This window comes from Pseudorca crassidens, chromosome 3 (assembly GCF_039906515.1).
Source record: "Pseudorca crassidens isolate mPseCra1 chromosome 3, mPseCra1.hap1, whole genome shotgun sequence".
Lineage (NCBI taxonomy): Eukaryota > Metazoa > Chordata > Mammalia > Artiodactyla > Delphinidae > Pseudorca > Pseudorca crassidens.
The window spans coordinates 165,490,648-165,614,498 of NC_090298.1; the positions used below are offsets into that span (position 1 = coordinate 165,490,648).

The window sequence follows — 123,851 nt, forward strand, 5'->3', positions numbered from 1 at the left end:
TACAGGAGTTTTTGCATCAAAGACCAGGTAGTCGGAACATCGAAAGATTATTGTTAATTAAAGAAAACCAGCTATCTCAAGTTAAGGAATTTAGTACTTTTCTATGTATGGGAAGATGCAAGAGTCTGGGCTCACTGAAGTCGTTCCTTTGATAGGCACCTCAGCTATCTAGGGCCAGTATCCTGGGCTTTCTCATCCGGAGTCTCCTCAGGGTGCATCATTGCGGGGGTTGGGGGGTGTGGTGTGCTGTGGCTGATGGCTTGATGCTGGGCATCCTCTTTCTATCCTGAGTTCCCTCCAGGGTCACCATCTGGGGGGCTGTAATGTGACGGCTTGATGGCTACAACATCCTTTGTTTATTGATATGGCAGGCAATATTTTTCATTCACAGAACAGTAAGGAAGACTTTATTCAGGACTATTGTGATAGGCGGATTGCAAAAGGGGAGAGCATTGGGCTCAACTCTGAATGCAGCAAAGACAGCTGGGGACTGACAGCCAGAGCAGAGTGGTAAGGTCCATGGAGACATTGAGGGTAGGGGGATTCTTGCTAAAGAGAGGCCAAGGATGTATACATCAATGGTGGGGAATGAGAAACTTGATCAGATATCAAGGGTTGGGGGATGACTTAGAAGGATTCTTTGCTTAGACTGTACTGTGCAGGCCAAAGACAGGACTGTTGCCAAGGTTGAGGAGTAGTCGAGAAGAAGGTTCAGAAGACTACAGTTTGGTCAAGGAGAGAGTCTGTCACCTCTCTGGACCTCAGTTTCTTTCTCTGAGAAATGGGGATAACAGTCCCCAGAGGAACTCCTGCTAGCATCAAATGAGATAACGCATGGAAAAGGCTCAGCGCATAGCCTTTTCTGTAAAATGACAGCGACCTACTGTGTAGGCATCAGAACTCGGATCAGGTGGGACGTCCAAGCTGCTACCTTGAGAGCAAGGGGCCCTCGGAATACAGGGCTACAGGTGATCAGAAAAGGGATGTGAGCTGGTGGGCCGGAAATGCCTCCCTTAGAGGAAGGGGGTCTCAGGCCGCCAAGCAGGGCTGGCCAGGCAGACAGGGACGAAAGGCAGGACAGATGTAGGGCCATATGGCAGGGGAGTTGGAGGACTGAAAGACTGCCGAGCTGAGGACCTGGGCTTGCACCAAGTTCAGGTACGGAAGCCTGACTTAGGCCCACCGCCCGCGTGGGTAATGGAAGCAGCCTTGCCCCGGCAAGACCTCACACTCCCACCCGCTGCTGAGCAAAGCATGAAGCCCGCACCAATGGGAGCGCCGCCGTAGCAGCGAGGGGGCGGAGCAGAGCGGCCGCCAATGAGTGTGCCCGTTTCAGGCAGCCAATGGGAGGCGGTGTCCCAGCGGCGATCAAGCGGCGGCTGACCCTGGCTGCTGGGCGGGGCGGGGTCCTAGGTTCGAGCCGGAGTTCCCCGGAAAGGGTGAGTCTGGAGCGGGGGCGGGAGGGGGCGCGCCCGGGAGGTCATCAAGAAGGATGCGGCCGGCGGGACGGCCCTTTGCAGGAGGTGGGTAGAAGCCCCCACACTGCCTTGGGACTGATTGATGCCCGGTGGGTACACGTCGCGGTTCCCGCCCCTGCCAGAAGTGTTTGGAGATTTCTGTTGGGGGGCGGGGGCTGCGGACCTCACCCAGACCTCATCTTCAAAGCTGGGTCTGGGCCCAATGGGGACGAGGAGGGAGGAGATGGGCACCTGCAAAACCCCATCCCCAAGATCTTATCTCGAATGTTAATAAGATAATAATAGCGAACATTTATCAAGCACTTATTGCACGCCAGGCCCGGTGCGGAGCCCTTTCCCTGTCTCACCTCACTGAATCCTCCCATCAACCCTTTGAGAGAGAGACTGTTTTATGCCCATTTTCTAAATGAGGAAACAGGTTCAGAGAGGAGTTGATTCTCGACGACTCCGACATTGTGCTATTACAACCTTCTCTTTTCCCCCATCACTGTCTTAAACCAGTAACATCGGTCGAATCGCTGACAGCCCCTCCCTGCAAATACTGGAGGCCTCAGGAGGCCTGAGCCCTGGGCCTGGCTCTCGAAAAGTTCCAGATTGTTGGGGAAAGAGCTGAACACAGCCCCTTCTCCGCTCAGGGAGCCAGCAGGGACTGGGGTCGCTGGTGGGGGTAGATGCGGTATGCAGGAATCTCGGCTTGAAAGAGAAAAAGGATTATGATGATAAAACCAATAATGACTTCATTCTTGTTTTTATCATATTTGTTATTTTTTCATGCCTGTATCAAGGTACTGAACATGTGACATGCAGAATTGTGTTGAAACATCACAACCTAATTGATCTACAACTCTAGTTTTTTTAAAAAAAAAAGGATGTAGAAAAAATAACCGTAATATAATAATCTGTTTTAGTTACACAATATAAAAAACATGTAAAGTGTAGCAGCAGTAATCAAAATATGAGATGGAGGAGAATGAAAAGTATAATGTTTACCAGTCCTATTGAAGTGAAGGTGTTATTAGCTTAAAATAGGGTGTTACAAGTGTGAGGTATGTTATGTAAGGCTCATAAAATGTCTTAAACTTGTAACATTAAACTTAGGGTAACCACAAAGGAAAAATCTTATAGTAATTACATCCAAACACAAAGAAAGACAGCAGGATAAGAAACAAGGAACAATGGATGTACAAAACAACAAGAAGACGACAAAATGGCAATAGTAAGTCCGTACCTATCTGTGATATGGTGACAGTGGTGCGTAATTCACTTACAACTCTAGTTTAAAAGTTAAAGAAAAAAGAATGTAGAAACTTCACAACCATCTCTTCATGGCAACACTCTCAGCATCTCCATTTTACAGATGGGGAAACTGAGGCCCAGCATGGCTAAGTGACTCATCTGAGTTGACACAGGATTCACCCCCAGGTCTGTCTGGCCACCCCTGTCTTCCTGGTTATTTTGGAAAGGTGGGTTCAGAGCAGATTTAAAAAAAAAAATTTATTGGACAGAGCAGATTTTTATATTGGTGAATTTGTCCAATAAAGGGGTTTGGTGGTGTTATTGTTCATGACTGATCTGGTAGGTGGGGACACATACCCCAACTCCATCAAACGGTTGTGGAAACTGGGGCTCAGGAAGGGGAATTGGGTGTCTAAGTTTGCACAGCGAGCAGGGGTCCAGAATCTTCCCCCCAAGCCTCAGTCTGGATGGTTGGAAGGTTGAGGTGCTCAAAGGGGCCTCCAGGCTGAGGCCTGGGGCTGACAGGATGTTGTTCCTTCCCAGGCAAGCCAGCTGTCAAGAGCATGCCTCTGTGCCAATGGGGGGCCACCACCAGGGGCAGAAAGCCCGATGGGGATGGAGCTCAGCCCATGGCCACCAGAGGAGGCCTGAAGGTGCTTCTGCACTGGGCCGGCCCCGGTGGCGGGGAGCCCTGGGTCACCTTCAGCGAGGCCACACTGACTGCCGAGGAGGTCTGCCTCCACATTGCACACAAAGTCGGTGAGTCCCGGGCATCAGCCCCATGGCGGGGTGGAGGTGCTGGCAGCCGCCGGGCCTCATCCATCCAATCGTCTGCCCATTCATTCAGAGGACATTGAGTGAGCACCTAGTGTGTGCCAGCCCCCAGTTACTACATTTGTAGAGCTGATATTCTAATAGGGATCAACAAGAAACACAATCAATAAGAAAACTGTATAGGAGGCCAGAGATCATGGTAAAATATTTAAAACTTGGGGAGATAAGGGACTGAGCCACGGGTATATCTTGGGGAAGATGGCGCCAGGCAGTGGGAACAGCAAGTGCAAAGGCCCTGAGGTGGGAACTTGCCAGCAACAGTGAGGAGGCAGGTGTGGCTGTAGCCAAGTGAGTGAAGGGGAGACAGGAATAGGTGAGGGCAAGCAGGTGATGGCACAGGTTGTACAGGGCCTCTTGGGCCTCAGGGAGGACTTTGGATTTTACTCCAAGTGAGGTGGGAGCCACAGAGGACTGTGAGTGAAGAAGGAACGTAATTGGACGCAAGTGTCACAGATGATCTCTGGCTGCTGTAGGGGGAGCAGACTGTGGCGGGCGAGGGCGGGAGTAAAGTAGGAGGTTATGGGGCAGAAGTCAGCCAGGTTCAGATCTTACAGTGTTTTAAACCCCAGAGGGAGGAGTTTAGGGCTTAAAGCTTTCCCCAGGAACAGTAGTGAAGCATGGAATGGTTGAGAGAGCCTGCAGCACACGTGCCTGAAAGTTAGTTTCTCCTGCCGGAGGGGGAGAAGGTCTCTCCAAGGGGACTTTGCTTACATGCCCTTTCCTCCAGGACATCCTCTCAAACCCCCTGTCCCACAACTGGATGGGGGCCTTCTGGTAGATTTCTATAACACCTTGTACTTTCCCATCAATGGCAGATTCTTAAAGAAGTACTGGTTTTCTGGGTGGTGTGAAACATGCCTGGCCAAGGACCCAGAGAACCTGATCTTTTTGAGGAAGCAAAAGATCTTAAGAATAACTGGAGCATAGTTTTCAAGAATTTGGAAGGGGAAGTAGGAATTGAAAGCAGAGCATAATTGTCTGAGTCCAGGTCATGGTTATTCAGTGCTGAGGGGGTTGGGCTTTCTCAGGGGGCAAAGGGGAGCGATGGAAGTTTTAAGCCAGAGAGTGAAACAGATTGGTTCTTTAGGAAGTTGTCTCATAGGGAGGCATGCTCTTTCTTTGGGGGGCAGTATACTTGGATGCAATGATTCTTTTCTTTTCTTTTTTTTTTTTTTTTTGGCCGTGCCATGTGGCTTGTGGAATCTTAGTTCCCTGACTAGGGATTGAATCCAGGCCCTCGGCAGTGAAAGCACCAAGTACTAACCACTGGACCACCAGGGAATTCCCGGATGCAATGAGTTTGGAGAGCAATTTGGCATCGTCTAACATGGTTGAAATGTACATCCCCTGAGGGCACACAGTTCCACTCCTAGATGTGCACTCTACAGACACTCAGCTCATGTGTTCCAGGAGATGTACGTGGGAAAGTTCAGAGTGGCTTCATTTATCTTAGTGAAAATAGGAGACCATCTCAAAGTCTGTGTATAGGAGAATGCACAAATCAGTTTCAATATGGTTGAACACTGGAATACTATACAGCCAGGAAAAAGGAATTTAACCAAAGTTACATATATCACATGTGAAGCTTAAAACCTATCGTAGCATGAAAAAGCAAATTGCAGGTTGCCTATGGTATAATACCGCATTTGAATTTATAACGTTCAAAGATGATAGAGAATATGAAAATGATAAACTCTAGTTCAGGAGTATAGTTACCTCTTTGTGGGAGGGGAGAGGAGGTGGATGTAGGTGGGGGCTTCAGTTGTACTTGCCAGGTTTTATTCTTTTTCTCGTGGCTGGTACTTAGGTGATTATAAATTATTCTGAAGGACTTCCCTGGTGGTCCAGTGAGTAAGACTCTGTGCTCCCAATGCAGGGGGCCTGGGTTTGATCCCTGGTCGGGGAACTAGATCCTGCATGCATGCTGCAACTAAGGAGTCTGCATGCCACAACTAAAGATCCCTCATGCCGCAACTAAGACCCGGCGCAGCCAAAACAAAGAAAGAAAGAAAGAAAAAAAATTTTTAATTAAAAATAAATAAATACTTCTGAACTATTTTAGATACAATTTTTAAGTGATGTGTATAAAAAATAGATGCTTGGGCAGCCAGTGTGGGGAATGACAGTAAGTTTGGAGGCTGAACTAGGGCTGAGTTTTGGATTTGAAGGAAGTGGGTAGATCCCAGAGAGATGGAGGATGCCGAAAGTACAGGACTTGTGACCAATCTGATGTGGAGGGGGTGGGACGAGTTGAGGACAAGGATGAAGTCCGGCAGAGAGGGGGCAGGTTTGGGGACCTCAGATGAGATCTATTTGGAACAAGGCACATCTCAGGGGGCCCGAGATGTCTAGAGGAAGACAGCCAAGGGGTAGTTGGATATTTCTCTGGGTCTGGAGTTCAGAGAGAGACCAGGCAAAGTGCCAGCAGTCTGTAGAGCTGTGTTAGTCAGTCTATGATAGGTTTTGCTGTAGTAACAAGCAGCCCCCCCAATTCTACTGGGTTAAGACAATGAAAATTTACATAAAATCTAATGCAGGTCAGATGGTTCCCCTCTATCTTATAGCTTCACCACTAGGCATAAGGGGTTTCCAACATCCCTGGGGCAGCGAAGATGGCAGGAAAGTTTATTTCTAGGCCTGGAAAAATGTACTCCCTTATGCCCACATCCCACTGGCCAAAAACCAGCCCAATGTCTCCATCCTAGCTGCAAGGGAGGCTGGGAAATGTAGTTTTCCTGTGAGGCCATAGGATGGTTTACATATTACATTGTCCTCTGTTGGCAAGGCAGGAGGCCCAGGGAGGGATTGTGAAGGGAGACAGTGGGTCTGGGGGTCCACAGGGCTAACGGCAGCAGGCATTGACTCCTGACTCATTTCTCCCCTGTCCAGGCATCACTCCACCCTGCTTCAATCTTTTTGCCCTCTTCGATGTCCAGGCCCAGGTCTGGCTGCCTCCAAACCACGTCCTGGATATGTCCAGAGACTCGAGCCTGATGCTGTACTTCCGCATGAGGTGGGTGAAGTCCCCTTGGAAGGCTTTCGTTCTGTCCCCTCCCTCCCCTGTCCCCACCTTCCTGGACCTGGTCTGAATCTGTGCTAAACCCCAGCTGCGCCCCCTCCCTTCCTGCAGGTTTTATTTCCGGAACTGGCATGGCATGCATCCCCAGGAGCCGGCTGTGTACCGCTGCGGTCCCCCAGGGTCCGAGCCTTCCTCAGAACAGGCCGAGCAGGGGGTGCAACTCCTGGACCCCGCCTCCTTTGAGTACCTCTTTGAGCAGGTGTGAGCAGGGCTGGGGAGGTGAGACTGTTTGTGAGGGAGGTTGCAAATGAGGAGTCCTCACTTCCCTCCCAATTTGCTGTAGCTAGTAGGTTTCAACTCATGCCATCTGGGATCCTTTGGCTGCCTGAACCAAAGGGTTTTGAGACTCTTAGGGTTGTAGGGGTAAGTGCTGTGATTGATTAGTGATGTCTGCCACAGGCATAGGGTTGGGCAGAGGAGGCATACATGTGCGGTCCTTCCCTTCCCCAAAGTGACCAGAAGCTGGGGAGTGAACAGGTTCTCATGCCTCCCTTTCTGCCTGATTCCCCATCCCCAGGGCAAGCATGAGTTCATAAATGACGTGGCATCGCTCTGGGAGCTGTCAAGCGAGGAGGAGATCCACCACTTTCAGAACGAGAGCCTGGGCATGGCCTTTTTGCACCTCTGCCACCTCGCTCTCTGCCATGGTGTCCCCCTTGAGAAGGTGGCCAAGAAGATCAGGTATTGAGAATGAGGCGGGAACACTGCATAGGTGGGTGGACATGCCCAGGCATCTGGTGGCCAGGGTAGACCTTGCATACTGTCATGCCTTCATTCATTCAACAAACATTTATTGACTGCCTACTGTATGCTTGTACTAGTTTTTTTTTCTTCCAGCCGTGCTGAGCGTCTTGTAGGATCTTAGTTCCCTGACCAGGGATTGAACCCAGGGCCCTGGCAGTGAAAGCACTGAGTCCTAACCACTGGACCGCCAGGGAAGTCCCTGGTACTAGTTTTGGGTGTTCTGGACACAACAGTCAATAGGACAGACAAAAATCCCTGCCCTCCTGGAGGTCACATCTGATGAAGGAGACAGGCAATAAACAAAATACAAAAATAAAATGTATAGCGTTTTAGACAATGATAAGTGCAATGGGGAAAAATTAAGCAGGAACAGAGGAAGAAGGGGTGTGTCAGGGAATGGGGGGCGTACAATTTAAAACTGGGTCATCATAAGAACCTACTGTATAAAAAATAAATAAATTAAAAAAAAAACCTGGGTCATCAGGGAATTCCTCACTGAGAAGGTGACATTCAAATTCAAAAATCTGAAGGAAGTGAAGGAGGGAGCCAGGTGGGTATTTGGGAGAAGAGAATTCTCCACAGAGGGATCAGCCAGTGCAAATGCCCTAAGATTGTACCATGCTTGATATGTGGTGGAGGAAGTGTGGCTGGAGCAGGGTGAGCTTGGAGGACTCCCTAGAATTCAAGGGAAAAAAGGAGGCAGGAGTCTGGAGAGCTGCTAGCCTCCACTGCAGTGAGGACTGGGGCAATCAGGGCACACTGCCTGGAGGAGGCAGCAAGAGAAATGGGTCTTTCAGGACCTGCAGTTCTTTTTTGGCCGCGCCACACAGCTTACGGGATCTTAGTTCCCCAACCAGGGATTGAACCCACGCCGAGTCGTAACCACTGGACCGCCAGGGAATTTCCCAGGACTTGCAGTTCTTAAAGCACATATTTTTCAATCCCTGTCGTGTTACCACTGGAGGACTAGGGCTGTGACAGTGAAGCCCAGGACGCTGGGAAGCCCAGAAGAGGGACCCTATCCAGCCTGGAGATCAGAGCATGCTCCTGGGGGGAGGTGATTTCTGCTAAGACCTGAAGGTTCAGTTGGCTTTATCCAGATGTGGATTGCTTTGGCCAAGCATTCGAGGGAGAGGGAACAGCATATACAAAGGCCCAGAGGCAGGAGGTGGTAAAGGCCTAGTTTCCAGGGGAACTGAACTCGGAATGTGATTGCCCAAATGCAGGAGACGGCCAGGCACTAGTCAGGGAACCTTTTTCCCTGAGAGCTCTAGGGAGCCCTGGAAAGCTTGGAAGTGGGGGCAGAAGGCAGCTAGAACCTTGACCTTTAGGATCTTTGTATTCAAAGGTTGGAAGAGGTGGCTTGGGACATGGAGGATGAGGCTTCAAATCTCATCTAAGTGGGCTATGCTGGTGCGCAAGTGCAGGGCAGGAGAAGGGGTGAAGGGTATGGCTTTGTGAGGAGCAGAGGGCCTTCCCAGAGCTGTGCCTTTTATTGATAATCATATTAATGATCAAAACAATAGCGACTTCTCCAATAATAATAATAGCCAACACTCACATAGTCCTTATTTTATGCCAATCAATAGTCCTGATTCTCTCATCAGCCCTAGAAGTGGGCACTGTTTGATCCCATTTTACAGATGAAAAGACAGAGCCCTTTAGAGCTTAAGGAAGTTGCCCAAGAGCTGGGATTTCCGACCTATAGTCTCCTCCAAAGTCCTGGGCCCTGGGCCCAGGCACCACCTGGCCTCCCTGTGCTGGCCCTTTATAGCATTCTCTGTCCACCTTCATGACAGCCTGCCTGTTTTTTTATTGTTTTTGGGTTTTTTTCAGTTTTAATATTTTTTATTTTTATGTTTTAAATTTTTGGCCGCACTGGGTCTTCGTTGCTGCGTGCGGGCTTTCTCTAGTTGTGGCGAGCGGGGGCTACTCTTTGGTGAGGTGTGCGGGCTTCTCATTGTGGTGGCTTCTCTTGTTGCAGAGCACGGTCTCTAGGCTCGTGCGCTTCAGTACTTGTGGTGCATGGGCTCAGTAGTTGTGGCTCGCGGGCTCTAGAGCACAGGCTCAGTAGTTGTGGCGCAAAGGCTTAGTTACTCCGAGGCATGTGGGATCTTCCCGGACCAGAGCTCGAACCCGTGTCCCCTGCATTGGCAGGCGGATTCTTAACCACTGCGATACCAGGGAAGCCCCCCCTAATATTTTTTAAATTGAAATATAGCTGATTTACAATGTTGTGTTAATTTCTGCTATACAGCAAAGTGATTCAGTTATACATATATATACATTCTTGTTTTTTTCATCCTCTTTTCCATTATGGTTTATCATAGGATATTGAATATAGTTCTCTGTGCTATACAGTAGGACCTTGTTGTTTATCCATTCTATGCATAAAAGCTTACATCTGCTAACCCCAGCTTCCCACTCCATCTGTCCCCCAACCTCCTCCCCGTTGGCAACTAGAGTCTATTTTCTATGTCTGTGATTCTGTTTCTGTTTTGTAGATAGGTTCATTGTGTCATATTTTAGATTCCACATATAAGTGATATCATATGATATTTGTCTTTCTCCTCCTGACTTACTTCACTCAGTATGACAATCTCTAGTTGCATCCATGTTGCTGCAGATGGCATTGTTTCATTCTTTTTAATGGTTGAGTAGTATTCCATTGTATATAAGTACCACATCTTTATCCATTCATCTGTTGATGGCCATGTAGGTTGCAGCCTGTCTGTTTTCTAGACGAGGCAGCTGAGGTTCAGAGAGATGAAGCCACTTGCCCCACATCACCCAGCTAGGCCTGCAATCCCGGCCCCTGACTGGCCCCTCCTGGTCGTCCCCACAGCTTCAAGGACTGCATCCCACGCTCCTTCCAGCGGCAGATCCGGCAGCACAATGCTCTGACGCGGCTGCGCCTGCGGAGCATCTTCCGCAAGTTCCTGCGGGCCTTCCAGCCGGGCTGCCTCTCCCAGCAGGTTGTCATGGTGAAGTACCTGGCCACACTCGAGCGGCTGGCGCCCCGCTTCGGCACAGAGCGCGTGCCCGTGTGCCACCTGGAGCTACTGGCCCAGGCCGAGGGGGAGCCCTGCTACATCCGGGATGGCGGACAGGCCCCTCCCGACCCCGGGCCCGAGTCTGCTGCAGGACCCCCCACCCACGAGGTGCTGGTGTCGGGCACCGACGGCATCCAGTGGCGGCTGGTACAGGCAGAGGTGAGTGGGGCGCCTCTTCCATCTAGCAGTCCAGGGCAGCTGGGGGTGGCGTGCCCTTGCTCAGCCTTGGCCTTGGCCTCCGAAGGTGGTTTTCCCCCACGTGCCTCTGGGGTGTGTCAGTCTGTGCCTGGGAGGCTGTTCCTTTTTTTTGTTTTGTTTTGGTTTTTTGTTTTGTTTTTTTTGGTCACGCGGCATGGCATGTGGGATCTTAGTTCCCCGAGCAGGGATCGAACCCGTGCCCCTTGCATTGGAAGAGTGGAGTCTTAACCACTGGACCGCCAGAGAAGTCCCTGGGGGTCTGTTTCTTGGGGAGTGTCCTCTGTCTGCCTGCCCCCCTGGGGACCTGATTTCTGGGGTCTGGCATCTGGGGCCGAGAGGGTGAGGAACCTCCATTCTACTCTCCCCGAAGTTCCAGTTTCTGGCATGTGTATCTCTCTGGGTGGGTCTCCTGTCCAGCCTGTGACACTGGGGTTGATGGGGGGGGTTGCCTGGTCCCTCCAGCTCCCGCCTCTCCCCCGGGGAAAAGTGCAGTGGGACTAAACAGGCACTGCCCTGCTCCATTCACCTGCCCCACGTGCTGGTTTCCAGACTGCCAGTGATGGTGGTGGTGGTGGCGGCAGAAGGATGCCCCATGCTGGCCCATCTGGGAAGAAAGCCAAGGCCCAGGAGGTGGGCAATCAGCCAGTGTACAGACCTCAGGAGGCCCCATGGGCCTACTTCTGCGACTTCCAGGACATCACCCACGTGGTGCTGAAAGAACGCCGCGTCAGCATTCACTGTCAGGACAACAAGTGCCTGGTGGGGCCCGGGACGGGGGGCCGGGCTGGCCGTGGGGGGAGGGTTGGGGGACGGTGGGAGCCTCTGGCCTGTGACATCTGCCTGATGTTGTCCTCCCCACCACCACCCCCTCGCCTGCAGGAGTTGACCCTGCCTTCCCGGGCTGCGGCCCTGTCCTTGGTGTCACTGGTGGATGGCTACTTCCGCCTGACGGCCGACTCGAGCCACTACCTATGCCATGAGGTGGCGCCTCCGCGTCTGGTGATGAGTATCCAGGACGGTATCCACGGACCCCTGCTGTGAGTGCCAGGAAGGGCGGGTGGGCTGCGTGGTGGTGACTGAACTGGGCATGAGCTCTAGGGACTGTGGGGTTTGAATGAGGTGTGTGCATGTCGGTGTCTTAGTGTTTGCATGTGTGTCTTAGGGTGTGAAGGCCTGTGTGTTCACCCATGTATATGAGTGCACATGTGTGTGCAAGCATCCATGTCTCAGTGTGTGTGTGCCTGTGTGTGCACGTGAGTGTGCATGCACGTGTGTGGGAGCATTCGTGTCTAGTGTGCACACGCGTGTCTGTGTGTGCGTGCGTGTACACATGCAAGGATTTGCTCATACAGCATTGTGCATGCGTTCACGTCGGTGGGTGCTCACGTGGGTGCATGTGTGCACCCAGGGGTTATGGGGGGAGAACGGGCACCTGTCACGGCATGGATGGTGTGTCACGCTGAGAGTGCCTGGGTTTGGGACTGTCACCACGCATCTCTGGATGTTTAACAGCCCATTTGGCACGCAGCTGTGTCACTACTCTGGGGAGTGTGTCTTGTTTGGTTTTGTTGTTGTTGGTTTGGCCGCGCCACGGGGCATGCGGGATCTTAGTTCCCCGGCCAGGGATGGAACCCATGCCCCCTGCAGTGGAATCGCAGAGTCTTAACCACTGGACCACCAAGGAAGTCCTCCAACTGCGTTTTAAATTGTCAGTGTGTGTTTTTGCACGTGACAGGACGGGTGAGTTTTGCTGGGCTATGCGTTGTCCAAACGCTGGTGGCTGTTCAGATATACGTGTGGGTGTTTACACCCCTGCAGGCATGTGTCTGTCCTGGTACTTGTGGATCACTGTCTGAGCGCTCCTGCTTGGACGTGTGGGGCTGAGAATGTGAAGTGTCAGGGCTTATGTGGTCATCAGGTGTGTGTGGCCATCCTGTATGCTGCCGGGTTGGGGTTTGTGACCATCAGCTCATCTGCTCATTGGCCCTGTGCCTGGGTATCTCCTGTCCTATCTGTGACACTTGGACTGGCCCCTAGGTCAGTCTAAGAGGTCTCACCCTTCCAAGCCTAGTCTCTACACCAGAGGAGGGTGAAGTGGTCGTTTCGCCTCTCAAGGGCTGTGGCTGTACGGGCCACATGGGCCATGTGGCCTATGGGCCATGTCAGCGTGTGTCTTAGTCCATTCGCGCTGCTCTAACAGAATGCCAATGACTGGGTGGCTTAGAAACCACAGACACTTATTTCTCACAGTTCTGCAGGCTAGAAGTCCAAATTCAAGGTGCTCGCAGATCCAGTGTCTGGTGAGAGCCCCACCTCCTGTTACATAACCAAAGTTCAGTCTTCTGGCTGTGTCCTCATATGGTGGAAGGGGTGAGCAAGATCTCTGGGGTCCATTTTATTTTTGTATTTATTTATTTAAATTAATATATTTACTTAATTTATTTTTTGGCTGTGTTGAGTCTTCATTGCGGTGCCCTGGCTTTTCACTGTGGTGGCTTCTCTTGTTGCAGAGCGTGGGCTCTAGGCACACGGGCTTCAGTAGTTGTGGCACTCAGGCTTTAGTAGTTGTGGCTCACAGGCTGTAGAGCGCAGGCTCAGTAGTTGTGCTACACGGGCTTCGTTGTTCCGCGGCATGTGGGATCTTCCTGGATCAGGGCTCGAACCCGTGTCCGCTGCATTGGCAGGCGGATTCTTTTTTTTTTTTTTTTTTGGCAGGCGGATTCTTAACCACTGCGCCACCAGGGGAGTCCCTGGGGTCCATTTTATAAGTCACTAATCCTATTCGTGACGGCTCCACCCTCATGACTTAATCACCTACCCAAGACCCACCTCCTAAGGCCATCGCCTTTGTCGGGGGTTAGGGCTTCAACATAGGAATTTTGGGGGGACACAGACATTCAGTCTATGGTACCACATATGTAACTGTCAGAGTCTGTGTGGCTGTGTCACCTTGTAGTACCTGTTTGTGCTTATGACAGTTGTCCCCTCTGGGTCTGGGATGCCAGTGCCCCTGTGCTGTTATGTTACACAGCGGCTGTGTCTGCGATCTTTCATACTTTTTTTTCTTTTTTTTTTCGGCCGCACTGTGCGGCATGCGGGTCTTAGTTCCCCAACCAGGGCTTGAACCTGCGCCCCCTGCAGCGGAAGCGTGGTCTTGACCACTGGGCCGCCAGGGAAGTCCTCTGTCTGTGATCTTTTCCTTTCGGTGTGTGACAGACTGCATTGTGCGTCACCCTGGGAGTGGCAGTGTCTATGGCCGTGTGTGTGCCGTGTGTGTGTGTGTGTGTGTGAGATCTTGTCGGCCACGGTGTCCACAGTTGTTACACACGAGCATGTGCCTGTTCCGGTACCTGTGTCTGTGTGTGTTTTCATGCATGGGACAGGGTTACCTGCGTGTGTGTGTTCAGACACGGTGTCACCACATAAGGTGTGTCTGACATTTATCCCAGCTGGAGTGTGCCCTGCTGGGCAGGTTTTGTGTGTCCTTGTTGCCAGGTGTGGGTCCAGCAGTGCTCCCAGGTGCCCTGATGGTGTCCCTTTGTGCCCCCACCCGCCCAGGGAGCCATTTGTGCTGGCCAGGCTGCAGCCCGAGGACGGCCTTTACCTCATCCACTGGAGCACCAGCCACCTCCACCGCCTTATCCTCACGGTGGCCCAGCGTGACCAGGTGGGCCTGGGGCGGGGGTCCTGGGCTGGGGCTGGGCGTGCTCCCTGCCTGGACCCCTGCTCACCGCCCTCACCCCTGCTGCCACCTGCTCCAGGCACCCGGCGTGAAGGGCTTGCACCTACGGAAGTTCCCCATCGAGTTGCAGGCTGGGACTGTCACGCTGGAGGGCTGGGACCGGTCCTTCCCCAGCGTGCGCGAGCTGCGGGTTGCCCTGCAGGGCTGCTCCCTGCGGGCCGGCGACGACTGCTTTTCCCTGCGCCACTGCTGCCTGCCACGGCCAGGAGGTACCAAGATGGGGGTGCCACAGGGCTCGGGTTGGGGGGGGTCCTCTTCCCTCCGTGCCGACTTTCAGGGACTGCTTCCATCCCCAGAGATCTCCAACCTCATCGTCACACGGGGACCTCGGGCCAGCAGCAGGCCACTCAACCTCAGCCATCTCAGCTTCCACCAGATCCGCCAGGAAGACATCACCCAGGTGCGTGGCGCGGGGGTGGCCCCTGCGGGCGCGGGACACCAGGAAGGCAGCCTGGAGCCGTTGTCATGGAGATCTTCCACACCATGTCCCCCCAGCTGTCCCACTTGGGCCAGGGCACGAGGACCAATGTGTATGAGGGCCTCTTGCGAGTGGGGGGCGGAGGCCCTGAAGAGGACAAGGTGGATGGCGGGGACCCCCCCATGCCCGGGGCGGGCTGTGAACAGGAGCTGCGAGTGGTACTCAAGGTGCTGGATCCCAGTCACCATGACGTCGCCCTGGTGAGTGAGCGTGGCCAGGGGATGGGGGGCAGGGTGAAGAGGGTCAGGGTCAGGGCCTGCAGCCCCCTAACCTGCCCTGTCCCCACAGGCCTTCTACGAGACAGCCAGCCTCATGAGCCAGGTCTCCCACGTGCACCTGGTCTTCGTGCACGGCATCTACGTGCACGGCTCCGAGAGTGAGTGGGCCCTGCCCCACCCCCGACATACACACACACCCCACCCCACTCTGCCCCATTTACAGCCCGACCCCACTTACACTCTTGACCTGCATCCTTATCCCTGACTGCACACTGACCTTTGACCTCCACCGCACCCCTGAACGTACCCCAGCCTGTGCCCATCGACTCTCATCTCCAGCCTAAACCCTGTCCGCACCATGACCCTTAGCAGCTCCCTGATCCCTGGCTACGCCCCAACCGTCTACCTGCACCCCGACTCCAGACTGCATCCCTAGCTCCATCTACCACCCAAACACCTCTACAATCCAGCCCCTGTGTATCCTCTGACCCCCTCGATACTGTGACAGCATGCAGACCCCAGCCTTGTTGGCCACCCCGATCCTCCCAGACCTCAGCCCCTGCTTCTCCCCCCGCTCTCCCGCTACTCTGTGCGCACCTCCTTGTACAGGGTGCCCACGGCCGCCCCCAGACCCGCCGACCTCAGCACCACGTGTCCGTCTCTCCTGCTTTCCCCGCAACGCTGGCCTACGTGCCGAGCCTGCGCACCTCTCACTGCACAGGCACCCCCAGCCCTGTGGGATCCCAACCTCCAGCTCCACTTCCTCCACTGGTCTGCACCCTCCCCCCGGTTCCCCAGTCCCGTCCTGACCTTTGTCACTCACTCGCAGCCTCCTCTCTACCCCAGCCCCACCCTGGACCCAAATGCCAGCATTCAGCTTGGCCTCACCCTGCACCCACCTCCGCCGGCCCTCGGTACTGCATGCCTCCTCTCCCCAGAGTCGCTTCCGAGCCTACCCCCACACCCTTGCCCGACACCTTCCCCACCTACAATCTCAGCCGCACCCCCCACCCCCCACCCCCACCCCCACCCCCCGTCCTGCTCCTGGCGCCCTGGAGGGTAAGCTGGTGGGCAGCACCTGCAGTGGCTGGGCCTTTGCAGATATCATGGTGACGGAGTACGTGGAGCACGGGCCCCTGGACGTGTGGCTGCGGCGGGAGAGGGGCCGCGTGCCCCTGGCCTGGAAGCTCACAGTGGCCCAGCAGCTGGCCAGCGCCCTCAGCTACCTGGTGCGTGGTCTGCGGGCGGGGCCTGCGCGGGTGGGGAGGGCCAGGGCAGCTCCCACGTTGCGTATGGAGGCCTGAACGCACCCATCCATGCACTGGATCTTCCCATGAACCTCCTCTGCTCACGCACCCCTGTGGCTCCCATCTCTCCCCACCTCCTCCACTTGGTGTCCAAGGCCCTGTGGCAGTCGCCTCTGTCCCTCTTGCCATTTGTTCCCCAGCCCTTCCCGGTCCAGTCACCCCAGTTTCCAGAACACCCCCTGTGTGCCAGGCTCTGTCCTAGGCCCTGGGGACCCAACAGAGAACAAAACAGACAGAAGTTTCTGTCCTTGGGGAGCTGGCATTTTAGTTGGGAGGGACAAGCGAGAAATAATAATTCGTACATTACATTACATAGTACGCCAGAAAGTAGCAAGAACTGTGGGCAGAAAAGCAGAGGTGGAGAGGAGGATTTGATACAGTTTGGGGAAGGGGTGATGTCTTAAACAGGTGGGTTGGGGAAGGCCTCACTAAGGTGACCTGGAGGTGACATGGGGTGAGGGGAGAGGTGGGTAGTTGTGAGTGTATCTGGGAGAAGTGCATTCCAGACAGAGGGGACAGCCAGTGCAAAGGCCCTGGGGAAGGAGCATGCCTGCCATGGGTTTGAGGACCACAGTAGGGTCCTCTGGCCTTTTGTCCCTGGCTGAGAGCCTTGGCCACCAGCACTGGGAAAACAGGAAGGACCCACTGGAGACCCAGTGCTGCCTTGTCACTATGACAATGGACTGGCATCTCCATAACGACCATGATTGTCTTTTTCACTTGGGCTGTCCCTGGGGGGACCATGTGGGATGGGGTAGGGGTGGGGTCTATAGCCCCCAGTGGCCACGCCCCCTTTCCCCCCTACCCCAGGAAGACAAGAGCCTGGTTCACAGCAACGTGTGTGGCCGGAACATCCTCCTGGCACGGCTGGGGCTGGCGGAGGGCACCAGCCCCTTCATCAAGCTGAGTGACCCCGGTGTGGGCCTGAGCGTCCTCTCCAGGGAGGGTGAGGACGCAGGCAGGGCTGGGCACAGGGGCGGGCTTCCCCCACTCCTTTTACCTTGCTGACCTCTGACTCTGGCCCCCAGAACGGGTGGAGCGGATCCCCTGGACAGCCCCTGAGTGCCTGTCCGGTGGAGCCAACAGCCTAAGCACTGCAGCCGACAAGTGGGGCTTTGGTGCCACCCTCCTGGAGATCTGCTTCGATGGGGAGGCCCCCCTGCAGGGCCGCAGCCCCTCCGAGGTATGTCCAGGGGACCCCTGGGCCCTTCGCACAAAGAGGGCTGGCACCGCCAAGGAGTCCAGAGGGTACATTCAGGGTCCAGAGCTGCCTCCCCTCTGGCTGTGCAGCCTCATCTCTCTGGGGCTCCATCAGGTCATCTGTCAGTTGCAGTGAACTGCAGTCCCAACCTCATAAGGTCGTTATGGCACAAAGCAAATAGATCACATGCTTTAGGCAGAGTGACCAGGGCATCAAGGGGGAGGCACAGGCTGTCGGGAGGAAGGGGACCCAGAGGATGGCCCTGACCCAGCTGAGGGATGGGGCAGGGCTTCCCAGAGGAGGTTTTAATCTAAGTGCAGAAATATCAGTGTCCCGGGCTAGGAAGAGCAGCCTAGGTGGTGGACACAGCCTTTGCAAAGGCCGGGAGGCTTTGGGGCATTCAGGGAGCTGCAGTATGCAAAAGCGTTCTGGGAGCAGAGGTGGGTGGAAGGCAGGGCAGGAAGGGCCAAGTGTGAGATGCTCCAGCACAGCACAGCCTGCTCTCCTTGGGTTCCAATCCTGACCCTGCGGTGGTGGGCAAGTCTGCATCCCATTGCCCAGGCTCAGTGGCCTCATCTGTAAAATGGGAATGACAAGAACGAGGACCTGGCTGGTCTAGCCCTGCTCTGGGGGCTTGACTCTGCCTCTTGGGGAAGGGGACTGAGGGTGTACACTGACTCCTTCCGGTCCCCTCTCCAACAGAAAGAGCGCTTCTACCAGAAGCAGCAGAAGCTGCCTGAGCCCTCGTGCCCAGAGTTGGCCATACTTACCAGCCAGTGCCTGACCTATGAGCCAGCCCAGCGGCCATCCTTCCGCACCATCCTGCGTGACCTCACTCAGCTGCAGCCCCAAAGTGAGCATCACTCCAGGGCGGGGACCCTGGAGGGGGGGAGGGGCTGGGATCCCTGCTGACTCAGGCATGGTGCACCCAAGTCTCTGTACAGTGGCTTAGGGTGTGTGCCGGTTTCTAATTCACTTAAGTAAGGGGGAGGGGAAGCCCCAAGCTCTCCTTTCTGTTTTGCTTGGGGAGAGCCACGGCTTCTTTGGATGAATTAGACCCTGGCAAATTTTTTGGTTATTAATGAAAAGTTTGTGCCCTTTACCCAATCTCAGAACATCCCAGGCGTTGGTTATGGTGCAGCCAGCTCTGTGTTTTGGACAATAAGAGGAATTTTCCAGCCCTTGCAAAAAAAAAAAAAAAAAACAGTTTGCTTATCTCTGGGATCGGATGCTGGGGATAGCAGTAGCTGGCTTTCTGTGTCCCCAAGTGTGGACGCTTTTGGAGAAAGGGCTGTGTTCCAGACTCACCCACTGTAGCTCTTCCAGATCTCGTTGATGTCTTGTCTGTGAACCTGGACTCACCGGCGTCAGATCCTACGGTTTTCCACAAGCGCTATTTGAAAAAGATCAGGGATCTGGGTGAGGTAAGGGCGAGGCCTGGAGGACCGGCGGCGGGGCATGGGCTGCTCCAAGGCCCTGGCCTTAGAGACTCTCAGCTTCAAGGGAGGCCCCGGGGAATTGAAAGGGAGGCCTCAGCCCCAAGGGGACCCATCCACATGGAGTAGGTGGGGCCTTGGATTTTCCAAACAAACCTGCCTGGAGGTGGGGCCTGGGGAGCTGGGGGTGGGGCTGACGCTCCTGCACGCTCCGGCCAGGGTCACTTCGGAAAGGTCAGCCTGTACTGCTACGATCCAACTAATGACGGCACTGGTGAGATGGTGGCCGTGAAGGCCCTCAAGGCAGGCTGCGGTCCCCAGCTCCGTACAGGCTGGAGGCGAGAGATCGAAATCTTGCGCACACTCTACCACCAGCACATTGTCAAGTACAAGGGCTGCTGCGAGGACCAAGGTGGGCGGGGCCTAGAGATGTAACAGGGCGGGGCTATGGCTTGGGTGTGGCTTGGTGGGCGGGGCCAGCAGGACCTGGCCAATTAGAGCCTCTCGGCCCCAGGCTGGAAGATGCAGTTTGCAGACACCAAGGTGGGCGAGGCCCGGCTGCCTCCTTTCCATCCTTAGGTGCTCTGCTGGGGCCAGGATGGGTGGGAGCCACCGTCAGCTCCCTTGCCTGTGGACGGGTTCAGGATGGGTCCGCCCCACCTGAGGACTGGTCCTAGTGTGGATGGATCTTGGTTTTCCCTCCCCACCTTGGGATAGGGGGTGCAGGGTGGGCAGCCTGTGGTCCAGGTCTCTACCACCCTTACGGGCCGCTCCTCTCCGGTGTCAGGCGAGAAGTCGGTACAGCTGGTCATGGAGTACGTGCCCCTGGGCAGCCTCCGAGACTACTTGCCTCGGCACAATGTCGGGCTGGCCCAGCTGCTGCTCTTCTCCCAGCAGATCTGCGAGGTGGGCCTGCCTGCCCCTGCTCCCAGAACCTGCCCCCTTCTTTGGCTTGGCCTGAGCTCCCTGTCTCCCCCGCCAACCCCGCTGGGCCTGCTCTCCTCCATCCTTGTCCATTCAGCAGATCACCTGGCCACACCCCCACTGGCCCAGGCCCCCACCCCCCTCCCAATTCTCCCGCCCCCTGCCCCGGGGGAGCCCCCCATGTGGCTCCACCTCTGCTGTCTGGCTCTGCTCCTTTTCTCTCTGGCCCCAGCTGCCATCCTGCCCGTTCTCGCGCCTGGTCACCGCCAACTTGACTGTCCCCTAGCCATCCTGGTCACTGCTTCTCAGGCCCGGTCCTGCCCCCGCGCTGATCCTGACTTGCCCCACCCCCAGGGTATGGCCTACCTGCACGCGCAGCACTACGTGCACCGAGACCTGGCCGCACGCAACGTGCTGCTGGACAACAACAGGCTGGTCAAGATTGGGGACTTCGGTCTCGCCAAGGCCGTGCCCGAAGGCCATGAGTACTACTGTGTGCGCGAGGATGGGGACAGTCCTGTGTTCTGGTAACCAGCGGGACCCAGCCGGAGGGAGGGGTGCCAGGGTCACCTGGAGCAGACAGGGTGGAGGAGATGGATTCCGGGGTCTCAGACGACAGGGCCTGGGTCAAGTGACACTGCCCCCCCTCTTAAGGGTGGGGCCCTAACTGGGACCACAGGGCTCCTAAGCCTCAGGTAAGGACTCCAGCTCGGTCTGGCCCAAGGCCTGAGTGCCCTCTCTCCCCAGGTATGCCCCGGAGTGCCTGAAGGAGTGTAAGTTCTACTATGCATCCGATGTCTGGTCCTTTGGGGTCACCATGTATGAGCTGCTGACCTACTGTGACTCCACCCAGAGCCCCCCTTCGGTGAGCGCCAGGCCCGCACCCCGACCCCATCCTAGAGGAGTTAGCGAGGCATGCATTCAGTTCCCAGCTCCCCCACCCTAGCAAGGACTTAACCTACCTGAGCCTCACAGTCGCATTCTGTAAAGTGGGCCAGTTACACTGCAGAGGGCTTGGATTGTGACCGAAACCCACTCAGATAGGAACGGCTTATTCTGCCATTTGCAAACCCCAAGGGGACAGTGGGAACATGGCTTGATCTAGACCTTCAAATGCCATCAGGAATCCCATTTTCTCCATCTCTCAGCTGATTTCCATGGTAGCATTTTGGTTTTTTTGCCGTGCCACGCGGCATGTGGGATCTTAGTTCCCCCATCAGGGATCAAACCTGTGCCTCCTGCAGTGGAAGCACCGAGTCTTAACCACTGGTAGCATTTCTTAAGCAAGCCTTCCCTTTGTTGTGGCAACAGTGGACCCAGCTGAGGGGAGGAGGGTCTTTCTCTTTCCAGCATAATTCAGGACTCTCTGATTGGCCCAGCTTGACTCACGTGCCCTCCAGGGAGCCACTCACTGTGTAGTCCTTGGCTGAGGGGAGGAGCCTAGAGTATGTTAGGGGTTTATTCCCAAAGCCAATCAGAGTGTCTTTATAGGAAAATTTTTTTAAAAAATTAAAAAAATTAAAAGATTTTTCTGAACAGGCAAAAACAACTTGCTGAGGCTTAATAATAACAGCAAGCACCTAATTCAGACTTACTCTATGAATATTAGTTTATCTAAGTTTCACAATAACCCCAGGTGGTAGATGTTATCACCCATTTTACAGATGAGAGAACTGAGGCCCAGAGAGGCGAAGTCATAAGACCAATGTTATGCAGCTGAGAAGTGGTAGAGATGGCATTAGAACTCCTGCCGTCCGGCTTCAGACTCTTGACCTCTATCTAGGCAGCCCCGCCTCTTAAAAAGAGCTTGTCCTGTTTCTTCTGTAGAAATTCATCGAGCTCATAGGCCTCACCCAGGGGCAGATGACAGTGCTGAGGCTCACTGAGCTACTGGAACGAGGGGAGAGGCTGCCACAGCCAGAGAAATGTCCCTGTGAGGTGAGACCCTCCCTTTTCCCCCTGCCCCCACCATCGGACCAGGGAGAGAGCAGAGATCACAGCCTCAGTTTTTCCTTCCCCAGATCTATTGCCTCATGAAGAACTGCTGGAAAGCAGAGGCCTCATTCCGCCCGACCTTCCAGAACCTCATACCCATCCTCAAAACGGTCCACGAGAAATACCAAGGCCAGGCAGCCTCAGTGTTCAGTGTCTGCTGAAGCCCGCCAGCAGCTCTGCTTGGGGGGATTGGAGCAGACGGTACCCACAGAGAGGGCCTCCTGCTTCCCACCCTAAGAGGAGCCCAAGAGGGGGTGGTCAGCCTCACTGACTCCCCGTGCCTTACTCCTGTCTGGATGCCCCACCCCTCTGAACTGACTTTCCTTGTCTTAGTCCGTTTGGGCTGCTACAACAAAACGCCACAGACTGGGTGGCTTATAAACAACAGAAATTTATTTGTCACAGTTCTGGAGGCTGGGAAGTCAAGATCAAGGCACCAGCATGGTTGAATTTTGGCAAAAGCCCTCTTACTGGTTCATACATAGCCTATGCCTTCTTACTATGTCCCCACAAGGTCCAAGGGGGCAAGGCATCTTTCTGGAGCCTCTTTTATAAGGGCACTAATCACATTCATGAGGGCTCCACCCTCATGACCTATGCACCTCCTAATACCATCACGTTGGGTGTTAGGATTTCAACATAGTGATTTTGAAGGGACAGAAACGTTCAAACCATAGAACCTTCCAAGATCATGAGCCTGACACAGGCTCCTGAGGGATCCAGGACAAGCAAGGAGCTAACCAGGCCCTTGAATCTGATCTTTTTATCTTCCCCCAGCTCCTGCCCTTGGAGCCCACTATCTCCCCTAACTGGTTAAAAACTCGTATTTCCTCTGCTAGAGGCATGGTCCTTGGGCCCTTCTTCAGCAAGTGTCCACTCTCCTGGGGACTGCAGCTAGAGCAAGACACTCATTGCAGAAGAAGTCAGATTCAACTATTGAACCTTTGCTCACCTCTGAATCACCGGCCAGCAATTAGACCAATGCCTGGAACACAGAAGGCCCTCAAGATGTATGTTAAATATATCAACAAAGGACCTGGAGGACCACATGCCATGTAAATAAGATTGCCAGTTTCACCTTTTTCTCGCTGTGTGACCTCAGGCAAGTGGCTTCCCCTCTCTGGGCCTTAGCTTTCAACTATGAACTTGGGATGGTCATGCTTGCTGCCTTGTAGGACTAGTGTCAAGAGCTAATGAGGGCTTCCCTGGTGGTGCAGTGGTTAAGAATCTGCGTGCCAATGCAGGGGACACGGGTTTGATCCCTGGCCCGGGAAGATCACACATGCTGCAGAGCAACTAAGCCCATGCATCACAACTACTGAGCCTGCGCTCTAGAGCCTGTGTGCCACAACTACTGAAGCCTGCGCACCTAGAGCCCGTGCTCTGCAACAAGAGAAGCCACGACAATGAGAAGCCCACACATTGCAACAAAGAGTAGCCCCCGCTCGCTGCAACTAGAGAAAGCCCGCGCACAGCAACGAAGACCCAACACAGCCAAAAATAAAAACAAATAAATAATTTTTTTAAAAAAAGAGCTAATGAGGTCGTATCTGTCAAATGCTCAGCAGAGAGATATGCAAACAACTGCTCAATAAACATTTGATATTATTGTTAATCTGGTGTTTGCCAATGTGTTTCTGCTTAACAGGTATACTTGAGATGGGTCTGCCACATTGTGAAAGGCAGTTAGATTTCTTTCCCATGGGACTTCCTAAGACCCTGTGCATTGCAGCCCTCCTGACTGGTCAGTTTCACACTATTTTAGTGATATTTGCTTTTTATAACAGTTTTTAAAATTAAATATTCATTATAATTGTAAATCTTCCTTTTTTTTTTTTTTGATATTGCCATAGGCAGTGAAATGTTTCCCTCCTCTGTCCATCAGCCACCACTGTCACCTCCCCGGGAGACAACTAATGTTATCTGGTTTCCTCTTTTGGCTTCCAGAGACATTTTATCCAGATACAAGGAAATCTGTGCACATGTTACATTTCCCCATCTTTTGCAAAAATAGTGTGTGCTGCTATATAGAGCTCTAGCCTGTATCTTTTCTATTTTTTCCCCACATAATAGGCCTTGGAGGCAAACAGTGTTTTCTCTATTTTATGGTTGTGTTGTAGCTCATCATTCAGATGTCATCGGCATTTGTTCATGTAATCATTTCTAATCCTTTGCCATACCCTGGGCTGCTGCAGTGAGTAAGCATGTGTGCACATGGTTTCACCCACGTTCAAGGGTATCTGTAGGACAAATTCCCAATGGGAATAGCTGCACGATCTAACCTGGTAATTTGGAAAGTCATTGCCACTAGAATATATTTTGATAGGTGATAGGGCAAATCTCTCCTCATTCTTTTCTCAAAATTATCTTGGCTTGCTCTTAGGCAGATACTTTTTCTTTTTGCATTCTTTTTTATAAAAAATTATTTTCCGGGACTTCCCTGGTGGCACAGTGGTTAAGGCTCCACGCTCCCAGTGCAGGGGGCCCAGGTTCGATCCCTGTTTGGGGAACTAGATCCCACCCGCATGCCACAACTGAGAGTTTGCATGACACAACTAAGGAGCCAGCGAGCCGCAACTAAGGAGCCCTCCTGCTGCAACTGAGACCCAGTGCAACTAACTAAATAAATATTTTTTAAAAATTATTTTCCGTTATGGTTTATCACAGGATGTTGAATGTAGTTCCCTGTGCTATGCAGTAGGACCTTGTTCTCTCTGTTTTATTCGTTTTCTTTTTTCTTTTGTCATATCCATTACATGGAGATTTTTTTGCCCGTTTGGAAGTCTGGTATCTTCTGCCAGAGTTCAGTGGATGTTCTGTGAGAATCCTTGCACATGTCAATTTTTTTTTTTTTTGGCCGTACTGCATGTGGGATCCTAGTTCCCCGATGGAACCCATGCCCCCTGCAGTGGAAGCACGGAGTCTTAACCACTGGACCACATGGGAAGTCCCTGTAGATGTTTTTTTGTTTTTTTGTTTTTTGCGGTACTTGGGCCTCTCACTGTTGTGGCCTCTCCCGTTGCGGAGCACAGGCTCCGGACGCGCAGGCTCAGCGGCCACGGCTCACGGGCCCAGCCGCTCCGCGGCATGTGGGATCTTCCCAGACCGGGGCACGAACCCGTGTCCCCTGCATCGGCAGGCAGACTCTCAACCACTGCGCCACCAGGGAAGGCCCTTTGCCCATTTTTGAATTGGGTTTGTTGTTGAGTTGTAGGAATTCTTTATAATCTGGATATTAATACCTTATCAGATATATTATTTACAAATACTTTTGATTTGGGTTTTAGTTGCTCTCTGGGCACCATGTGCGAAACGGATTTTTGGGAGGCGGGGCAGGCGAGGAGAGACCTCATTGGGGAGGGTACTCCAGGTGAGAGAGGAGGGGGTGTGGCCTTAGGAATGGGGAGAGTGGATGAATGCTGAGTGCCATCAAGATCTTCAACAAGGTCCCTCTCTGGAGCTCAGGTCAGAGGCACAGGAGGCAGGTCAGAGGCCTGAGAGATGGAACTGATGGAGGTGGGAGTCCCCACCTGACCCCTCTCCCCGCCCCGCCAAGTCCCTACTGTTGGGGTAAAGAGACCAGCTACCTGGAGAAGAAGGGCAAGGGGGGAGGGGGACAGGGGTAAGAGCCGGTTACAAGTAGCACCCTTGGCAGACGGTGGCTCAGGATTTAGCTGTCCCCCAAGCACTCTACCTCAGCACTGCACACAGGGAACGGGGGACCCCACCCACAAGATCTTCAAAGATAAGGGGCCCTATAAAAGGCACCCAGGCAGCCAACACAGAGCCTAGCACAAGTCCCCAATAAATGTGGGCTCTGTTCATTTTCATGGCTTCACTTATCTTAGGGGTACCTCGTTATCACCCCCCAAATCTCTTATTTGCCCCCCAGGAGTGTTGGGATCTCGCGCTAACTGCGCGAAGCCCTGCCTAGAAGTCCACCCATTGTTGTTGCCTCCTCGAAATGTTGCCTTGAAATCCCACCCTATCCCTTCAAGGAAAGTGTCTGATTATCCCCCGTTAACTTCCTCTCTGGGAACAGAACACCCGCCCTTCACCTAAGTTCAACAGGAAGGAGGTGTCTCACCACCTCCACCCCCTCCCCCCTCCAGGCTTTCCTGTGCTAAAAACAAAGGAAGAAGACTGCATTAGCACTTCCTGTGGGTTCATGGGGGGGGGGCGGGGGTGTGGGGAGGGGCGGTGACTGAGGTCTACCCTACCTGAGACTCCCTGGGGACTGGCCAGCGCCCTCCACCTCCCTGGGCCCCCCACTCTGGAGCCCTGGGGCTGCGCAATATTCCCCTGCCCCTCCCTAGGCCTGGGCAAGGTGTAGCCCCTGGGCTTCTGCATTTTTAACTGCGGTGGCTGTATTTCCTTCCCCTGGGTGACCCGCCTGCTCTCCAGTGCCCAGCGCCTCATGAAGGCAACTTCCTCCTACAGGCTGGCCACCATGATGCCCTCAGGGCCGCTGCCCGGGGCCTGCTGGACTTCGTTCATCTCTCTGCTTCTAGTCTGCTGTCTGCTGCCCCCAGGTGAGGCCCGGCAAGCTGGGGGGGCGCTGGAGTTGCGGGATTGGTGGCGGAGGGGAAGGAGAACAGAGCGCCTCACACCCTGCTGCCCGGGCTGTGCCAATAACACTTCTTAAACTCAGATCGGCCAGGGGGCTCCCCAGTGTCCTCGGGAGAAAGTGGTGGCCTCTTAACACAGCCTTCAGGGCTCCCGGAGAGACACAGTCCCTGCATTTGACTTGTTCTTCTCCCTCTGCGCGACACACCCACACACACACAAGCACGCATGCATGCATGCATTCCCTCCCTGGTCCATCTGGACCCTCAACCTCTGCGTATGCTCTTCAGTCTGCCAGGATCACTCTTCCCTTTCACTTGGCTAACGCCTCCTTGACACTTTAAAACTGACCATAGTGGTCCCCTCCTCCAGGAAGCCTTCCTTGACTCACTTCCTCCTAGAGGCTTGATCAGGGCTTCCCCTGGCCTCCCTCCCAGCTCTCCTTGGTTCCTGATCCATCATCTGTCTTCCTCACTAAACTGAAGCACCATGAAGGCAGAGACCATCATATCTCGGCAAGAGGAAGTTTTGAATGGTGGAGCCTGCAAATGGGTGGGTTGGGGGGCACTGGAACCCCCAGGAGAGCTTCCTTCTGTTCCCCCAGGTACCCAAGGGCAGGAGTTGCAGCTGCGAGTGGAGCCGCAGAACCCAGTGGTGCCTGCCGGAGAGTCCCTCTTGGTAAATTGCAGTACAGATTGCCCCAGCGCTGGACTCATCTTCCTGGAGACGTCCCTACTCAAGGAGTCGGTGGGCCGTGGCCTGGGCTGGGCAGCCTTCCAACTCAGCAATGTGACTGGTGACACCCAGCTCCTCTGCTCTGGCTTCTGCAATGGCTCCCAGATGATAGGCTTCTCTAACATCACAGTGTACCGTGAGTGGCTGTGCCTGGAGGTGGAGCTGGCTTCGGGCAGCAGTGGGGCTAGATAACCAATGGTGCAGGGGAGCGGGGCGGGCATGAGGGCCCTGAGTTTGCAGGAATGGACCTGGGCTCTGACCCAGAGCTTGGACCTGAATGTGTGTGTGTGGGTGTGTGTGACAGAGACAGAGACAGAAAGATGCATCTCGACCACATGCCAGGGCAGCAGTTGTGAATTAATTTATTTGGGTCCCGATAAGCATTTTAAATATATCTGAGGAATTCCCTGGCGGTCGAGTGGTTAAGATTCCATGCTTTCACTGCCAAGGGCCTGAATTCAATCCCTGGTCAGGGAACTAAGATCCCACAAGCCATGCAGTGTGGCCAAAAAAAAAAACCAACAACAAAACAATAGACTAGAAAGTAGCAGAGTACATCAGTCATGGTGCTTACTGTTTTGTGAAGCCATAGAAAAGTGTAGTGTACATGTGTAACTGTGCGTATGCTCCTTTGTGCACCAGTGTCTGTATTCGTGTTTGTGTACCTATGTGTGTGTCTGTGAGCTTCTGTATCTGTCATTATCTCTGTGAGACCGTGAGCGTACTTGTGTGTCTGTATATGTGTCTGTCTGTATGTTTGTGTGTGCCTGTGTGTACGTGTCTCTGGATTTGTGTATATCTCTATGTGTGAATGTCTATATATGTCTGTATGTCGTTATCTGTGTATCTCTGTGTGTGAGCAAGTGTGGATGTCTGTGTCAGTACGTGTCTGTATATGTCTTTGTGTGTATTTCTGTTTTAACATGTACATCTGCGTGTGTATATGTTTGCCTATGTGTGTATCTGGGTGTCCCCATCTGTGTGACCGTGAGATGCTTCTGTCCAGTGCTGTGCAAGAGCCTGTTGGTCCTGGCTCATGAGAGTCCATGGTGCTCGTCTCTTCCCAGCTCACTGAGTGGCTGATTTCAAGCTACTCAATGTGTCACACTGAGTAGCTTGAAATCAGCCAAAGTATTTACACCACAGAAATTGGCAAATGCTCCATGTTGGGGCTCCCCCACCTCACCCCAGAGAGCCCAGGCATAATCAGCATTGGCCAGCATACCACTGTCCCTCAACCAGAGGTTAAGATGCGGGCCTCCTTGTTAAATATTCTAAAATTACAGTTAGATGTTAAATATTTTCCATAGCGGCCAGTCCGTAGGCCTGTGTGTGACAGCTTGAGATCCAGGCTTGAGAGATGCTCCCCCAAAGGAGGCCCAGGGTTTGGTATGTGTGCCTGTGAGGGCCACTGCAGCTGCAGCTGGGAGAGAACCCAGCCTGGGGCTGTTGAGTCCCCAAGGACTGTGCAGAGCACCCTCAGAGGCTGCCCTAGGCCTTGAGCAGCTGGGACTGATTGGGGAGGGCTAGACCAAGCTCTGGGAAAGGCCAAGACCAGAGTCCAGGCCAGAAGCTGGGAGGAGGGGTCAGGGGAGTTTCTAGACCTGATATCAAGGAGGCAGGTGGACACACAGGTCTGGAGTTTGGGAAAACCCCCGTCTAACCCTGGCTCTGCCCTTTCCTGGCTGTGCGTCCTTGGGCAGATCACCTCATCCTCACCTCTCTAGGCCTCAGTTTCTCTATTCATAAAAGGGAAGAATAATAGAAGAGATTTCACTTGGTTGCTGTGTGAATGAAGGTGGATGACATCTGGAAAGTCTAAGGAAAACTCAAAATAAACAGGAAATTTTATGATTACTATTAACATCATAAGTGGCCATAAACTTTAGTCCCCTTCCTTCCTTCCCCCCCCCCCCCACTTAATGGTGAGGTCCTTGGGAACAGAAAATCTGACTTTTATTTCAGTGCCTGGCAAGGTGTCCGACAAAACAGGAAATAATAATCATGATGCTCATGATAATAGCAAACACTTATACTAGCACATTTCTAAGCCCTGGAGGTTTATTAACTCAAAGTTCACACTTCTGCACTGGGCCACCCTTGACTCCTCGCCACTCCCTAGTGTGGAGGCTGCCAGGCTGGCTGCTAAGTTCTACTCTCCCCTTCATACCCCCCACGCAGGGTTCCCGGAACGCGTGGAGCTGGCCCCCCTGCCCCACTGGCAGCCCGTGGGCGAGAACCTCACCCTGCGCTGCATGGTGTCCGGCGGGGCCCCCCGGGACCACCTCACCGTGGTGCTGCTTCGTGGGGAGGAGGAGCTGGGCCGTCAGCCAGCGGGAGAAGGGGAGCCTGCCGAGGTCACGGTCACGGTGCTGGCGAGCAGAGATGACCATGGCGCCAATTTCTCTTGCCGCACGGAGCTGGACCTGCGGTCCCAAGGGCTGGGACTGTTCCAGAACAGCTCGGCCCCCAGGAAGCTCCGAACCTTTGGTGAGGGAAGGGACTGCAGACGGTGGGTGATGAGCGGAGCCAGAGTAAGGGTGCCCTGGCGGCGGGATTCCTGAAAAGGGGGTGGCCTGGACCTCAAGGGCTTTTGGGAAAACATGCCTTTAGCGACGGGTAGCCTCATATGGGAGGCTTGCAGCCATAGGACCTTTGGAGAAGGCTGTGAGTGTGTGTCCTGGGAAGGGGGTGACCCAGGCCGCAAGGTATCCTGGGAAAGAAGGACCCTGGTTTGTGGGAATGAGTGTCATGGGAAAAGGGGCCTCCACGGCTGTGAGACCTCCTCCCGCTCACTCCCACCCTTCTTTCAAGCCATGCCCATGACGCCCCCGCGCCTCGTTGTCCCCCGGTTCTCGGAGGTGGAAACGTCGTGGCCCGTTGACTGCACCCTGGATGGGCTCTTCCCAGCATCGGAGGCCCAGGTGCAACTGGCGCTGGGGGACCAGATGCTGAATGCCACAGTCGTGAGCCACGGTGACACACTCACGGCCACAGCCACAGCGAAAGCAGAGCAGGAGAGCACTCAGGAGATTGTCTGCAACGTGACCTTGGGGGGCGAGAGCCGCGAGACCCGGGAGAACGTGAAGGCCTATAGTAAGAGGGGGCGGAGCCAAAATAACTCAGGAGGCAAGGGGCGGGGCCTCCATAGCCCAAGGGGGCGTGGCATCGGGCGGAGACTAAACTGGAGAGGAGCGGGACCTAAGTGACTCGAGAAGAAGAGCCTGAGCGCCCCAAACTGGGCGTGGGCTGCAGAGTAGATGAAGGCGTAGCCTGGATACTCCGAGGGGAAGGAGGCGGGTGGGGGCGGGGCTTGACCTAAGGGAGGTGTGTGGTCATGAAACTCCTGGGCAATGCTCCGCCTTTAGGCTTCCAGGGGCCCAACCTGACCCTGAGAGAACCTAACGCCACCGAGGGGACCACAGTAACTGTGACTTGCGCGGCCGGACCCCGAGTCCGGGTCACGCTGGACGGAGTTCCAGCCGCGGCACCGGGACAGCCTGCCCACCTTCAGCTAAACGCCACTGCGAAGGACGACAGGCGCACCTTCTTCTGCAATGCCACCCTCGAGGTGCATGGGGTGATCTTGCACCGTAACAGGAGCGTCCAGTTGCGTGTCCTGTGTGCGTAGGTCATTCTGACCTTTAATCCCTTGCTTCCTTGATTTGGGAAGACTTGTCTCTCCCTTGTCCCATTGTGCCTCGGGTGTGTCGGGTGTATCTAATCATTTGGTGGTCCCACAGACGGCCCCAAGATTGACCGAGCTAAATGTCCCCAGCGCTTGACGTGGAAAGACAGGACTATGCATATCCTGCAGTGCCAGGCCCGGGGCAACCCAAACCCCAAACTACAGTGTCTGCAGGAAGCCTCCAAGTTCAAGGTGCCCGTCGGCATCCCATTCCTCGTCAGGTTAAACTATAGTGGCACTTACAATTGCCAAGCGACAAGCTCACGGGGCACGGACGTTCTGACAGTGATGATGGACGTTCAGGGTGAGCCTAGGCGGGGCGTATTTATTCTAGACGGGCAAGCTTAGGAGGGGCCGAGACGCGTGTATTTATTCCTCGCTTTTCTGCACAGGTCGGAACCCCATCGCCATCACCATTGTCCTGGGGGTGTTAACGATCTTGGGCCTGGTGATCCTCGTTGCGGCCTCAGTGTACGTCTTTGGGGTGCAGAAGCGGCGTGACATCTACCACGTGAGGCAAAGCAGCACCCGGTTGCCCCTCGCGCCTCAACAGCCCGACGAGGCTGTGGCAGTGGAGTTATCCTGAGCATCAGAGTGCCATGATACTGGGCAAAGTGCCGTGATACTGGGCAAAGACGACGGAGGTTTGGCTGCATCCCCGAATTCCGCACTAATAAAGGCTTTAAAATCTGCACACTGTGGCTTGCCATCCCACTGCTCCGCGCGTCCTTTGAGTGACACCTTGATAGCGGAAAAGGGCGGAGCCTGTAGCGCCCAGACGCGGCTTGAACTCTGAGAGGCGGGCGGGGCCTTATCCAATGGGCTGAGGGGTCGGGAAGGAGGCGGGGATTCTCTCGGCCAATCGGCGGACGCGCCCTCGTTGCCGCTCTATGCCGCTCCGCCTCGGCTCGCTGGTCCCAGAAGGCGCCGGGTTTCCCAAGATGGCGGCCGACGTGTCCGTTACTCACCGGCCCCCGCTGAGCCCGGAGGCTGGGGCCGAGGTTGAAGCTGGTGATGTCGCGGAGCGCCGGGCGCCTGAAGAAGAACTGCCGCCGCTAGATCCAGAGGAGATCCGGAAACGCCTGGAACACACCGAGCGCCAGTTCCGTAACCGCCGCAAGATACTGATCCGCGGCCTCCCGGGGGACGTGACCAACCAGGTGTGGGGGGGGTGCCCTGTGGGAGCGTGGCGGGAAATACCACCGTGCGCGTGCGCGGGGGGAACCGGGCGACACCAACGCTCTGGCGGGGGGCGTAGGCTGAGTCCAAGCGCGGGATCCACGCGGGGTCGGGAGAGACCAAGAGCGGGATGTGGGGGGTCGGAGATGGAGGATGAAACCAACTTGATTGAGGGGACGTTGTTAGGGGCGACCACAGGCTTGGACGAAACCAAGTGATTGAAGGGGGCGGGGAATGGAAGGGGGCGGGCAGCTTTGGCCACGTTGGGGGATTGTGAATGGGCAGCCAGATTGGGACTGTGGAAACCGGGACGCCAGTTTCTTCCTGCTCTACCATGGAGTGGTGGGACTTCATATCCATAAGTTTCATGGTTGACTAGACTATGCCTTTTCCTAGCAAGCGTTTATTAACTCCTTTTAGAGGTAGATCCGGAAGTTATAGCAGCTTCTGGGGTCTTTTTTCCCCAAAAGCCTCGGGATTAATTTGGAAAAATGGAGTCTCCTCCTGTCCCCATGCCACAGACCTGCAGAAAAGGGGGGGGGGTGTTGTTCCACGTAGCCCCCCCTTGGCTGATCTGGCCAAGGGTGCTCTTCTGTTGGGGCCAAATGGGGCAGGACTTCCCAGTGCTCTTTGAACCCAGGAAGATTGCATCTGGTCTGCCCTGCCCATCAGCGATGGAATGGGTTCTTTGTTCCTGCTGTGGAGAATCTCTGGTCTCTGGCCCACCAACACACCTGCCATTGGCTCTCTCTGCCCATGGGTGGTCACATGGCTGGTGGGGCCCTAGGAGTGTTGGGAGGAGTGTGACTTGGGGACAGACCTGGGGCAGGCACCCCTAAGCATAGTCTGGTTTGTTTCTAGAGTCAGCCATCCTCCTAGTGCCCACACCATCTCTCAGCTGGGAACACGCTGTCTCTCCTGCAGGGTGCACAGTGTGTCTGGCACAAGCAGACCCCAGAGCCTCGCCTCCATAGCTGGCTTTCAAGAAGGCAGCCCTGCCAGTAGGAGGGAATGGGGAGGCACGTGAAGCCACACAATGTGGGCTTATTAAGTACACAGGGTCCCCAGTCAGGTGCCCATGGGTGGCATACCCACTGCTGCCCTGACCAACTGCATGACCTGTGACAATTTTCTTCACCTTTCTGAGCCTCAGTTTCCACATGTACAAAGTGGATTTGTTAATACTTGATTTGCAAGGTTGTTGGAAAGAGTCAGTCTTGAAAGCCGAGGTTCAGATGGGTTAAACAACTTCCCTGTGGGTGTACGCAGAGCTGGGACTTGAACTCAGACACACCTGACTCTCTAATAAGAGTGTGTTTTGTTGGTTAAAAGCATGGGATCTGCAGCTAACCTCTGAATCCCAGCTCTGCCAGGTATGGCCTCAATGGCCTTGGGCAAGTAGATGCTCTGAGACTCAGTTTCCTCCTTTATAAAATAGGGATGGTAATTGACCTGCCCTCATAGCTGGTCCACGTGAAGGTGGCACTGGGTTGCTCCCTTCAGCCTTCGGTGATTCCCTGTCCTTTGGCTTCTGTCTCCACAGGAGGTGCACGACCTGCTCGGCGACTATGAGCTCAAGTATTGCTTTGTGGACAAATACAAAGGGACAGGTTTGTGGGACTGCAGGGTGGGCTAGGGGCAGGGGATGACAGCCCCTGAAGCTGGGAGAATCTTGGCCCAGTGTCTCATGAACTTCAGGCCCAACATTCAGCAGTGATGGAGGGGATCTGGACCAGAAGGAAGCCAAGAGAATGGAGGGGCACCAGTTGTTCTGGAGGACTTGCAGGAGAAGATCAGACAGGCGTGGGTGACTGGCCGGCCGGGGGGATGGCTTGGGAATGGGTACCCAGTGCCCAGGTATCTGCTGGGTAGCCTGGAAGAGGAACATCAAGGATGCCCCACGATGGGCGCCCAAGATGAGGGACAGATTGGGGCAACAGTCTGTCCTGCGCTGGACCTAGGGTACATCTCTGCCGAAATGGCAGCCTCCCTCTGGCCTCTCTGCCTCCACGATTTTACTCCCCTGCTTGCCTTCCCCCAGACCGCCAGCTCTGATGTGACTGCAAATCTGATCATACCTGGTCCTAACCCTGATCATTCTTCTCTCTTCTCAAAACCTGTCTGAGGCTCTTCCTGATACTACCTTGCAACGATGTGCCTCAGCCTCATCGTCTCCTCAGGTTCCTAAGGTTCCAGGCTGTTCCCTCTGCCACTGTTCTTAGCTGTCTCCTCTTCCATCCAGCTGGCGTCAGGCAGCTCCTCACAATGCCCTGAGCGCACCCCCCCTCCGCCCCATCATAGCACCGACCACCCTAGGCTGTCGCTGCCAGCCCACTCACCTGCCTCCTGCGCGTGGTGGTCAGTTCTGTGAGAGCGGGGACAGGTCTTGTCAGCCTTGGCCCCCTACATGGGAGGCTCTCCGTGGGTGTCTGTGCCCACAAGGCTTTGGGCCAGATGTTAAACCAGCCAGGGCCTTTGCCTGTGAACTATAGTATGGTTGAGAAGGAACTGAGGACTGGTGAGCCCTCGAGACCTAGCTGGTGGGCCGGAGTAGTGCTTAAGATCTTGGGCCCTGGAGGCAAATGGACCCGGGTTCTAGTCCTGGTCTGTCCTCACTCTGTGGCCATAGGCAAGTGATTTACCCTCCTCAGCTTTGGTTTTCTCACCAGCAAATTGGACATGACCTGTTGGAGTTGGCCGTGAAGCCAAACGTATTAAAACACCTGAAAAACTGTGGGTGCCTGGGAGCCGGCCTGCCTGGGTTCAAGTCCAGGCACTTGGGCAGGGCACTGCTCTGGGCCCATTTCATTGCTGGAAAATTAGTGTTTGTGAGGAGTAAGTTATTCCCATTTGACAGACGAGGAAATAGACCTCAAAGCCACTCAGGGGCTAGAGTTGAAACCCAGGCTCCAGTGACCACATGCTTAACCACTACCCTGTGTGTCACCCGAGTTACACATGTAGTTCTTAGGATGGGGCCAGGCTCCCAGTAGGTGAGCGTCACCGTGGGTTGCAAGGAGGTGCTGACTGTTGTTGCTCAAGGCTGGTGACTGTTCCATTCAGGTGCTGCCTGCGATGTCCTGGCTGTTCGGTGTTCTGAGGTCACATGTGGTTTGGAGGGAGGTCGGTGTGGGCGACCATGGGGTGGAGGGGCAGGCCCTCGGGGGCCCCACTGACCCACACTCCCTCCCGCTGCAGCTTTCGTGACCCTGCTGAACGGGGAGCAGGCCGAGGCCGCCATCAGCGCCTTCCACCAGAGCCGCCTGCGGGAGCGCGAGCTGTCGGTGCAGCTGCAGCCCACGGACGCCCTGCTGTGCGTGGCCAACCTGCCCCCTAGCCTCACGCAGCAGCAGTTCGAGGAGCTGGTGCGGCCCTTTGGCAGCCTGGAGCGCTGCTTCCTGGTCTACAGCGAGCGCACCGGCCACTCCAAGGGCTATGGCTTCGCCGAGTACATGAAGAAGGACTCGGCCGCCCGCGCCAAGTCGGACCTGCTGGGCAAGCCTCTGGGCCCACGCACCCTCTACGTGCACTGGACAGACGCCGGGCAGCTGACGCCCTCCCTGCTCCACTCCCGCTGCCTCTGTGTCGACCGCCTGCCGCCTGGCTTCAGTGATGTGGATGCCCTGCGCCGGGCGCTCTCGGCCGTCCACACACCCACCTTCTGCCAGGTGAGCCCTGTGCCCAGTGCGGGGATCTCGGGGAGCAGATGCGAAGCCCAGAGCACCTCAGAGAGGCTCTTTGAGTCACCTGCTCTCTCCAGTCTCCTGGGTCCCATTTCAGTAAGGCAGCAGCGATGCCACTTTGAAGGGGCTTCTTGTTAGAAAGGCCACATGGTGCAGTGCGTGACGGCCCACCGAGGAGCCAGGTGGCTGGGCTTCAGATCCCTGCACACCCTCTGGCGACTTGCTTAACCTCCCCACTGTAAAACGTAGGCGAGGCTACCTTTATTAAAAAAAAAAAAAAAAATGGCTGTGAGGCCTGCTCACCCTGTGTTCACATCCACTTCTGCGCTCACGCCTCCTGGGTCCCAGGCCCCGGGCCCAGCATCAAGGAGGCTACTCTGGAGGAGCCCACAGTCCATTTAAGCCTTGAGGTCAGGAAGTTGGACGTGGCCAGATCCCAGCCCTGCTCTGTGGCAAGTCACTCACTCTCTGAGTCTTGGTTTCCCTCCTCCATAAGAAGGGGTTCAATACTCATGCATTGGTTTAGCAAAACAATCCCTGGTTCATTCTGGTCTCACTTTTTGGGCCCTTCTGTGAGGGTGTCTAGCCCCATGATGGGCGCGGTGGGGCGAGAATAGGCCAGACCCAGCTCTTGGAGAGCTTCCAGGTGGTCGTGCCCACAGACCCCCAGGGTGGACATTCCTTCAGCACTCACTGGGCTTACCTGCAACCCCTCCATCCTGTAACAGCCTGGAGAGGCAGGTGTCATCCGCTTCTTCAGGTGGGGACACTGAGGCATGGAGAGGTCAGTTGACATGCCCCAGGACATACAGCCAGGGTGTGGCAGAGCCAGCATTGGAACCCCAGGCCACCCTGGAGGAGGCTGGTACTGGGCTCAGACCCCAGCTCTGTGGCCTTGGGTGTTGGTGCTGGGGAATTGGCGTTGGTAGGAGCCCCTCTCTTTGCTCACTGCTGCCTCTGCCGTGCATCTACTGTGTGCCAGGCCCTGGATGGGACTCAGGACACAGATGACATATACATATAGCTTAGCAGCCACCTCTTCTCGTGTGGAGATTGTAGGGCTGTGGCCAACTACAGGTTCTCTCTCTGGGCCTTGCTTTCCCCATCTCAAAATGGGTCTGGCCGTGCTCTGTGACTAGGTTACTGCAAACGGCTACTCACGCATTCCTCCACTTAGGCATTCACCAGATGTCTGTTGAGCACCTGCTGAGTCCCAGGCCTTGAGGAGACCGCCTCCGAGGAGCCCAGTCATGCTGGGCATCCTGGTTGAACGGTCAGGATGCTCATCCTGATTGAACGGTCCCCTATTTAGGAACCTTGTGGCCTTGATTGCTCTTTGACCCCTTTCTCTATTTGTCTGATGAGACGAGCGTGACTGTGAGAAGAAGCACATCCAGGCCTTGGTGCCGGGCCTGGCCAGGGGTGAAAGTGAAGTGCTCTCTAGAGGTGGGCTGAAGGCCTGAGCCTGCTCTGCCTGGGCACTCAGAGTGGGCACTGGGCCCACGGCCACAGCCTCCCCGCCCCTGCTGAGCACACTGTTGAATCCCCACTGCTACCCTGCCAGGTGGGTCTAGTGGCTGGGCCCATCTTACAGATGAGGAAACTGAGGGCCATGGATGGGCACGTGCAGTGGCTTCCGCAGGCTGGCCTGCCAGTAAGCGGTGGGCTGGGAGCCAAGATCAGGCAGCTGACCCTGGGGCCCCCGCTCTCAACTGGGTGCCCCCGCCTCCCACAACGGGAGTTTGCTGCCCATGTGGGGGGTGTTTTATTTTTGACATAATCAAGAGAAGATCATGAAGGAAAGCCCACAGCAACTCAGTCCAGTTCACTTTGCCAGTTATCCACAGGCCAACTGACGTATCTTTTTATATATGTATATATAATTTTTATTTATGTATTTACTGCCGTGCAGCATGTGGGATCCTAGTTCCCTGACCAGGGATCGAATCCATGCCCCCTGGAGAGGAAGCATGGAGCCGCGACTGCTGGACCACAGGGAAGTCCCTGTGTATCTTAATTGCTTCATTTTGTTGCAGAGTTGCTTAAAAATGTTTGAATGCTATGGATGTGTATAAAGCAGGTGTCCCAAGACCCTGGGGTGTTATAAAAAGCCTTTTCAACTTGATTCGTTTCTATGAATGGGCAGTCCAGGCCCATTTCGAAATTTAGCATGTCCACAAGGGCCCTGCAGTGAAGACTCCCTCCTGGCTCCGCAGGGTCTTTTCCTACAACCCCTTCTCAGAGCAGTTTGTGTGTGTCCTTCCAGTGAGATTTTATTATGCATTTCAAATGGATATGTATATATGCTCCTGCATTCCCCTTTTCTTGACTCAAATATTGCCATGCCTGCATTGGTTTGACTTTATCTTGGGCGTCTTTCCATGTTCAGAAATGAGAGCTTTCTCATTTCTCCTGTAGCTGCGCCATATTCCATTTTATGGACTCTGTGCTATGTCCTACTGGCGGGCAGTGCGTTGCCCCAAAGCACACTGCAGTCATCTGTGCAGCATTCTGGACCTAAGAGGAACAGCACTGGTTCTCAGGACAGCCATTGCCGCGCCAAGGTGCCCAGTCCTGTTGAGGGCTTCTGCCTGGCCTTGACTGACCCCAGCTCCAGCTCTGTGGCCTGGGCAAGGGACTGCCCCTCTCTGAGCCTCAGTTACTTCACCTGCAAAGTGGGAGTGCTGAAACAGCGCCCGTGGCACCTGGCCCAAGGGCGCGCAGGGCCCAGCTGAGTGCTCTCACAGTATCTGCTCGCCCTGGGACAGCCCCAGCCCACAATTCCAGCGCCTACAACACCCTGAAAACCAAGAGTTTTGTTCTGACTTGGGCAGGCTCACTGGGCAGCAAAGCCTGAGTTGAACTGGCGTGGGGTCGCCTATGGCCTTTGTCTTTGCATCTTGCTGCCGGGCTATTCACAAGCTTGATTTCCAGGGCGCCTCAGAACCCACTGCGGGTGACTGATACATAATACAGGGTGTGTGCGGCACCCTCCTTTCTCATCTCCCAAACAGCCTCAATCCTGGAACATATCTGGCCCCAGGGTCTGGAGAGGGGGCTGTGGGCCGGAAGTATCAAATGACTGCATCAAGGGGGGTGAAGGGGCCTCTCTGGCCTGCTCGTGACCACATCCCTGTTCCCGCCACTCACTGGCTGTGTGACTCCACCCTCCGGCCCAGCACCACCAGCCTCAAACCCAAGCTTGGTGGCCACCTGCCTCACCACCAGGCTGTGTGCCCTTCCCAGCCCCACCTGCATCCTCGGCCTGAGGTCTGTGGCAGGGCTGCACTTCCGAGCCACCTGCTTCTTCTGCTGGCCCCTCCTCTTTGAGCCCTGCAGCATGTGCTCGGGAATCCCAGGCAAAGTCCCAAAGTGGCACTGGAGCAAGGCCTGGGGGAGTTGACCCATATGGAGTGGGTCGTGGCTCTGCCCTCCCACCAACAGTATGACCTTGGGCACGCTGACCTCTCTGAGCCTCAGTTGCCCCCTCTGAAAAATGGGCAGAATGTAGCATCCTGGGGCCATTCAGAAGATTCGATGAGCTAACGCTGAAACCAGGCACAGGACAGTGCAGGGCCCCGAGTCCATCCTCTCTGGGGGTCACTGTCATCAGGATCCTCATCTGGTCACCGTTGTCACTTCACATGATGGTGGTCACTGCCACCCAGGTGCTTATGACTGCCTCTGCCCCCACCCCCCAGCTGGCGTATGGCCAGGACGGGCAGCTGAAGGGCTTCGCCGTGCTGGAGTACGAGACGGCGGAGATGGCTGAAGAGGCACAGCAGCGGGCAGACGGCCTGGCCCTGGGGGGCAGCCACCTGCGCGTCTCCTTCTGCGCCCCTGGGCCCCCTGGCCGCAGCATGCTGGCTGCGCTCATTGCTGCCCAGGCCACGGTGAGCGTGTGCCAGAGGGAGGGTGCCCCAGAGGGTGGAGATGGGGGAGCCAGGGGACCAGGCGGGCACCCTCTGTGGCCAGGCAGGACCCTGAGCTGCTCCTCTGTTCCTTTCTGCAGGCCCTCAATCGGGGCAAAGGGCTCCTGCCTGAGCCCAGCATCCTACAGCTGCTCAGCAACCTGGGGCCCTCCGCTTCCCTCCAGCTGCTGCTCAACCCCCTGCTCCACGGCGGCGCAGGTGGCAAGCAGGGTAAGGCAAGCAGGGGCCAAGCGCTCTCAGAACCGGGCACCTCCCGCAACCGTTCCCACCCGAGCTTCCAGTGACATGAGCCCATGCGCAGGGGCTGGGATGAGAGTGATGCTGCCCCGAGGGAGCTGGCGCCCTGAGCCCCTTGCAGGGGAGGCAGGGTGGTGGAGGGAGGGACCGTCCCCTCCTGGGGGGGACTCATCTCCCAGGCCCTTTTCTTTGGTTGTCAGTTGCCCTCTGGCAGCTTCAGTTTCCTGCTCTCCACAGGCCTGGGTCTGTGTTTAATTGATGGGGGGGTTCCACCCGGGGCCCACCTCCCATTTTCTGGGTCTCCCCATAGGCCTCCTGGGCGCACCCCCGGCCATGCCGCTGCTCAACGGGCCCGCCCTGTCCACAGCGCTACTGCATCTCGCCCTGCAGACCCAGAGTCAGAAGGTAACGGCCGGCCGTGGGCCACGGGCTCCCTCCTCACTCACATCCCGCAGCCCCTCGTCATTCCGTTTCCAACACCGCTTGTACCCACCAACGGGTGGTTCACCATCAGTGGGGCTGTGGACCATCAGACTGTGGCCCTGGGGCCCATTATGGGCCCCGGCCTGTCGCAGGTGCTCAGGACTCAGGAAGTGACTCAGTCAAAGCTGGGGCTGTACAGGGGAGTAGAGGGGCCTCTCATCCCCACCCCCTCAACACACACACACACACTCACTCACTCACTTTCTCTCTCACTGCCCTGTGTGGTTTGATTCACTGGGGCCAAGTCAGTGGTGCAGATGTGTCTGATGGTAACTGACAGAAGGTAAGGTTGTGTGTGGGCTTGGGCCGTGTGTGGCTAAGAGTGACTGAATCCACATGTGGCTGTCACACGCCATGTGCCTGAAGTCGACGTGGTGTTGTGCGTGTTAAGACGCTGTGCTTCCGTGATAATCAGCAAGTGGGCTGGGTGTGAGATGGTGGGTGCCAAAGAAGGACTGTCACAGTGTAGATATTTCACAGTAATTGACAGTGTGGGTGACAGGCTCTGATCCGCTGCGCATGGTCCGTGTTCCTTGGGTCTCCCCAGCACCTTGGGCAAGCCCTGGCATGCAGGAGGCCTCGGTCACCATCGGCTGCGTGGGTGATGCCCAGGCTATCACAGACATTGGGAGATACTCGGTGTGTCTGCCTGTGATTGGCTGTGGGCTGGAGTCTCGGTGTGCTGGGCATTGTGACCCACTGCCCTCGTCTCCAGCTGATTGTGCTCTGTCCCTAGAAACCCGGGATCCTGGGAGACTCTCCCCTAGGCACCCTCCAGTCTGGGGCCCAGCCGGCCAGCCCCCTCCTCGGGGAGCTGTCTGCAGGTAATGCAGACCCTGCTCCTTCCCATCTCTGTGGGCCCCACCCCACTTCCCCTTCCTGGGCCCCTTTCCTCACTGGGCGTGGTAAATTCCCAGCTGTGCAGCTTTGGGCAAGTGACCTAACCCCTCTGGGTCTCAGTGTCCTCGCCTGTCAGTTGAGTGTGTGGGTGCGCACCTCCCTGGGGAGCCATGAACATCTGGGAGTTGATGCACTTTGAGGGCCCTGCTCAGTGTCCAGCACATAGTCGCCCCCCGGCTGCTAGCCCTGGTCCAAGCGGAGGCTGTAGGACCCTGGGAGGAGGTGGCCTGTGTGGTCGGGCTGCTGACACCCTCCTCCTTCTCTCTGTAGGAGGGGGCCTGCCCCCGGAGCTGCCGTCCCGGCGAGGGAAGCCACCACCCCTGCTGCCGCCACTGCTTGGCCCCTCTGGGGGTGACCGGGAACCCATGGGCCTGGGTCCCCCAGCACCCCAACTCACTCCACCCCCTGCTCCTGTGGGGCTTCGAGGCACTGGTCTCAGAGGCCTGCAGAAGGACAGTGGGCCTTTGCCAACGGCCACTGGGGTAAGGCCCTGCCTGCACCCAGCACCATTGCAGCCCCCTGCCTTGCGAGGGCCCCCCTGCCAGGGGCCCTCGTGAACCCGGCCCTCCTGCCACAGGTCTCGCTGCTGGGGGAGCCTCCCAAGGACTTCCGGATCCCCCTGAATCCCTACCTGAACCTACACAGCCTGCTCCCAGCCAGCAATCTGGCGGGTAAGGAGGCCCGGGGCTGGGGAGGCGCTGGGAGAAGCCGCCGCCCAGCTGAGGGCCCCCTGCCTAACCCCCCAGCCCCTGGAGGTGGTGGCAGCAGCAAAGCTTTCCAGCTCAAGTCCCGCCTGCTCAGCCCCCTCACCAGCGCCCGCCTGCCCCCCGATCCAGGGCTGCCCGACAGCTATGGCTTCGACTACCCCTCAGTAAGTACCTGGCCGCCCTGGGGGCAGCCCTCCCAAAGGCCGGCTGCTGTGGCCCTTTGTCCCTTGGGAGCAAGTCACTCTCCAAACCGACATTTCTCTAGTACTGATTGTGACAGGCCAAGCGTTAGGGAGACAGCGAGGAACGTGCTGGACACAGTCCCTGCCCTTAAGTCTCTTGTCTGTTTGTCTCGGCGCATCATCAAACCCTGCTTCCTGTCAGTCAGTTTTTCTCTCCCGAGAGGCCTGCAGCCACACTTCTGCTTCTCCTTAGAGACAGGGCTCAGCCTCCGCTCTGTCTCTCTGTCCTTCTCCCCCTCCTCCCCTCTGTGATTCATGTCTCTGTCCCTGGAGAGCTGCTCTTTCTATGATTCCGACTTCCTCTAGGCCAGACGTTGCAGGCTGGCCACCTGTGTTGTGTTTGGCCCACAGTGGGTTTTTTAAAAAATAACCGAAACAAATGCCAGTGCCAACATAAAAAAACCACAGGAGTTCACACAACCTGGATGCCCTGCTTGCCTTGAGAACTCCAAAGCCCTGGCTCCATTGGGGCCACACACTCTCACAGCCCTCTGGGGTCCAGGTACAGTCACCCCCCTGGGACTGGGTACCTATTCTGTCTCATTGCCCCACCCTGCTGGCTGAGTTTGCCCCCATACACTAGAGTTTGCCCTCTCCTGGAGGGGGCTGACTTCCCCGGTGACAGCTGTGCCGTGGAATTGAATCAAGGGTGAGGTTGGTTACAGACCCCAACCCAACGTGCTTCTCCCACTTTCATTCAGGATGTGGGACCTCGGCGGCTCTTCTCCCACCCACGGGAGCCAACCCTCGGGCCTCATGGACTCAGCCGACACAAAGTAAGAGCTGCCCTGTCCATCCTACCTCCTGGGTGTATCAGTTAGCTTTTGCTGCATAACAAGCAATTCCACCACTTTGTGACTTAGAACAGCAAATATTTTATTATTTTTTCACCATTCTGTGGGGTGGTGGGTGGGCAGTTCTTTGCAGTCACCTGGCAGTTCAGCTGGGGCTCAGCAGTCCATGGTGGCTTCCTTCATATAACTGGCAGTCAGTAGGCTGGGGAAGAGCCTCGGCTATAGTGATTTATCTGCTCCACATGGAGCTCATCCTCCAGCAGGCCCCCCTGTGCTCATGCATGTGGTTCCCTGGAGGAGGGTTCCCCAGAGGAGGAAGGGAGGGCAGGCCCCTCTGCTGGCATTGTCACACCACTGTCGTATTGTCCAAAGCCCAGAGTTGTTTGGGGGACAGAAGGGGTGATACTGCAATGATCCGTCTTACTCAGCCAGCCCCCTTTCTGCAGATGTCCCCCCCACCCAGTGGCTTTGGCGAGCGGGGTGGCGGAGGTGGCAGTGGGCCCCTCTCCCACTTCTATTCGGGCTCACCCACTTCCTACTTCACCAGCGGCCTGCAGGCTGGCCTCAAGCAGAGCCACCTTAACAAGGTGAGGAGCCTCCCTGACTGAGCACAGGTCCCCAGCGACAGCCAGGATGCACGGGGCCCTGTGACCTTCAGCGCCAAGGCCAGGGTGGTGGCAGGGGTCAGTTTTGCTCAGGGCCGAGCTGAAACAAGCCATTCTCCCTGAGCCTGTGTGTCTTGTACCCAGTATTGCCCAGGCTTCTTGGCCTCTCACTTCCTCCCCCGGCAGTCCAGGGTGTGGGTGGTATAGCCTCAATCCACAGATGAAGAAACTGAGGCCCAGAGAGATGAAGTAATCTGACCCCAGTCTCATAGCTAGTAAGTGGCAGCAGCAAGATTTGAACCTGAAACCCTTGCCTCTGCTCTGGAGGCTGCTTGCTTTCCCATCCCACATCTCTCCCATTTCTCCCAGGCGGTCGGCTCCTCCCCACTGGGCTCTGGAGAAGGGCTCCTGGGCCTCGGCCCTGGGCCCAATGGCCACAGCCACTTGCTGAAGGTACGGGCGAGGGGTGGGGACTCTCAGCTGGGGAGTGGTGGCCCCTGGGTGGCCCCTGACCCGCCACCCCTTCCCCTCTGTCTCCAGACCCCACTGGGTGGCCAGAAACGCAGCTTCGCCCACCTGCTGCCCTCACCCGAGCCTAGCCCAGAAGGCAGCTATGTGGGCCAGCACTCCCAGGGCCTTGGAGGCCACTACGCAGATTCCTACCTGAAGCGCAAGAGGATTTTCTAAGGGGCCAGTGCTGGAGATGCTCAAGGGCCTGCACCAAATCGCTTTTGGGTTTTCTGGTGTTTTGTCTTGTGTTATTTTTCTTTTTTTTTTTTCTTTTCGGTAATAGAAAAATTTCTGAAAGACTTTGCTGACCAACCAGCAGGAGCCCAAGGAATGTAGGGGCGTCTGGGAGCCACTCTGCACCTCTGGCCTGCTCCCAGTGTGGAAACCCTGCAGCCTTAAGAGGGAGAGGCCATGGCCTGCTCTCTCTCCCCACCCCTGTGTCCGCCTGTGTTCGTCTCTCTGGGAGTTCTCTCCTGCCTCGTCGCTCCTGTATCTTGGCCTTTCGAGTGCCTTGGAGGTTTCCCTGACCTCCCGTGAGGATCAGAGACTGTCCCCCTTTTTTAACTTTGACAGCTGACTTTGGTTTCCTTTTCTAATTTTTATTATTTTTTAAACAATCCAGGACGACCCCCAGCTCTGATTCCTTCAAGGCCCAGCGTGTCTGGGCCTCCATTCCACACTTTTCGGTTTGAGATGGCTCAGCCCTTTTTTCTGTTTCCCACAACTGCTGCAGGCATGGCTGTCTCCTGCCCCTGCCTGCCCTCTCTGAGCTGTACTCCAGGTCCGGGTCCCCCACCCCCTACCACAGCCCCCTCGCCTTCTGATGCCTTAAAAGCCAGGCTCCAGGCCCCAGGCCCCGCTGGCCAGAGCCTCTCAGATGCTGAGCTCCGGAAGCTTGACTCAGGACCAAATGGCTCTGGCCTGGGGATTGGGCCCCTCTACCCGCAGTCCCCCATCGTGGGGACAGTAGAAGGCCAAAGCCTTGGTCTTGGCAAACCAGTCCCACCAGCCCTCCTGCTCAGGCTTAGGTGCAGGGATGGGCTTTCTCTGCCAGCTTAAATTGGTCCCCCTGCTGTCTGTCTGTCAGGCATTGTGCATCTCACTGAGCCTCTGCTGTCTCCTCCATGTTGAAGATGAGCTCTGCCTCTTCATCCCCAGGCCAGATCACCCGGAGCTGGCCTCCCTTTGGCCCAGTGTTAGAAAATTCAACATGCCAATAAGCTCTGCCCCTGCCCACCAGCAGGACATGTCAGCCTGAGGTGATCCTGGGCCCTGGTCCTGGCCGGCTGGGCCACCAGCTTCCCTCCCCTGACTCTGGGGGTCCACATCCACTCCGGGCCGGGGGGGTGTCCTCTCCCCAGTCTTCTCACACAGACCTTTGCTGAATTAAAGTTTGTAAGTAAATGGTTTTAAAGAAAGCAGACCTGGCTGGTTCTTGGGATAACAGTGGGCCTGGTGGGAGGTCTGGGAAAGCCCTGCAGGTCTTGGTGCAGCCGAGCCTGCCCGGCTCCTCACTCTGGCAAGCCTCCTCCTGGACTCACTTCTGTCGCACGCCCCCACGCAAAAATGTCGGCGCTTATGTTCGGGCAATTACGGGCCCATCTCTCTCGCGTGCGCCACGGCGCATACTTAGTCTCTGGGTCACATGATGCCTGTCATGGCCGCCTCCGTGGCCTGGGGAGGCGTGAATGCTGGGTTCCTACTGCGAGCGGCCAGGGGTGCCTGGTGGTGCCGACCCGGGGGCTTTTGGGGGTCCGGGGAGGCGGCGGCGGCGGCGCCTGCGACAGCCAAGAAGTTCCGGGCGACAGGTACCTGGGGCGCTCCGGACGGGCAGCGTTAACCTATTGGACGCCGGCCGAGCGCGGCATGGCTGCTCACCCAACCGTGTTTTCTAGGCTCGCGCCCGGCGGGGGAGGAAGAAGCCGGCGGCCCCGAGCGGCCCGGGGACGTGTGAGTTTGGGGGCCAGGTCCCCCATTACTAATTTCACGAGGTTTCTCCGGTCCTCACCTAGCCCTACAGCCTCATCCCTGGGTCCCCCTTCTGTATCACCCTAATCCCCTGTCCATCAAGCCCCAAACGCGACTCCCTAATCCTAGATTACACCTGGTCCCTGTGCCCATCATCCAGTTCGTCATCTGCACCCCGATCTGTCCTCAGGGTGAACGTGGTGTTCGTAGACCGGTCAGGCCAACGGATTCCGGTGAGCGGCAGAGTCGGGGACAATGTTCTCTACCTGGCCCAGCGCCATGGGGTGGATCTGGAAGGTGGGAGCCGGGCACAGGGAACTGGGGAGGCCCGTATTCATTCGTTAAAAAAACCCCATAAGTCAGATATGATTCTCCACTACTTAACCCTGCATGGCTTCCCACCAAACATGGGTAAACTTCAGACTCCTCACCACAGTCTCATTCCCTGCCTCTTAACCTTCATTCATTCAGCAGTTATTTATTGAGCATTTGCTAGAGGTTACTAAAACTCCTGCCCTCCAGGAGCTTGTATTCTCTTCCTTTTTCCTCCCTCTCTTCTAGCCACACTGGCTTTCTTGCTCTTCTTCAAACAGCCCAGTTCATGCCTGCTTCAAGGCCTTCGCATTTGCCGTTCCATCAGAAGTGCTTTCCCACCAGATCTTCTGGCTCCTTCTCATCCTTCAGGTCCCGATGTAAATGTCATCTTCCTGACAGTCTTGTCCCCCTCGGTCCAACTAAAGTCCCCATGCCCCGATAACTGTCATCTCAGTGTGTTTTATTCTCTGCGTAGCACTTCTCATTGTTTTGTTTCCTTCTTAGTCATCTCTCCCCAGAATCAGATCAGAAACCCTGTTTGCCTTGTTCACACTTATTTGTTGCCTGTCATGGTATTTAGATGTAACAGGTATTAAATCAGTATTTGTTAGAGGAAATACAATAATAGCAGACATTACTTTAAGCTTGTTAACACATATTAACTGATTGAATCTATTCCGTGAAAACTTTATGCAGGAGGGGAGAATATTATCCTATCTTATAGGTGAGGAAACTGAGCCTTAGGTTGAGCAGACCTGGTCCAAGTTCAAGTAAGTGGCAAAACTAGATTCAAGCAAACCCAGCCTATTTTAGCCACTAATCTGTGCTGCTCTTCTATGAATATTGAACACTTACTGTGTGCCAGGTAGCAATGTAAAAAACAGATAAGGCCCGTGTCATTTCACACCAATTTCAACCTAATAGGGACAATAATCCCATGCATAAACATGTAATTATATCATGAGCAACTGGGAAGAGCAGTCTTTTAAAAAGTGTACAGGGGGCTTCCCTGGTGGCGCAGTGGTTGGGGATCCGCCTGCCGATGCAGGGGACGGGGGTTCATGCCCCGGTCTGGGAGGATCCCACATGCCGCGGAGCGGCTGGGCCCGTGAGCCATGGCTGCTGGGCCTGCGCGTCCAGAGCCTGTGCTCCGCAACGGGAGAGGCCACAGCAGTGAGAGGCCCGCGTACCGCAAAAGCAAAAGCAAAAACGAAAACAAAAACAAACAAACAAACAAAAAGTGTACAGGGTTAGCTGTTGGGTATATGTAATAGGGAGCTGATTTAATCATTAGACGGGGAGAGTTGTAGGAATGTGTGTGTGGGGCGTGGGGGTCATAGCAAACCTACCTAAAGTTCTGTTCTGGAATCCAGTGATTGGCAGTTCATGACAGAGATTAGAACATGAGTTTTCAAGGCAAGTGCGCTGTGTTCAGATTTTGCTGTTGCCAACTGTGTGACCGTGAGCAAGGTCCTTAGCATCTCTTGGCCTCATCTATAAAATGGGATAATTTAGTTCCTATCTCACCAGATTGCTGTGAGGATTAAACAGATCTCATGTGTAGTGTGTAGTACCTGGCATATAGTTGGTGTGCAGTGAGTAGTTGGGACGATTACATTAGATAATCTGTCTCATGGGGTAAGGACGCTAACGAGTTGGGAAAGAGGGCTGAGGAAGAGATGCCTGGGAACTACTGGCAGTTTCGAGGCCCAGACAGTTTCTTCCCCAGAGACTGGAAGGGTGGGCAAATTAGTCACCGTAGCCCACAGGGATGGTCTGCTGGTTCAGGAGGCTGCCTTGCAGCACCACCCTTATTGTCTGACATGTCCGGAAGTGAAAAGAGAATTCTGTCCCGTTCACTTATAACAAGTATCTCTCGAGCATCTACAACCTGCCAGGCTCAGTGCTGAGTACAGAGAGAAGAGGGCAGGTTGACAGAGCACAGGTAAACCCAGAAATTATGATGGTAATTTCACACTGTGATAAATACTGTCCAGAAATTATTTAAGAGATAACAAGGGTCAGGGGAAGGACAAGAAATGGGGCACTTGGAGGACAGTTGAGTCCCCAAAGACAACAAGGACGTAGCCATGGAAGGAGTGGAGAGAAGAGCATTCCAGATCAAGAGTATGGAAGATGCAGAGGTCCGGTGGTGGGGATGAGCTTGGCATGGAGGAGTTGAGTGAGGGGGCCGGTGTGGCTGAAGTGGGTGAGTGTGGGGGTGGGAGCATCTCAAGGACTGAGTGGAGGGGTTTGGGTTTTATTCTAGCTATAAAAACCCTTTGGGGGGGAAAAAAGAAAAAAACCTTTGGAAGGCTTTAGGCCAGGAGGAACATTATTTCGGAGCACAGTTCCCAGTGATCAATCAGAAGGTTGGGAACGTGTCCAGGGGCAAGCAGGAAATCCCAGACTCCCCATCTTCCAACCCTTATTCCCTAACCCCTTCCCCTGCTGCAGCATTAGATGCTGAGTGAGCCGGTCCCTCCTTCAGCAGCAGCAGGGAAGTCCAGCACAGTGGCAGGGTCGCAGCAAGGGCCCACAGGCTACAGGAAACCTGCCTGGCCTGTCCCCTCTCAGCTACACTGAAGTCAGGTCCACGCTCATTAACGATTCCAGGTATCCAGCCTGGTCCTCAGCCTGCTGGGGAGTTTGGGGGAAACCCTGGGCGTCCTTTTGCAAAAACTATGTGCAGGTCAGGAACAGCCAGCTAAGTCAATGACAGGGTGGGTGGAGGGTGCCCACAGTGGGCGTGCAGGCCCGGGAGGGAGAAATGAGGGTCGAGTGGTGAAACGAAGGGATTCTTGGGAATTCCCTGGTGGTCCAGCGGTTAAGACTTGGCTCTCACTGCCGTGGACCTGGGTTTGATCCCTGGTCGGGGAAATAAGATCCCCAATCCATGTGGTGTGGCCAAAAAATAAAAATAAAATAATAATAATAAAGAAACAAAGGGATTCTCCTTTATGTCCTTCACTGAATGGCACCTGCCTGACCACTCCCCTTACCAATGCTCCCTCACTTGCTGTCCCCAGGAGCCTGTGAAGCCTCCCTGGCGTGCTCCACCTGCCACGTGTATGTGAGCGAGGACCACCTGGACCTTCTGCCTCCTCCTGACGAGAGGTGAGCAGGGGGGCCCCTCCCAGCTCTGAGCTGCAGGGCTTGGTTGCTGAGCCTTGGCGTTCCGGGTGTCCAGAGTTCCACCCCGTCAGCAGCAGAGGGCAGCCCCAGCTTTTCTCCCTGCTCCTGCTGCTGGCAGGAGAGCTTCCTTTCTGGCCACTCCCCCAGACCCATTAATAATCGCTGCCCCCCTTGCTCCAGGGAGGACGACATGCTGGACATGGCCCCCCTCCTCCAAGAGAACTCCCGGCTGGGCTGCCAGATTGTGCTGACACCTGAGCTGGAAGGGGCTGAATTCACCCTGCCCAAGATCACCAGGAACTTCTACGTGGACGGCCACGTCCCCAAGCCCCACTGACTCACGCAGCTGGATGGTCCCAGACACTCACGGCCCCAGGGCCAGGACTGGAGGAATAGCCAAGTTGCCAGCCCCGCCCAGAGCACGGGACAGGCCCGGGAGAGATGGCGGAAGCAACCGGAAGGCCAGAACGCGTGCTTCAGAGAGATCCCGCGTCCAGGCTCTGGTGGGGACAGGGCCCCTGTTGGGTCAGCCTCCCCCAAACCCCTGAAAATGGGGGTGTGGATAGGGGTGGAACCTAATCGGAGAGATAATAAAACCGGCTCACAGACTTCCGGCATCTTGAGTGTCCTTGCGGGGGGTGCGGGTGGGAGTACAGGCCCTGGGGTCTACAACTGCAACTTCCAGGCCTCCAGCTTTCCCCTCCCACGGTGGTGATGGGCCAGCGGGAAACTGAGAAAGAGGCCTCATAGTGAGGGCCCGCGAGCCTGAGGATCAGCGTGGCAAGGCCCCGCCCCTCAGCCGCGGAAGGATTTGGAGGGGTCCAGGCTGCTCTTGGCCGAAAGGGGTGATCAGGCCACCTAAGCAGGGTCGGAAGGGAGAGAGGACGGAGGCTGGCCTGAGGGTGGAGGCTTCGAAGCCCGTGCCCAATATCGCAGGTCAGAGGCGCCCGATCCCACTGGCCCCGCCCCCCTCAGGTGGAGCTCCTTGCACCCAGGGCCAGAAGCGCCCCCGCCCCAAGCAGGTGGGGCTCATCGGGTGGGCCCGGCGTGGGCGGGGCCGGGCGAGATTTGGGAAGTGGGTAAGGGCTGGGGCACAATGGAGGCCGAGCCAGCCCCGGACTTGTCGATGCTTCGAGAGCTGCTGGCGCCGCCCTGTCTGGACCCCGAACCGCCCCCGGAACTCGCTACCCAGCAGGCACCAAAGACCCCAGGATGCCTCAGACCCAGTGGCAGGTGCGTTAAGGAGCGGCCCTTCCCCCAACCTGGCCCAGTGGTCAAGGGATCATGACCTCTGGTTCCTGGGGTTACTCAGGGGTCAAAATGTTAGTTCCTGGTACTTACAAGGAAGAGGTCCCGGTCCCCAGGGATACTTGGAGTCATATGGGGGTCAGAGGCTATACAGTTCTTCTTGCCCCCTGTGCCTGAGACTCATGTAGGTACCGCCCAGGGAGTGGGGTGACCGCACTGCCCCTTGTCCCCAGGTCCTTCTGGCCTGCACACCAGGACTCGGTCACCGCCCTTCACTTCCTCCAAGAGACAGCAGAGGGGCTGGCCCAGCCCGCCACCTGGGACACTCAGGCCCTAGGGCCCTGCTGGGAGCCGAAGGCCCTGGAGACTCTGGGAGCCCTACCTCTGGCCAAGGATACCAAGAACATGCTGACCCCAGTCAGCCAGCAGAGCCGCAGCCTGGGGCCCCGAGTGGCTCCCCCGGCCTCTTCAGCCCAGCCACAGAGGAGACCCCGGAAGCAGTCGAACCCCCAGCGGGGCGCCGAGAAAGTGGACCCCCAGTTCGAGGGGGTGACCCTGAAGTTTCAGATAAAGCCAGATTCCAGCCTACAGATCATACCCACCTACAGGTAGGGGCTGACCTGAGCAAGGGCATCCTTTATGCAAGTAACAGTGGTAACAGTGCAGAGGCCCGGGGGCAGGTGCTCCCAGGAATGCCGTCATGGACTCCCACCTCAGCCCTGCCCTACAAATGGCCCCATCTCTGAGCGAGACCTCAGGCTGGTGTCAGTCCCTGTCCCTGCTGTTATGAGCCAGTCACAGCCAGGTCTGAGCCTGGGTCTCCTCTTAAGAGGCCTGACCATACCCGGGGCTGCTGCTTCTGTTAGTTTTTCCAGCAATGATAATAGCTACCGTTTGTCAGACATGACAACAGTCATAGAGGTAACAGGTAGCACTTGGTGTGTATGGGCTCGCTGAACCCCGTGAGGCCCACTTTACAGATGCAGAAACTAAGGCGCAGAGGATGAGATCTCTTGTCCTTGGTCACATGGCAAAGAGGTGGGAGAGCTGAGCTTTCAACCTGGCAGGCTGGGGAATTCCCTGGCAGTCCAGTGGTTAAGACGTGGACTTTCACTGCCGTGGGCCGGGGTTCCATCCACAGTCGGGGAACTAAATTCCCACAAGCCGCTGGTTGCAGCCAAAAAAAAAAAAAGCAAAACAAAACAAAAACAAACCTGGCAGGCTGGCCCCAGGCTTACTGTCTTTTCAAATGGTTATGTCTGTGATATTAATGAGGTGCAAGGCCAGGACTTTCAGACATCAGATGCCTCCTTGGGGGTTGCCTGATCGTAAATCTTCCATTGGGGGCTATCTGGGACAGCATACAGACAGACCCTCGGTGCTAACACCTTGTCTACTCCCCAGCCTGGCCTGCAGCACCCGCTCTCAGGGTCCCCCACCAGGCCCTGCCAGAGTCCCAGAGACCAACGCAAGAGGCAGCGAGGCTCTGGGTGAGTCCTGGAGACTTGAGAGCTATAAATACTTGGGGGGGGTACAGTTTCATTTCTTCCTTGTCTTTCTCCCCATCCCGCTTCCCTATTTAGACCCATCCAGGAGTCTCAGCATCCCCCTCCACTCAGGCTGAGTCACCCACGCCCCCGGCTTCTTCCTCTGCTGAGCTTTGCCATCTGTCTCCCTTCTTGGCTTTCCCTCTGTCTTAGATCTGGCAACACCGGGGCTGGCCCGGAGCTGGGTGGGGCCTTCACAGAGACCCCACCCCCCCAAAATGCCCATCCCACACAGGCCTCCTGAGCTCGGACTCTTGGCCTCTGACCCTTGCCCTTTGGCCTCTTCCCTTTCAGGGCCCCGACGCTGTGCTTCCTGTAGGACCCAGAGGACCCCACTCTGGAGAGATGCCGAAGATGGGACCCCCCTCTGCAACGCCTGTGGTATCAGGTCCTCAGAATGGAGGAGGGATTTGGGGTGGGGTCTTCGCATCAGTCCATGCTTAGCCGGTGTGGGGTTTGCGGAAGAGGAAACACCCACCTCTTGGGGAACGGGGCTCACCCGTGGTGATTTCTGGGCCCCTGCTGAATGTTGGTTTCTTGCACTCCCATCCCAGGTACAAGAAATATGGTACCCGGTGCTCCAGCTGCTGGCTGGTGCCCAGGAAAAGTGTCCAGCCCAAGAGGCTGTGTGGCAGATGTGGGGTGTTGCTGGGTCCCCACCCAGTCCCAACTCAGGAAGGGTAAGCCTTTCCTCACCCAGCCGAGCCTGTCCTGCCTCAGTTTCTCCAGGGGAAGAATGGGCTGAAGGCCTCCTAGGGGAAAGAACTTGGGTCTTGAGGGGTGCAGCCTGCCTCCTCTCTGCCCCCTCCCCATTCAGAGACACCAGGTGGAAGACCCAGGCCTCAGGCCCCAGAGCTCCTGGCTCACGGGGTCACTGGCCCCCTCCTTGGCCCCTGCTTCAGCCAGGCTTGGCTGAGAACCTCACCCCCTCAGGAAATGCTCGTGGCTGTGAAACTCATATTGTTAATAGCAGTGACAATAAAGAGCAAAACTTCTCAGATAAAGGGCACTGTGACTTTGGGATCCCACCTTGCGCGCTCTCCCCCGCCTCTCCCCTGGCCCAGGAATGTGGGGAAGGGGTTTTCTCGGTGGGGTTCTGAGGGACACACACAGTCGTGTAGACAGGCACCACCTGGGAATTAGCCCCATTCATTACAGCACCCCATACAGGGCGACAGCCACCACATGCAGAGACAGACAACACGTTCAGAAAGATACACACAGTGGGACATCCCCGGGGGTCCAGTGGTTAAGACTCCCCGCTTCCACTGTAGGGGGCACAGGTTCAATCCCTGGTCAGGGAACTAAGATCCCACATGCCTTGCGGCACGGCCAGAGACGCATCAGCAGACACATATGTGCTGACAATCACGAGACAGACCACACACAAGACAGCAAGACATTGACAGACGCACATCCACCAATAGACACACGTGTTGATGTACACACAGGACACATACACATGCACGATACAGACACACATGAAAGAAACATAGGTGGCACAAGTTGGCCCACAGTGATACACACACAAGTGGGCCCTGTATCTGGCAGCTCCACCCTTGCCTAGAGAATGTCTCCATCCTGCATCCTTTCACACACCAGTCCCTACTGTGTCCCCTCCTCCCTTTCAAGATCTCTCTAACCCCACCAAAGTGTGTCCCCAACCTGAAGCCAAAAGCCACATGGGAGACGCTGAGCTCTACCCCTGTTGCCAGGACACACAGGCCACCACTACTCACTGGGAGGGAGGGAGGGAGGAGGTGGGTATCAAGGGTGGGTGAGATGCAGAGTGGGCAGGAGTGGTCCCTGCTGTGAGGGGTGAGTGAGGCCTGCAGGTCCACTGGCCCTGGGAAGGCGAGCCCCTCTGAGACCCCCTTTGACTCTCCTGAGTGAGCCTGTGGGGAAGGCTTGGGTCCAGATTCCTCAGCCCTCGGATCCCTGACTCATTCAGTACCCCCCTTGCTTGGCTCAAAACACCCTCCCCCAGGTCTCCCGTAGCTGCTGCCTTTCGCATCACTGGAGTGGGGGTGGGCTCTGCCCCAACACCACATCTTCAGAGACCCCTTCCTTGACCCCCCCCCCAGCCTAAAATGGACACCCCCCCTCCCACCCCACGTCAGGCTCTAGTTCAGCTCTTTGCTCATCTCTCTCTTAGAACCTACCAGAAGTTTCACCTCGCTACTGGTCCAGGGTTATTTCATTCACATTCATCTCCCCTACTGGACCATGACTTCAGAGGTCCAAGGTCACCACCTCTCTGTTCTTGACCGTGATATGCCCCCCCACCACCACCACCAGTGCCCAGCATGGAGAAGCTCTTCGGGGAGAGACACAGCACACGAGGGTCTCAGACTGTGTGTCTACAAACCCCTGGCTGTTTTTATCGACGTAGTCAACATTTATTGACCAACTACTGTGTGCCAGGTCCCAATGAGGCACTCAGTTATGAATGGAACAGAGATCCCTAGCAAAGCCAATATTCGAGAGTGACAGTAAACAGGTATTCAGTAAGTATCTAATAGAATGTCAAGTAGTGATCATGCTACAGAGAAAATAAAGTATGTAAGGAGGTGAGGAGTTGGGCTGCTACCGTGTTCTCAGGGAAAGCCTCTCTGAGCAGGTGTGACCTTTGTGTAGAGACCTGACAGTAAGGAACTAGCTGGGAATTCCCTGGCGGTCCAGGGGTTAGGAATCTGCGCTTCCACTGCGGGGGGCACGGGTTCGATCCCTGGTCAGGGAACTAAGATCCCACATGCTGGCAGTGCGGCCAGAAGAAACAAAGGAACTATTTGAAATGAGGACACCTGGGGCAGAGGTAATGGCAAGAGCAAAGACCCTGTGGCAGGCAGGAGTTTGGGATTCACGGAACCTCAAGGATGCGGGTGGGCAAGGAGAGAGGTGATGGGGGCCGGACAGCAGGGGCTGCACCACGTTTGGGCCTCGTGGCCTTTTGTACCTGGCACCCGGCACTGGCTTAGCCTCTAGTGCCCCAGTTTCCTGCTCTCACTTTTGCTCCCGAAATGTTTGTGGGGGGCAGCCGGTGGAGCTGGAGCAGTCCAGGCCCGCTTCCTTCTGGCAGCTCTGTGTTCCTGCTTTTGAGGGAGGAGGAAACGGGGGGTGGAGGAGGCCCAGCTGTTCTCTCCTTCTGCTGTGGGGGGTGAGGGGGTTGACTGGTGGTGAGCAGGGGGCGGGGATGTGGCTGATACCCTATGTGTCTCTTCCGAATCGTGATGGGCCAAGTCGAAAGGCAGCTTGTGGGTAAACTGAGGCACCGCGGATGGACACAGGAGGGAGGAGGCCTTGAGGGTGGGGCAGGGGTGCACCCTGTAATAGGAGGGACATCGCAGCGGCTGACACTCGGAGCTGCAGCTTCCTTTACCCATCCCTGCAAGGCCTCAGGGCTGGGGCGATGCCCAGACCCCTGGGAAAGGCCTCCACCCATCCAGGGAAGGCAGCCTCAGCTCCTCCTGGAAGCAGGCCTGGGGGAAGCACCCAGCTCCCACCCCCAACATTAGCCGGATTAGAGGGCAGCGCTGGGCGGAAGAGATAAGCATAGAGAGGGAGGAAGGAGCCAGGTCCCCACCCCCGCCCAAGGGTCCAGGGAGAACACGAAACAGGGCACGGAGAGCGCAAACTCCCGGTCACATCGCGAAATGGCGGCTTGGACTGTGCCTGACACGTAGTAGGCCCTCAAAAGCAAAAATGGTTTTTTGAATAAACACCCACAGGGTTGGGATTCGAACCCTGCGTTGCTTCTGCATCGCGGACTGAAACAGATGGAGCCGAAGTCCTTTATAAAAACTTTATTGGGGAAGGGGGGTAGAAAATGGGGGGTGACGCCCCTGGAATTGAATTAAATAAATAAATAAATAAATAAATAAATAGAACAATAAATAAGCCCCCGTGTGAGTCTGGGGGGCGTCCCCCGGCCCGCGGGGAGAGGGGAGCAGGCTCACGCTGACGTCAGCTGGATGGCAAAGACCTCGCCCCCCGCCGGCGCCTCTGCGGTGCCCGCAGCTTCAGTTGCACCTTCGGCGCCCCCGCCCCCGCCGGCGCCGGCACCCGCGCCGTTGAGACACACGGCCTCACCCGAGCTCTCAGCCTCCTGCACATTATATTCGCCCTTCTTGCAGGCGGTGGACTGCACGTAGAAGGCCAGGCCGGCTCCCGCGGCCAGCAGCGCCGCGCCCCCAGCCGCGCCGCTCACAGCGACCCATAGCCACGGACCTGCGGAGTGCGGACGCTCGAAGAAGGTGGTCGAGCTCCCCCCACCCATCCAACACACCAAGCCCGGGCCACTTCTGCCCCTCCCCACAGGCATGAGGTCAGTTCTCACGTGCCTGGCAGGGAGCCCCAGGGAACCCAGCCTTGGAGGAAAGGAGAGACCCCAGTAAGGCCACCTCCAGCTCGGGTGAGGCCCTAGACCCATTTTATGGGCCACCCCATCACAGGGAGGATTTAAGCCCCTAGCCCCAGAGATACCCAGGAAGTCAAGCAACTCTCCTCACCCTCAAAAGGATGGTGGGGCGGGGGGGAACCCAGTCATTCCTCCACCCCAGAAAGACCCCAGCCCCAGAGATACGCGAAGCGGCAGCAGGATCCTGCTGGGTTCCCACCACTATCCTCTGCCTCTGTCCCTCTCCAGACCCCCTTCTCCACAGCCGCACGCTGGAAGGTGAATTGGATCAAGGCTTCACCACGCAGAACCCACCCAAAGTTAAGTCCCTCCTCACAGCAGTCACAGCCCCGAAGGTTCCCTTCCCTTGGGCTCGTCAGCTCCCTCTCCTTCCACTTGCCACCCCCACTGCGCCATCAAAGCCCCACCCGCCAGGGCGCCCCTAATTTCCACCCCGGCTCACTTCTGTCTCATCTGTGGGGACTGAGAGGGAGGCAGGGACGGGGTCAAGAGTCCCAAGGCGCGGGTCACAGCCCCCTGTAGATCCCTCGCCCAGGCCTCCCCCCCCCACCAGCTGCTACTTACCAGCCACGCGCACGGTGATGCGCCGGGTGTGGCGCCCATGCGCGTTGGTGGCTGCGCACTCATACTCGCCGCCGTGGCTGCCCATAGCGCCCGCCACGCTCAGCGTGCTGTTGTTGCTTGACAGGCCGATGTTCAGCGCCCCTGGGGGCGCACGCCAGCTGATCTGGGCTGGGGGCCAAGCCTCCGCTCGGCAGGTCAGCGTGAAGTTCCCTCCTGGCCGCACGCCTCCTGGAGGCGAGGCAGCCAGCTCGGCCACGACGGGGCGGTCTACAGGGGACAGGAGGTTGAAGGGGCCAGCCGCTGACCGAGAGCCCCCTTCTGAGACTGTCCCTCTTGAGATGAGCAGGCAAAGATCCTGCCTCACTTCAGAGCCCCATCCCCCTACAACTGGACTGCTGTCGGGGCTAAAATCCTGAGCCCTGCTTCACTGAATGGAAGGAGGTGGGGACCCACGCCAGGGCCCTTCAGACCCAGAACTTGAGGGGGCGGGGGCGGGCTCGGGCTCTTGTTCCCTAGAGTTTTCATTACCCTTAACATTTCATGTTAAGGCCAGGATTCCTTGTCCCCAGAAATGGGACTGGGGAGGTGCCCTTGAACTCCCCCGGGGAATCCCACCTCTTTTAGTCACTGTGCCCGAGACCGGATGCCCTCTATCTGGTGCTGCCCGCAACTCACACTCCACGCCCACGGTGACGATCCGGGCGTCAGTGCCGTGCGCGTTGGTGGCCAGGCAGCGGTAGATGCCTGCATCCTGTCGGGACACGCGCAGCCGCTGCGGCCGGGGCGCGCCCTCCCGGGAGCAAAGCACTTGTGGGGAGGGGCGACCCCGGGCGGAGCAGGCCAGCGCAGCAGCGTCGGCGCCTTCCAGCCACGTCTGGTGACTCGGGCAGGTAGATTCATCCATTTGCGGTGGCGCTGCAAAACAGCCATGGGGTGGGGGCGGGGGGGCTCGTTGTTCAGGGAGAAGCCGGGACCTGGAACACCCCCTACTCCCCGCCCGCCTGGGCCTCGCTCACACTCCGCGCTCACGGTGACCATCTTGACCACGGAACCGTGCTGATTGGTGGCGTTGCAGATGTAGGTTCCGGGTGCCAGTTCTCTAGGGATTTGAGGGGCTCTGGGACCAGGGTCTGGGGGTGCCAGCGGCAGCAGCGCCCCCTCGCTGGTGCCTCCGGAGCCAATGCACTCCACGCTCGGCTCTGGCTTCCCATCCACCTCACAGGAAAACAGTTGCCCAGATCCTTCCACCCACGTCCAATTGCTAGGGCAGCTCACCTCCTCAAAACTGGGGCCATCTGGGGGGCAGAGGGACTGGAAGTCAGGACAGGGTGATTCCGACGTACCCCGTCCTGCCCTGTGTTGCCCCCACTCACATTCCACCGTGACGGCTACATTTTTGGCTGCAGACCCTCGAGCATTAGTGGCTTCGCAGCGGTAGGTGCCCGCGTGCTCCCGGACCACACGCAGTGTGCCCTCGACGACCCTGGCTTCCCCAGAGCGCACACAGTTCACGTTGGGTGGTGGGACCCCATGGGCCACACAGCTCAGGGAGGCCTCTGTTCCTTCCAGCCAGGTAATGCGTTCAGGGCAGCCCACACTGTCCAGCGCTGGTGCGTCTAGAGAGGAGGGTGTTGTTGAGTTTTGGGGTTTAGGGACAGGTCTAATGTCCCTAGACCCTTTTTCCCATCCCAGGCGGGTAGGCTACGCTCTGCACAGGGACACCAAAGCAAAGGAGTTTCTCTCCAGTCAAGCCGTGCACTGTTTTGGGACTTCCTGAGCCCTGAAGTGTGCTTTTTTCCTGATTCCTACAAAGTGCCCACAGGACCCTCCCCAGTCTTTAGCTTAAAAATTGTTAGCCGGTTTGGAGCACCCACGTTTCCAAGACTCAGCTCAAACGCCAGGCCCCAGGCTCCTGTGGACACGTCCACCCCCTCCCCTCCATCCTTCTCTAAGATCTTCCCCTAATCCGGCTCACCAGCCTCTTGCCTTTCTCAAAATCCTGCTCAAAGGCACGCCTCAGACCCTGTTTCCACCTTCCTCTGTAGTCAGGCCACCCCTAGACACTGAGAACCAGACAGAGGTGCGCCCTATGCACCTCCACTCACACTCCACCGTCAGAGTCACGTCCTTGACCGCCTGGCCCTGGACGTTGGTTGCGGTGCAGTGGTAAGTTCCAGCGAGCGCGCGAGTGACTGGACCCAGCAGGCCCAGGGCCAGCACCGCCCCGCCGTCGGGCCGCGCACAGTGCACCGAGGGCTCTGGGTTTCCACGGGCCTCGCAGCGCAGCGTCTGCTCAGGCCCCTCCGGCCACGTCCAGCTCCTGGGACAGTCCGAATCGTCCAGCCGGGGGGCGTCTGCGGGCAGGGGCATGGGATACAAGAGGCTAGACGTGGACCGTGGGGAAATCCTCCACTTCCATGACACGGCCAGAGACCAGGCAGGCGGAGGTAGGTGAGAGGTTAAAGGCCAACTCACATAGGACGCGCAGCTCGGCACTCTCGTTCTTTCTCAGGGTCTCCCCGTCAACTTCGAGGGTGGCGTCGCAGAAGAAGCCACGCCTGTCGTCGTTCTCGGTGGCGTTCAGCTGCAGCTGGGCGGGCTGTCCCGGGACCGCGGCTGGAATTCCGTCTAGTGTGACTAGGGCTCGGGCCCCGGCTGCGCAGGTTACTGTCACCATCTTCCCCTCGGGGGCGTTGGGCTCGCTCAGGGTCAGGAGGGGTTCCGGGAAGCCTGGGGACGGGGCATTGGCCGGGAGACCACTGACCATGCCCCTCCTGCGGTTCAAGGCTGCCCCTTATCAGCCCGAACCTTCCCCACTTCAGCCAAACCGTGGGTACCGTGCCCTGCCCCTCGGGCTGTTCAGGCTCCTCTCCCTTCTCGCCCCGCCCCTTTGAGGTGGTCAGGCCACATCTCTAGGGATCCTCGTCGGGTCTGCGACCTTCCCCTTTGGGCAGCTCAGACTCCGCTTCTCCAGCTACTATTGAGTCTTCCATCTGCCCCGCCCCTTCGGGACTCTCGGGCCACGCCCATTCCGATACCAGGGCCCCACCCACTATTTGCCCCGCCTTCGCCTTCCTCTGGCTCCACCCCCGAGCCGCCGAGGCCCCACTTCACTCCCTCTTACTGTAGACAGTCACGTTCTCTTGGGTCTCTCGACTCTCGCCCCCCAGGGTCACGTTGCAGACCAGCTGCCTGGCGCCCTCCTGCTCTGCGCTAGCTGTGGCTGTGGCAGTGGCCATGAGAGCGTCCCCCTCGAGGGTGACATCGGGACTCAGCCTCTGGTCCCCCAGCGCCAGGTAGACCTCAGCCTCCGAGGCTGGAAACAGCCCGTCCATGGCGCAGCTTACGGGTCCTTCTGAGCCCACTTCCAAGAGCCGGGGGGCAGCGAGGCGAGGGGGTTCCGGAGGCAGGGCTGGGAGTAGAAGAACAGAGCTTGAACTTACGTATTGAACGCTCAATATGTTCTAAGCGCTTTACAGGCACTCTATTATGGTATTATCCTCAAGGCACAGAGGGGAAAATAACTTTCCGCTGGTGAGTGTTAGGGTAAGAATTAGAATTCAGATTTCTCTGCCTCCAAGCTTCTTAAACATCGGCCCGACCCCCCTGGGTCCCCTCCTCACACCCACTCACCGAAGGTTCGGAGCTCTCTGGGGGCTGAGCTGTTTTCAAACAGCCCCAGGCCATGCGGCCGAAGGTCCAGCTCCGCACGGCACGAGAAATTGGCCCTATGGTCCTCCCTCCGAGCAAGTACCGTGGCTGTGAGCACCGCACCCCGCGCTCGGGGTGGCTCCCCGGAGAAGCTGCGGCGGATCAGCTCCCGGGCGCCCCGCAACAGGGTCAATGTGAGACTCCCACGAGGCCCAGCGCCGGGGACCCTACAGCTCAGGGTGAAGTTCTCGCCCACTGGCTGCCAGGCAGGCAGCGGCACCAGTTCTACACGATCCGGCCGTTCTGCAACGGGGGAACCACGGCTGTTGGAAATGCCAGGGCTCAGCACGACGTGGCTTGGAACCCAGGGGCCAAGAGGGGGAGGGCGTGCTGATCCAGAGGGTGGGGCCTGTAGGAGAGGACCCCGTTACCCAGGGGGCGGGGCCTGGAAGGGAGGGAAAGTAGCTTGGCCTCTGAGAACTCACGAAAAGTGCGAATGAGCCCGCGAGCCTGCAGTGTGCGTCGCGCGCAGCGGAAGAAGCAGACGGGCTGGGTCTCCGGCTCTCGGATGTCCACCAACTGCCGCGCCAGCCAGCGCAAACCCCTCTGGGTCCCATTCCGGCGCAGCGAGGTCTCCAGGCCACCGCGCTCGGGCCGTGGGCAGTTGGTGCTGCAATTCAGCCACAGCGATCCCCCGCGCTCCACGAGCGCCACGCGGGGCTGTAGGTCCGCCCAGAAAGGCTCTTGCGCGACCACTGCCCGGAGAAACGCGAGCTCAGCCTGGGAGCCACCTCCCCGGGATCTAAGAGCCCCTATGCAGACTCAGGATTCCCAGGGAATGAGCAGAGGCCACAGCCAGGAGTCCCAAGTCCTGCCCAGGTCTCAGGTTTACAAGCGCGCTCCCACGGTCCAGACCTCGAGGGTGTCTCTGGTACATTGCAGCGGAGAGCCCTTCTCTCCAAGGTGCGGATGGAGTGACGGAGAAGAATGGGGGGGAGGGGAGAGATGAGAGGAAACATGGGGTTTTCAACGCACACAGCAATGCTGGGAAGAGGGGACCCTGGGTGGGGGAAGGGAAGCGGACTGGTTCTCACGGTTCTCGCCAGGAGAAGGGGAGACTGGTTGAAGCGAGGGCAAAAGAGAGATGAGGCTGAGTCAAGCGAGGTTAAGGGAGGAGTCCAAACCCGGGTGAAGAGTACGGAAAGAGGACGCGGGGCTGGGCTCATGAAAGGAACCGCGGGAACAGCCGATGGACTCTGTTTCCAGGGCTCCGGGTGGAGCGGGAACAGTGCCTAGGAGTCACGGCAGTTGGTGAGATTTGGGTCTTCGTGGATTTCGAGTGGTGAAGATGCCAGTCCGTGGACCATGGTGCATAGCAGAGGGTTAGGAGGTACCCCGGGAGGGGACAGGGGAGATAATGGAGTCTCCAGAGCTCGAGGCTGGGTGCAGAAGAGCACCCAGGATCTCGAAGAAGGTAGGGTAGAGACCTGAGTGAGCGAGGAGTCCGGAAGCTTGGTGTCCAGTGTGTGTTGTGGGGGAAGAGGGATAGAGAAGAAGGCCCTGGGCTCAAGGTGGGGGCAGAAGCGTGGGAGCGAGGCGAGGGAGGAGCGGGGAGGGGCTTGTGGCCGCTTCTCAGGTCCAGAAACTACGACCCCGCCCTGTCCACCCTGAGCCGGACCGGCTCTTACCTGAGAGACCGAAGAGCCCCAGGCCCAGGGCAGCCCAGAGGCCGAGCAGCGCCCGGTGCAGCCCTGGCGAGGGTCCTGGCATCGCCGCCGCGGGGGAAGCGCAGGAGGCGAGGGGAGCGCGAGCGCTGAGCTGGGCTAGAGGACTGCGCGGCGCGGCGGGTGGGGTGTGGAGGAGGCTGAGTTGCGCTTGGGGATTGGTTTAACGTTGGTAACTTGGTTTCCAAGGAGGGGGCGGCAGCAGAGGCGGCGCGGGGAGGGCGGGAAGGCGAGCGTGCACCAGGCTACCGGCTTTGATGAAGGCGTGCTGGCAGGAGCGAGCGACCCCCAGGGTCTACATGGAGGCCGGCCCCATTGCCCGGAGACTTCTGGGGGCGGCTGCGCACTCCAGCGTCGTCCCCGGCGGCGACGCTGAGGTGGTGGGGATGCAGGGTTGCCCTTCTCAAACCCCCACCCCACCCCTTGCTTAGATGCTATGATAATGAGCTGGACTCCGAGCTCCGCCTCCACATTTAGCCCCTCCCACCAGCCCCCCCCCTTGGAGCGGAGATGGGTTGGGGGCTAGGAGAGATTTGAGACGTGCAGGCTGGGGATGAGAAGGCTCTAGGGGAGGATGTGGGGATGCCTCCCTCACTGATCCTTCCCCTTTTAACCCCTGGGAGCTGAGGGTTACAGCTACGCCTCTAGTCTTTCTCTGGCTCCGCCCCCGCACGCGACAGAAGGGGCGGGGACGAAAGTGACAGCGAGTTGGGAACGTGTGTGCTTGCGCGCAGCGTTCTCGGGCGTCTAAATTAGGGTCGGCTCGGCTCTGGGTCTGTATTTACCCAGCGTTCAGCGGGCACGTGTCTACGCGACTTGTGTGAGCAGGAGCCGCCAAAGAGCGCCTCTGAATCCGCTTTCTGCTCGGCGGGCGGGGCCCTGGACCACGCGGGCCTTGCCAGGCATCCACTGCAGGCCCCGATTCTGCGTCCACGCGAGACCAAGAGACCAACTGTGATACTTTTGACTCCGCATCTGGGTTCCAGGTTTGGACACCCTCCATGTGCTCACCAGGCCCGGTGACTAACAGGACGTTTCCAGGATGCGAATCTGTGACATACACCACCGGCCCCCCCCCACCTCACCATCTGGTTGCTCCTTCCCCGCAGTCAACACATGGGTATCTTTTCTGCGTATCCACGTTCCTCACAAAGTACATTTGACCCAGCCCACCTGTGCTCTCACTCCCAGAACTAATGGTGAACTATGGGGATTAGTTCTCTCCCCACCCCTGCCCTCCAGGAAAGTGCAGGGTCTAAAGGGCGAGGGGGGTAGGAAACTTAACATCCAATCAGAGCTGCTGCGTGGCAGCGCTGGAGCCAATCAGGAGAAGCCAAACCATGAACCAGCCTTCCCACAGCCTAAAGCCCCCCTGGGCCCATGCCTTGCCCCTCTGCACCGCATTGATAATGCCCGCGGGAGAGGTTTTTACTACATCGGCTGGGAATGCGGAGGGAATGGGGCTCCAGCATGGGAGACCAGAGTGAAAAACCTCAGGTGCCCTCAGGGAGACAGGAATTTGGAGAAAATGATAGAGGCAAGGCCAAAAAGAAGACCACTTCAGTCAGAGGAGGTGCACTAATGGGGTACCTTTATGCCCAGGGGCAGAAGCTGGCTGAGGAAGGCTTTATTGATCCAGGCAAGGTTCCCCCAAATGTTCCAGATTCCTTTTTCCTCCAGCTCAGCCAGCATGGACCACTGCCTCTATGCCCGAGACTTCATCGACAGGTACTTTCTCAGGCAGAGGGCCCCCACTACAAGAAGGATCCCCACAAGGGCTGCGATGGAGGTGGAGGCCAAGGCTTTGGACGCAGGACTCCAAGCTGGAGACAAGAGGGGAGAATTAGGAACAGAGCACTTGGAGGTGTGACAACCCGCATGGACATGCTCTGGCTTGGCCCACATAACCCTTCCCCACTCTTCCCAGGGTTATAAGGGTGCCTCACCGAGGACTGGCAGCGTCATGGGTGCCGAGCTACTGAGGACCACCAGGCCATCGAGATTGAGGCGGGCGTAGCAGGTAACGGGCTGCCCGAAGTCACTGGGCCTGGCGCGTAACGCGTAAGTCAGCGTCACGTTGGCCAGATCTCGGCCGGTGAAGCGCTCCAGGCTCTCGGAGTAGATGACCCGGCCACCGCGCCTCAGAATCACCACCAGGAAGCCCACGGGGAACACGTGTGTCACATGGCAGCGCAGAGTGTACTCACTGCCCATTAAGACCGGAGGCTCCAGGATCACGCTGCGTGGCTGTTCTAAAGCAAGAGGGGGCCGCTGGGCAAGGTCCGAGGGCTCCCCCTAGCGCGACTGTCCGTTACCCCCGCTCCGTCCTCCTCCCCGCACCCCAGCCAGGCCTGAGCCCCTGTCCCTCACTGTAGGCGGTAATCCTGGCGGTGGCCCCCCGCGTTTCTCCCGCGCAGGTGACGAAGCAGTGCACATCGGAGCTCCAGGCCCTCACATCCAGCAGCTGGTAGGATACCCAACCGGGCCCACTGAGCGTGTCGCCTCGCCGCAGCTCGGTGCGGAGGCTGGAACCCTCCGGTAGGGGGCAGCTGCTGCTGCAGTTGAGCCACACTGAGCCCCCCGGCGGCACGGCCTTGAGCTCGGGGCTTATGCGCACCCAGAAGGGTGCTGAGGTCTCCGGGGGCGCGGGAAAGGGGCCTCCCGGGCCTTGCGTCCGCGCACTCCGGCGCCTCCGCGCGCTCGCGCCTCGCGGGTAGGAGGGCGACAGCAAAAGCAGCAACAAGAGGAGGAGCAGAGACCCCATGGCAAAAAGCCCGGACTGAGGGGCCCCGCGCCAGGGAGCCAAGGCTGGCTCCGGAGATAAGGAGGCCCGCAGCACCGCCTCTTCAGCCCCACCCCGGGCAGAGAGAGACAGAGGCTCCGGGGGGCCCCGGAGCCCTGCGGTATACACCCCACTCCCGCAGTTTAAGAATGGGATTCTCCACCCCATTCTAAACCAAATGTCATCGTGTTTTTCTGGAGAGGGATCTTTAATTTTCACTAAAGTCTCAAAAGGCCCTAATAAACCCCAGATTTGGATTAGAGCCTGAGGGCTGGACCTTGAACTGGCAGCCTTCTCTTGGGGCAGGAAGTGGGAGGACAGGCCAGAAAAGGCTCCAGCTGGACTTGACACCTCCCCTCAACTCACACAAGGCCAGAAGGATGAAATAGCTTTATTAGCACAAGGGAGAGGCTTCCGCAGTTGGGAGGGGGTTCTCCCAGGCCTCTCCTCCCCACGGCCTGCAGAACCCTCGTCGCTGCAGGAATTTGGACCTGCAGACTGTTCTGTTCTTGCATGGCCCCACTGAGATGGAAACAGGTAGGACAAGGCAGGGACACACAGGGATTGGGCACAGTTTCCTGGGACTCCATGGTTTAGCTATCAAGGAGTGAACACCCACGTTTAGGCATGCCACCAAGTGTCATTGTGAGCACTAGCAGACATGGGTATAGGCGGAGAGGTGGGTTATCAGAGGTCAGTGCCAGTGCTGGGGTGTAAGGGCTCAGTGGGTCATCTCTGGGCATGTCACCAGCTATACCTTGTCACCGTTACTAATCCCTTTCTGGGAGAAAGCAGCTTGGCCAGTGGAGTGGGAAATTCTAGCCCCACTTAATCTTTTTGCCAGGCACTCTTGTGCAGTGCACAACCAGTACAACTGTAGCTGGCGATCCTGAATGAGATTAGACTGACAGCTCCCTGAGGGCGGGAATCAATGTTCTTCTTGTTTACCATTCTAGCCCACATAAAAGGCACTCAATAAATAGCTAGTAAGAGAACAAATGAATAAATAGGTCATCATCAAGAGTTGGGAACAGTCTGTGGACAGCAATGCTGGTGCTGGCTTCTGTCAGAGGACGTGTGGGGATTTGTGTTTCAGTGCTGCATGTGTCTGTGCAGGGCCACTTCTCTCTTAGGACCGTAAGGCCTCAGCACACGCAGGAGGGGGTGAGTTTCAATGTTTCCCAGTTGGGTGTCCCCCTGCTGGAGGTCAGGGTCTCCATCATACACCCTCCGGCCAGGTCAGACCTTGACATCCCTCACATTGATGCCCTGAGCCTTGGCCCCTTCTTTTGTCTCAGTCCTGTGGCTCCACATCAGGTGTGAGGCCTGGGGGTTATAAGTGTGCAGGGGCCATGACCCCAGATGCTGTCTGTATCCTGACTGAGGCCTCTCTCCTGTCCTCTGGCACCCTGGGAAGGTGGGTATAGCTGAATGGCATATGTCCACCACTGTTCGATGCAGCCCTGCTTGTCACAGTTTGGGGGCTGAGGAGGTCCTGTCCGGAGGGGGTAGGCTCAGGGCGGCGTGGCTGGTGTGGTCAGTTTCATGGCAGCCTCTTCCTGGGCCTTCCGGGCCTTCTGTAGCTCATATTTCTGGATCTTCCTCTGGTAGTTATAGATGTAAATGGCTGCACCCACAGCGCCCAAGATCATCACAAATGCCACCGGAATGACGATGGCCATGTTATTCTGGTGGTCTGTGGGGAGGACACAGGGGGCGGTGAGGGTTGAGCTGCCCTCACTGCCCCTGCCCTGCCCAGCCCTGAACTCCAGCACTTACAGATCACATTGATGACAACTTCACGGGTAACCTCACCGCGAGTGCTGGTGGCCCGACACTGGTAAGTGCCTGCAACCTTCCGCTCGACGGGTCTCAGGTCCCCAATGGGTAGCAAAGCCCCATCCTCTTTCCGGCTACAGTTCAGCTTGGGGGTTGGGTTCCCCCAGGCCTGGCACCTCAGGGTCTGCTGGGAGCCTTCCTGCCATGTCCAGTTTCCCAGGCAATCCCTCTCGTTCAGTCGGGGGCCATCTGAAGAAACACAGCAAGCTGAGGGACGGGGTCAGGGACCAGGACATCACTCACCATCTAGGTCTAGGTAAGAAGACTTAGGTAGGAATCTGGGGAAGGGGCTCACTAGGGTGGGGGTGGGAGTGGGTGGAGGCAGGAGTTCTCGGGGTCTTAGGGGTTGGGCCTTGGAGGTAAGGGATCATTGTCTAGCAGCCCCACTCACACAGGACACGGAGCTCCCGGGTCTGGTTCTTGTGTACCACCTGCTCAGCCACCGCCAGGGCAGCAGAGCAGAAGAAGCTCCGTCCGTTGTCCTCGGCGCTGGCATTCAGCTGCAACTGGGCCCTCGGGCCCAGAGGCCTGGCTGGGGCCCCGTTCAGCGTCACCACAGCTCCAGCCTGGGCCTCGCATTCCACGTTCACCGTAGTCCATTCCGAGACCTCGGGCTGGCTCAGGGTCAGGTTGGGAGCCGGGAAGCCTGGAGGTGGGGTGCACAGTGAGCCCCGCCCCTGGCATTAGCCCCACCCCTTCAGAAGCCCCACCTGGGTTTCTACTTACTGTAGATGGTCACGTTCTCCAGAGACCTCCGGCTCTGCCCTCCCAGATTCACCGCACACGTCAAGTACTGGACGCCTTCTTCCTCCACCTTTCCCTCGACCAAGGCTTTGGCCAAGAGTGAGTATTCATTGTACGTGATCGTGGTTTGCAGCCTCCTGTCCCCCAGCGCCAGGTGGACCTCCGCCTCCGAGACTGGGAACAGTCCATACAGGGTGCAGCTCACCAGGCACTGTGTGCCCACTTCCAGTACCGGGTGCGTAGCAAGGTGCGGGTCGGTCGTTGGTAGGACTGGTGAGAGACAGTGGGTGTAAACAGAGAGGAGACAGACATCCTGAAGCCCTTTCCCGGGGCATTTTCATTCCCCCACCTGGAACACCCTCTTCCCGGGAGACTGTGGCCTGGGTCACCCTTGTCCCAGGACACGTGTACCACTTGCCCTGGGTCACAGCCTTCTCAGTGGATCCTGCAGTCCAGGCACCACATCCCAGAACACTCCACCCCAGTGGCCAAGAAGATGCTCTTCCCAGAAACCTTTGCAATCAAGGTTGCCACCTTCTCAATGCCCCCACGGCCAGGGGCCTCTCCTTCCCAGAGACCTCACACCACAAGCAGGAAACCCCTGTCATCCCATCCTCTCTACTGGCTCCCCAGTGCCTCACCAAAGGTTCGGAGCTTCCTGGGGGCCGAGCTGTTCTGGAACAGTGCCAGCCCTTGGGACCGCAGGTCCAGCTCCGTGCGGCAAGAGAAATTGGCGCCGTGGTCATCTCTGCTCACCAGCACCGTGACCGTGACCTCGGCAGGCTCCCCGTCTCCCGCTGGCTGACGGCCCAGCTCCTTCCCCTCACGAAGCAGCACCACGGTGAGGTGGTCCCGGGGGGCCCCACCGGACACCATGCAGCGCAGGGTGAGGTTCTCGCCCACGGGCTGCCAGCGGGGCAGGGGGGCCAGCTCCACGCGTTCCGGGAACCCTGGAGGGGAGGGGAGTGTTGTTTGAACTGGCTGGCCGCCCGCCCACAGGAACGTCGGGGCCCTGGCTACACCTGCTCGGGAAGTCTCACCACGCTCTTTCGAGAACACACCCCAAACCACCTAAACTAGAGAGGAATGTTAAGAGCTTCAGGATAACCCAGTGAGAAGTTCCCAAGTGGTTGTGAAGGAGGCAGAATACATTTTTATTCACTGCAGCATCTGAGAGTGAAAAGTGGGAAAGAATTTCGAGGTTTGTTGCCAGGAGTCCCGGCAAATGAATACAGTTCATTTAAGCTGTCCAGTCTCTAGACGTTCTTGTAAAAAACCTCCTGTTTTTCCTTGTCCTTTTTTTGGCCTTAGCATTTTTCTCCATAGCATCCCTCACCTCTGAGGTAAGAGATCATCTACTCAGTTAATTTGCTTTTCCACTATTCCTGCCATGGAATGTCAACCCAGGAGGCCAGGGATCTTTGTCTGTTTTGTTCCCTGTTGTATCCTTGACACCCAATACGCACTCTATTTTTTTTTTTTTTTGGCCACGCCCCGCGGCTTGTGGGATCTTAGCTCCCCGACCAGGGATCGAACCCACGCCCTTGGCAGTGGAAGCGCAGAGTCTTAACCACTGGACCGCCAGGGAAGTCCCTTAGGCACTCTATGTTTGTAGAAAGAATAAGGTTGAGACACCCACACCGATGCGAGGCCTTTCAGGAGCTTGCTTTCAAGGGTTCCCGAATGAACCATGTGATCCCCTGAAATGTTAAAAATCTAAGAACAACCCACAGACCCTCAGAACGAAACCCTGAATATCCCCTGAAAACACTACACGCGGGCTCGGTTGCTAGGGTCTCCATTCTGCATGAGGTAACAGAATTCCAAGCCTGGATCGCCAGTGGAAATTGCCCGCAGAGCCCTGGTGAGCTGAGACTCACTCCCCGACCCCAGGCTCCCTAGGGAGGGGTCTTGAAGCCTCCCACTTTCAGTCCCTTCTCAAGAGGCCCTGAAATGTCACTTAAACAGTAGTGATGTTGGGAGTTGATTTTTGGACATGAGTCCACCTTCTCCCCAGGTTGCCAACCTCCTGAATAAAGCAACCTTTCCTTTTCCAACCTAAAGGGGGGGAAAAAAAAAAGCAGTGATGTTAAAATGTCAGGAGCCTGGAGTTGATTCCTAGCTTTGCTGGTTCTTTGTTATGGCCTGTGGGGGAGTGACTTTGCACACTGGAACAGTCCCAGCCCTCGGGGCTACAGAAATGCCTCAGTTTTCTAAGCTGTAACCTGGGGCTAATGAAGGTAGGACTATTATTATCGTTATTATTATTATTAGGACTATTATTAATTCACTTCAGAAGTTGAGAGTGACTGTACATGGGCATGAGGTTACTTTTTTTTTGACTTTTGATTAAATGTTTATTCATTTTAATTTTGCCTTTTTAAAAATTTTGAAGCCAATATATTGTGTTTTCCACATCTGAATTTTTTTGTGTGTGGTTACTTTTTAAGGTGAGAGATATGTTCTTAAACTAGACTTCTACAACACTATAAATACTCCAAACTTCATTGCAGTGTATGCTAACAGCTGTTAAAAAAAAAAAAAAAAAAGGTTGAGAAAACCCTCAGACATCCAACTCTTACCTCTGACCATCTGTTGCAAACTCCAACTTGCAGAGCTGGCAGCCCCCTCAAACCACAGCCTCCAAATGGAACTCACATCTTGGAGCCCAGATCCTTGCCCTGAAGGCCAGACTGGGGGAGGAGGCCTGTTCTGCCTGTACCTCTCCTTGACTTCCCATCTTTAGTCCCTCACTAAGTCCTGGTCACTCCACTCTTCAAATATTTGTCTGCCCCTCCCTTCTCGTATGCGAAACTGCGGTCAACATGCACGACCTGGACTGGGTCCATGGGCAGCTGCTCTCTGGCTTCCTGTAAGGTCAGCCCTCTGCTCTGGATCCCTGGCCTGCTCACACACCCTCCATGGCTCCCTGTCACCCTAAGAAGAAAGTCTCAGCTCCTCGGCCTGGCATTCGAAGTCCTGCCAAACTCAGCTCCAGCCACACCGATCTGTTGATATTCAATCCCTCTTGCCTCCCCAACCCCAGGTCAGCATGTTTCCCCACTCCAAATCTTTGCCCAGGCTATTCCCTCTGTCTAGAATGCCTGTCTTTACCAACTCCTACGCATCCTTCAAGGCCCAGTTAGGGGTCACTTCCTGCAGGAATTACAACTCTTTCTAGAGAAAGCTCAGCCACCCAGAGATGCTCCCTCATCTTTACACTGGCAGTGGGGCAGGACCAAGCTCGAGTCTCTCCTAGGTGACCCCTTGCTACTGTGTGCAGCCGTCTGTTCCATTTCACAGAGGTGAAAACTAAGGCAAAGTCTGGCACCCGAAGAGGGAGAAATATATCAGGGCCAGGACTCAAACCTGGAGGACTGGGCTTTCAACTCTCAGGGTGAGATGCAGAAGGTCCTGTGAAAAGGTTTTCTGGGGGTTTTCAGAGGCCACTGGGAATGTTTGGGGACTTCCCTCACTTGGCCAGCAGCTGCTCAGACATCCTCCAAATCAGAAACAAAGCTGATGTTTGCCCCAAAGCTTCTTTTACGCAGGCCCTGTGAAGGCGGAATGTCCTCCAGGCCTCACTGCATCATTAGACCCTTCCGAGGAGGTCTCATGTGAAAAGCAACCAGGAAGCCACGTATTCCCCCCTCCCCCGCTCCCCACATCAGAGTCACCCAGTTAGTGAGGCCCATGCTGGGACTAGAACCCAAGGCTGTCTGATCCCAAGGCCAGTTGGCCAGTTCTCTTTCTTTCTTCCTTTTTTATTTTGTTTTGTTTTAATTTGAATTTCATTTACCTATGTATTGCTTACAGTCATGCTAACTCACTGTCACACTTCAAAATGCCCAAAGTAAAAAAAAGGCACATGGAGAAAACTTGCTCCCTGTGCTCTCCCAGAGCCCTGCACCTTCTCTCCTCACAGCCAGCTATATTGTCATTTGTTGTATTTCCTTTCTGGGCCCTTTAACGCAGAAACACAGCCTCCCTAACCCCGAGCCCATGGCTCCCTAACACTGTGGGTGGCATGCCACTCATTCTGGGCATACCTTACTTTTGAACTTGACAATATATCTTGGAGCACCTGTCTCATTCTTTTACACGGTTGCATACTATTCCACGGGATGACTGAACCACAGTTTCTCTCCCCAGCCCTCTACATTTGAGTGCCTTGCAAACTTTTACCCTTTCAGATCAAGCCACAGTGAATAGCCCCACACTCCCTCAGTACCCTGGTGGGTGGGGACACCTATAGGCCCAATTCCCAGTAGTGGGTTTTCTGTGTCAAAGGACCCAGACATGTGACATTTTGAGGACTGAGTCCATACTTGGAAGTCACCCCCAAGGAAGTTCAAGGAAGGGTTCTAGATGACAATGAGACTTTCAGAAGATGGGCCCCCTTGCCCTTCAGTGAGACCCTACCCGCCCCCACCCCCAAGTAACAAAGGCTGTTCCAACCTGCTGGGGACTCCCTCGTCCACCTCCCCAACCCAGGCTGCCTAGTCCAGCCCCTGGGCCCAGCCACTCACAGTATACGGTGAGGTTCATCAAAGCTGATGACTGGTTACCGAGACAGCTCGAGTAGCATATTGGAAAGCTGTCTTTTTGCACGTCACTCAGTTCAAAAACCTTCCAGTTGTTCCCATGGTCTACTTCCCTCTTAGCCAGCTGAGTCTCTAGGCCCAACATTGTGTGTTGGTCACAGGAGGTACTGCAGTTCACCGTTATGGAGGCTCCTCGGGATGTGATGGCTTTTTGAGGATGCACTGACGTTTGGGCACCTCCAGGCCCTGGAACCAAAAGATGTGGAGGGGTCAGACATGACAAATCGGGCTCATTAACATTACTGCATCCAGCCTGTTCTGGGTGCTGCGGACACAGCCTTGAACAAGACAAAACTCTGCTTTCAGCGTGGGAGACAGAAAAATTCACGAGCACACAACATAATTAATAACTGATGCTGACAAGAGCTTTGGCAAAAACAAAATGGGATGATAGAACAGACAGTGCCTTGGTGACAGGGTAGTGTGTGAGCAGAGATCTGGATGATGAGCGGGGGCTGGCCATCGAGAGAAAAGGGAAATGAGTTCCAGGAAAAGGAGCAGCAAGTGCAAAGGTCCTGAGGCAGGGTGGCTGGAGCAGAGTCACAGGGATGAGTTGGGGGGAAATGGGGTCAGGAAGATCATGCAAAGCAGTGTTAAGCCACGCCAAGGAAGTGTTCTTCATTGCGAGGACAATGGGCAGCCATGGAGGATTTTAGCAAAAGAGGGGCATGAAGTCAGTGTTCTTCCCCCCCCCCCCGCAAGAGGTCAGGTGGAGGGAGTCAGTCCTCCAGGGATAAAGGGGTTCCAGTCAGGCTGGTTCCTTACCCACTTGGACAACTGGTTTCCCCTCTCAGGACCTCATTTTCCCCATCTGTAAAGTGGGTGAATATAGTCACCCCAACCCCTGCTGATGCAAGTAACTCCTAGCACAGGGCAGGTAGCATGTGGCTGCAGGTAAGAAGGAGGGGGCTTGTTGGGATTAGCTCCCGCAGACTGTGGTACCTCCAAAGCTAAAAAGCAAAGTCTGTCTGAGCCCACCCATCTGAAAGCTGCCCCCCACCCCGCCAAAGACCTCTGCCTTCAGCTTTGGGTCTACTCCATCTGGGATGGAGGTGGGCGGAAACAGCAGCTCCATGAATTCTCAAGGGTGATTCTGGGGTCGCTTCCATTTCACAGAGGGAAATGGTGAGACCTGAAGGGAGGTCACTCAGCTAGAAAGTGGTAGAGTCCGGATTAGAACGCTTCATTGAGCTGGTAACCACGATGTGGTCTGCTCATGAATTTTTCACTCTCCTGCTTCCCGACACTGACCACCATTTGAGACCAACTGTCCCCCTTCTCCCCTCCCTCCTTCTAGCTGGAGTTGATGAAGGGCTGCTGGGGCATCCCATTCCTTAGCCTCTGCTCCCTTGGCAAGTCAGCCCTGGAATTCCCCTGAGCAGAGTCCTGGACTTCCCCCAAGGGCACGGGATGAGGAACAGAATGTCTGTGCGTGTGTGTGTTGGGGGGGGGGGTCCCAGTCTACCTAAGCTTGGCACGGGGCCACATCTCTACACGGTCTGACCACCTTCTGGGGCCAGGACACAACCGCTGCGATGTGAACACTATTAACTTCTCCATTTTACAACTGAAAAAGTGAAGCTCCTCTGGGAGAGGCAGCCCATAGTCCGAAGGCACACAGCAAGCCATGATGTAGGGTCTGGATTTGAACCCATGGCTGTTGACTTTCAATCGATGGCTCTAGCCCCAACTTCCCATAAACAGCTACCTAAGTACCAGTGTCCCCAGCCGGTGGGGAGCCGGTCCTCCTACCGCTCCCAGGGCGCAGCCCAGATCCCAAGAGCTAGCCCGACGGCAGCCCCCCCATCCCTGATCACCTGGGAGCAGAGCCCCGAGCAGGGCCAGGAGCGCAAGCAGCGCGGGATGGGCAGCGCCGGGAACCATCGCAGGCGGAGGCAGGGCGGACGAGGTGGCGCAGAGGCGTGGGCGCGGACTGTGGAGCTGAGGACCTTGTGGGTCCTTTTATAGCGGCCAGCCAAGGGGGGCCGAGGGGGCGGTGCTGCCTTCCCGGAAACCTCGCGCTTTCCTCTCCGGAACGAGGGCTCTGGCATTTCCGGATTGAGAGGGTGCCGGGGCCGAGCAGGGTTGTACCCTCTCGCGGGCCGCTCTCGCACCGGAATTTCCGAATTGAAGTAGTGAGGGCTGCCTGGCGGCAGCGGCCACAAAACAACCCGGAGACTGCTCCCGGAGCTAGGGGTCCCGTCCCCGGGCTCGGCTACCCCTGATTCCGCGTTTACACAGTGCTTTATTGGATACTGCCAACCACCCTGGACGGTAGGGACTAAACTGAGGGGTAAACTGAGGCTCCAAGCTGCGAGGTCATTCGAACTCCAGTCTGACTCCCCAGCGCAAGCAGGCCTCTTTAACCGAGTGGACGGTCCCTCGTTTCGGTGGGGCCCCAGGAATCTTCCTGGGGCGCTATCGATCAAGGGTGCCCCTCCCCAAAGGGGCATGTCCCCGCCCAGTGACACCGAGATTCTCTGAGAAGCGGCCGCAGAAAGCCCAGGCACTTTCTGTGAACCCTGGGGGAGAGGACGTAAGGCGCATCACGTCCGGGGCTCCGCGTCCCCCACCGAGGGGGGTTCCCACTCCCCCGCGGCCTCGCTTCCCCTTTCGGCCACCAGCGCGGGGGCGTCTTTACAGCTTCCAGAAAAAGGAAGGAAGGCGCGTGGTCCTGACGTGCCGAGCCCCTCCGTTGCAGTCCCCAGGCTCCGCGGGGAAACTGAGGCCGCAGACCTTGACGGGGGAGGAGAGAGGGGGCGCTCGAATGCTTGCCTTCTGCAGGGAAACTGAGGCAGCTCCCAGGCCCCGGAATGGGGCGGGGAGAGGGGGCGCTCAAACCCCTGTCCTCTGCTCGCAGCTCCCGTAACTCGAATCGCGGGCGCCAGCACTAAATCTGTACGGGTGTTTGCCCCGGCTTGTTCCATTAGGGTGTTTGGGGAACATTGTGAGGTCCCGCGCCGCGTCTATAGGCCGTCCCACGCCACCGCCTCCCCCCAAGCCACGCCTGCGTGTGTGACCGCCCAAGACTCGGCATCCACCACGTCAGGGCTGGGGATCCTGGAGTCTCCGAGCGCAGAACCCAGCCGCCTAAGGCTTCCTGTTGTGGCGCGCGCGCCGCGTCGCCAGGGAGACCTCAGAAGGGCCAAGGAGGTCGCGCAGCAGACGGGGAAGGGAGGGGGCTTCAAGGACGCTCGACCCCTTCCTCCCGGGGAAGGGGCTGCGAATTACTCGCCAGCCGGAAAAGAGTCCCTCGCTCCGCCCCGATTGTTCCTAAGGAATTTCCACGGGGATCTTTCTTCTTGCAGTGTGGAAGGTGTTGAATTCCCGCCCCAAACGCACTGGGCAAAGGCGCAGAGCGGGGGCCGGGGACGTCCCTGGGAGGGTCTGGGAAAATCCTCCGCCGGGGGGTCATTTTCCGGAGGATTTTTCCCAGGTTCGGATCACTGCTTACTTTGGCCTCTGTCCCAAGTGCGCGGGCGGCGAGCTCCCCCGCGCGGCTCTGGTCCCCCTTACAGCGGTAAAATCGTGCTTCTTCCTTCTGTCTCTCAACACTTGCTACGCAGCGTCGATTGAGAGCCTGCTGTGTGCCAGGCATCGTTCCAGGTGCTGGGGACGCAGCAATGAACAGAATAGACCAAAATCCCTACCATCATGCAGAGATCGTCTTAGTCCGGACGACAGAAACAAAAATAAGGTATATGGAGACATAGCTTGTGATTAGTGCTAAGAGAGAGTAAAGCAGGGAAGGGAATAGGAAATGTGAAGGTTAATAAACCTTTAAATAGAGTATTCTGGGAAAGACTGAGAAGGTGACATTTGAGCAAAGAGCAGAGAGTCCTGACAATATCAGGGAAGGAATGTACCAAGCAGAGAGCACTGAATGTGCCAAGGCCCTGAGGTAGGAAGGAGCTGCCTTAAGGAACAGCCAGGAGGCTAGTGTTGCTGGAATGCAGTAAGGGAGGGAGAGGATTGGAGGAGAGGAGGGAAGGAGGGAATGGGGTAGAGCATGGCCTGGGGAGAACCTTGGCCTTTCCTCTCAGTGAGGTGGGAGCCATGGAGGGGTCTGAGCAGAGCAGGGACACGCCCTGACTCAGGCCTTTACAGGCACCCTCCTAAGACAGCAGGAGCTAGAGTCAGGTAGTGGGGAGGACAGGGTAGAAGGAAGCCAGGAGACGGGAGAGGAGGTGACTGCTCCAGTGCGGGGGAGCAATGATGGAGCCTGGAGTGGGCAATGGCGCTGGGGAGATACGGTCCAATTTGGCATTTATTTTGGCAGCAGGTCCAACTGTGTTTGCTGGGATGTGGGGGGCAGGCAGAGTCAAGGTCAACTCCTTGGTCTTGCTCTGAGGTCCTAGGAGGGTGGAGGGCCATTTCCTGAGATGAGAATGGGGTGATAATAGGGGGCAGTTTGGCAGAAGAAGCACGCACCCCCTAGTCTATGTTCCCTTTGTGCTTTCTTGAAAGAAAGGGAAGCAGATGTTCCCCATCCCTTTGCTGCAGCTACCAGGAAGGGCAGGGCTTCCTCCAGGGTGCCAGGCAGTCTCAAGAAGGTCAGGGAATGGCCCCACTGCAGACCAGAGGCTGTGGACCCAGGGCAGAAATACCCAAACCCCACTCCATGGCATCATGCCTGCTCGCCCCTCATTCTGAGGTCTGGCGTGACCACCTTGCAGTTCCCTTGACCTGGAATGCTCTTCTCGTCCCTGATATGGCCAGCCCTTTCTTAATGGCCTGAGCCTCTTCCTAAAAGCTTTTCCGGACGCTCCCTGACTCCCTGACTCCTTCCATCCTGGGCCACACCCTAAACGTTCCCTGTCACTTGCTCTAATGGTTTCATTACTGAAACTTCATTCACTTGCTGAAATTCTTTTGATTGACCTGTGTCACGTTCATTTGCGTGAGCTCCAGAAGGCCAGGGACCCTCTCAGCTCCAGCATCTGAATCAATGTCTGGTCATTATAGGCAGATGGTCAATACATATGTGTTGAATGAATGAACTTCTCTTATTCTCTGAACATTCTGCACATGCTGTTCCTCCAGCCCAGAATTCCCTTCCTACTGCTTTTACAAGAGGTTACCAGAGGATTTCATCTACCAGGTTGTAACAGGGCTAGGAGCACAAGGAATTGAACCTGGCCCCAGCAGTGAGAGTGCCAAGTCCACTGGACTGCCAGGGAATTCCCAGATGTCTTTTCAAGAGAACAACTTTGTTTCCTTCAGATAAATACCCAGAAGTGGAATTCCTGGATCATATGGTAGTTCTATTTTTATTTTTTAAAAATTTTTATTGAAATATAGTTGATTTATAACGTTATAGGTAGTTCTATTTTTAATTTTCTGAGGAACCGCCATACTGTTCAGGCCATCGTCTGAGTAATATTCCATTGTAAGGCTATATCAGTTTGTTTATCCATTCATCAACGGATAGACATTTGGGTTGTTTCCACATTTTGGCTCTTATGAATAATGCTGCCATGAGCATTCAGGTACAAGTTGTTGTATGAACATCCTTTATTTCTTTTGGGTATATACCTTGGAGTGGAATTGTTGAGTCCCATGGTAATTCCATGTTCAACTTTTTGAGGAATTGTCAGACTGTTTTCCATGGCAGCTGCACCATTTTATCAATACATTCCCACCAGCAATGTACAAGGGTTCCAGGTTTGCAATTTCTCCACATCCTTGCCAATATTTATTTTGTTTTATTATTATGGTGATTGCCATTCAAATGGGTGGGAAGTGGTATCTCACTGTGGTTCCCCAGTCCTTCTGATCTTGTCCAGTGGATAAGCCAAGCACAGTCCCGCAGCAAAGGCAACTGGGGGTGTGCACGGACCAGCAAGTACTGAGGGGATGTGGCCAAAGTGCACCTGCCACCAGCTGTGACCTTGAGCAAGCCACTTCCCCTGGTGGTACCTAGATGGCCTCAGCTGTAGAAAGGGATGGTAATGCATCCCTCAAAGGGTGGGTCTAAGATTTTTCTTCTTTTTTTAACATTATTTACTTACTTTGGTTGCGCCAGTTCTTAGTTGCATCAGGTGGGCTCCTTAGTTGTGGCTCGCGGGCTCCTCAGTTATGGCATGTGAACTCTTAGTTGTGGCTTGCATGTGGGATCTAGTTCCCCGACCACAGGTCGAACCCGGGCCCCCTGCATTGGGAGGGCAGTCTTATCTGCTGCCTCACCAGGGAAGTCCCGAGATTTCAGTAAGACCATTCATGTGCAGTGAGAACAGATAACAGGAGTTACAAGTTGTCTGTTTCCATAGGACTCAGCTCTGAGAATCCCCCCTCAAACTTCCTAGGCAGAAATACAGACTTGCTCCTCTGTTCCCACAGGTTAGTTCATTCTAGCATCACGGTTCCTCATCAGAGCCCCAGGGTGTAAAGCAAAAATGCATGCCGTTTGGATGTTGATCAAAATATAACTTGGGGGCTTCCCAGGTGGCGCAGTGGTTGAGAGTCCGCCTGCCGATGCAGGGGACACGGGTTCGTGCCCCGGTCCGGGAAGATCCCACATGCCACGGAGTGGCTGGGCCCATGGGCCATGGCCGCTGAGCCTGCGCATCCGGAGCCTGTGCTCTGCAACGGGAGAGGCCACAACAGTGAGAGGCCCGCGTACCGCAGAAAAAACAAAAACAAACAAACAAACAAAACATAACTTGGCTTCTCCTTCCGCTCTTTGAAAGTTTATTCTGTGGTGGACTCTGCCTTGCCCCTGGCTGAGAATCCTGCCCCGGACTCAGGTCCCGATCAGCATCACGTTCAAATCTCGGAACTTGGTGTTGGATGGGAGCCCCAGGTGAGGCTTCTCCAGGCTGGAAGCCTTGGTAGAGAAGAAGGGCCTAGTCCCCCTGCTGTTGACCCTCTTTCTGTCCCCCTCACCTCCTCTCACCAGCCTGTGGGTCCCTCCTGCCCAGCCAGGTGCAAGGAGGAGGGGACAGGGCGTTTCCTCCATGGCTGGTGGCTTTGCCCTTTTGGGTACCCCAGCAGCGTGTTAAAGTGTTCTGGGGGGGCTCTTTGAGGCCTCCTCTTCCTGGAGACCCCTTCGCTGGCATGGAGGCATCTTTGATATGGGTGGTGGCTCTTCCCTCAGCCCTTGGGGTCTGATCCTACCCTCTTATTTCTCCTGGTCCATGCTGACCACCAAGAAGCAGACACCCTGACTCCACCATGAGAACCGCCTACCTCTCGCCCCTGGATCTCCTGGGAGTCAGATCCCAGCCCTGTTGACTCACTCGAACTTTCTTAAGCCGGGGTCAGCCTGAGTCTTTGGTGTCCTGCCTTCAGGGATATTTTCCAGAGGCTGTGAAGTCACCTTCCTCTCTAGGCTCTGGGTTAACGCATGTCCCAAGAGGGTGTGATAGGGCTTTTTGTTTTGTTTTGGCCGTGCCGCGCAGCATGTGGGATCTTATTTCCCCGACCAGGGATGGATGTGCAGGTAGCACATCTGAAGCTCCTCTGAAGAAATGTCTTCACCCATCTCTCTCTTTCTAAAAAAAAAAAATTATACAGAATTTCAAAATAGACATCAGCAAAGAGGACATGTGATGAAGCCACATGTGCCAACTTCCACAGTCCTCATGGCCGATCCTGTTCCTTCCTTCCCCTTACACCCTGTCATGGGTTCAACTACGTCTCTTCCCGAGGGGAAAAAAAAAGTGCTAACCCCCAGATTGTGATCTTATTTATAAATAGGGTCTTTGCAGATGATCAAGTTCACGTGAAGTCATTAGGGTGGGCCCTAACCCAACATGACTGTTGCGCTTATAAAAAGGGGAAATTTGAACACAGGCACACACAGAGGGACAATGCCATTTGAAGATGATGACAGAGATCAGGGTGATGTATCAGGCCAAGAAATACCAAGGATGCCAGCAAACCACCAGAATCTAGGGGAGGGGGATGGGACAGAGCCTGCCTCACAGCCTCTGAAGGAATGACTTGATCTTGGTCTTCTGGTTCCAAGAACCATGAGACGGTATTTTTCTGTAGTTGAAGCCCTAGTCTGTGGTACTTTGTTAAGGTAGCCTAGGAAACTAATACACATACTATGCCCTGATTATTAGCACATTGTAGACCTCGGATCATTTTTTTCTGATGTCTTTTTCCATCCTTGATCTGGCAGAGGGATCCCAGTGTCAGCAACAGGTTCTGACCCCTTCCTTCACCCTGTTTCCTGATGGCTGTGAGGTGGACGACTGAGCCTGATTACGCATAGCTACGACTAGGCTGGGCACTGTCAGGACAACAGATGGGTCTTACTTGGGGCCTCGGTGTCCCTGCGGAGCTGGTGAGAGGCACAGGGAGAGGTAGGTAATGGTTTGGGTTTAGCCCAGCATTTCCCAACCAGCCTCTGCACCCCTCCTTCTTTTTTTAAAAAAAATAAATTTTATTTATTTAGGCTGCATTGGGTCTTCGTTGCTGCATGCGGGCTTTCTCTAGTTGTGGCGAGCGGAGGCTACTCTTCGTTGCAGTGCACGGACTTCTCATTACGGTGGCTTCTCTTGTTGCAGAGCACGGGCTCTAGGCGCGTGGGCTTCAGTAGTTGTAGCTCATGGGCTCTAGAGCGCAGGCTCAGTAGTTGTGGCGCACGGGCTTAGTTGCTCCGTGGCATATGGGATCTTCCCAGACCAGGGCTTGAACCCATGTCCTCTGCATTGGCAGGTGGGTTCTTAACCACTGTGCCACCAGGGAAGTCCCTGCACCCCCTTCTTACTACTGGCTCCAAATAGCTTTTTCTTCTTTTAATTAATTAGGCTGTGCCGGGTCTTAGTTGCCACACGCAGGATCTTCACCACGGCACGCGGGACCTAGTTCCCCCACCAGGGATTGAACCCGGGCCCCCTGCATTGGGAGTGCAGAGTCTTACCCACTGGGCCACCAGGGAAGTCCTAGCTTTTTCTTTTTTACTCAGTCAAATCTGATGCTTTAAGGATCACAATTTATGTTCATTGAGGACTTTCAAAGAACGTGTTGTAAGCTCTGAAGGCACTCCCAAGAAGCATTCCAGAGATGTTTTCAGCGAGGAGCAGCCCAGTCGATGGGTCACTGCGGCCGCCTGGTTGGGCCTGCACACCAGATGGCAGTTCTGGCTTTTTTTTTGCATTCATACTGTTTTATTTTTTAAGATTTTTAAAATAAATTTTATTTTTGGCTGTGTTTAGTCTTTGTTGCTGCATGCGGGCTTTCTCTAGTTGCTGCAAGCGGGGGCTACTCTTCGTTGCGGTGCGTGGGCTTCTCGTTGCGGTGGCTTCTCTTGTTGCGGAGCATGGGCTCTAGGTGCATGGGCTTCAGTAGTTGTGGCATGTGGGCTCAGTAGTTGTGGCTCGCGGGCTCTAGAGCGCAGGCTCAGTAGCTGTGGTGCGTGGGCTTTGTTGCTCCGCGGCGTGTGGGATCTTCCCGGACCAGGGCTCAAACCTGTGTCCCCTGCATTGGCTGCCAGATTCCTAACCGCTGCACCACCAAGGAAGCCCCGGGCTGAGTTTAAAGAAACTGACCTCGTTACTTTATAGTCTGTATTGTGACAATTAGCAACAACAACAACTTGTGGGGGGCAAATAACACCAGCAGACTCAAGGATCAGGATACCGGTTTGGTGTTTTTAAATGTTTATTCACTCATTTATTGACCACGTTGATACTGACTCTGTGCTTAGGGAAAATCACTGTGATGAAAGCTCAGGTCTCCACACTGCACCCACTTGGGGAATCAGGTCCACACTTGGACTGAAGGACCATAATAAATGGGACCACAAGCCCCGTCAGGGATGCAAGCGCTCGGTGAGAGTGCTTGGGATTGGGAGGCACCATGAGTGGGTTCCTAGCGATGGCTGGTTCTCTGCGTGCTCCGAGGCTGACTCACCCCAGAAAAGTTGATGGTGGGTCATTTCTATAAACAGTGCCTTGAGGCAGCCGGGTACCCAGCGGTGCCGCGCACCGGGGAAAGAGCCTAACTCGCCAAATGGAATTATTCACAAAACGGCAATGAGCTGTTGTTCTGTTTCTCCTCTTTGATTAAAAAGTAAAATTTCTCACACAAAAGAGACTCGGGGCAGCAGCTGCCCCAAGCTCCTGTCGGCGGCCCCTTCCCGGTAGTGATGCCTGCTTGGCTGCTCTGTGAGTGGCCTCAGCTTCCCACCGGGATGAGGGGTTCTGGCCGCCCTTGCAGGGTGAGCGGGAGGCTCCCAAGCCCACCGGGGGCTCGGCCGGGCTCGGAGCAGGCGCACCGCGTGGACAGCGAGCAGGAAGGAGGCTGGCCGATGGGCCCTGGGGGTGCCGCGTAGGGCTCAGGGGAAATCGCGGTAGGGCAGGCGGAAGGGGTAGAGGGGCGTGTGGCGCGAGTCGTGCCAGAGCAGCTTCTCCTCCAGCAAGGCGACGGTCGGCAGGGTCAGGACCAGGGTCTGGTGCTTGAGCATGCTGTGCACGTTCAGGCCTGGGGGGGCGGCGTGGAGGCACAGTCAGGGCGGGTCCCCCCGGCCCCCAACAGAAACACCAGGGTCTGGTGTAGCGTCCGGAGCCCCATAGCCTGGGTTCAAACCCTGGCTCAGTCGCTCACCCCCAGCGAGACCCTGGGCAAGAGACTGCCCTTAGCTCGTCAACTTCCAACCGAGAGCATCCTAAGTACCCAACTCTGCCCTGCGCTTGGGCACGGTTCCCACCTCACACCCCAGTGCGGGAGGCTGACGGTAAACAGAGCAGATAAACAAACACAATGTACTGAGGGAGGCCCATGGGGCTGCAGCGAGTGATGAGGGGAAGGAAGGGGAGGGCAGGGCAGGGCATGCAGGGTCTGTGGTCCTCCGGGGAAGACTTGGGCTTTTACTCTGAGTGACGAGGGAGCCCTGGAGGGTGGTGGGCAGAGGAGGGACAGGACCTGACTCAGGTGCTCAGGCGCCCTCTGGTGGCCGTAGTGGGAGCGGGGGGACGGGAGTGCAGGACAGACTGTGGGGAGGAGTCGGTCAGAAGGAGCCTGGGACCAGGGCACAGGCCACTGTGCCCTAACTGTGCCAGTCCAGGAAGATGGTGGGAGCTGGCCCAGGGCGGTGAGAGGCGGTGGGATTCTGGATATGTTTGGAGACAGCGCTGACAGGGTGAGCTAACAGACCGGAGTGGAGGGGGACAGTGTGGTTTGGGGCCGGAGCTGCTGGGAGGAAGGTCTCGTGTGCCAGGATGACTAGCAGAGCCCACGTGCCGCTGTCCAGGAGGCAGCCGGGCACACAGTCAGGAGACCAGGAGAGAGCCCTGGGGATTAGTCACCGCAGCCACTGGTGTGACGTACTCAGGACAGCCCTGATCCTGCGTCTCCGAGTGAGGAGCCGGGTGGGGCCAGCCAGTGGGCCCTCAAACTCACTCCACGCCTGGCACCGTGGCCCAAGCTTGGACAGATGTGACCTCAGAGTGTTTTCTGTTTTTTGGCTGCACCGTGCAGCTTGTGGGATCTTAGTTCCCGGACCAGGGATTGAACCTGGGCCATGGCAGCGAAAGCATGGAGTCCTAACTACTGGACCACCAGGGAATTCCCCTCAGAAGTTTTCTTTAAGAAACACATCATTCTCCCAATATTCCGTCTGGGCAAACTGAGGGTTGGGTGGGGGAGGGTGGTCACTGCCCAAGGCCACTCTGTGACCAAGCTGCAGATACAGGATTTGAACTGGCCCATGCTGTACTCTCTGGGAGTCTGGGAGACAGAGCGGGGCCCTTTGCTCACCAATAGCAGGGACTAGGCTGAAGGTCTTCAACCCAGAGGCAGCTGCCACAATGTTCTGGGGCATGTCCTCGTGTTCTCTGAAACAGAGGCCAAGAGGTGAGCCCCTGCCGAGGACGGACCGCCCCCCCCGTCCCCCTACCCCGGCCACCCCTGCTCTGCCCGGCACCCTCACAAGTCCACAAGGAGGACGGAGTCGCCCCAGCGGCGGTAGCGGGCCAGCTCCATCAGGTACTGGGGGTCTGCGGTCGGCAGCTCCAGGGAGTCCACGATGTGCAGGTCGTCCTGGTGGGAGGAAAGGACAGTCTGAGCCCACCCTGCACCCACAGCCCACACCCCAGGACCCCCGTGGCTCCCAGCAGGACTGCTGCTGTACCTGGGCCAGCTTGACCGTCAGCGCCACCTTGAGGCCCTGCACCCGCACTTTCATGGGCAACATGTAGTAGTAGCTTGTGGGGCCCCGGGGGCCATGGGCAACGCCTCCTGTGGGGGCAGAGGTACGTGAATAGGGGAAGGCCCCAGCCGGGCTTGGAGGTCAGAAATCTGCCCCAGGGGCTGGCACAGGGGAGGTAGGAGGGAGGCTGCCCTCGGCCAGGCAGAACCCCAGCAAAGAGGGCAGGGCCTCAGGTAGGGATGGAGAGGGGAGGTTGCATCAGGCATCACCTGGGACAGGTAACTTCACCTCACTGGGGCTTGGTGTCTTCAGCCGTCAAACCTGGGGTGAGGATGGTCTACCCGTGTGTCCTCCCTCTGCTGGGCGCTGGGAGTGCAGCAGGGAACATGCAGGACAGGATCCCTGCCCCCACGCCATTCATATTCAGCCAGACTTGATCCCAGAGGGAACCAGGCAGCACAGGGGGTTGCAGAGGGTGGGGAGACCCAAAGAGGGTCAGGGAGGGCTTCCTAGAGGAGGCATGGCCCAAACACATCGGAAGGATGAGAGGGATTGGCCAGACAAATGGGAGATGACTCTGAGTCAGCTCTGTTTGGTCTTGGAGGGTGTGCAAGGGACAAGGAGGTGCGGTCTGCAGCCACCAGGGCCTGGAAGGCCAAGATGAGGGGCTCAGACTTCACGCAAAGGCCGCAGGAGCTGGGAGGTTTAGGAAGAGCCCTCTGGGTGCTGCGTGAAGTGTGGGCCAGGAGAGGTGAGATGGGAAGTGGGGCAAAAGGGGCTGTGGCCATGGCCTGATGAGAGGCCAAGGCCAGAGCTGCAGGGAAATGGGGCGAAGTGGATGGACTCTCCAACCTCTGACTGCACGTGGGCAGACCTGCTCACCTCCTCGCCAGATTGGGGAGCGGATGCTGCCATGCCTGGCGCGCCCACTGCCTTTCTGTGGCCAGGGCTTCCGGCCACCGCCCCGCACCTCGGCCCTGGTCTTGGTCTTGGCATAGCTCTGTGGGCGCAGAGTGAGGAAAGAGTCAGGTTCCCAAGGGAGGTGCCATTGCAGACGAAAGGTGCCAGGCCCAGGAACACAGCAGTGAGCTGGGCGGACTGGCCTGCTGCTGGGGAGCCGGACAGGAGACACAGAGACTGGGGCTCCATCGGGACAAGCACGGAGTGCTCTGGGAGGGAGAGAGGAAGGGAGAGATAAATCAAGAGTTCCCTCCTGCACTCCAGAACGTCAGCCTCAGAGAGGCAGGGGCTCTGCTGCCTGACACACAGTATGTACTTAGTATTTTTTGAATGATTTCCATGTAGTTGTAACTAAAAGGAAGCTGGGGGAATTCCCTGGCTGTCCAGTGGTTAGGACTCTGAGCTTCCACTGCACGGCACAGGGGTTCGATCCCTCGATCCCTGGTCAGCGAACTAAGATCCTGCAAGCCACGTGGCCATAAATAAATAAGTAAAATTAAGTAAAAAAATAAAAGGAGGGCTTCCCTGGTGGCACAGTGGTTGAGAGTCCGCCTGCTGATGCGGGGGACACGGGTTCGTGCCCCGGTCCGGGAGGATCCCACGTGCCGCGGAGCGGCTGGGCCCGTGAGCCATGTCCACTGAGCCTGCACGTCCGGAGCCTGTGCTCCGCAACAGGAGAGGCCACAACAGTGAGAGGGAGGACTCGCCAGACTTGAGGTGGGCGGATGGAAGGCGGGGACTCTGATTGATAACAGCATCGTCAGCGCTCTTGGCGTAAGATCCAAACACCTCACGTTGCCCCTGTTGACCTCCATGGCCACACTGGGCCCCTTCTGATCCCTGCCACAGAGGCTTTGCCTGTGTTGCTCCGACGCCCTCCACCCCAGCCCCACTGCCCGCTTCACCTGGTTAGCGCCTGTCACACACCTGAGGTTAAACGCCCCTTTCTCTGAGACAACTTCCCTAATTATACACTTACAGGCATGACTACTTGATTCATGTTCTCCTCACCAGCTAAGACTGGGAGCTTCAAAAGGACAGGGACCTTGCCTGTCTTGTCCCCCAGCACAATGCCCAGGGTACAGTGGCAGTTCACAAAATGCCTGGCAAATGGCCCATCGGTGAATGGGTCAGGAGAGAGAAGATGGGGCCTGAGCCCCACAGTCCAGAGAAGACACAGCAGGGGCGTCCTCTGCCCCCCCCCCCCCGCCCCACTCAGGGCACTCACAATTCTCTTGAAGTTCTTCTGCCAGATGGCAACCTGGTGCAGGATATCCAGCCTGTGGAGGAAGGAGACACGACAGGCCCACTTCCACTTAAAACCCTCTCCGCCTGACTAGATGAAAACTCCGGCGCTTCCCTGGTGGCACAGTGGTTGGGAGTCCACCTGCTGATGCAGGGGACACGGGTTCGTGCCCTGGTCCAGGAGGATCCCACATGCCGCGGAGCGGCTGGGCCCGTGAGCCATGGCCGCTGAGCCTGCACATCTGGAGCCTGTGCTCCGCAACGGGAGAGGCCACAACAGTGAGAGGCCCGCCCGCGTACCGCAAAACAAACAAACAAACAAACAACAAAAAAAAAAACTCCGGCTCGTCCCCATCTACTTCCAGGGCCCTGTGTGACCTGCCCCAGTCCCTCTCTGAGCCCATCTTGCACCACCTCCAGCTCCACTCTGTGTCCGTTCTATGGAGTCCAGCCTCCAAGCCTCTGCACTTGCCGTTCCCTCTGCCTGAAATGCTCTTCCCCTGGCTGGTTCCTTTTCTGCCTACCAGTCTTAGCCCAAATGGTATCTCCAGGAGGAGTCCCCTTGCTAAAGAGGACTTTACCTTACTCCTTTCCTACCATTACAACTTCCTTACTGCCACTTCTTTACAGACTGGTTTGCCTCTCTACCCCTGTGCTGCTCCATACAGTACACACTGGCCACATGTGTCTGGCCACCCCTGAAAGGTGGCCAGTGCCACATGGTGAAACAACAAGATTTTAGATTTATCAGGCTAAACGAAATATATTATTGAAATCAATCTCATTTGTTTCTCACTATTTGAAAGAAAACTTGGCTACTGGAAGAATTTCAGTTACATGCATGGCTCGCATTGGACAGTGCTGCCAGGCTGGTTTGCCAGGGGTTGGCAAACTATGGCTAGTAAGGCCAAATTTGGCCTGCTGCCTGTTCTTGTAAATATGTTTTACTGGAACACAGCCAGGCTCATTCACTTACACACTGCCTGTGGATGCTTTTGTACTACATCAACAAAGATGAGGAGTTGCCATGGAGACGTTACAGCCTGCAAAGCCCAAAACATTTACTCTCTGGCTCTTTACAGAAAAAGTTTGCTGATCCCGGCTTAGACTGGGAGCAACATCAGCAACCTCGGTGCTCATTCACTGCTGTATCCCTGACCCCTAGGATGGAATCCGGCACATAGTAAGTGCTTCATAAGTATCTACAGAATAAACAAAATACGTCGTTTTTATCACCCTCTAGCAGACTGGGACTCTGTAAAGACAGAGAGCAAACCATATAAATAAGTAACAGTAATAGATTAATAGCACTTATGTGCCAGACACGTACACGTAAGAGACATCACACACCTTGGCAAGTGAAAACTTGGTCCTGGGAGTTGGCCCATATAGGGTTGAGATCTGGCTCTAAAGTTTATAAGCTGTGTGACCTTGGGCAAATTTCTTAACTTGTCTGTGCTCAGTTTCCTTACCTACGAAATAAGAATAATAGAATCCATTCCTGGGGTTGCTATGAGGATCTAGTTAACTAAACTGCAAGTAGGGTGACTTCCCTGGTGGTCCAGTGGCTAAGACTCTCCGATCCCAATGCAGGGGGCCCAGGTTTGATCCCTGGTCAGGGAACTAGATCTCACATGCCACAACTAAAAAGGTTCCGCATGCCGCAACTAAGGATCCTGCATGCTGCAACGAAAATCCCCCACGCAGCAACCAAGATCCTGCGTGCGGCAACTAAGACCTGACGCAGCTAAATAAATATATATTTTTAAAACGTAAATACGCTCCCCCCCCCAAAAAAAAGGGAATTCCCTGGCAGTCCAGTGGTTAGGACTCTGTGCTTTCACTGCTGAGGGCTGAGGTTCAATCCCTGGTTGGGGAACTAAGATCCTGCAAGCCACGTGGCCAAAAATAAAATAAAATAAAATACAAATAGACTGTCACAGGCACACAGTAAGGACTTAACCACTGTTAGTGCTCATTTTTGCAAAAACCAATAACAGCAACAATAACCAACATTTCTACAGACCATATTATGGGCTAGAATGATCTCATTTAATCGTTTGAGGTTTGACAGAATAGAGACACTGAAGCACAAGGGGGAAGGCAGGATTTGAATCCAGTCACTCGGGTTCCAGAGCTCTGCGTCCCTAACCCTCAGAGGATGTTACCTCTCAGCCCTCACCTTCACACAACTCTGCAGCAAGAAAAACCATCATTCTGTCTTTTTTTTTTCATCACTCTCTTCTAACAGGTGGAGAAACTGAGGCTCGAGTCCAGGTCATCCTGATTCCTAAATCCCCGCTCCTCGTCCCTCTGCCACCCAGTTTACCATTTCGGCTCCCACTTACCTGGGCGTCGCGGAGAAAACGTCTGGGTGCAGCTCGGTCAGACCCAAGCGCTCCTGCTCGTAGCCCCGCAGGGACTCGACCCAGGCCTGCACGGGACGCCGGTGCGCGAGTACCGGGAGCTCGCACCTGCGCAGCACGGGCACCCGATGACCTGGAGCGATTGGGAGGTCAAGGGTCAGGAGCAAGGGTCAGAGTTTCCGGTTGCCTCCCCTCCTAGGGCAACCCCAGCAACCTCACCCGCGCTCGCCACCGGTTCTGGTTTCTCCGCCGGCTGCACTGCCTCTTCTGCCAGCGCCTTTAGGCCCTGTAAACGGTAAGCAAGACTGAGAGACGATCCCCGGACCCTCCAACCTTTGTCCTCCGACCCCGCCCTCAGTCACCGGCCTCACCCGGCAGCCCTTGGGCCGAAGCCAGGCCCGCGCCCCTGCCCGGACTAGCTGCAGCATTGTAGCGCAGCTCCCCACGCTGAGAGAGGTCAAGGCTTCCTCTGCTGGACTCTCTCGACGCCTCGCGATGACGTCACGCCCGCGACGACGCCGGCCGGGCTTGTATTCGGCGTTAGAAAGCTGGGCGAGCAAGAGCAAAGACGGCGGGGTCCGCTAACGCCTGTCCCTACCTCCGCCCCAAGACTAACCCCAGACGCTAATTTTCACTGCTGGCCTAAAGAACCCTCTGCAACACCTGGGAGCGCGACCCGACAGCAAGAAACCCCGCCCCCTCTTCGGTCCCGCCCCCAAAGAGCCGGTGCGGTAATCCAGCCAATGAAACCTCCCTGCTCAAAGGGCACGATCCTCGTTCAGCCAATGAGCTCGTTCAGTCTGGAAAAGTGGCTGGGCGGTGCTAGGGCGGGCACCTAAGGGAATATGGCCAATAACTGTCAGGCTTTTTTTTTTTTTTTTTTTTTTTTTTTTTTTTTTTGTCGGCCACGTCCCCAGGGCCCGCCCGCTTTGGGCCTCCAAGACCGTAGCGGTTGGTTTCTCCAGAAACGTGGTTTTGTTTGCTTGTTTAAATGCAGGGCGTTATCTCTCACAGAAAGCCCTCAGGGTAGGGCCTGGCGGATCGTGCTTCTCCTCTTAGATCCCCCCAGGGCACGTCCCCCTCAAATGCGTCAGGTTAGGAGATGTGTCTCCCCCCATCTCCTAGGCCAAGGTCCTGTCGCATCTCAGACTGCCAGGACTCTCCGAGAGCAAACTGGGGAGTCCACAGATCCTGCGTTGCCTCCCCCGTCCACTCTCACCAACGGAAATCCAAACGCTCATTTTGTAGGTTCTTTGCCACGTTCCCCGTCAGGCCTCCAGGCGGCGCCACGAGCCCATAGCAGCCTGCCCTGGCGGGCCAGACCTGAGCACTTGATTACCAGTGAGAAATGGACCGAGTTTAGCCGCCGAGAACGGTGGTCTGGGAGCCAACCTCAGTGTCCTCATCTGGAAAATGGGGAGGTGTGAGATTCGATGAAATGATGGAGGCAAAGCATGCGTAGCTTTATTATTATTGTTATTACTATTATTTTGAAGGTGAGTTTTATCATCAAAGCAAGACAAGAGCCAAGGTAGGGGACTTCCCTGGTGGTCCAGTGGTTAGGAATCCGCCTTCCAATGCAGGGGACGGGAGTTCGATCCCTGGTGGGGGGAACTAAGATCCCACATGCTGCGGTGCAAGTAAGCCCGGGCGCTGCAACTGGAAAGAAGACTGCATGCTGCAACGAAGAGCCTGCGTGCCACAACTAAGACCCAATGCAGCCAAATAAAAATAAATAATAAAAGGTCAAAAAGGAAAAAAAAAAAAGCCAAGGTAGGGATGGGGGTGGACCGTGGAAGACTTGAAGGCTTTTGTTTTGTGTTTTTGCATCTGATATATAACATATGGATATTTTTGTGAAGTATTAATGAAAACTTATGATGTGTTTCATTGTGCCTTCTATCCTTGCAAGAACTGTGGATATGTGTTTCAAACTCCACACCCTTTGCAATTTTAAAAGGTCTTTTAATTTTGTACAATTTTGTTTATTCATTTTATGTTTGCATAAGTAATTCACACACCTTGTAAAGAAAAGTCCAAAAACTACAAAAAGAAAGCTAGAGTGAAAAGTCTGTCTCCACCCTCTGTTCCCTGCCCTGCCCCCACCCACCTCTTTCCCTTCCCAGAAGCCACCACCACAACCAGCTGTGTGTCTTCTCCCAGAACCAGTTTATTATTTTACAGACAGATTTACATGTCTGTCCTGTGCAAGAGAATTTAGATTTTATGTGGTGAAGGACGGAACAGCACTTAGCTGCTTAATGATTTATTGGGCACCTACTGTGTACTGCTGGGGTAAATCCAGCTGACACCCTTGAGATACTCACAGCCCAGTGCAGAAGGTTGAAAGATCAGAATGGGGGAGGGGAGGTCTACAGGGTCTGTGGGAGCACAGGGGAAGAACTGCTAATCTGTGGTGGCGGGGGTCTCAGAGGCAACTTTTCTGAAGCTGCAACCGGAGAGCTAAGGCTTGAGGGTCCATCAGGAGTTTGTCCAACGGAAAAAATGTGATCCAGGCTGAGGAAACAGCAGTCGCAAAAGCCAGAAGTGGGGACTGGGGGAAGGGGTGGCTGGACTTTCCTGATGGCCACAAGCTTAGTTCATTGACTCAGTCATTTATGTTGAACCCACCTCAGGGCCTTTAGTACTGTTGTTCCTTCTGCCTGGATCATACTTTTCCCAGAGCTACACATGGCTCGATCCCTCACCTCCAATTCTTTGCTCAAATGTCACCTCCTCCGAGAAGCCTGTCCTGACCACCCTATTTCAAATTGCAGTCCCCACCCTTGGCCCTTCTGACTGCCTTATCCCGCCCTATTTTTTTCCCATCAGTACTTATCTTCTAACATCCTATATAATTTCCTGGGTTTTTTTTTAAGGATCTTTATCTTTTTAAAAATATTTGTTTATTTATTTATTTGGATGCATCAGGTCTTGGTTGTGGCGTGTGGGCTTCTCTAGTTGCGGCACTCGGGCTTCTCTCTAGTTGTGGCACGTGGGCTCTAGAGCGTGGGGTCTCAGTAGTTGCGGCATGCGGGCTTAGTTGCCCCGCGGCATTTGGGCTCTTAGTTCCCCGACCAGGGATCTAAGGCAGGCGTTGGAAGGCAGATTCTTAACCACTGGACCACAAGGGAAGTCCCTCCTCGGTTTTTTTTTTAATGCTTTTTGTCTGTCTCCCCTACTAGAGGAGAAATTTTGTCTCCCCCTCTTGGCAGAAATTTTGCTCTGTCTTGTTCCCTGCAGCCAGCATAGTGCCTGTAACACAGTGGGCGCTCAATACATGTTTCTTGAGTGAATTCCTTTGTTCATCATCCTAATGCAGGGGTATTACCAGAAACAGAGCCCCCCTCTCTGTCTCTTGGGTCTCAAGATCTGTAACCCCCTGAGGTCACAGGTACATAAGGTACCCAATGAATGATTATTTACCCAATGGCACTGGAGTCACATAGACAGGTTCAGATCCAGGGGCTGCTGCTAATTGGTTGGGTGTCCCTGGGCCAGTGGTTAGCACTTTCAGAGTTTGGCCCTAATTGGTAGGTGGGACACGCACAAACTCTCCCCTACTGAGCTGTGTGGAGGATGAGTTCTCTTTCCTTCCATCCTCAGTTCCCACAGTGTTTTCCCCCACCCCCACAAAGGGAGCCTGTAAGTACTTGAGTCAGATCCGTCCCTTCTCTGCTCAGAACCCTCCATGCCTCCTACAGCAAAAGCCAAAGTCCTTAGAAAAAAAGCCGAAGTCCTCATTGCAGCCCACAGTGCACTGCAGGACCTGTCCTCACTTCCTCTCACTGTCCCCCTCTATTTCCCTGTGGTTTCCGCCATACTGGTCTTCTCACCAGAACCTGTCAATCTCACACCAGCCTCAGGGCCTTTGCACTGGCTGTCCCTTGTACGTGGACCACTCTCCCCTAAATATCTGCATGGTTCACTCCCTCATCTCCTTCAGGTCTTTACTCAAATGTCACCTTCTCAGGTGACACTGGGTCTAAAAATCAGTCCCTTCCTACCCCACATATCTAATCTGCCTTCCCAGTATCATTGTTTCCAGAACTCACACCACATTCTAACAGATGACATCATGTTCTTATTTATCCTGCTTCTTGTCTGTCTCCTCCACTAGAACATCAGCTCCTGGAGGATGGAGGTCTTTGTTTCTTTCACTGCTGGGCCCCCATGCTAAGAAGGAGAAGGGTGCCAGGCACCCAGAAGGTTCTCAATACATAGTAATTGAACAAATGGAATGTAGAGAAAGCAGTTTGCACACTGTTCCCCCGCTGGCATTATTGATTGTGAGCCTTAATGAAAGGGAGGTAATGACCTGGAGACCTTCACACTGCGAGGCTCAAAGTTTGACCGTTTTGGCCCAAGCCTGGGTGGAGTCAAAGGTCGAGGTGTCCAGCCCATTCCTGTGGATCAAAGGCTCAGTTGTAGGTGACCTCTGTCCCCAATGGGCCAGCATCAGCCTTGCAGCCCGGAGAGGGTCTTTGCTGGCCACGGGCATGATAGCAATTTAGGGAGCATATATTGGAAGCTGGAGGGCCCCCCAACACCTGGCCATTCCTAGCCCCCCATCACTGTGCCAGGGTTTTCACAAAGGCCAGAGTCAAGGCTGGAATGTTGGGGGGCAACCTTCAGATAGAAGATGCAGGGTATGAGTGCAGGATTGATAGGGGGGCGGTCTGACCTCTTTGGGGGAGCTGTTTAAAGTACATCGCCATCCACTGCCAAAACATGTGCTGTGTGTTTGTTTGCAGCTCAGTTTGTGGGTGACTGCCAAACGTGTGAGGAGGAGGAGGGATCCCCATTGAGGCGTTCTCCGCCAACCCCTAGGGACGGGCCTGATTTGCGTAGATGTTTCCATTCCCTTCAGTTCAGCGTCAAAGCGGGTGCGTGGAGCAGAAAAAAAGGCGCAGAGACAGCCCCCTGGGTTTTGGCAGAGACTCAGACCCCCTCAGGGCTTGAACCCCTGGGTAGGGCACATGGCCTCTCTGGGCCTCAGTTTCCCCTTCTGTAAAATGGGGGTATAATCACCCCTTCCTCATGTTTTGTGTCAGCCTTGCACCTGTGTACACTCAGGTCACCCATTCCCTGCTCTGTCCCTGCCCCATGGCTAAGGGCTGACCCCTGCACAGGATAGCCCCCTTGTCCCCTGCCATCTGTGCCCAGATTTAGCCAAAGGCAGGCACTGAGGGTAGATTGGAGGGCGAGAAGATGGGAGAAGCCAGGGTAGTTCCCCTCATCTGCTTCTGACAGCATCTCCCACTGGACACGGCCTCCCTATTTGTTAATATGCAAGTTATCTCACCCCCACCATGCTTTGGTTTCCCATCTAGGTCACCAACCCCTGTATTAAAGCCCTTCTGTTTGAGATATGTCTGTTTTCCTAAGTGGACTTTTACTGATGTAAGGCAGTTGTGAGGGGTTTCTGTTTAAGATACAATTAAAAACAAATAAAGTCTCCCCTTTTCAGTGTACAGTTCCACAAGTTTCCGCACACATATACAGTCATATAAACGCCACCACAATCAAGATATAGAGTTGTTCCATTACCAAAAAATTCCCCCACGCCTTTTTGTAGTCAACCCCTCCCTCCACCCTCAGGCCCTACGAGTCACTGGTTGCTCACTGTCCCTATAGTTTGCCTTTTCTAGAATGGCATAGAAATGGAATCATATAGTATATAGTCTTCTGCGTCTGCCTTCTTTCCCTCATCGTGATGCATGTGAGATTCATCCATGTTGTTCTATATCGCTTGTTCCTTTCAGAACTCGAGGTTTCAAATATTATATGCCTGAGTGGTCTTCCACGTGAAGATAAACTGCAGTGTGTCTATTCATCCCTCAGTTAAAGGAGCTGTTGTGAGCTTTTGATGCGCTGATATTTGCAAACAGCTTAGGACAGTAACTGGCACATGATATATGGGTCAGCTGTTATTATTATGCTGGTGGGGGGCTGAAGTGGGCCTTTGGGGTTCCCCTCTCCCCTAACTATGTACGTCTCCCTCATCTGGAAGAGACAGCCCACCCTTCCCAGGCTCAATGGGCTAAAACTGCATCTGGTGCAGACGTGGCAGGGACTGGCCTCCACCGGCAGCCTCCCCACCCCATTCCTGAAGCTGAAAGTGGACCTCAAGCCCATGGATGGACGAAACAAGGCCGCTGCAGCTCCGCTGCCTGCCAAGATCAGCATCTGGAAAGCTTCTCTGCAGCTGGGCCCCTCCCCCAGCCCTGGGGTGATGTTGAGAAAGTTGGGACCTGTCTCAGACACTTCTCCTTGTGCAGTTCCTTCTGCCAAAACCTGAGAGCTGGGGGTGGGGGGAGAGTGGAGGCCCAGAGCGGATGGAGGACAGTCCCAGACCTCATCAACTGGGGGGAGTTTACCAAGTTTGGGCTGGGGTGGGATCAGAGGTCAGAGGGTTTCCTTCACCTCTGGACTACAGAGAAGAACATTCTACATGTCACCAGTGACCGACGTGGTCCTCAGTAATAACCACCGCCCTTCTATTCCAAATCAATGGGGGAGGAATGGGGACGGGTGTCACTACGGCAGGACTGGGTCTGGGACTTGGGATGAAAAAGAGGACAGAGAGCTCTAGTTCAAATCCTACCACGGATGTGTGCCTCACTTTCCTCATCTTTAAAATGGGGTGAGGAAAAGGCAAAACTATGGGGACAGAAAAAGATCAATGACTGCCAATGATTAAGGACGGGTCGGGGGGGTAATGGATAGGCAGAGCACAGAGGCTTTCTGGGCCAGCGAAACTATTCTGTATGATACTATTGATATAATGGTAGATATGTGTCATTATACATTTGTCCAAACCCACAGACTGTACAACACCAAGAGTGAACCCTCATGTAAACCATGGACTTGGGGTGATAACAATGTGTCCGTGTAGGTTCATCAGTAGTAACAAATGTGGGCTTCCCTGGTGGCGCAGTGGTTAAGAATCCGCCTGCCAATGAAGGGGACACGGCTTCAAGCCCTGGTCCAGGAAGATCCCACATGCCGCGGAGCAACTAAGCCCGTGCGCCACAACCACTGAAGCCTGCGCACCTAGAGCCCGTGCTCCGCAACAAGAGAAGCCACGACAATGAGAAGCCCGCGCACTGCAAAGAAGAGTGGCCCCCGCTCACTGCAACTAGAGAAAGCCCGCGTGCAGCAACGAAGACCCAATGCAGCCAATAAATAAATAAATAAATAAATATATTAAAAAAAAAAGAAAGTAACAAATGTGCCACTCTGGTAGGGGCTGTTGACGGTGGGGTGGCTATGTGTGTGTGGGGCAAGGGATATATGCGACATCTCTGTACTTTCTGCTCAATTTTGTTTTTGGGGTTTTTTTGTTTGTTTGTTTGCTTTTCTTTTCTTTTTCATTTTCTTTTTTTGGCCATGCCACGCGGCATGCAGGATCTTAGTTCCCCGACCAGGGATTGAACCTGTGCCCCCTGCAGTGGAAGCATGGGATCCTAACCACTGGACCAGCAGGGAATTAGCTCTGCTCAGTTTTGCTGTGATCCTGAAACTGTTCTAAGAAATAAAGTCTATTTAAAAAAAATGGGATGATGATGATAATCATAATACTCACCTCCTAGGGTTGGAGGATTCATAGAGCCGCACCCAGCACAGTGTGTCCGTGTGAGTGTAAGCCACTATTGTCAGTGGCCCTGTAATTACTGGAGACTGCTCCAAGCCTCTTCCTTTTCTTCTTTTCCCCCTGCTTGGGAGCTCCCCAAGGCAAGGGCCCCGTTTCCTTCCTCTTCTGCTGTTCTCTCACTCAGGGATCCCCCCTAGGAATGGTTCACCTTTCCCCTTTGACACCCTGGACCATCAGGGCGTCTATGCCGGTGTTTCCCAATTCTCTAGCCCGTTCCCTCAGCTGACCCAGTGGAGACCTCATGTTACCCCAGAAGTGGGAGGTGAGGGGGGGGGAGGCAGAAGTGGCTTGCTGGTGTATCTGTGTATCCCTGGGGACATCACCTTTGTCTAGGGGCCATGGTCCCCCTAACAGACGGCCGGATATGTCTGCAGCCTTGATAGTACCCCCCCACCCACAGGTCCCTGAGGGGATAGCAAACTGCTGAGCCAGCCAAGGCAAGCTGGGGGGGGGACTTCCTCCCCAGCTCTCAGATCCTCACAGAGGGCTTAGATTTCCGCTCTGATAGCTCTCTGGCGAGGAGAGGACCCAGTTTTTTTAGTACTTTGTCCTTTGTGGGTTGAACACCTGGTTTCTAGAGGTTGTACAGCTGCACTTCATTTGGGCAGAGGATTCGGTAAGGTTGTGCTGAGGTCTGAGTGGACCCCAAGATCTGGCCCGGAGCTAAGTGGACACTGAAATCTGGCTCAGGAAAAGGAGTGAATTCACTCTCTGGCTTTTCCTATCTTTGCATCAAAGCCCTGCTACCCTGTGTTAGAACGGTCTGGTTTCTTCGGTCTCCTCCAACGCACTGTCAGTTTTGGTTGGCAGAAACCAACGAGGTATCACCAGAGCTGGCACAGAGCATTCTATGTTGCATTATATAAATATATATGCTGTATACCTGTATGTAACATTAATATATTGATTAATATTCATTTCCTTATTCATAACTTAAATATGTTTATTCTTTTTTTTTTTTTTTTTTTGCACCGACGGTACGTGGGCCTCTCACTGTTGTGGCCTCTCCCGTTGCGGAGCACAGGCTCCGGACGCGCAGGCTCAGCGGCCATGGCTCACGGGCACAGCCGCTCCGCGGCATGTGGGATCTGCCCGAACCGGGGCATGAACCCGTGTCCCCTGCATCGGCAGGCGGACTCTCAACCACTGCGCCACCAGGGAAGCCCCCAATATGTTTACTCTTAATATAAATTTATTTCATAGCGACACGTTGAATAATAGCGTAGATGTTTATTAGCAATGTTATTGTTTATTTATCTTATTGATACTATTTGTTATTATTATTATTACAGGAACAATTTTACATTAGAAGTCTGGTGATTTGTTACCTTCGATTTGATTTTTCATGTCTTTGTAAATTTTTTGAATTGGTAATATGAGCTAAAAATTTCAAACAGTCCCCCCCCACCCCCAGGGTACACCATGAAAAGTCTGGTCCCCTCTCACCTGTTCCCCTGCCACCCTCCCCGTCCCCCTCCCTGGGGGTAACCGCTGTGACCGTGTCTTGTGCCCTTCTCCTGGAGATGGCCTGTAGGTCCACAGGCAAATGTGTGTGTATTTATACAGCCCTTATAAATATATCCAGAAATGCAGGCAGGCAAACAAGCAACTGGTTTACATGGCGCTTTTTTCATCTTAACATGTTGAACACAGTTTCATATCAAGACTACTCCATTTTACTTTTTAATAGGCATAAACGGATCAACTTTAATTTCCTTTTTCAAAGTTTTGCTGTTCAACACTGCTTATGGAGTGCAGTATGCATACAGAAGAGTGTGCTGAACTTCTCCCTTTTTTTTTAATGGGTTGCATTGTCTGGGATTTAAGCATCCACAATTTTTTTGTAAATTTTCAGTTTTTCTGAGGTATCCCTGGCATGTAACATTGTAAGATATTTAAAGTGTACATCCAGGTGATTGGATATAGGTATACATTGTGAAAGGAGTCCCCCCCATCTAGTTAATGAACACATCCTTTACCTCACATATTTATCTTTTTATTGTGGATGTGAGAGCATTTAAGTTCTACTCTCTCAGAAGTTGCAATTGTTTGATACAGTATTACCAACTGTAGTCACCATGCTGTAAATTAGATCCCCAGACCTTATTATAACTGAAAGTTTGCACCCTTTTACTAATCTCTCTCTATTTCCCCACCCACCACAGCCCCAGTAACCACTTTTCCTACTCTCTGTTTCTGTAAGTTTGACTTTGTCTTTTTTAATTCCACATAAAAGTGATACCATGTGGTATTTGTTTTTCTCTGTCTGGCTTTTTTCACTTAGCATAAGGCCCTCAAGTTTCATCCATGTTGTTGAAAATGACAGGACTTCCTTTCTCATGGCTGAATAATATTTCATTGTGTGTGTGTATGTATATATATATATATATATATATATATATCTATCTCACATCTTCATCCATTTATCTGTTGACAGACACTTAGGTTCCATACCTTGGCTATTGTGAATAATGCTGCAATGAACATGGCAGTGCAGATACACTTTTTTGTCATTTTGCTTTTCAACACTCTTCACTGAAGTATTATATACATATAGGGAATTCCCTGGTGGTCCAGTGGTTAGGACTCCACGCTTTCACTGCTGAGGGCCCAGGTTCAATCCCTGGTTGGGGAACTAAGATCCCACAAGCCACGTGGTGCCGCAAAAAAAAAAAAAGATAGAGAGAGAGAAGATAGATAATACCCTCTCCCTCCTTTTTCTTGCACTGTCTGGGTATCAAGCAGTCTACCTTTCAATTTAATTTATTGTTGGAATAGGCCACATGTTACAAAAGTCAAAAGGTACAAAAGCGTTCACAGAGTGAAAGCTACCTCCCTCCTGTCCCCTGTCCCCTATCTTTCAGTTCCTCGCCCAGGAAATTTATCAGTTTCTTCTTGCAATATTCTGGATATTCTGAGCACATACAATAGAACATCAACTCCATCGGAACAGGGAGTTTTATCTGTTTTGTTTCCTGATCTATCTCCAGCCTTTTAGTACGGTATCTGGCACATAGCAGGTGCTTACGGTATGTGGTAAGTAAACATATAAGTAAGTAAACATATAAGCAGATTATGTATTCATCTTCACAAATAGTACCCTCCTGAACATAAGTTCCATGAAGGCAAGGGCTTTTTTTCCTGTTCTGTTCACCGCTGTGCCCAGCAGGTACACCAAAAACATTTGTTGAAGGAGTGAGGGGCGTGTTGTCTAGTCACTGATTTCACACACACGCGTCAGTAAATGAAGGTGTGCTTCATCTCTGCAGCCAGGCACCCAGATATGCCCAGGAAAAGCTGAATGAGGAAAAGAGGGAAACTAAAGAACTGGATAGGACTTCCCTGGTGGTCCAGTGGTTAAGACTCCACGCTTCCATTGCAGGGGGCACGGTTTCCATCCCAGTCGGGGAACTAAGATCCCTCGTGCCACGGCAAAAAAAAAAAAAAAAGAAGTGGATAGAAGATTGGGCCTCAAAACTTGAAAGGCAGGACTCAGCCTGGGCCTGCTGGTCAACCACAGCGAGAGCAATCGACTGACAGAGGCAGTGGAAGCTTCTGGGTGCTCCCAGTCTTCTAGGGCAGAGGGGCCAGCGCCTGAATTCTGGGGCCTTATCAAGGCAAAAACCAATCCATTCTTTGAGGCAGGGCCTGGCACATAGTAGGAACTTGCTTATTTGTTGAATGAATACACAGTGGGCACTTAATGCCTATTTGTTGTGTTGACACTTAGTAGGTGCTTCGTGGCTCCTCGCTGAGTAAATAAAGGGGATTCCATGTGCTCCTCCAATTCCAGGCTCCCAGGGATGGGCCAAGAGTACATCTGCAATGCAAGACAGTCGTTTCAGGTTGAGGTCACCTGGCCAGGAGCGACTGGACAGCACGGGGCTGCGTGACGTCATGCGCCGACCGCTTCTCACGGGTGGGGGCTGGGAGGCGCAGGGCTGGAGGTGGGGGTGCGGACAAAGGGACCCCGCGCGCCTCCTCCCCGCCCGCCTCCTCCCCGCCCGCCCTCGCGCGCGCCCCGCTGGGCAGGCCACATCTGGAATTCATTGCTGCTGCCGCCGGAAAGGAGGCGGAGATAGGGCGGGGCAAGTGGGGGCCGAGGCGGCGCCTCTCCCGGTCCCCCTACGTCCCCGGTCCCCAGCCCCGGGACGCAGAGGAGCCCGGCGGGCAGTCCCAGCCCTAGCCGCGGCCGTCCCGGGGACGCAGACGCCAAAGCCCCTCCGGCCAGGGCAAGGACCCGGGTCGGCCTAGCCAGGTGAGCGTGCGTGGCGAGGGGGAAGCAGAAAGGGCGGGCCCTGGTCCCCGGAGGTCGCGGGATCGGAGCTAGGGGCGCCGGCCAGGGGTCGGGGGCGTCGCGGGCGCTCACGCGCCTCCCGTGCTCCTGCTGCACCGAGAGAGTGGTCATCGTGCGCCCTCTCCACGACCCCAAGAGGCCCCACTGCCTCAGCCGCGAACCCCCAGACTGAGCTCCCGCCTTCTCCAGCGGCAGGAAGTTGGCCCCGAGGAGAAGGCGGAATCCGAGCGCTTTCGGCCAGAGACTGGGAGGCTGGATGGCGTGCCCCCGGACCGGGGGTTTGGGGAGTGTGTATGGGGGAGGGGAGGACTCCCCTCTTTGCTGACTCCGGCTGGGCGAAGGCGAAAGGTGCCGCGCACCGCAGTACCTCCAGGCCAAGGGGCGGGGCCCCAGAGGAAGGCAGTTGCCCACCTCCTCCACATCTGGTCCTCTGCCTCAGTTTCCCCGAGTTGTTCGGCTCTTCCAGTCCCCCCGCGGGGTCGTGGCTTTGTTCTGGAAGGAAACTGAACCTGACTACGTGGCTCCGGCGTCTCTTCTTTCCCCTGGGACCCGGGGATGGGGCGTGGGTGAAGGCACCCGTGGCGCGGACCCCGCGTGGTTCCGGGCCCAGCCAAGCGTGGGAACCTCGCCCACTCCTCTGGCACGAGTTGACTCACCCGGGGATTTCCATCCCCTCTCCCGACTGTGCCCTAATCGGACGCTCCGGGCGCCACGCGCTGAGCCCACGGTCCCCCGCGTGGTGCGACACGCGTGCGGCATTCGCGGTGCAGCTGCTGCTGGGATCTGTCCCCACCTCTCCCCAGTCCTCTGGGAATATCGAGGCTGGGCCCCTGGCTGGACGCAGAGGAGCTCCCCACCCCCACTTGGAGATGTGTGGGTCACCCGCGTGTGGCTGTCGCGGGAGAGAGGAGGCGCGGCCCCAGAGGCAGCGAGTGTGGATACCGTGCATTCCACCGCCAGATAAGGAGGCCGAGACTGCAGCCCGAGGGCGGGGTCGGGTCGTGGCGCCGTCTCCACGGAGACGCCCAGCTGGGCTTCGCCTGGTGGGGGTGGCCTCCCAGCGGACCAGGGGCGTCTCCAGCCTCCCTTGCTGTTGTTTGGGCCTGGGCAGAGTTTAGGAGCCTCCGCCCTCGGGGGCCCACTGGGGCCTCGTTCGTTTGGTCATCCATCCACCCACGCATCCATCCATCCATCCATCCATCCATCCTACATGTTTTCTGAGCGCTTTCTGTATGCCAGGCATCATTCCAGGGAGTGAAAACAGACTTAGTTGCTGTCCTCTGACACACATTCTACCCTGGAAACAGACAGAAAACAAGAAATACAATCATTATTGCTGAAATTGGCAAGTGCTGTGAATATAATAAAAAGATGCTGAGGTAGAAAGGGCCTAGGGAAGGCGGCTAGGATAGCCTGGTGGTTAGAGGAGGCCGCCAAACAGAAACCTGAAAGATGGGCTTTGTGGGAAGGCCATGTCAGGTGGAGTAACAGCAGAGGCAAAAGCTCTGAGGTAAGAACGGGGCTGACACGTCAGAGGCCAGTGTGGTTGCAGTGGACTGACCCTGGGGGAGAGTGGGAGGAGGCAAGGTGGGCAGGGGCCAGGCCATTTTAGGTAGTGGGGAGCCATGGAAGAATCTGGAGCTGAGGAGTGACATATTGGAGCTATAAATTTAAAGCTCCCCCTGGATGCTGCATGGAGACTGGCAGTGTAGAGGGCAACTGAGGGGAAACCAAGCCTAGGGGGCTGCCCTAGGGCATGGGGCATGGGACCAGTGAGTGCCCAGGGGAACAGTAACCACAGGGTCTTCCTCCATGGAACTTGGGGGAGGGTCTCCTGGAAGCCACTGAGGCTTCCTCTTGCCTTCTACTCTCCTAATCTCCCCCTGAACAGTCTTGGTCTGTCTCGCTTCCCTTCCCTCCAAACCCTGTCACTTGTCCCCCTTGCTCCATTTCAGGCCCGGCCATTCCCCAGTGCTGAGCCCAGGGACGTCTTCTGGGAGGGAGTCAGGCCCTGTGTTAGCCAGGCCTGGGAGCCTGACACAGGGAGGGGAAGCAGGAAAGGCCTGGGGGTGACTGTGCCAGCCCCAACCTCCAGACCCTGCTTCCTCTTTCTGGGAAGCATGAACCTGCCTTAAGCAAGGTCCTAGTGGAGAAGACGGAGGCACTGTGGGCCTCAGATTCCCCTTCTCTAATGAACCACCCCTCCTGAGGCTGCCCAAAGTGAGGATCTTCCCCTCAGGGAAGAAGACAGACATTTTGGTCAGTCCCTGGGGTACGAGGGCTGAAACCATTTCTTTCTTTCTTTTTTTTTAAATAAATTTATTTATTTATTTAATTTTTGGCTGCGTTGGGTCTTTGATGCTGCGCGCGGGCTTTCTCTAGTTGCGGCGAGCGGGGCTACTCTTCGTTGCGGTGCGCAGGCTTCTCATTGCGGTGGCTTCTCTTGTTGGGGAGCACGGGCTCTAGGTACACGGGCTTCAGTAGTTGTGGCACACGGGCTCAGTAGTTGTGTCTCGCGGGTTCTAGAGCGCAGGCTCAGTAGTTGTGGCGCACGGGCTTAGTCGCTCCACGGCATGTGGGATCTTCCTGGACCAGGGCTCAAACCTGTGTCCCCTGCATTGGCAGGCGGATTCTTAACCACTGCGCCACCAGGGAAGTCCTGAAACCATTTCTTATTTCCCTAGGAAGCGGCCATAAATCTTTCTCTTGGCTGCCAGACAAGAGAGGGGTCTGAGCGGCGGCAGAGGGGGCGGCCTTGGGACACACCCTGGGCTTCTAGCCCACCAGCAAGTGTGCTTCCCAGACCTGCGATGGGTCCTTGATTCTCAATTATGATCCCCAGGAGGGGCAGTAGGCCAGGGCAGCCTGGGGGCGTCTGGTCGGGGTGACCCAGCGGTCAGGCCGTGGTTCAAACTCTCCCCGGGGACATCCACACAGTCTTAATAATGTCCTGGAAAGAAGTGAGCTCCAACCGCCTGTAAAGGACCAGATCAGTAGTGCTAGCCATAGAGCGCCCCCAACTGGGCCAATCGAATGTCGAGGATGGAAAGCTCAGGCCAATAGGCGAATTGCTCAATGCCCTGGAATTGAAAACGAGCCAATCAGGGCGCGGGCTGTTTCTGGCCCGACGGCCGGTCTGGTAAGGCCCAGACCTGGGCCAAGCCGGCTGCAATGGGCAGAGGGCATCGGGGCGACCGGGGCTCGTCCGGCAGGGGAACAAGGAGCCTCTGTGTGGCGATCTGGGCGGGGCGACAGTCCCTGGGGATGTGCACAAGCCCTTCTCTGTTCCCAAACTAGGACGGATGTCCCTTCGCCCAGGGGGAGCAGCTGTCTCTATCGGGCCAGGAGCCAGGGCACCCCCTCTGAGGGGGTGTCCGGGACTGAGATGGCTGGACGACCCCGGAAGCCCCTCATCACTCCCAGGCTCACTGGGAACCGGCCTAACCAGCCTTTTCTGGAACGGTGCTCCTGGCACTCCTGGCGTGCACGTGGTCCTTGCTAGGCGTGTTTCCAGGGACCTGGGGAGGTCTCTTCCCACGGCCCCCCCGCATTGAACTAAAGGCTGGTCTGGAGCTTCCTCCTGGCTCCCCTGTGCCCCTCGTGAAAGGCAGTCACTGCACCAGCTCCTCTGAGACCCCGCCCCCCAACTACCAAGCTGGGGGGAGGCCATGAAGTCGGCCTCTCACCCTCTCTGCCCACGAGCATCTTCCCGCCCCTTCCCCCCACGGCTCAGTTTTCCTTGAGAGAGGGGTGACTCAGGCTTTCATGAAAGCGAATACCGTTCCCCCCTCCCCCCAGGGCTTCACGCCCCCTCACCACTCACATGGCTTCGCACAGCTGCCCCATCCTCCCAGCCAGGACCTCCCAGACGGGTCTCCTGTGGCTCCCCCATCCCATCACCCCCTCCCAGCCTCCCTGCACCGGATGTGACTGAGGAGCCGGGACTCAACCCTGTTTGTTCCATCTGGATTTCATCTTGGCTGGGGAGGGGGGTGCCAGCGCCCTGCCCACCACGCTAGGACCCTCTGTCCCAGGGCAGGGCTAGATGGTGCTGATGAGATCAGGCTGTTGGGAATCTTGCCTGGTTGGCTCACTCAACATCCCTTACCAAAAGATTGGGAGGAGAGCACCTAGTCCCTAGCTGTGGGTGTGGCAGGAAGAGGGAAGCTAATAATATTAGCTAATAGTTATTGAGTGCCTGTTGTATGCTAAGGGTGCCTCGTGTATCGTTCAACGGGATTTTCCCATCACCCCTCTGAAGTGGGCTTTCTTCTCCCCACTGCACAGATGAGGCCATTGAGACTTAGAGGTCAAGTGTTGAGTGACTTGGCACAATATCCCACAGCGTGTCAGAGGTGGAGCGGGGTTGAACCTTGGATTACCTGCAGGGTCTGAGTCCTTGAAAATGACGTGACCTCTGTGGTGCTCAAACCTCAGGTGTCTCCCCAAGACCTTATCTTGGGAACACGTATGGCCTCTAGGCTTAGACCCAGCCTGAAATCCAGGGCAGTGGGTGGATGGTGCTATCAGCGAGAGCATCTCACTGACCCAGGTTGGCAGGCGGCATGAGGCCTGAGGCTCCAGTGTTTTCAAGAAATGAGACAATCCCTCCAGGTCCTGGCGAAGACTCCCTCTCCGGGTAGGTGGGTAAGGCTTCCGGAAGTCCATTTTGTGTCTTTCATGCCCTTTGGGGGAGCTTCTGTTCCTCTGAAGGACACTGTAGCCTAGAGGTTATAGAGGCTTTGAAGTGGGTCTCTGAGGCTCTGGCCACTGACTAGCTTTGAGGCTTTGGGAAAGTGAATTGAGCTCTCCGGTTTCCCATTTGTAAAGCAGAGATGATGATAATTCTGACTTCACGTGACAGAGTTGGGACTTGAACCACAGCCGTCCAGAGTCAGCCCAGGCAGCAGCCACGGCACTGACCCGTCTGTCTATCTTTTCTCTCTGCAGCTCTGACAGCCCCATGGCCCCAGCCGGCTACTAAGCCCCACCATGGGCAACGTGTACTCAGAGTACCTAAGCCCCAGCAAGGTCAAGGAACACTATAATTACACCAAGGAGAATCTGGACACGACGGAGACGCCCTCCCGCCAGGTGGCCTCAGCCCTCATCGTCATCCTCTGTTGCGCCATCGTGGTGGAAAACCTGCTGGTGCTTATCGCGGTCGCCCGCAACAGCAAGTTCCACTCGGCCATGTACCTGTTCCTGGGCAACCTGGCTGCCTCAGACCTGCTGGCGGGCGTGGCCTTCATAGCCAACACTTTGCTCTCGGGCTCTGTCACACTGGGGCTGACACCCGTGCAGTGGTTCGCCCGTGAGGGCTCCGCTTTCATCACGCTCTCTGCCTCTGTCTTCAGCCTCCTGGCCATCGCCATCGAGCGGCACGTGGCCATCGCCAAGGTCAAGCTCTACGGCAGCGACAAGAGCTGCCGCATGCTGCTGCTCATCGCGGCCTCGTGGCTCATCTCGCTGGTTCTCGGCGGCCTGCCCATCCTTGGCTGGAACTGCCTGGGCCACCTGGAGGCCTGCTCCACCGTCCTGCCGCTCTACGCCAAGCCCTACGTCCTCTGCGTGGTGACCATCTTCTCGGTCATCTTGTCAGCCATCGTAGCCCTGTACATCCGCATCTACTGTGTGGTCCGCTCCAGCCAGGCCGATGTGGCTGGCCCGCAGACACTGGCCCTGCTCAAGACGGTCACCATCGTGCTGGGCGTCTTCATCTTCTGCTGGCTGCCCGCCTTTAGCATCCTCCTCCTGGACTATGCCTGTCCTGTCCGGGCCTGCCCTGTCCTCTACCAGGCCCATTACTTCTTTGCCTTTGCCACCCTCAACTCACTGCTCAACCCTGTCATCTACACATGGCGCAGCCGGGACCTGAGGCGGGAGGTATTACGGCCGCTGCAGTGCTGGCGGCGGGCAGCAGGGGTGCAAGGGGGGCGAGATGGGACCCCGGGCCACCGCCTCCTGCCTCTCCGCAGCTCCAGCTCCCTGGAGAGGGGCACACACATGCCCACATCACCCACGTATCTGGAGGGCAACACGATGGTCTGAGGGGCAAGTGGGCTGACAACCAGGCCACCACAGCAGAGGGCTCCATGGAGAGGCACCGGGTGCCCTGGGACAGAGACATGGGGCTGCCAAGCAAGATGCCCCCATTCCACAGACCTGGGTGATGCTGACGATATTTCACACCTGGGCTGGCTGACTGAGGCACTGACCAGGTGGATGGCACAACTGCAGCCGGGTCCTGGAGGCCAGCGAGGTGGCTGGAGTGACCTCTTCAGAACTGGATCGTGGGGAGGGCCGGGTGGGGGGCAGACCTGGAAAGAGCCCAGGTGACAGCAGGCAGGTGCTCGAGAGGAGCACAGCGCAGGGGCAGTCTGAGCCTCCGTCCTGTGCCTGACTTCCCTCTCTGAGTTTAGCCCCCTTGCCACCTTCTCTTGTGGTTCCACTTCCCTAGAACCACTGTCCTGAGGGGCTGGAGACCTCCTCCCTGACCGTTCTGGGCGGCCCTGGCTAACAGTTCCCGGGCTCAAATCCACAGCTTCCCCAAATTTCACCAGCTGCCACTTTGGCAACTTCTTCCCTTTCTTCTGACTCTTGTGAGTGAGATGCCAGGAAAGCACGTGGCGGTGGGGAACTAACCCCCATTCTCAGACCTCATTGGCCAATTGCACTATTCGGGGCACAGAGGAATCACCCAGGGCTGGAAAAACCGGTCTGGGGGCCTGAAGAGGGCTCTGGGCCTCCCAGTGGGGCAGGGTGGAATTGGAGAAAGTTCTAGGGGAGCTGTTGGTACAGGGCCCCAGACCCCCAAAAAACAACCACCCCCAAACTCTCTCACCTCCAGACCCAGCCGAGGTACCAGATCTCATAAGGCAGGGCAGCCTTGAGCCCGCTGTGCCTCCTTTCAGGTTGTATTGAACGGAGCATGGGGGTAGGGGTGCCGAGGACAATTGTGGGATGCCCTCCTGTTGCCCGCTTCAGAAGGACTTTGTTAAGTTCTGTGGACAGATGGAAGGGACATTGCGGTACAAATGTATATTTATGTGTGTCTGTCAGTGTCTGTGTGTGTGTGTGTGTGTGTGTGTGTGTGTGATGTCTGTGATCCCTTCTGCTCACCCTGTTTCCCCAGAATCGATGCTATTTTGTCTCCCCACGTCTGTGTTGAAGCTACCAAAGAGGGATCTGGTCCCCGCACAGACTCCTTTGTAATTCCTTGCTTATGTCCCCACTTGAGAGCTGGGGTGCAGCTCACCTGGGGGAAGGAAACTTCACGCCTCAAAGTGATTTCTCATGACTGCAAAGGCTGGGAGAGGGGATCTCTGGGGGGGCAAGGAGCCAGTCGGGGGCTTGTCTCCCCTCATACAGCTCCCCGGATGCCCCTCGTGCCTGAGACCCAGGCCCAGGCCAATAAACGGTTCAATGTCTCTTTCTGGTGGTTGTTGTCTTTTTAGGCTTAAGGTGGCAGTTCCCCCATTAGCATCCTGTGGCTGGGGGTGGATGGGACAGGGGAGGGTGGCTACTGCTCAGACAATTCATCCTTTGCCAGTCTTTCCTCGGTGCCCCCAGCCCTGGCCCAGCCAGAGACAGGATTGCAGTGGCTTCTGAGAAAACAGGGTCAACACTGACTTTCTCCCTAGGGCAGTTATCTGGCCCCTCCCAGTGATTAATTAGGCCCAGGACCTCCATGCTATCCTTCAAAGAGAGAGCCTGGCAGGCGGTGGGGCCCCACCCCTGCTTCTTCATCCCCAGTACACATCCCTCCTGGGGAGCTAGAGAGATGGTCTTGGGAGACAAAGGCCCAGATACCGCTCTAAAGCACAGTGTTCCTGAAAGGAATGGCCCACCCTCCTCAAGCACTTTTCAGGCAGGAAGACAGAATCCTCAGGAGGCTGGAGTTACTATAAACTGCTTTTATGGAGATGTGGGTTCAGAGAAGTTAAGTGAGCTGCTCAGGGTCACACAGCCGGTTGGGCCAGTGCCTGTCTGGATTTGAACTCAGGCGGGCTGACTCTAGATCCTGCCAGCTCCACCACTGGGTCAGAGAAAAGATCCTCAAACCCCTCTTTGCCATGGAAGGAGTGAGGAGTGTGGGCTGCCAGCCTCCACCAGCAACAGCAGGATCCAGGATATGCCCAGCTGGGGTGCAGCTGAAAGGTGGGTCCCTAGCTCGGCTCCAGAGTGACCCTCCCTCCTTTGCCCACAGGCACAGGGCCCAGCGGCTCCTTTGAAGATAGATCTGGAGCTTTGATGGGGAACCCAGGCCCTCAGGCTGAAGCTCCGCCCAGCAACACCAACGCAAAGCTGGGGCAGCCAGCTGAAGCGAGGAGTGGGGCAGACGGTGGCCAGAAGTTGAGACCCACACCCCCCATCGGAATTCCCCTTCCTCCAGCAATTCAAAGACAACCTCTGGAAACCTGAGCCCTCGCTGGGATTGGGAGGAGGAAGAAGCACAGGCCAGGCCAGGGTCAATCAATTTCCCGCAAACACCCACATGCTTCCTTCACCTGCTCCTTCAGGCATCCGCTCAGATGCCATCTCCTCAGAGAAGCCTGCCCTGACCACCTTCTTCCCTCTCTCTAGCCCCTCACCTTCTTACCACCTGGCGGTGTAATACACATCGGTCTACTTCTCCCTAATTAAAATATTTACTTTTTTTTTTTGGCTGCACCACACGACATGTGGGATCTTAGTTCCCCGACCAGGGATCGAACCTGCGTCCCTTGCATTGAAAGCACAGAGTCTTAACCACTGGACCCCCAGGGAAGTCCCTTTTTTATTTAATTATTTTCCTAATTAAAATATGAACACCTTGCAGATAGGACTGCATCCTGTTCACCACCATCTCTAGCATCTTTCTTAGTACTTGGCACGTTCCCACCAAAGGACCTTAGCACCTGCTGTTCCTTCTGTTGGGAATGATCTTCCTGCAGACATCTTTGTGACTCTTCTCTCCTCCTTCAAGTCTGTATTCAAATATCACACGCTGGGTGGGGCCTCTGGCCATGAACACAATTTTTTTAATCCTATCTGCCTCCCTTGCTACTCGCTCATACGCAACACATTTCGCTTCTTTATCTTGTTCATTTTATTATTATTATATTTTTGGCCATGCTGCGCGGCATGTGGGACCTTAGTTCCCCAACCAGGGATCAAACCCATGCCCCCCGCATTGGAAGCGCAGAGTCTTAACCACTGGACCGCCAGGGAAGTACCTGTCTTGTTTATTTTCTATTTCCCCTTAAGAATGCCAGTCCCATTCTAAATGCCAGACAGCAGGAGTTTTTGTCTGTCTTGCTCTCTGAATGGCCTCAGTGCTCAGAGCAGTAGCCAGCTCACAGTAGGTGCTCAATAAATGTTGAATGAATGAAAGCCAAAGCAAATGGGTGAATGTTAAGTGCTGTGAAGAAAATAAAATAGGAGAAGCAACAGTTTTGGGGTACTGTATTCTGAAGGGAAGGCATTATTATAGGCACTCTGACAGAGAAAGAAACTGAGGCACAGAGAGGTCAAGTAATGTGCCCAAGGTCGCGGAGCATGTGAGTGGAGGGGTCTGGATTTGAACCCAGGCAGTCCTTTTATTGGGCTGCACCACTCAGCTTGTGGATCTTAGTTCCCCAACCAGGGATCGAACCTGGGCCCCCTGCAGTGGTAGCATGGAGTCCTAGCCACTGGACCGCCAGGGAATTCCCTTTTTTTCTTTTTCCTTTTTCTTTTTTTCAGGCAGTCCTTGATTGAAGACCAAATCACATCTCGTTCTCCTCAGTATGGCCGTCTGAAGAACTGATTTGCTAATATCTCTCAAATCTCAGAGCCTAGAATGGAATGGACCAACCTGTAGGGATGCAAGATGACTTTCACCTCCTTTTTCCCTACAGAGGCTGTTGGCTATTAGGGAGCATCAGAATCGCCTGGAAGAACCTGTTAACATGCAGATTCTTACGCTCCCCAGTCAGAGATTCTGATTAAATAGGTCTGGAGTGACCCTAGTGATGCATGTTTTTCATCAAGCCCTGCCAGTGATTAGAAAAAGCATCATCTTGGGACTTCCCTGGTGGTCCAGTGGGTAAGACTCCGAGCTCCCAATGCAGGGAGCCCAAGTTCGATCCCTGCTTGGGGAACTGGATCCCACATGCATGCCGCAACCAGAAGATCCTGCGTGCCACAGTGAAGATCCCATGTGCCGCAACTAAGACCCGGCACAGCCAAAATGAATAATAAATAAATATTTTTTTTAAAAAAAGAAAAAGCATCATCTTGGGACCATATTCTGAGAAACATTCTAGACTCCTTAATCTAGAGCAGTGCTGTCTAGTAGAACTTTCTGTGGCCATTTAGCACGTGAAATGTGGCCAGTGTGAAGCTGAATTTTAACTTTAATTAATTTCAGTGTAACTGGCCACATGTGGCCATTGGCTACAGTGCTGACTGCACAATTCTAGATTCCATATCTGTAGTTTCTGCAGCATCTGAGCAGCTGAACTCACTTGGCGTGATGTTGCCATTTCAACAAAAATTCCCGTCTTCCACTACTATCATTGTGAATGACATTGTAGCTTCCGTACATCACTTTATGATTTTTGGACTATTTCTTTTAATAATGATATCAATGATATTCTGCTGTTAATGACAGAAAACACGAAATATTCGTACCTTAAATAAGAGAAATTAATTTCTCTCTCATATATAAGCGTTTCAGAGAAAATTGATCCTGGGTAAGAAGGACGATGCCCACTTACCCGCAGTCCAGGCTCCTGCCTTTCTGTCTGTTTATGTATCTATCTATTCACACATACATCTACCTAAATACTTCACTGTGTTTCCTAAGGACAAGACATTCTCTTATATAACCTCAGTAAAATTATCATAATCAGCAAATCTACAAACCTTAATCAGATTTCACCAATTGTCCCATTACCGACCTTTATAGCAGAAGAAACTCCCAGCTCACTTTTTGCATTCAGTTGTCTTTTTAGTTTCCTTCAATCAGAGCAGTTTCTGAACCTTTCTTTGTCTTTCATGACCTTGACATTTTGGAAAAATATAGGTCAGTAATTTGGTAGAATGTCCTTCAACATGGGTTTGTCTGATGTTTCCTCATGATTAAATTCAGGTTATGCAATTTTGGCAGAAATACCAAGGAAGTGATGCGTCTTTCTCAATTAGTTCCACCACTAGCAATGCTAACTGATCCCTTGGAAGTACCTGCCAAGTTTCTCCACTTTATTTTTTAAAATTAATTAATTAATTAATTTTTGGCTGCATTGGGTCTTCGTTGCTGTGCGCAGGCTTTACTCTAGTTGTGGTGAGCGGGGGCTCCTCTTCGTTGCGGTGCGCGGGCTTCTCATTGCGGTGGCTTCTCTTGTTGCGGAGCACAGGCTCTAGGCACACGGGCTTCAGTAGTTGTGGCTCGCGGGCTCTAGACCGCAGACTCAGTAGTTGTGGCGCACGGGCTTAGCTGCTCCTCAGCATGTGGGATCTTCCCGGACCAGGGCTCGAACCTGTGTCCCCTGCATTGGCAGGTGGATTCTTAACCCCTGCGCCACCAGGGCAGCCCACATTCGTTACTGCTGATGAACCTGCACGGACACACTGCAGTTTCCCATAATTTGGTACTGGCTGATGGCATCCCCTTATGTCATTTAACAGGTTCCTTTGTCCCCAAATTCAAGAATTGAAAGATATTCAATTCTTTCTAGGTGGTGCTGGAAACTCACCAGGAGGACATGATGTCTGGCTGTCTCTCTCTTTTACTGAGGACTAAGACCGATCAAGGGGTTCACATGCCATCAGCCTGATCCTGTGTTTGTAAATTCCCCATCCGACTGTCCCCTAATGGTTTGATCACCCGTGGACTGTCGCTTGGACCTATCATTTCATTAGTCATCTTCAAAGGGATTCTAATCCATCTCCCCATCCTCACATTCTGGCCATCTTTCTCATTTGTCTACAAAGCAAATGCACTTCCCCGAAGTCAGACATCCGACATCCACCACCTTTCCCTAAATGTCTTGTCTGAGAATAGTTAAATCTGTCACGAAAGGGAAGTGAATTTGGGTACGTGTGACTCATTGTCGGCGGCATTTGTGGGGTTAGTTTCAAGAGTGCATACTCTAAAGTTAAAACAAAAACCGAAAGGGCTTCCCTGGTGGCACAGTGGTTAAGAATCTGCCTGCCAATGCAGGGGACATGGGTTCGAGCTGTGGTCTGGGAAGATCCCATATGCCGCGGAGCAACCAAGCCCATGTGCCACAACTACTGAAGCCCGCACACCTAGAGCTCATGCTCCGCAACAAGAGAAGCCATTGCAATGAGAAGCCTGCACACCGCAACGAAGAGCAGCCCCCGCTTGCTGCAGCTAGAGAAAGCCTGCGTGCAGCAACGAAGACCCAATGCAGCCGAAAATTAAAAAAATAAGTAAATAAATTTATATTAAAAAAAAACCCAAAACAAAAAACAGATTTGAATCTCAAATCCAACACTTGACAACCCAAGTAGACTTTTGGCAAATCATCTGACAAGTCTAATCTGGTTTCATCATCTGTAAAATGGTATGTTCATAATCCCAACCTCAAATGCAAAATGGTACTGCCACTCTGGAAAACAGTTTGGTAGTCTCTTAGAAAGCCAAACATAAACTTACCATGAAACTCAAAATAATTACGCTAAGTGAAAGAAGTCAGACACAAAATATCATAAATTGTATGGTCCATTATATGAAATATCCATAAGAAGCAAGCCTATAGAGACAGAAAGTAGATTGGTGGTTGCCTGGGGTTGAAGGTAGGAATGGGGATTAACTGGAAACAGGCATGAGGATTCTTATTGGAGTGACAGAAATATTCTATAACTGGATTGTGATGATAATTGCACAACTTGGCAAATTTACTAAGAAAACATTGATTTCTACTTTTTTTTTTCTTTTGCAGTACGCGGGCCTCTCACTGTTGTGGCCTCTCCCATTGCGGAGCACAGGCTCCGGACGCGCAGGCTCAGCGGCCATGGCTCACGGGCCCAGCCGCTCCGTGGCATGTGGGATCTTCCCGGACCGGGGCACGAACCTGTGTCCCCTGCATCGGCAGGCGGACTCTCAACCACTGCGCCACCAGGGAAGCCCTCTACATTTTAAAATGGGTCAAAATTTTGTGGTATATACATTTTACTTCAATAAGCTTATTAAAAAGTAATTCCAACCTCTCAAAATACTTATTGAACACTCTATTTTATTCCTACCCTCAGAGATCTTACATTCTAGTGGGGGAGACAGGCCATAAAAGTAAATATATAATACAATGTTAGGAAGTTTCCATTATGGAAAACAGTATGGAGGTTCCTCAAAGGAGTAAAAATAAAACTATCATATGATCCATCAATCCCACTTCTGGGTGTATATCCAAAGGAAATGAAATCAGTATCCTAAAGAATATCTGCACTCTCATGTTTATTGCATCATTACTCACAGTAGGCAAGATATGGAAACAACCTAAGTGTTTGTCAATGGATAAATGAATAAAGAAAACATCATACGCACATAAACATACACACACAGGGAATATTATTCGGCCATAAAAAAGGAAATCCTGCCACTTGCAACAATATGGATGAGCCTGGAGGACATCATGCTAATTGAAGTAAGCCAGAAACAGAAAGACAAATACTGTATGATTTCATTTACATGTAAAATCTAAAAAAATCAAACTCACAGAAGCACAGAGTAGGATGGTGGTTCCCTGGGGCTGGGGGATGAGGGAAAGGAGGATATGTTGCTCAAAAGATTCAAGCTTTCAATTATAAGATGTATAAGTTTTGAGAATCTAAAGTACAGCATAGTGATTATAGTTAATAAAATTGTATTGTATTTTTGAAATTTGCTAAGACAGTAATGTTCTCACTACACACAAGAAATGGTAACTAACTGAGGTGATAGATGTGTTAATTAGCTTGATTGTAGGAATCATTTCACAATGTATACATAAGTCAAATCATTGCATTGTACACCTTAAACATATGCAATTTTTATTTGTCAATTATACCTTACTAAAGCTGGGGGGAAATGCTTCTTAAACTTCCTAAGTGGGGAGGGTGTGAAAAAAAATACAGCTACCTGGGCCCTACCAGGGCCTGGAGAATCTGACTCCAGGGCCCAGGACTCTGCATTTTATACTGTACCCCTCCTGATGTGAACCATCCTTGACTTACAGTTTTCAAAATGCTGATTTGGGGCTGGTTTTAGGCTGTAAGATATTGCCCAGAGGAAATATGGCTGGAATGAGGCCACTGCTTTGTCACTTCCATGGGTCTAAATCAGTCCTTCTCATCCAGGGTGATTCCACGCACCCATGGGATCTTTGGCGATGTCTGGAGACATTTTTGATTGTCCCGCCTGGGGGTAGGGGCGCTACTGGCGGCTAGTGGGTAGAGGTTAGGGATGTCACTAATCACCCTGCAATGCACAAGACAGTCTCCCATGACAAAGGCTCATTGGCTCCAAGTATCCTAAAGTGGTGTCCAGGCAGTGGTGCCTGCCCTTCCGGGTCCTTCCGGCTGGTCAGCTGGTTCACCTGGGAGAGTGGAGATGCCCTGACTGGAGTCTGTCTTTGTCAGGTAGTTGTAATAACTTGGTGATTGCTTTGGAGAGGCAGTTTTGGCTAACTAGCGGTCATTTCTGGGAAGGAGGGGTTTCATGTGAAGTTCTTCGATTCAGTGGCTAGAGCAGGCCCCATTCTCATCCCTGCTCCGCGTGGTGAGGACAATTTTCTTTGCAGCTCAGGAGTGGACACGGTGTGTTTTGACTTCGTGTGCCAGGAGGTGAGTGATGCCTGGAGGGCTGACCACTGTTTTTCTCTAGGGACTGGTGGCTGCAAATGGGCGGTGGCCATGGGACCCAGGCTAGTTGAAGGTGGCTGGGGTGGGCTGAGGGAGGCAAGGTGGGACCTATGTGTCTTAGAAGGAAGAAAGGAATGAGGCCCAAGCTTGAAGTGGGTGACAGAACTGAGGAGAAGTACCCTGGACCAAAGCACTCATTCCAGGAGTGGAATTACTCGGTCAGAGGGCAGGAGTACATTTAGCCTTAGTAGATATTGCCAAATCATTTTCCAAAATGGCTGTACCATTTGGGGCTCTTCCAGCAACACAGGAGAGTTCTGGTCTTACTAAAACTTGTGAGCATTTGTTTTTTCATTTTAGTCATCCTGGCATGGATGGGTGTATGTGGGAGCTGTTAATCACATTGAGGTTTCATTTTGCGTTTCCCTGATGACTGATGAAACTGAGTAGCTTCCCATTTGAGTCTTGGCCATTTAGATATCCTCTTTTATGAAGTGCCTGTTCAATTCTTTTGTCTACTTAATGTAAAAGAGATTGCCTGTCTTTTTCTTATTGAACTCTCTGCGTATTGTAGATACAAGTCCTTGGTTGGCAGACATATGTCTGTGGCTTGTCTTTTAGTGGTATCTTTTGACGAACAAATTCATTTTAATACAGCCTGGCATATTTTCCTTTATGATTAAAGTGCTTTGTGTCCTGTTGAAGAAACACTCACCTACTCCAAAGTCACGAAGAAGCTCTATGTCTTATTTGAAAAGCTTTCTTGACTTTGCTTTCGCATTTAGATCTGCAAGATCTGGAATTGAGTTTTGTATGTGGTGTGACGTAGGGATCAGAGTTCACTTTCTTCCATAGGGCCATCCAGTGGGGCCAGCATCATTTACCAAAAAGACCATCCATTCACCAATGCTTTGCCAGTTGTTTTTTTTTTTTTTTTTTTTTGTGGTACACAGGCCTCTCACTGTTGTGGCCTCTCCCGTTGCAGAGCACAGGCTCCGGACGCGCAGGCTCAGCGGCCATGGCTCACAGGCCCAGCCGCTCCACGGCATGTGGGATCTTCACGGACCGGGGCACAAACCCGTGTCCCCTGCATCGGAAGGCGGACTCTCAACCACTGCGCCACCGGTGAAGCCCTTGCCAGTTGTTTTTGTTTGACATAAATAATATAGCCACATGGTCCAGCATTCCAAAAGGGCAAAAAGATTCAGAAAAATTCCTTTGCCAATAGATTTAACCCTGCTAATTAACATTCCTTATCTCCAGGAATTTATCCATTTCTTGTCTCTTTCCCAAGATTTTATGTGTAAATAAGTAAATATACATAATTCCTTCCATCCCCCCCTTTTTTACATAAACAGTAGCACACTATGCTTTCCGTCCTATGTCTTTTTTTACACCCACTTACAGATAGGAAACAACCTCTAGGATATTATATAGAAAAATATCCTTTTATTTTTTGTTGTTGTGGAGTCTGTCACCGCATGAATGGTAAACAATTCCTTTATCTAATCCCCACTGATGGGGAACTAGGTTCTTCCCAGTATTTTGCTACAGACAAGGCTCAATGAATGGCTGTGTCCACTTCTCTCTCTCTCTTTTTTTTTTTTTTGGCCACACCGCCCAGCTTGTGGGATCTTAGTCCCCCGACCAGGGATTAAACCCCAGGCCCTGGCAGTGAAAGGGCCGAGTCCTAACCACTGGGCCACCATGTGCAGTCCTAACCACTGCACGTGTTTGTGAGTACATCTTAGGAGCAATTCCCAGAAGTAGAATAGCTGAATAAAAGGGTGTGTGCATTTGTTGTTTTGATGGATGTTTGCAGACTGAGCAGTTAATGTGGGGGAAGAGGCATCACACGCTCACTCATGCAGGGCTACCTGAGCCTTTGCTGTGTGCCAACTACATCGTAGGTACTTTGCTAGGTGCTGGCATAAAGTTATCAAAATGTGTGATCACCAGCTGAGGCAAAGGCTCTAAAAGAAAGATCTGTGGTTTTAAGAGCCTATCGAGACACCCTGATAGTGTTGGGGGAGGTCAGAAAAGGCTCCTTGAAGGAGGTGATGGGTGAGCTAAAATAGGAAGAATGACTAGCGATTCCCCAAGTAGGAGAAGTAGGTATATGGAGCAACAGGGCTTTCCAGTTTAAAGGAACAGCAAGTGCTAAAACCTTGCAATAATTATTTATGGCCGAATAACAAAAAGCCCCACAGTCTAGTGGCTTAGAACACTACCACCCATGTATTCTGCAAGATGCTATGGAAAAACCCAAATGAACTTTTTGGCCAACCCCACATTATCATTCAGCGGTTTCTATAGGTTGGGAAATGGGGAGCAGCAAAGTGAGCAGTTCCAGCTGGAGGGGTCTCATGAGGTTACAGTCAGATATAGGCTGGGGCTACAGTCGTCTGAAGGCTTGACTGGAGCTGGAGGAACCACTTCCAAAGCAGCTCACTCACATGGCTGACAAAATGGTTCCTCTTCCCATGGGCATCCCCGTGGGGCTCCTTGAGCATCCTCACAACATGGTGGCTGGCTTCCCCCATGAGAACAAGGTGGTGCTGTGATGGCTTTTATGGCCTAGCCTCAGAAGTCCTGCACCTTCACTTCCAGGGAGTGGCCCTGATTCACTGTTGGAGAGGACTCCACAAAGGCATGAATACTGAGGCAAGGAATGTTGGAGGCCCTCTAGTAGGCTGGCTTCCACAGCCCTGAGGCAGGAAGGGGTAGGGAGTGTCCAGGATGTAGCTCAGCTGGGGTGAGTCAAGGGATGAGTGGCAAAAGCTGATGTGGGCAGAGCTAGGGGTTGGCTGTAGGGGTAGGGCTGTAGGGCTTTACCCTAAGAGCACTGAGAAGCCATTCAGGTACCTTCAGTGGGGCAGGGAGGAGGTGATACGATCAGATCTAGATTCTAAGAAGATCCTTCCCAGTTCCTTGCAGAGAATAGGTGGTGAGAGGGCTTAGTGGCAGCCCAGGAAGGAGGCCGGGCAGGCATCCGGGACAGAGGGGAGGATGACCTGAGCTGGGGTGGTAGCCCTGGAGGGGCAGATCAGCTAATGGACTCAAGGGCTGTTTGAAGGAAAACCCCTCCAGGCTTGGCAGTAAGCCTCCTTTGGTCCCAAACAGAAAGCCCTTCGCCCGCTCAAGGGCCCTGCAAAGGAGCAGGCTGGTTTGCCCAGCATACCCCAGAGTTGGTTTCCCCAGATCCGATTTCCGGTCACTTGAGCCTGGAGAGAGAGCGTGCGAGGGCTGCCCTTGCGGTCTTCCTGCCTGACCGCCTGCCTGGAGTGAGAGTGGCGAAGTGTTCCTGTTGAACCCTCGAGTGCCGCTGTCACCGCCCGGGGTCTCTCCTGGGCTGGCACCAAGTGAGAGCTCAGACTAATTCCCCAGCATGTGGTGTGACTCAGCTTCGGCCTTCTGCCTGACTGTGGCTCCGGACACGTGACCATCCCTCCACCAGCCCTGTGCTCTGGGCTGCCTGGACCTTGGTTGTGCTGACCCCTGGTCTCTCCTGGCCTCTTGAGTATGGCCCTCTAGCTAGAGGCAGGAACGTGGCCTGGGAAGCAGGGAGCTGGGGCAGATCTTCTGAGGGGTTTGTGAACGCTACCGAGAGGTGGGGTCAGAGTGAATGCCCACAGGAGCTGAATCTAACTTTCTGGAAGTTCCGGTTGCTTCTCTCAAGGGATGAGCCCATTTCTAGGTGGGGAAGGAGTCTCTGGTGGTCCAGCCAGTCACTCTGGAGCCTCCTGGAAGCTATCAATATCCCTTCCCCATGACCTTGACTGATATATTACTGGTCAGGTGAGTCGAGTGAGGCAGGTGATTCAGGGATTAAAGACAGAACCTCGGGCTTCCCTGGTGGCACAGTGGTTGAGAGTCCTGCAGGCGACACGGGTTCGTGCCCCGGTCCGGGAAGATCCCACATGCCGCGGAGCAGCTGGGCCCGTGAGCCATGGCCGCTGAGCCTGCGCGTCCGGAGCCTGTGCTCCGCAATGGGAGAGGCCACAACAGTGAGAGGCCCGCGTACCGCAAAAAAAAAAAAAAGACAGAAACGGGGTTTGCAAGTGATCTGATTCGGGCCTCAGTCTCCCTGTTTGTGAACTGGAAATCACTGTGTTGTGGGGCAGAAAACAGCTCTATACCTACCAACATTTGCATCAGGCACCTCCCAGGTGCGATCTCCCATGTCCTATATATTTATTTAATCGATATTTGGATTCCTACTGAGTGAGCCCTTGGAGGTCAGCAGTGAACGAGGCAGATCACCAAGTCCTTGCCCTCTGGAGCTCAGTCTTTGCAGGGGTCGGCACACTAAGGCCCATGGTCTAAATCTAGCCACCCAAGTTTGTTTTTTTTTTTGTCTGTGCCACACCGTTTGCAGGATCTTAGTTCCCCCACCAGGGATTGAACCTGGGCCCACGGTAGTGAAAGCACCAAGTCCTAATCACTGGACAACCAGGGAATTCCTTGGCCTGTCAAGTTTTTATAAATAAAGTCTTATTGGAATACAGCCATACCTATTCATTTGTGTATTGTCCATGGCTGTTTTTATGCTACAAGGGCAGCACTGAGTAGTTAAAACCGAACATGTGGCCCACAAAACCTAAAATATTTACTATCTGATCCTGTATAGAAAAACTGCTGACCTCTGCTCTGCTCTAGTGGAACAGAAAGGCTACAACAGACGGAAATGAGTCTGTGACAGTGGTAAATGCTATGAAGCAACAGGATAATAGGAGAGAGAGACTGGGGGTGAGGGGTTGCTTCCAGGTGGGCAGGGGGAAGCCTCTGGGTAGTAGCAATCTTTGAGCTGTGAATCTCCCAGAAAAGTGGCCTGGGCAGAATTGACAGCAAAGGCAAAGCCCTGCGGCACTTAAGAGCTTGAAAGACTGAAAGTGGGTCAACGAAGCTGGAGCTCAATGAGGGGGAAATGAGCTGCATCCAGGCAGGACCCTGTAAATGGAGTTAAATGCTTACATTTTATTTCAAGGGCAATGAGAAGTTCTGGAAAGTTCTAGTGGGAAAGAAAAGGGCATTAACATTTTTTTAAATTAATTAAAATTTATTCTTGGCTGCATTGGGTTTTCGTTGCTGCGCGCGGGCTTTCTCTAGTTGCAGCGAGAGGGGGCTACTCTTCGTTGCAGTGCGCAGGCTTTTCATTGTCGTGGCTTCTCTTGTTGCAGAGCACGGGCTCTAGGCACGCGGGTTTCAGTAGTTGTGGCGCACGGGCTTGGTTGCTCCACGGCACGTGGGATCTTCCTGGACCAGGACTTGAACCAATGTCCCCTGCATTGCCAGGCAGATTCTTAACCACTGTGCCACCAGGGAAGTCCCACATTTTTTTTTTTTAATGCCCTCTGGATGCAGTGGTCTGGGAGACTGGGGAAGAAAGAGGCTGTTACAATAGCCCCGGTGAGAGATGATGGCAGTCTGGGTTGGAGCGGCAGCCCAGTCAAAAAGCAGAAAGACCTGGGTGTATTTCATCAGAGGAAGAACAAAGAAAGATTGCTCACCTCCTGCATGTGAGGGAAGAAGAGGAATTAGAGGTGGTGCCTGGCTTTTTGTCTCTGAGCAACTTGAGAGCAGAGCAGCTGGGCTGGAAGCCCAGCTTTGGCACCAACTTGCTGGGGGCCCTTAGGCAAATCTTTGTCCCTGAGCCCTTGCCCCATCTGTAAAATGGGTCAAATCATCCCTTGGCAAAGGGATTAAAAAGAGAACCTACCTGAGAGGGAGGCTCCAATAAGTGCAGCTGCTCTCCTGTGAGCTGAGGCCCCTGAAGAGGGCAGGTCAGCTCATCTATCTCCTCTTCCTTCCCTGTCCTGTGAGCGCCCCCTTTCCTAAGGTGAGTTAGGAACCCACATGCTGGCTTCTGACAGGTCTACAGGGCTTGACAGCTGGGTCACTGTTTTACATTCAGGCTTTGGAACTAAAGACACCTGGATTCATTGTCCCTGCTGCTTACTGAGCCTGTGATCTTGGGTATAAGCAGCTTCCTTTGTGACAAATATCCTAGACCATGGGAAATGGGGGTCCTGATATCTCCCTTTATGGCGGCTAAGGATTAAATTAAATAACTCCTAAAGATTCTGGTACAGTAAGAACAGAAGTGCTGATTAAATATGAAATTAATAGCTATTAGTTCTATTCCTAATATTTCAGCCCTCCTGGATCCTGCCCTGTGTGGGTAATGCATGGCAACCAGAGGGTCTGAGGTCCACTTCTAGAAGCTCTCCACCAGCTGTCGGAGGAACCTAGTTTGTGTGTGTTTACCAACATGTTCACTTGTAAATCTTAATACAAAAATGTAAATATATGCCATAACGTCTAACTCCATTCTGATGCTTTTTTTGTTGTTGTGGCAGATAAGTACTTTTTTTTTTCAACTCAACCCTATCCTATGAATGGTTTATTTCTTCTTTATTGTGGTAAAAAACACATAGCATTTACATCTTAACCTTTAAGTGTATAGTACAGTAGTGTTAACTACATGCACATTATTTTGCAGCAGATCTCTGAAACTTTCATCTTGTAAAACTGAAACTCCATTCCCATTGAATAAATCCCCTCCCCCCCCACCCCCCCAGCCCCTGGTAACTACCATTGTTCTTTCCCTTTCTACAAGGCGACTAAATTAGATACCTCAAATAAGTGGAATCATGCAGTGTGTCTTTTGGTGACTGGCTTATTGCACTTAGCATAATGACCTCGAGGTTAATCCAGGTTGTTGCAAAAGGGCAGGATTTGCTGAATAATCCACTATATGTATATGCCACATTTTCTTTATCCATTCATCTATCCAAAGACATTTGGGTTGCTTCCACCTCTTGGCTATTGTGAATAGTGCTGCTATGAAGGTGGGTGTGCAAGTATCTCTTTGAGATCCTGTTTTCTATTCTTTTGAATATATATCCAGAAGTGGGATTGCTGTATCATATGATAATTCTATTTTTAAGTTTTTGAGGAACCTCCACGCTTTTTTCTTTCTTTTTTTTAACTTTTGGCCGTGCTGAGTGGCATGCGGGGTCTTAGCTCCCTGACCAGGGATCACAGTCGTGCCACCTGAAGTGGAAGCACGGAGTCTTAGCCACTGGACAGCCAGGGAAGTCCCCACACTTTTCTATAGCAGCTGCACTATTCTAAATCCCTACCAACAGTGTACATGGGTCCTAATCTCCGTGTTCTCCCCAATACTTTTTGTTCTGATGGTGGCCATCCTAATGCCTGTGAAGTGATCTCATTGTGTGTGTTTTTTATTTAATTAATTAATTGGCTGCGTTGGGTCTTTGTTGCTGCAAGTGGGCTCTCTCTAGTTGCAGCGAGCAGGGGCTACTCTACGTTGTGGTGCACGGGCTTCTCGTTGCGGTAGTTTTTCTTGTTGCGGAGCACAAGCTCTAGAGTGCAGCCTCAGTAGTTGTGGTGCACGGGCTTAGTTGCTCCACGGCATGTGGGATCTTCCTGGACCAGGGATCGAACCCGTATCCCCTGCACTGGCAGGCGGATTCTCAACCACTGTGCTACCAGGGAAGTCCCCTCATTGTGGTTTTGATTTGCATTTCCCCGATTGGTCATGTTGAACTTCTTTTCATATGCTTGTTGTCCATCTGTACCTACTTTATGGAACTGTCTATTCAAATCCCCTGCCTGTTTTTTAATTGAGTTGTCTTTGCATTGTAGGAAT

The 123,851-nt window shown here is 54.7% G+C and overlaps 10 protein-coding genes and 1 long non-coding RNA gene across 36 annotated transcripts; 7 read left to right on the forward strand and 4 right to left on the reverse strand.

Moving 5' to 3' along the window:
• Nucleotides 1-1,348: 1,348 nt before the first annotated feature.
• Nucleotides 1,349-23,538, forward strand: TYK2 (tyrosine kinase 2). Of its 12 annotated transcripts, none has more exons than XM_067733795.1 (26): nt 1,360-1,439; nt 2,577-2,694; nt 2,836-2,941; nt 3,258-3,473; nt 6,438-6,561; nt 6,679-6,826; nt 7,145-7,308; nt 10,217-10,583; nt 11,172-11,381; nt 11,502-11,659; nt 14,181-14,289; nt 14,384-14,573; nt 14,661-14,764; nt 14,860-15,042; nt 15,131-15,218; nt 16,162-16,289; nt 17,178-17,313; nt 17,396-17,550; nt 18,271-18,421; nt 18,886-18,992; nt 19,224-19,416; nt 19,792-19,910; nt 20,283-20,455; nt 20,676-20,793; nt 21,756-21,866; nt 21,950-23,538. In XM_067733795.1, the coding sequence occupies exons 4-26, from the start codon at nt 3,278-3,280 to the stop codon at nt 22,082-22,084; spliced, it is 3,567 nt and encodes a 1,188-aa protein (XP_067589896.1). In that variant the 5' UTR covers nt 1,360-1,439; nt 2,577-2,694; nt 2,836-2,941; nt 3,258-3,277; the 3' UTR covers nt 22,085-23,538. The 12 variants fall into 12 exon arrangements, with proteins under 12 accessions (XP_067589893.1, XP_067589897.1, XP_067589901.1 ...); XM_067733799.1 differs by having other exon boundaries at nt 2,836-2,900; XM_067733792.1 differs by lacking the exon at nt 2,577-2,694 and having other exon boundaries at nt 1,349-1,439.
• A 2,575-nt stretch (nt 23,539-26,113) lies between these two features.
• Nucleotides 26,114-31,604, forward strand: ICAM3 (intercellular adhesion molecule 3). 3 transcript variants are annotated; one of them, XM_067733804.1, is made up of 7 exons: nt 26,114-26,455; nt 27,094-27,360; nt 29,406-29,714; nt 30,039-30,320; nt 30,593-30,847; nt 30,968-31,216; nt 31,305-31,604. In XM_067733804.1, exons 1-7 carry the CDS (start codon nt 26,341-26,343, stop codon nt 31,496-31,498), a joined length of 1,671 nt encoding a protein of 556 aa, XP_067589905.1. In that variant the 5' UTR covers nt 26,114-26,340; the 3' UTR covers nt 31,499-31,604. The 3 variants fall into 3 exon arrangements, with proteins under 3 accessions (XP_067589905.1, XP_067589906.1, XP_067589907.1); XM_067733805.1 differs by lacking the exon at nt 30,968-31,216; XM_067733806.1 differs by lacking the exon at nt 31,305-31,604 and having other exon boundaries at nt 30,593-30,795; nt 30,968-31,151.
• A 209-nt stretch (nt 31,605-31,813) lies between these two features.
• Nucleotides 31,814-45,602, forward strand: RAVER1 (ribonucleoprotein, PTB binding 1). Of its 3 annotated transcripts, XM_067733803.1 has the most exons (14): nt 31,815-32,072; nt 33,635-33,701; nt 35,290-35,759; nt 39,476-39,667; nt 39,787-39,916; nt 40,254-40,348; nt 41,163-41,250; nt 41,597-41,808; nt 41,904-41,997; nt 42,073-42,197; nt 42,977-43,051; nt 43,516-43,656; nt 44,044-44,127; nt 44,215-45,602. In XM_067733803.1, the coding sequence occupies exons 1-14, from the start codon at nt 31,854-31,856 to the stop codon at nt 44,359-44,361; spliced, it is 2,139 nt and encodes a 712-aa protein (XP_067589904.1). In that variant the 5' UTR covers nt 31,815-31,853; the 3' UTR covers nt 44,362-45,602. The 3 variants fall into 3 exon arrangements, 2 of the variants coding, with proteins under 2 accessions (XP_067589904.1, XP_067589903.1); XR_010942466.1 differs by lacking the exon at nt 42,073-42,197 and having other exon boundaries at nt 31,814-32,072; nt 44,215-44,275; XM_067733802.1 differs by having other exon boundaries at nt 41,904-42,197.
• A 5-nt stretch (nt 45,603-45,607) lies between these two features.
• Nucleotides 45,608-50,211, forward strand: FDX2 (ferredoxin 2). 9 transcript variants are annotated; one of them, XM_067733807.1, is made up of 6 exons: nt 45,608-45,992; nt 46,080-46,134; nt 46,343-46,385; nt 46,714-46,836; nt 49,497-49,584; nt 49,783-50,211. In XM_067733807.1, exons 1-6 carry the CDS (start codon nt 45,751-45,753, stop codon nt 49,937-49,939), a joined length of 708 nt encoding a protein of 235 aa, XP_067589908.1. In that variant the 5' UTR covers nt 45,608-45,750; the 3' UTR covers nt 49,940-50,211. The 9 variants fall into 9 exon arrangements, 8 of the variants coding, with proteins under 8 accessions (XP_067589908.1, XP_067589911.1, XP_067589909.1 ...); XM_067733808.1 differs by having other exon boundaries at nt 45,693-45,992; nt 46,343-46,449; XM_067733809.1 differs by having other exon boundaries at nt 45,693-45,992; nt 46,746-46,836.
• Nucleotides 50,212-50,321: 110 nt separating this feature from the next.
• ZGLP1 (zinc finger GATA like protein 1) lies at nt 50,322-53,329 on the forward strand. Its single transcript, XM_067733816.1, has 5 exons — nt 50,322-50,835; nt 51,084-51,458; nt 52,255-52,340; nt 52,692-52,785; nt 52,952-53,329. The coding sequence occupies exons 1-5, from the start codon at nt 50,699-50,701 to the stop codon at nt 53,079-53,081; spliced, it is 822 nt and encodes a 273-aa protein (XP_067589917.1). The 5' UTR covers nt 50,322-50,698; the 3' UTR covers nt 53,082-53,329.
• A 2,856-nt stretch (nt 53,330-56,185) lies between these two features.
• ICAM5 (intercellular adhesion molecule 5) lies at nt 56,186-63,052 on the reverse strand. 2 transcript variants are annotated; one of them, XM_067733818.1, is made up of 11 exons: nt 62,718-63,052; nt 61,515-61,784; nt 61,012-61,332; nt 60,503-60,790; nt 59,854-59,994; nt 59,484-59,732; nt 58,752-58,994; nt 58,395-58,673; nt 58,054-58,293; nt 57,379-57,645; nt 56,186-56,624 (listed from the first exon to the last, which is right to left on the reverse strand). In XM_067733818.1, the coding sequence occupies exons 1-11, from the start codon at nt 62,797-62,799 to the stop codon at nt 56,350-56,352; spliced, it is 2,655 nt and encodes an 884-aa protein (XP_067589919.1). In that variant the 5' UTR covers nt 62,800-63,052; the 3' UTR covers nt 56,186-56,349. The 2 variants fall into 2 exon arrangements, with proteins under 2 accessions (XP_067589919.1, XP_067589918.1); XM_067733817.1 differs by having other exon boundaries at nt 59,854-60,108; nt 62,718-63,050.
• An 817-nt stretch (nt 63,053-63,869) lies between these two features.
• Nucleotides 63,870-65,777, reverse strand: ICAM4 (intercellular adhesion molecule 4 (Landsteiner-Wiener blood group)). Its single transcript, XM_067733820.1, has 3 exons — nt 65,124-65,777; nt 64,700-65,005; nt 63,870-64,576 (listed from the first exon to the last, which is right to left on the reverse strand). Exons 1-3 carry the CDS (start codon nt 65,701-65,703, stop codon nt 64,458-64,460), a joined length of 1,005 nt encoding a protein of 334 aa, XP_067589921.1. The 5' UTR covers nt 65,704-65,777; the 3' UTR covers nt 63,870-64,457.
• A 131-nt stretch (nt 65,778-65,908) lies between these two features.
• ICAM1 (intercellular adhesion molecule 1) lies at nt 65,909-74,695 on the reverse strand. The gene is made up of 7 exons (XM_067733819.1): nt 74,540-74,695; nt 72,648-72,908; nt 68,760-69,068; nt 68,101-68,388; nt 67,766-68,020; nt 67,315-67,563; nt 65,909-67,231 (listed from the first exon to the last, which is right to left on the reverse strand). The coding sequence occupies exons 1-7, from the start codon at nt 74,604-74,606 to the stop codon at nt 67,050-67,052; spliced, it is 1,611 nt and encodes a 536-aa protein (XP_067589920.1). The 5' UTR covers nt 74,607-74,695; the 3' UTR covers nt 65,909-67,049.
• A 79-nt stretch (nt 74,696-74,774) lies between these two features.
• On the forward strand, nt 74,775-96,899 carry LOC137222490 (uncharacterized). The gene is made up of 4 exons (XR_010942469.1): nt 74,775-76,419; nt 88,110-88,210; nt 89,279-89,688; nt 96,292-96,899. It is a non-coding gene; the product is annotated as an uncharacterized lncRNA (long non-coding RNA).
• On the reverse strand, nt 82,317-90,104 carry MRPL4 (mitochondrial ribosomal protein L4). Of its 2 annotated transcripts, none has more exons than XM_067733822.1 (9): nt 89,765-90,104; nt 89,613-89,670; nt 89,376-89,526; nt 87,011-87,062; nt 85,705-85,822; nt 84,805-84,911; nt 84,604-84,713; nt 84,432-84,508; nt 82,317-83,156 (listed from the first exon to the last, which is right to left on the reverse strand). In XM_067733822.1, exons 1-9 carry the CDS (start codon nt 89,819-89,821, stop codon nt 83,011-83,013), a joined length of 876 nt encoding a protein of 291 aa, XP_067589923.1. In that variant the 5' UTR covers nt 89,822-90,104; the 3' UTR covers nt 82,317-83,010. The 2 variants fall into 2 exon arrangements, with proteins under 2 accessions (XP_067589923.1, XP_067589922.1); XM_067733821.1 differs by having other exon boundaries at nt 89,613-89,679; nt 89,765-90,103.
• A 4,170-nt stretch (nt 96,900-101,069) lies between the features above and the next one.
• On the forward strand, nt 101,070-108,777 carry S1PR2 (sphingosine-1-phosphate receptor 2). Its single transcript, XM_067733824.1, has 2 exons — nt 101,070-101,308; nt 106,298-108,777. The coding sequence occupies exon 2, from the start codon at nt 106,340-106,342 to the stop codon at nt 107,396-107,398; it is 1,059 nt and encodes a 352-aa protein (XP_067589925.1). The 5' UTR covers nt 101,070-101,308; nt 106,298-106,339; the 3' UTR covers nt 107,399-108,777.
• The last annotated feature ends 15,074 nt before the right edge of the window (nt 108,778-123,851 follow it).

Bases quoted from the DNA above. Each gene is read 5' to 3' on its own strand.
- TYK2 (XM_067733789.1), top strand. From the start codon at position 1,493: ATGCGGCCGGCGGGACGGCCCTTTGCAGGAG. The intron at 1,524-3,257 runs GTGGGTAGAAGC...GTTCCTTCCCAG, and splicing joins GGGACGGCCCTTTGCAGGAG to GCAAGCCAGCTGTCAAGAGC. The intron at 14,290-14,383 runs GTGGGCCTGGGG...CACCTGCTCCAG, and splicing joins CGGTGGCCCAGCGTGACCAG to GCACCCGGCGTGAAGGGCTT.
- ICAM3 (XM_067733804.1), top strand. From the start codon at position 26,341: ATGAAGGCAACTTCCTCCTACAGGCTGGCCACCATGATGCCCTCAGGG. The intron at 29,715-30,038 runs GTGAGGGAAGGG...CCTTCTTTCAAG, and splicing joins CAGGAAGCTCCGAACCTTTG to CCATGCCCATGACGCCCCCG. The intron at 30,848-30,967 runs GTGCGTAGGTCA...GTGGTCCCACAG, and splicing joins CGTCCAGTTGCGTGTCCTGT to ACGGCCCCAAGATTGACCGA.
- RAVER1 (XM_067733802.1), top strand. From the start codon at position 31,854: ATGGCGGCCGACGTGTCCGTTACTCACCGGCCCCCGCTGAGCCCGGAG. The intron at 39,668-39,786 runs GTGAGCGTGTGC...TCCTTTCTGCAG, and splicing joins TCATTGCTGCCCAGGCCACG to GCCCTCAATCGGGGCAAAGG. The intron at 41,809-41,903 runs GTAAGGCCCTGC...CTCCTGCCACAG, and splicing joins CTTTGCCAACGGCCACTGGG to GTCTCGCTGCTGGGGGAGCC.
- FDX2 (XM_067733807.1), top strand. From the start codon at position 45,751: ATGTCGGCGCTTATGTTCGGGCAATTACGGGCCCATCTCTCTCGCGTG. The intron at 46,135-46,342 runs GTGAGTTTGGGG...ATCTGTCCTCAG, and splicing joins CCCGAGCGGCCCGGGGACGT to GGTGAACGTGGTGTTCGTAG. The intron at 49,585-49,782 runs GTGAGCAGGGGG...CCCTTGCTCCAG, and splicing joins CTGCCTCCTCCTGACGAGAG to GGAGGACGACATGCTGGACA.
- ZGLP1 (XM_067733816.1), top strand. From the start codon at position 50,699: ATGGAGGCCGAGCCAGCCCCGGACTTGTCGATGCTTCGAGAGCTGCTG. The intron at 52,341-52,691 runs GTGAGTCCTGGA...CTTCCCTTTCAG, and splicing joins AAGAGGCAGCGAGGCTCTGG to GGCCCCGACGCTGTGCTTCC. The intron at 52,786-52,951 runs GTCCTCAGAATG...CTCCCATCCCAG, and splicing joins TGCAACGCCTGTGGTATCAG to GTACAAGAAATATGGTACCC.
- ICAM5 (XM_067733817.1), bottom strand. From the start codon at position 62,799: ATGCCAGGACCCTCGCCAGGGCTGCACCGGGCGCTGCTCGGCCTCTGG. The intron at 61,333-61,514 runs GTGAGTTCTCAG...CCCCCGTTGCAG, and splicing joins CGGGCTCATTCGCACTTTTC to AACGGCCGGATCGTGTAGAA. The intron at 60,791-61,011 runs GTGAGTGGGTGT...TTCTACTCCCAG, and splicing joins CAGAGAGCTCCGAACCTTCG to CCCTGCCTCCGGAACCCCCT.
- ICAM4 (XM_067733820.1), bottom strand. From the start codon at position 65,703: ATGGGGTGGAGAATCCCATTCTTAAACTGCGGGAGTGGGGTGTATACC. The intron at 65,006-65,123 runs GTGAGGGACAGG...CTCTTGCTTTAG, and splicing joins CGCCAGGATTACCGCCTACA to AACAGCCACGCAGCGTGATC. The intron at 64,577-64,699 runs GTGAGGCACCCT...TCTTGTCTCCAG, and splicing joins CATGACGCTGCCAGTCCTCG to CTTGGAGTCCTGCGTCCAAA.
- ICAM1 (XM_067733819.1), bottom strand. From the start codon at position 74,606: ATGGTTCCCGGCGCTGCCCATCCCGCGCTGCTTGCGCTCCTGGCCCTG. The intron at 69,069-72,647 runs GTGAGTGGCTGG...CCTCCCCTCCAG, and splicing joins GATGAACCTCACCGTATACT to GGTTCCCGGAACGCGTGGAG. The intron at 67,232-67,314 runs GTAAGTGCTGGA...TCCTCCCCACAG, and splicing joins AGTTGTCATCAATGTGATCT to ACCACCAGAATAACATGGCC.
- MRPL4 (XM_067733821.1), bottom strand. From the start codon at position 89,821: ATGCTGCAGCTAGTCCGGGCAGGGGCGCGGGCCTGGCTTCGGCCCAAG. The intron at 89,527-89,612 runs GTGAGGTTGCTG...CAATCGCTCCAG, and splicing joins AGAACCGGTGGCGAGCGCGG to GTCATCGGGTGCCCGTGCTG. The intron at 84,912-85,704 runs GTGAGCAGGTCT...CTGCCCCCACAG, and splicing joins CTCCCCAATCTGGCGAGGAG to GAGGCGTTGCCCATGGCCCC.
- S1PR2 (XM_067733824.1), top strand. From the start codon at position 106,340: ATGGGCAACGTGTACTCAGAGTACCTAAGCCCCAGCAAGGTCAAGGAA.